We start from the raw sequence: 111,006 nt of genomic DNA on the forward strand, positions 1-111,006 counted from the left end.
CTTATTACCTTTCTAGAATCATCAAATATTTAAACTTAATGATAAAATATATCAACTGAGTATATCAATGTATCGGTAGATATTGTAAAAGAAACACAAGTTTGGAATAGGAAGACTTGAATCTCAATCCACTGTTGCCAGGTGTTGAGACTGACAACTTCCTGTTAGCTCTGCATCTGTAAAATAAGGTTGTAAGGATTAAAGATACTATGTCCTGAAGTGTTCTGTGACACGTGACACAAAAGCTATTTTCCCTCTCTTCCTCTAGCTTTCGGGGTATTTGGGGCTTCTACAAATGACTATTTTCATTTTACTTATCTGTTTCTCAAGCTCCACCTATCTGCCAGACACTGTCACATTCATTAAACTTCTGCCCTGAAAAGCAGCTATTATCCGAACAGAACCTGGAGCAAACCAAGGTTTTTGAACTATGAAATAATTTCCCAAATGTTGTAAGGCCAGGACACTTGGGTTGGTAGACCTGGTCAGGAACATGGAGGAACCCAAAACATTCTGAGCAAGGCTGCGTGCTACTCTACACTGTCACTCAGGAAACCACCACTAGAGCAAGCATTCAGCACTGATGTGGCACTGACAACGCTGCCTGGTGCTCCACCTCACAGGTGATGAATAGCAAAACTGGGATAAATACAGAAATGGAAATTCCCCAATTCCAAAAGAAATTACAGTCCGTGGACAAACTTCCACAGGTGAAGCAATTTGTGAAATCCACACTTTCTTCCTCCATTCTGGCCCAACACAAACTGTGACTCAACAAACAGGCAAGAGATCTGCAAAGCTGAGTAACTGCATCTCTCTTCTTAACTAGTCGGAATGAAGTCTGTAAACGTGGCCAAAGGCATGCAGGGTAGAGTGGGATAATACATGGCTTGGGCTTTTTAGTCCTGAGAGATGTCTGTGACTGCACTAGCTTCCTTCCTTCCCATCTACACAGAACAAATTCCGTTGTGCAGCTACTCCACTTCCATGGCTTAGAGGGTGAGGCGCTAGCTGGAGCGGATAACTCCCTAAACTATTGCTAGATACTCAGCACAAAAAAGATGAAAGATGACTTTCCTTTGAGTTTTCTCTTACTTCAAACAGCTGAGAGAATTAACAAAACATACACAGCCTAAACCAAGACTTGTAGGTCATTTTTGGTTTTGGTGCTGGGGATAGAACCCAGGGCCTCCTGCATGTCTAAGCATGTGCTCTACCACCCAACTATAGCCCTAGCTAAGGGTTATTTTTAAGTGTCCTTCAAAACATCCAAATATTCAGACACACTTTACCCCATTTTCTCCTCATTTTTATCAAAATGAAGGAATCTGCTCAAACCAAAATTCAGACAGCGGCAATTATTGATTACCTCGGTCAAGGGCAATCAATTCTGTTTGGACACAGAAGAATCCACTGTCCAGAGAGGCATCATATGATTATTGAAGAAATCCATGGAAAGCAACTCCAAGTTGACATGATTGTCCAGTATGGAGCAGCTGTCCCAAACCTGAAACTCATTAGTATGTTTTACAAGCTGAGCCAAGCCACCTCAAGGGCTGTCAACCTTGTCCTGAGGACTGATTAGATGAAGCTCAAATTGAAAATATTCATGTCCTGCAGCCTTTCCAGGAAATGTTCTCTGACCACTGAGCTAAACACAGAAGAATGTATAAATACGTGCACTCTGCCAACAGAGGAATTCCATTTTATTAGTTTTCTGTTTCTACCAAGTACATCTCTTTCAGTGTTGGGAATACAGTCTGGGTGTAAGTGGAGCTGGTTATTATGTTCCTTCAGCAGTCATAACACTGCCAAAGGTCTGGTCAATTTTTCCATTAAGGTGTATGTGGGTGCTGTCTTCTCCCAAATAAGACATGTTCATACTCTGGTCAAGTACTGCATAATTGTCTTTCAATGGTGGATGACAAGCCTGTACTGTGGTGTGTGATGACAACACCTCTGAGAGAATGCCTAATTACAGATGAAAAGCAGGCTGTTAATTAGCATTCAGTACAGAAGATTCATTTGGAAACTTCATTTTAAACATGGTTTCACACAGTGCACACAACTCCAAACTCAACTCAAACGGTGAGAGGTATTTCCTGGACCTATCAGGGGTGCCTATGTGATTTTCCCCTTCCCTATCAAAGAAAGGTCAAAGCATGAATAGCAAACAACACTATTATAAAGTTCGCTTTTAAAACGTTTTCAATGAAAAATATACAATCCTCAAAAAAAATTAAAAAGCACTCCTATAATCTAATTTTATACATGTCTCTTTTAAAAATATTTCTTTAAAAATCCTTTAAAAAATGGCTGAAGTTTTGGTAATCAGTTTCCTGTGAATTTTCACAAACATTGGTCTAGCACTTTTATACTTTTGACTATTTACTCTGTAAAGCAGTTTGAAGATATAAAACAAATTTTAAAAATCCTTAGATGATTTTATAAAGATTCTCTTAAGTATATACATAGATCTTACATAATGCAAGATCATTTTCTCAGTACTGAGAAAATCAGAAAAAGACAAGAAAATACAATGATGGTTAGAAAAGAGATAAAGAACACTTTAGTGAAATAAGTTATACCTCTATCAGGCTGATGATTAAATTATGTAATTTGAATTTGGTAAGTGCTCTACAATTATTATTTTTTTGGGGGGGGGTAGGGATCAAACCTAGGGCATCATGCATGCTAAGCATGTGCTCTACCACTGACCACTGAGCTATGCCCCCCAACCAATGCCCCATAATTCTTAATTGTTTTGGCCTTGATGCTTTGGAGAGAAAGATAAGCTTGTGATACTATGGCAAATATATTACCTCTCACAAAAGTATCAAAACCTTCTTGGTGAGATTTCCCATAAGTACACAGGAATACATCTCTAAAGAATGGGCTCTGATGACCTATTTGAGAGTATTACTAAAGCATGCTTATATCTCTCAGGCTGATCATGGTACCTTCACTTACAGATTTATTAAGTAGTCACCTGTGGAAGATGATTCATATAGAGTATTTTCCAAGATTAGACAATTCCTATAAAGTTCTACACCCCAGTCCCATTAAGGAAAAGCTACACAAACCTTCACCAAGTGCCCAGGAGTTGAATGTTTAATCATAATAATCATAATAAAAAAAAAGCCCACTAACCAAACCGAATGTTAACCTCCAAAAGAGGGAGTGTCTGATGAAAGGTGAAGGCAGGTGTAGGAAGGAAAACAATGGCAGCTCACAATTCAGGCTTCTCTTGCTTCAGGGGTCCATTTCCTCTAGTCTGTTTCTCTTGCACCAAGCCTTTTGGGGGCTATTTATTTCTCATAATCTCACCTCATCATGCTCACACTTTTTTTATTTCGCCACTTCCAAATTCTCTATTCACTCTTAAATGCATCTCTCTCCCTTTCCCCACTCTATCCTCAGGGATCCCAACTGATGCCCGCCATTCTCTACTCCTTCGGCTTTCTCCTGCAATCATTAACTTTCCTGAGTCGAGTCAGTGGGAGGTGCACAGGCTCAGTCACTTACAGCTATGGACCTCTGCAAGATACTCTCAGCCTCAGCTTTCTCATCTGTGAAATCATAATAAAATAGCATCCATCTCAGTGCTATTCTAAAGTTGAGGTAAAATAACACATGTGAGTTCTTAGAACTTACATATCCCTAGTGCATAGTATGTTCTCAGTACATGTTAGCTGTATTATTACTCAATGATCATAAACCATTAGCAAAGTCGTGAATTTGAACTGCTTTTATAGTGAAAGAAGAACTATTCCTTAGGTTAAGAATGGCACCCATGTGGGACATCACTGATATAAAATATATTTTGACCTTTTTTTTAATATACTAACACCTATTGTACAGCATGAAACTAATGTAAACTGATGTTAACATATTTTGAGGGTAAACAAACATTATATGCATCTCCTCCCTGTTATTACAACTACTGCTGTTTGCTAATTGGTTGCTAAGACACTGATCTGCTTTTGCCTTTTACATGCCACTATAATACACTGCACTACTGACATCCTTTTCATTTAAGCTTAGTGACTAATGTGGTATTTCTAAAATTATTTATCATTAAATTCTGCTCTTTGAAGGCTATATATATATTTCCATTGAATAGACTGTTTTCAACCTAATGTTTTTTTTTCATTAACTTCTGTACAGCCATTCAAAACATCTCTAGTTGTTTCTCTTGTTAATTACATGAAGAGCAGGGAGGGAGTATATAACTGAAAAAACCCTGGTTTTCTTCTGACATTTAAGATCTATGTTCAGAATGACTTTTCCATAAAAATTAGTTTACTTGTTTATTGAAAATAATCCAGGGCTGGGGTTGTGGCTCAGTGGTAGAGCACTAGCTTGGCACGTGCAAGGCCCTGGGTTCGATACTCAGCACCACATAAAAAAATAAATAAATAGCAGATTGAATAAATGTATTTAAAAAAGAAAGAAAATAATCCAGCTGCCTTTCTCATTCTTTTCATTTATAGTCATTAATGCTGATTATCTTTTCCTGTGAATAAGGGTTGGTGATCACCTTTCCCAGAATATTCAAGATTCAAAAAAAGTAATTTTTTGGCTAGTCTTTCTACACAGACTTCCCAGTCAAGCTTTATGAGACAATGGGATTTTCAATTTGAGGTTTTGCTGCATTATCACTATATTAAATTCCTAACAAAACCTCACAATTATACTGGCAGAACATATTCTTTATAAATACCCCAAGTTGCTTTTGTTCAAGATCACTATCTTCTCAACACATATCCTATTACTTAATCAGAGCGGGGCTTAGTGACTCTGGACCAATCAGTTTAAACTCCAGAAACCTCTCTCCCCTATAAACCTTGACAAAAATGGTACAAAAAAATAAGAGTTTGTTCCTAAAGAAAATAGTGAGGTTATAGTATTAGAATAGAATACAAATTGTTTTCCTAGACTGCAGATTTATCAGCAAATACTGGGCACAGAAAGTTTAATAACACTGGACTTATGTCCTAAGCACTTTAATATTTATATACTAGGTACAAAAATAATTTAGATCCTCGTGTCACATAAATAATAGGTATGATTAAGCATTGGAGTAAGTAATTACCTGACAATTGTGAGTGAGGCAGAGTTCAGTGTGCCAACTCAATGATTAGTAGGCTGTTAAATGACTGCTGTTTCTTTATTAGAAAGCTAGGCCTATTCAATTCAAATACATCAGAGCTTTGCTCTGGGACATCAATAGTCTTCTTACTGTTTTAGGAATTAGAATAAAGGCATTGACTGAGTAGGTCTCAAATGTTTTGAAATCCAGCACTAAAAGAACTTCTTAGTATTTAACCCACTGCTGCTGTGCCAGAATTGGTGGATTTGCTCCAAAACTAAGATCAGCAACTTATACTTATGTTTTGGGGCATATGCTCATTATTTCACTCTCTTCAAATAAAGCAAATAAACCATGCTTTAACTACTGAGAAGACTATTGAGAAGAAAACCAATAATTATAATTTCATAAAAATAAAGAAAATGCCACTGTGTGTTTGCAAAAACTATGCTAACAAACGCTCAAATCAGTAGCCCCCCAACAATATGAAGTCTTAATCTGAAGTTGGTGATGGGACTACAAGGAAAGTGACCTACCAAGTCTACCTTCATTGTTGTGGTGGTTACATGAAGCTACATGAGAGAACACCACATGGAACTGTGTTGTGGGTACACGTGTGCATGTTCGTAAAATTGGATAAGCTTGGCTTTGATACATAATTCTCTTTATGTTATCACTGGGTCAGCATGGGTGAAGAACTGGAACTAACCTGTGTACATTTTTTTTTCAAGATCCTATGAATCTATAATTACTTCAAAATAAAGTTAAAAAAAAAAAAACATGTTAAAATCAGAATCTTTGAGAAAGGTCTCCTGAAGGACTGTCCCTGAAAGGAAAGCAACAAATTTCCACATGATCATGGAATAGAATGATCTATTTTGTACACTTATGCCACAGATACTTAATTATCTTCTAAAGCATTGAAGCAGATTAAATTAACCTAATAAGATACATCCTAGCCACTTGATAACAATTTGAATTTTTGGGGGGTACTAGGGTTTGAACTCAAGGACACTCAACTACTGAGCCACATCCCTAGCCCCAGTATTTGTAAAAAATACGAATTTTTTATTTACAGACAGAGTCTCACTGAGTTGCTTAGCATGCCTCATTGTTGTTGAGGCTGGCTTTGAATTCACGATCCTCCTGCCACTGGTATTACATGCGTGTGCCACCTTGCGCAGCTAACAATTTGAATGGGGGCGGGATGGGATTTCTTCAGTTTTGACTGACTATACAGATAACTGGAACCAAGAGCAGAAATCTTCTTTCCTGAAAATCACAAAGGAGAAGCCATAGACATATTCCTGCTTGCCCTCTCTGCATTTCTCTTTACCCTCCTACAACTTTCCATAAATCAAACTTCTCCTTTAAACCTTCAAGTTTGACTCTGTACCACAACCCGTTTCCATTGTGAGGAATCTTCACAACTGCAGAAGCCCACACTGTGTTCAGGTCCAGGGGCACATATATGTTTTAGATTAGAAGGCATTTTTAAATCTTGGCTTTATCTGCTCAAAGTAAGACTAATTCTCCCTGTGCCTAAGCTGTTCCTTGGCTATGGAACACCTTTGGAAAGCATTAACTCTTTCAGGCTAGGTGGGTTTTATTTTTACATTTTAAACTGTTGGTTAGTAGTAATCTTCTAATAATGCCATCTTCATAACTGCAAAATTAACAGATTGAACTTATTTTCACTTGGAAAATAAATAAAATTTAAAACCACCTTTCCTCCACTAGTTCTAAACTTGGCTGCACCTTAGTACTACTGGTAGCCATTAAAGATCACCAATTCCCAAGCCTGATATGGTGCTGCACACCTTTAAGCATAATGACTTGCAAGCTGAGGCAGGAGGACAAAAGTTCCAGGCCAGCCTCAGCAACTTAAGTGAGATCCTGTCTCAAAGGGCTGGGGATGTGGCTCAGTGGTAGTGGGTTTAATCCCTAGTACTAAATAAACATCCCAACAACAACAACAACTACAGGAATTTTAAAATCTCCCCAGGAAAAACCACTACTTTAGAACACAACTCTTCACAGGGTACACTTATCCTATTTCATCGTTCTAAACACATACACTCTGAGAAAGGAGCAATTGTATGTTTGAGTGCTTAAGAAATCTCAGCAACCATTTCACTAGGAATAATGGATCCGTAAGTTAGAGCCCCAGTGGCCTTCTCTCCCATCCTAACAATGAATGTTGGAATAATGCTTTTCAGGTCTTGTGAACCTCTACCAACACTCAGATTCACATCTAGTGAAAGCAAAAGGGCTCATGTGAGAAACAAGAGAATCCTTAAAGCATGTTTTTAAATAAAAACTTGAATATCTAAGTAAATGAACTGGTTCCTAAGAAGAAAAATGGATGTTTCAGACTTCACTACTTTTTTTTTGGGGGGGGGGCAGGAGGTGGGGGTGGGGGCTGCTAGGGATCAAATGCAGGGTCTTGCACATGTAAAGCACATATCATCTACTGAGCTTACAGCCCCAACCTCAATGCTACTTTTCAAAAAAGGGAACAGAACCCAAAACATATATTTCAGGACAATACAAACTAATATTAAAGAAGAGGAGGAATATAAGAAAATATTTTCATAGTACTTGTGGTGCAAGTTCATAACTGCAAAGGGAACAGAGAATGATTTGGAGAAAAAGAACTGTATTTTATATACACGATTATGGGAGATTATCTTCTCAATTGACATTTTAGTTTCCCCACAATTCAAACAGTTTCTATTCCAAAAGTTTATTAGTTCTGAACTACAGACGCTACTCTGAACCCATTTTGTTTATCTGTATCAATTCTAAATCTATAGACTTGAGAAAAAAATTCAAAGGAGGGTAGGATATAAAACTGGAATTTAAAAACACCAGAATATTTTTGATACCTCAAACATTAAGTTAAAATTCTTTCTAAACACATGCATACACAAATAACTATTAGGAAAATCTGTTTCCCTATAGCTCAGTAATTAGATTGTTCTGTATTTTCCCTGGGACAACTAGATAATAAACCTATAATGGTATTTATAAGGGTGTTCAATACATTGTTAGGAAAATAAAAAACTCACTGAAGAGGAAAAAATATTATATACATCATGGAAAAACACAATTTTTACATATACATGTGAAATGAGCATGTATGCATCCAAGTCAGTGGGTCTGGCTGCAGAATATGTAAAGAGTATCACTCATGGGGCTGGGATGTGGCTCAGTGGTAGTGCGCTCGCCTGGCATGCGTGCGGCCTGGGTTCGATCCTCAGCATCACATACAAAGATGTTGTGTCAGCCAATAACTAAAAAATATTAAAAAAAAGAGTATCACTCATGTTAAAAAAAAACAAAAAACCTCACGAAGACTGTATTTTATAGATAATATATATGTATACAAACTCAGAAAAAGGATTGGAAAGCCACACTGCAAAATAGTAACAGTCATCACCTTTAAGATTTAAGGTATTTGAGCTTAAGGCAGCTAAGTGTTGTGTTTTGTCTGTAATGTTTTAACTTGTTTACAATGAATATGAATTCATTGTAAATGAATCTTAAAATAATAAATGCCCCAAACACACTTTAGGAAATGAAACATATCAAAAGTATACCCACCTTGACAATGAAAGGTGCCAACAAAGCAGCTTTAATGACATTCATCCTCTTTCCCCAGTGGAAACAGAAAGCAGTGGAGTTTAGAGCATGATATTCTGATCAAATTCACATCCAAAGCCACTCAGCTGCTCCACTTAACCAAAGGGCATTCTCTCTGTCTTCTTTCTCTGGCACAGGTTTGTGCCCACTATTTAACAGAGTACATACAAGGTACTTACCTGCATCTTCAGAAACAGAGGCACTGGAAGGATGTGTGTGTGTATGTGGGGGTGTGTGTTATTATTCATGCTCCCATGTGAAAGCAAAAAATTAACCCACTGTGAGTTCGGCATCAGTATTGTATATTGCCATCTGACTCAATGAAAACAGAACTGCTTTTCTATAATATCAATAAAAGGTGATAAGTCAAAATATTTATATAGATATTTTTCTGGTATAACTTGAAGTTTCCCTTCTTATAAATATCTTCATTACAATAACTATCTTTCAGAATTGTCATTATTCCTTAGGGTATACATTAGAAGCCCAAATTATGGCCAGTATGTAATATTTGGCCTCCAAATGTGATTTTTTTTTTTTTTTTTTTTTTTTACTGTTTTCTCCACGGTATTTTGAAAAGAGTATTTCACACAAAAAATCAGATTTCCAATTATCTCTATATGGTAGCCTTAGGTCTATATTTCTTCAAGTCAGTCACTGGCTGGAGAATTGTCCAATTAAGATGGGACAAGCATTTTGCAACAGCCAAGTCCCCATCCTATTGCCTCTCCAACAGAGGCTGAGAATCAGCTGCCATGTACCATTCTCCTCCTGCTGTTGTTATTCCTCAAGGTACAGCTAAGAAGAAATTAATATTTATATTTAAATCTCTACCTAAAGTGGTTAAAGTAAAGATAGTGTCATAAAGAAAACAGGCAGGGTGTTTTTCCATGAGAGAATATTCCTGCATATCTAATTTGCAAACAAAGTACGATTTTGTTGAAAGAATATAACATGACATCATGAAACCATTGGCCAATTCTTTCATTTACAGTTCCTTCCTATCCTTTGCAGACATTTGAATTTGCAATACTTGGTTTATATATAATACATAAGGATATGCCACCAGCTGGAAGATACAGAGGTAGTGAAAAGGCAAACACAAGATTTGGTTTTATAAATTACACATATATTGACCTACATGAATTAATGTTATATTTAAAACTGACTGGGTTATCAATTCTAATTATGCTTATTGAACACCAAATGAATATTGCATATCATGGTGTTACTAGTTTGGAAGAGAAGGAAACCATAGTTCTTACCTTCAACAAGTCTGCATTTAGGATTAGGAAAGAGTGGGATAGGTGCCTACGTTATTCTCAGAGGCAAATAAAGGAATATTGGACAAGTACAAGCAAAGTCATGTGAGAGGTGGAGGATCAGCAGCCAGGAGGAGGAGGCATGTGAATGGAGCCTTCACATAATTATATTTCTAAAGGATAAAATACAGGAAGCGCAAACACCCCAAACTATAGGGAACATTCAGGGGACAAAAGTCACACAGTGCCAGAAGTGTAGAGTACATGTAGTAAGAACAGAGAAAAGGAAGCTGGAGAAGAGTTTGGGATCAGGTTACTCAGAAACTTCAAACGCCAAGTTGATGAGTCTAACCTTAATAAGGGAACTACCAAACGAAGTAGGTAACATACTCATTACTGGAATCAAAGAAAATAAGCTATTACATTACATAAGGAATTACAGTATGAACATGACATATCATACTATTATATATAATTATAATGCAACAATAAAAGTAAATAAAATTTTAAAAAAAGAAATAAAAAACCCAATTATTTCTAGGAGCTGTCTTTGTGGCAATACACAAATGATTTTCCCTATTCTGTAGGGAAACTCCACTTTTTTTGTATAATTGAATTCAATATTCCTGTTAATTTTTAAGTTTCTGTGATTAAAAAGAAACACCAATCTAAGAAGTAACAAGTGTTCAGTGAGATCTTAGGTATACAGCTACCCCCAGGAAGATTGTTTCAAAGTAATCACATTGAATTCCTGATATATTTAGATTGGAATTACTTCCAGACCCACAAAGTTGAGTAAACACTTTTGCACACACACACAACATACACAATACCAAAAATTCACATCCTAGAATTTACAGATAACTCATAACAGAGTTATGGACCAGGAAACTCAACCTCTAGCCCTATTTTGCCATAGAATAACAAAATTTGGGCAAGTCTCTTCCCTTCTTTCAGTCTTAGAAACCGTATCTGTAAAAAGAGTGGATTTGTCCAGAATGAAATCTAAGGTCTCTCTAGTCTATTGTTTGAAGTATCAAGTGTTTCAAAGTGGCAACCCTCAAGTCAGATGCAGGGGGCAGGGCATGTGGGTTAAAGTGCTCACAACCCCATTTTCCCCAAACAAAAGTTCCTGGTGCCGAAATATTGGAAGTTCTCACACACAAAAATCCAGAATAGCAAAATCTTAAAAATCTGGCAAACTAAAACTTGCACCCCTACCTGACCACAATCTGATATGCCTTATGCCTTTAAGTAGACCTATCTTGCTCTACAATTTGCCAGTCTCCATCCTCTGCTTCACTCATTTGTTACCTGCTCAATGCATTTGTGATCCCTTGCCATATACACAGGAAACACACCTTTATTTATTGCTCTACTGATAAGCCATGCACTGAGCTAAGATGTTCTACAAGAAATAAACATTAGAGGTCACTCATTCTGTTTTATAGAATAGGATGTTACCCAAATAATTGCAAATAAAAGGGCAGCTGCTGTTTTTAAACATGTGTGATATGGGGATTGAACCTAAGACTTTGCACATTCTAAGCAAACAGTCCACTATTGAGTTACATCTCCAGCTTAAGTTCTTTAAATTTGTTATAATCCCGTCTTTGTGACAGTTCTGGTGACCACATAAAGAGAGCCAAATTATACTGCTGACTCCTGAGACCCCTTGAAGGCAGGAGAAGTGGTGCTAACTCCTTTTGAGAACCCTTATCTTTTTCAGAACCCTGAGGGTTCTAAGAAAACTGGGGGCGGGGGAGATTACACATCTAGTTAAAAAACAGGAACTCAAGTGTCAGAAATAATAGATCTGAGAGTGGGATAGAGATTATTTCAATTTCTCAAATATGGTTTAGATTTTTGATTACTGGTCTATAACCTATTGTCAAAAACAAGAGTATGAATATTTAGCAGAAAATTTAAGATTCTTAAGTGGAAGCTCTTGCCTACACTGCAAGCCACTAAATTCACAGGCTCCTATGAGATCAAAATGCAAACCACTCCTGGCACGGTAGAGGACTATCCATATTTGCAGCAGCTCAGCCCCAGGCATGAGGATGATCCTTGAATCCAGTCGAATGTGAAAGCAACGGAGAACTGGGATCAGGTTAGTCCGAGGTGCAGATGTAGAGAAATAATCCAGGTTTCAAGGACAGTGGCCTAAGGTCTTAACTCTCAGTCATGTGTGGATGAGGCAACCATCAGAGTCTCTGGCTGTTCTGCTCCTTTATGATATACTTGACTTTGCTTTGTCAGAATCCAACCATGCAGGATTTTCCTGAAAACAGAATCAGCCTTTGTCATTTTATTACTGTCATATACTCTTCATAGTAGTCTGTGGCTGTGCTGTGCTGGTTCTTGGAGCACTTGTCACTTTCTGAGGACATTTATATAAAGGATGCCATCAGTATTGTTCCTTCATTGCTAGAAATTAGACAGGTGTAGGAAGTGGTAGAGTGATTGAGTATATATGAAAAACACAATTTGCAACAGCAAAAGACAGTATGACATTAACAGAGACCTGGTCAATTAAATTCTGGTTAAATATAAAATGTTCTATAATCACAAAAGAGAAAGGGATGGAATGTCACTCAGTAATAAAAAGGAACAAACTATCGACCCACAAAACAACTTGAATGAATCTCCTAGAAATTATGCCCAGTGAAAAAATCTAAAACACCAATCCCCAAAAGGTGTACATTTCATGTGTTAAACATCCTTTAAAGGACAAAAATTATAGAAATGAAGAGATTAGTGGTTGCCAAGGAAAAGAGATGGATGGGAGGTTGGAGGACGGTGGGAGTAGTTACACAAATTTACACATGATAAAACTATCACATCCAGACCATAAGTTTCATAAGACCATGCCATGAAAAGAATATAGTTGAAACAATTTCTAAATAATTTCAGGAAGCCTCCTTATAATAAAAAGGTTACCTCTAGAAAACATAAAAGGGGAGAGAGGAAATACACACACACACACACACACACACACACACACACACACACACACATATATATATATATATATATATATATATATATATATAAATTTGAATGACCACTAAGACATACTATTAAAGGAAAACAAGGTAGTGAGTGTACAAAAACCAGGTAATAATACTAACACTAAGCTAATCCACAGAAATTTTCTCAAAGAACACAAAAGAAATATTTAGCACTTATCTCCTCTACAGATAGGGTAGTGGGTAGCTGAAGGCAGGAATGGGAAGGAATACTTAAATGTAGATACTCTTGAAATTTCTTAATTTATACCATATGAATATGTGAAAACCAAGACAAATCAATGCTTTGTTCATGGCTGTGGTCTGGCAGTTGCTTTCTGTTACTACTCACACCCTCTTGAGTATCTCATAAGTCTTTGCTCCCGAGCATCTCACAAGTCTTTGCTCCTGAGCTTCCTAAACCTCCATGCTGGTTCAGTGCCACTGGTTACCTGAAATTGCTTTTGAGTCATCACTCTGAACTATTTAATATGGCACAGCTTAGTCTATGGTAGCTGACTAAAAAGGGTGACAGAACTATCTTCAAGACAACTGTATTCTGAAAAGAGCATGTAAGAACACATCAAAAAGTAATAATATGCCACTGATTTTTGACCTTTTACTGTGTGTTTGGTACTGTGATAAGCACTAACATGTTATCATATTTAAGTCCTCAGCAACTCTTAGTAGGTGTGTCTTACCATTTTTATTTTATAGATGAAGAAACTGAAGCTCACAGATTAAAAAATTTGCTTAAAGTCACACAGGTTCTAAGAGAAGAACCTAGACTTGATCCAGGGTCTGCCAATACCAAAAATGGGGAATCATTCTTCTATTACTAAAACATTTCAGTTTTGAAAGCTCATAATTAAAGCTCTAAACTCTATCTGAAAAGCTGTGTTGTCTCTTTGTAGCCAAGAACTTGTTAAAGTCCTAGCACTTAAGCCAGCCTCTAGAAGCCTATTAACAAAACACATGTAACTTTCAGTTGGCAGGATAAAATAATACATAGGCCAAGGGACTTCCAAATTAAGTAAACTTAAGCTCAGGGGTTTCCAACTTTTAGTCAGACAATTCAAAATAAATCCAATTTAAGATTTTATTTTATTTTTTAGTACTGGGGATTGAACTTCATGGCATTCAACCACTGAGCCATATCCCCAGCCCTATTTTGTATTTTATTTACAGACAGGGTCTCACTGAGTTGCTTAGTGCCTCGCCATTGCTGAGGCTGGCTTTGCACTTGTGATCCCCCTGCTTCAGCCTCCTGAGCCACTGGGATTATAGGCACTCGACATGGAGCCCGGCAAGATTTTATTTTTGCTAATGAACTCTTTCTGGATTATTCATTGATATCTTAATCAAAAACGTCAGGAAAATGTAAATCAACAACAATCACGGGCTGGGGATGTGGGTCAAGTGGTAGCGCGCTTGCCTGGCATGCGTGCGGCCCGGGTTCGATCCTCAGCACCACATACAAATGAAGATGTTGTGTCCGCCGAAAACTAAAAAATAAATATTAAAATTCTCAAAAAACCCCGCCCCCCCCCAAAAAAAACCAATCAGGTGTCCAAAACCAGACTACCGTGTATTATTAATGGCTTCCAATTTTGGGGGGCGTGGGTGGGGTACTAGGGATTGAACTCAGGGGCACTTGACCACTGAGCCACATCCCCAGCCCTATTTTGTATTTTATTTAGAGACAGGGTCTCACTGAGTTGCTTAGAGCCTTGCTTTTGCTGAGGCTGGCTTTGAACTCCCAATCCTCCTGTCTCATCCTCCTTAGCCACTACACCCTGCCAATGGCTTCTGATTTTTGTTACTCGATCATTAAAATGTTTTAAATGTCAACATAATCCTAAATGATTCTCAAATAGAAAAATTTCTGCATCTCATCTACCAAGTTCCTTGTACAGGAAGTTATGAATAGAGTTAAATCAGAAATTTTACATTTAACTTAAAATATCTGAAACATCAGACTATTTTGAATTAAGACAAAAGATTGAAATAAAACTCTTATGATTAGGGGGCTGAGGGATATAGGTCAGTTGGTAGAGTGCCTGCCTCACATGCACAAGGCCCTTGGTTCAATCCAGCACCACAAAACAAACCAACAAAAACCTAATATGATCAAAATAAAAATTTTAAAACATACCAAACAGCTTTCTAAGATAAAAAATAGTAAGTAGATAAACTGAAAATATTTGTCTTATCAAGGCATTTTCTCCACATACCAATTTTTACAAAATACTCTTGAGCTTTCCATTCTATTCTGCTTCTGCTGATAATGTAAGTTTACAAATTTCTTAACTGTTCAGTATTAATCAATTGTATCTATTATTTTCTTTTTGGTTCCTAATCTTTTTTCATAAATTTCCTAGCATTGAGTTTATCTGTCATACCAATTTCCTAAAGCAGGTAATGCTGCATTAATGTTAATGTGTATCTTCTGGAAACAGAAAGAAGCCATGTCTGACTGTTGATTCTTCTCCTTCCCTCCGGGATAGGAGCACTGACACCAACCCAATTCACAGGTGACCTTCACTCCTTATTTCATTGGCATTCTGAATACTATAAAAAAATTAAGGACAACTGAAATAAAGCATCTGCTAGAAGAACACAGAGGCTTCCCATTTCTCCTGAATTAGAGAACACATTCTGGAAGTTTTATTTTTGATGAGGAGAGACACTGGGTACCTTTAGTAAGTCTTTGCACAAACAATAATTCTATGGCTATCTTGTACCTTCTCCCATCATAATAAAGGCCCTGAGAAAGACCAATATTTAGAAATGTATCACAGGCTAATAAGCAAATCAAAAAAGCTACTAAATACTACAAACACTGGAAGTTATTTAATGAAGCAAATTATACATTCAATATTGACCTGTTAATGAATTTAAAGTCTTGGCTTTAAACATTCAGAATTCCAGGGAAGATACAAGTACAGAAAGTTGTCAGGGTTTCCATTAAATCAGTCTTCAGTACTATAATATCAAGTTGGTGAACCCAAAGTGATATTATTGGGCTGCTAGTAAATACTTCTATTTACACGGTATTTGCTGTAGATCATAAAACAAAATGATTTTCATCTGTGGGCTGAAAGAGAACACTTCAAAATGCTGAAGTCTTAGGTGAACACATTTACAAACTGCTGAACTGGCTAACAAAGTGAAAATGGCATTTAAGGAAAAAGGCTTTTTTTCAAGCTAGAAGTTGTCTTTTTTTAAATTGTAAAACGAGAAAGGGAAGAGTCCTCTTTCTGTGTATAAAGAAGGATGGCATTTGGGTTTTAGCCTTTGTGTTCCTGGGCTCTACCTTGCATTACCACAGAGAGGAAATTCTGTGCAGAAGGCCATATGTTCCAAAAGTGAGCAATCTGGCAAGAACCTGAAAACCTGACAGGCTTCAAGGCTGCATGTCAGAGGGCCCTGCATCTGCATGTTCCTGCCCTGTGATTTTGATTCAAAAATCAACATTTCAAGTTCAAAGTAAGGCAGTAAGCTTGAGTTCTGTGGAGTACATCAGTTATGTTCACCAGGATTCAAATCTAGATCAGGGGAAAAAAAAATCAAAACATAATATAGCATTAAGAAAAAGGAAAGAAGAGTGGGAAGAATAGAGACCCCACCCCCTGAAAAAAAAACAAAAAACATTATGTTACAGAACAAATATGCTCCAGAGAACTGGATGAATATTTGAACTTGGTCTCTATCAGTCTTTAAGACACAAAGATAAAGAAACAAAATATGTATAAAACAACGATGAGTGTTCTGAACACCACTGAACCTTACGTTTTACAACATATGCTATAGAACCATTGAGCTACAATAATATTCAATGGGAAAGAGGCTTTGGGATGTTCAGCTTGCATGTAATTAGGTCACACCAATTTAAACATTCAGCTTAAATGTTTAAAAATTCAATACAAGAAAAATTAAGAAAACGAGAAAAGGGCCCATGCTGTGTAGCCCATGAATCTCATTGGCTTTATCGTGAAGTTTATTGTTTTTAATCCTAGTACAATCAGCTACCAGTTACATATAGTAAAAAACAAAAACAGCCACAAAGCAATGATGATAGAGATAGTCTGTGATATTGTACAGAGAAGGAAATATTCAGTCGGAATCCTCCAGTCCCCACCTGGCTTCAACAGTTAAGCTATCACTCCCACCCTCCCCAAAATAGTTTTGAAAATTTTTATTTCTTGCTTGGATACAGCAAGATTCTAATACCTCTTGGGGACACTGGAGAATTTTAAAAACTAAAGCAGTAGAAACAAAACAAAAATGGAAACGTGGAAGCAAGGTGACACACAAAGAAGATCCATGAGGCCTTGGCTTCAGATCACCTCAAAGCGAACCACCTGGAAAGAAAAGAAAAGATTGTTATGTCAGAAAAAAAAAAAAAAAAAAAAAAAAAAAGGCAGGTCTCATTATCATAACATGACTCCACTTTTTCTCCAATCCACAGAATCCAAGCTTCTCTCAAGTTCTATATTTTTATAAGCAAGCCAGGATTACAGAACATTGCTTTCTTTTCTAATATGTTATTGTAAATGTTAGCAAAAAACCAGTTCATACTTACTCTTTCAGAATTAGAAAATAGCATTTTTAGTAATGCATGTTGTCTTCTTTATCTTAAACCCTTTGAAGCAACCACATAGTAGGTTACTTATATGACTGGGTACTCTTACCTTAGGGGAATAATGATTCCATTCAAAAACTAAGTCTCATATATATTTGGTTCGATTGAGGGCTTTTTCAGCCAGGTGGCCACTTTCATCTGTAATCTTCTCCCAATCTGTCTGTCCGACCACAAAACCTATGGCCCTTTTCCTATCTGCATCCTTCTTTTCTTCCAGGTCTGCCCATCTCACCTAAAGAGAACATAGCATTAGGCTGGGCTACAGAGAAAAATATATGCAAAAGTCCCCCTCCCTCTTTGGGTAACTTCAGGGGCAGAATGACATGCATGAAACTCCAAGTTCAGAACATAGTAAAAATTAACCCAAGAGAACAGAAGAAAGCCCTGTATCTTACTTAAGTCACCAAGTCCTAACCACTGTAGCTCTTAAGCAGTTCAGCTCTTGGCTAAGTCCTGCCTTCTCTACCTCCTTTGTCACTCACAGGCCTGTCCTTTAAGCTCACAGGCCTGTCCCTGCCCCTTTCTTTTTTAACCCGAAGTACTAATCTTTGATTAGTCTTCCTGCCTCTACTCACCCCCTCCAATCCACTCTACCATAGAGATTTCCCCCAAATACACAGTTGTGACTCAGTTTCAAACTCTTCCCCTAAGAAAAGTAAGTAAGTCTTTAAGACAAAGTCCACGTACTCAGATCTCACTTGATCTGGCCCCCATCCATCCTGTGGCATCTCTGGCCAGTGATGGAGATAAACAATAGACTTATTTCTGATTCTCAGAGCATGTCAGCTCATTTCATGTTTAATTTTGCAAGTACCAGTCTTTCTAGTAAGGTCTTTCCCCAAACCTTGTTTACCTGGCATGAATGTAGTCGTCCTTCCATACTTTATCCCTTTTTTAAAAAAATATTTTTAGTTGTACATGAACATAATACCTTTAATTTTTTTATCTTTAGGTGGTGCTAAGGATCAAACCTTGTGCCTCACACATGCTAGGCAAGAGCTCTACCACTGAACTACACCCCCAACCCCAAATAATCATTTTTAATCACCACTTTTCTGAAGTTCCTTTAGGATTTCAACATGTCTACTTTTGAATTTCACGCTTCAGTGTAATTACCCAATTATAGATCTGTCTTCTCCATATAATTTATACACATTGAGTCGGAATCCCTCAGCCCCCACCTGGCTTAAACAGTTAAGCTATCACTCCCACCCTCCCCAAAATAGTTTAAAAAATTTTTATTTCTTGCTTGGATACAGCAAGATTCTAATACCTCTTGGGAACACTAAAAACTAAAGCAGTAGAAACAAAAATGGAAACGTGAAAGCAAGGTATATAAACTATAAACACTTTAACATCTTTTTTTTGTTGTTTGTTTTTTGAGATGGGCGTCTCATTACGTTGCCAATGCTGGTCTCAAGCTTGCGATTCTCCTGCCTCAGCCTCCCAAGTAGCTGTGTAGCATGTGCCACACAGCACTTGGCCTTGTAAACACCTTAATTCAAGGACTGAGTTTTATTTATCTCCACAGAATTAAAATTTCTTGAAATTTCATCTTAGAAAATAGAAAGCTAGTATTATTACCTTCATACATGACATAGAGACCCACTGACACAACTGGCAGGATTACAACTATAGATATATGATTCAGGGGTATTTCCTGTTGGTGGTACTCTGATTTTTTTTTAAAAAATGAACTCTTACAATATTATATTAATTTTTTAAAAAAATTTGTTTTAATCAGTTACATATGACAGTACAATGACCTTGACAAATCATACATTTGAATCAGATGGGATATAATTTCTCAGAGTATACAGGTTGCACAATCACATTGGTCATGCAGTCACATATATACACAGTAATAATAATGTCTTTTTCATTCTACTATCCTTCCTATCTCCCCAACCCCTCCCCTCCCATGACTTCAAATACTGAAAGGTAGACTATGACTCTGCTACTTGTAATGCACAGTACCAAAGACTGTATTTTAAATATGCTTGTGATTTATTTATTATCTGTGACAAAGAAAGGAAACGAGAGCATCAAAACCATGCTCTTAGCCAGCAAGGTGGTGCATGCCTGTAATCTCAGTGGCACAGGAGGCTGAAGGAGGAGGATCATGAGTTCAAAGCCAGCCTCAGTACTGGTGAGGTGCTAAGCAACTTGGTAAGACTCTGTCTCTAAATAAAATACAAAATAGGGCTGATCAGGATGTGGCCCAGTGGTCGAGTGCCCCTGAGTTTAATCCCTGGTACCCACCCCCCACAACAAAAAACGCTCCATACTCTTCATATTGGAATTAAACATGCATTATTGCTCTAAGGTATACTGGCCTTCCCTTTTCCCATCTGCAGGACTGGTTATGAAATGACCAGGCTTCTCCTAATGCAATCATGTGGTCAAAGGGATGTGTAGGAACTATAGTGGGGAAGGAAATAATAACACTTCTTTTTAAAAAAATAACTTTATTTTATTTATTTATTTATTTTTATGTGGTGCTGAGGATCGAACCCAGGGCCTTGCATGTGCAAGGCGAGTGCTCTACCACTGAGCCATAACCCCAGCCCTGGCACACCTTTTAAAGAGAAAGAGAGAGAATTTTTTAATATTTATTTTTTAGTTTTCGGCGGACACAACATCTTTCTTTGTATGTGGTGCTAAGGATCGAACCCGGGCCGCACGCATGCCAGGCGAGCGAGCTACCACTTGAGCCACATCCCCAGCCCAGGGGCCTTGTGCATGTGAGGCAAGCATTTAACCAACTAAGCTATATCCCCTGCCCCAATGCGGCTTTTTGTATACAAAGATCTCAGGGCATTCTACACATCAAAAAATAAATAAATAATTTAATTTTGGTTAGTTCATAGGCACTGTTAGTTCTACTTGGAATAAAGGATACACATTTTACTGAAAGATGACTTGTGGTGGGGAGCATAAAGGATGTATGGGCAGACTATGACTACTGAACAAGGAAAAGGTAACCAGCTCACAATAAATTTAAACTCATGTCTGGGGCACTGATCAACATATTCAGCACAGAGCTAAATATGTTGATCAATCTCAACCTGCTACTTTTAAAGTTGCACTTTAGATTCTAAGTGCTTAAAACCTTGATAAAATGGAAGAATATGGGATTAGAAGAAAAAGTATATTATTTTTCAAATAAGCACTATGATTATGCATGAATTACTAAGTTTTTTGTTTTGTTTTTTTGCAAGACAGAAACTTTTATTTCCAGGAATTGTGGATAAGTAACAAGTCAAATTTAAACATTCTATTTGAAAGATGGGCGGGTGGTGGGGAATTACTAAGATTTTTGAAACTGGAATTACAATATACTGGAAGGTGTTACATTTTTTTCACATCTCTAATACATACTGATGCTGTATTAAAATTACTAATTTACATGCTGGATTCTTCCATTGGAGGTCAGCTCCTTATAGGACTTATTCACACAGACAATCAATTTGTAAAATGAATGAAAGATCATCAAAACACTAACAACAACAGGAATGAAATAATGGCTTTCAGCCAGAATGGCTCCTTCTTTTCTTTTGAGATAGTGTCTTTACCTATTTCCCTAATAACCTCAAACTTGCGACCCTCCCATCTCAGTCTCCTGAGCTGCTGAGATTACAGGTGTGTACCACCATACCTGGCCAGAAATGGCTTCTTGAGTCAGTGTCCCTTCTAATTTTCCTAAAGGTACTTTTGAGGTTTATAGCCCAATATCTCTTTTTGCCACTTAACTGTAAGAAAAATGTGTTACAATATTAAAAAAACCTTGGCTAACACTCTAAGGTTTGATTATATATATATTTCATCTATTATTACTAAAAATATTTCTAATATATACAAATTTGTTAAACAAGGAAAATGTTCACCTTCCACAGTCATAAAATAAATACAAAATAGCGGGGCTGGGGCTGGGGCTCAGCGTAGCGCACTTGCCTGGCATGCGTGAGGCATTGGGTTCAATTCTCAGTACCATATATAAATAAATTAATTAAATTTAAAAAAATACAAAATAGAGTCCACATGAGCTGCCATTTTATATCCAACTAAACCTGAAACTTCTTAAAAACAAGTATACTTTAAAGCCTAGCCATTTAGGTAAAATTTCTAATATGATCAACTCTACAAAACCACCTTTTTGTTGTGGTAGAAGTTAATCCCAGGAATCCATATGGTATTTGTAAAAAGTTGAACTACTGAAACCAAGAGACCCAAGAAAGGAATGGAATAATGTATGCTACATTCTTGCTACTTATAAGATCTTCTTTCCTTGGGCCCTGATATTAATTTTGGTGAGTGGTTTGAGAGTTAAAAACTATTTAAAATCAAGATATGAGGCAGAGGAATGAGATTAAAGAGGAGCCATTTTAGAACTAGGCCATTTAGACATTTAGAACTACGATGTGCACTCCTCAGTTTTCTCTTGTCACCCAACTTGACAGTAAACTGCAAGGGATCATATACTTCTTATTGCACAGGTGACAGACGTCTAAGTAAAAATAAAAAAAAAAATGTCTCATTTCAGATTATATGTCACCAAAACTACACTGAATTATTATTCTCAAATCACTTCTGAAGAAGGTGTGCCACTTTTTTTTTTAACTTTTTTTAGTTGTAGATGGAAGAATATGGGATAGAAGAAAAAGTATATTATATTTCCTCACTATCTTCATCTTCATTTATTTATTTATTTATTATTTTTTTAATGTGATGCTGTGGATCCAACCCAGGGCCTCACACATATTAGCCAAGTGCACTACCACTGAGCTACAATCCCAGATCAGATGTGCCACTTTCTATTTCTTTCTTTTTTTTTTGGTACTGGGGGTTGAACTCAGGGGCACATGACCAATGAGCCACATCCCCAGCCCTATTTTGTATTTTATTTAGAGACAGGGTCTCACTGGGTTGCTTAATGCCTCACTTTTGCTGAGGCTGGCTGTGAACTTGCAATCCTCCCACCTCCTGAGCCGCTGAAATTACAGGCGTGCATCACTGCACCAGGCTTCTTCTTCTTTTTTAAATATATATATATTTTTTAGTTGTACAGGGACACACAATATCTTTGTTTATTAATTTATTTTTTATGTGGTGCTGAGGAACTACTGAACCAGTGCCTCACACATGCTAGGCAAGCACTTTGCCACTGAGCTACAGCCCCAGTCAGCCACTTTCTATTTCTATTGACCTCAACCTTAAAATTGGAGTAACAGGCATGATGCAAATAGTCCTTGGGAGAGGCTGGACACAAATGAAAAGCCATTATAAGGGTATCTCCTCCTTGTTCCTTCAAGCTACACAGACAAGAGTGGGCTTATGGGCTGTCTGCAATTTTGAAATAGTTTTGAAAGCTGGATTCTTTGAAATGGAACACACTTTCATGAAGATTTACTGGCATTTTTAGTCTCTTTAGAAAAAAATATTTTAGTATTCAACCATTGAGGAAATTCATGAAAAAATACAAAGAAATCATGTGTAAAAAGTATCATGTACAACCCCATTCTTAATAAGAAATGATATATTTTTCTCCCAGATATCAGATAGTCAAAAAGTTTGATTACAGCACTGTGGGTGTAAGTGTGGTAAAAGAGGATACTTAATTTACATGTGGATAAGAAATAGTTAGGCCTTTTTGGAAAAAAATCATATCTGTCAGAATGATAAATCTATTCTATGACTTTGCAGCTTTAGTGCTAAAAATTCATCCTAAGGAAATATTTGCAAAAAGATACCAAGGCTTATGCCCCACGATTTCTACTATAGTATCTGTATTAGCAATAAAATGGAAATAGCACAGACATCCATCAATAATGGACTGGTTAAATAACTACTTGTACAACCAAATAATGGCATATTGGGCAGCTTTTTAAAAAGAATGGTAGATCTGTATATACTTATATCAAGATATAAGAAAGTTGTTCATAACAGTGTATATATGATCTCTTTGCTTTGTTAGTTTGTTTTAAAAGATATACATATATATCACTTTAATTGAATCCAATATCTATGTGGTACACCCATCCCATGTCCTGGCTTCATATTTCTGTTCCCTTTCATAGTAAAACTTCCTCTTCATTTGCTGTTATATACTTCTTCTCCAGTATGCTCCAAATTGGCTGTTGCTGCTGCTTCTTTCTTTCATTTTTTTTTTTTTTTTTTTGTACAAGGGGACTGAACCCAGGGGCACTTAACCAATGAGCCAATCCTCAGTGACACTCTAATAAGATATAAAAAGAGCTAAGTTGCCGAGGCTGGCTTTGAACTCATGATCCGCCTGCCTCAGCCTCCTGAGCTGGCTCCAAACTGGCTTCTGTCTCTCATCTAAGAGAAGAACATACAGCAACCCTCATGTTGCCAAATCTAATGGCCATTTCTGTTCTCAATTTAATTGTTTTTTTCACTTTAGAACTGATTTTTTTTTCTTGAAACACTTCTATCCGAATTTCTAAATTTGGGGTCCAGCATTCCATTTTCTTTTCTATTTAAAATTTCTCCTTGGGCAAGATCATTCAGTTTCATGGTTTACCATTTTTCTCAAATTCATTATTTCAGTCTGGTCTCTCATGAATTTCACACTTGTAAATCTAATAGCCAATTTAATATTTTCACTTAGATGGATTTGTATCTCATCTAACCTAACCTAACCTAATCTTAGATGGGGTCCAATTATGCTATCCAGACTGGCTTGATATTCCTAGACTCAAGTGATCCTCCTGCCTCAGCCTTCTGAATAGCTGGGGCTACATTACAACCAGGTCTTTACTTAGATTTCTAACAAAACTTAAGCTTATGACTCCCTTAGAGTAAACAACATCACAAACATTGGATGTGCATTGCCAGAACCCTAAGGAAGTCACTCTTGATCTCATCTACCATTGGACCCTCCCCATAAAATCCATTAAGAAGTATTACAGATTCTCTTTAACACCCTACTCTGCACCCCATTCTTACCTTATGATAAAATAACATAATGGTTACTCCCAGCTCCTTTAAAATTGACAATATGCAAACCATGTAAGGTCCTGTTCTCCATTTTTTAAGTCACTTGCACATTTTGACCTAAAATTTGTAAGGACTCCCTTCTTTTTAGAATATGTAATGTCATACAGTATCAAAACTAAAATGCTCTAAAAAATGGCATTCATATAATTATCTCCTCGTATTTTTCTAAAATCTGATGCTTAAATGGGTCCTTTATTTGTTCTGAGTTATTAACAAAAGTCACTTACCCTCTTCTTCCCAGGCTCAGAAGCACGAGTTTCATAATCATCAGGGAGCTGAAGATAATCCTCCATTCTGCTGGCAATCGCCTCCCAGTCACGTTTCCTTTTAGTACCAGTCCTCAAGCCATCCAACTTGTCTGAGAGACAAACACAGAGCCGAAGCATTAAGGAAGAGTGTGAATTTGTACACAACACATATACAAGGGAAAAGAAGTCTGGAATACTTTCAAGGGGAATTATCCATATTTTTGAGTGGAGCATCACTTGCAGATCCAAACTATCTTCATGGCTGAGAAAAATGTCAAGTTCTGTGCAATTTCCACAGTCTATCTGATGTTTGTACTAGCTACTGTTACATTATGATGCTGGTTTAAGTAAAAAATAATGGGCAAAGCAAGAAAAAGCACTTGTCTTCTGCCTTCTCCTTGTTCTCCCATGCTCCCCAATTCAAAGTTTTGAATGAAAAGCTGAATTTTTCTAAGACAATTACTTCCATTCTTTTTTTTCTTCAACACATCATTAATACCATTCATTTCATCTACAATTGTGTGTAATATTGTATCATATAAAAAGTAAGCAGTACCAAGAACTTAGTGATATTTAAGAGGATTTAAGATGTACAGTTTCTTAGGATTTTGGCTGCTGTGAGAGAATTAATCATGAATTAATGTTTATAAATCAGATGACTATATGAGATTGCCACTTTCTCTGGATACATCATAAAATACTGTTGACCATTCTGATGCTAAAGTCTAGTCAGCCAAAGTGACCAGATCTAATACTTCTTTCTGAACCCTGATTCAGAGGGCCAGGCCTCCCAAGAGCTTACAACTACAATCAATTAAATGAATAAGAATTCCACAACCAGAAACTATGAGATAGATTAGATGTCTTAAAGAAGAACACGCAATGAAAATGTGTTGTGTCTTTTTTATTGGTTATTAATAATTGATCTTGAATACTACATATGGAATATCATGAGTTATATACATTTTTAGCTACAATAAAGTACTAAACTTTTGAATCATTTGAAGTTATATAAACATACTATTATTAAAGCAGACCAATAAAGGTAAGCCTAAAAGCTTCAGGAACACAATGACCATACTTCATAGAATTCCGTAACAGGTGCAGAGGGTATATAATAGAAATCTTTAAGGTACCAAGTTGGAGGGAACTTGATATGAAGTGCAATGGAAGCAGTTGCAAGGAGGAGGGTGAATTTATGCTTCAAATATATGAATTTCACACACAACAAACTGTACAATATTTAAAGGCCAGGAAGATTTTGCATAATTGGCAAACTTTTTAGTTTCAACCCTCCCAACCCACAAAAGCAATTATCACTGAAAAATCAGTAAGGCAAATTTATTACTTTACAAAACTCAAGAAAAGTTTATCATCTTGTTTTGGCAAAATTTTCACATGGGTGGGGTTCTGTAGAACCAGTTTTGTATTTCCTCTGCAGATCACATGCTATACCAAGTGGCTCTATCTACAGGCCATACTATACACAATCTTAAATAAGTGACTCCTTCCTGCACAGGGACATAGGATATGGTATTTGAAAATCAACAAGGTCCTATAAGCAATGACACCGGACTTAGTTCAACAGCATACAGTGTTACCAGAAGAGTAGGAAGCTCCCGCATACTTATTATTAATAAGTTAAATAAACCTTAATTGAGTTTGAAACTTAATACAATTAATTTTGACATTAACATACTTCAAAGGAAAAAAATTCACATTTCAATTCCAAGAATAGAGAATGGCCAGGTAGCAATGCAGAAGAGCAGTGAAAACTGCAAGAGATTTTCCTCATACACTGGATATATGACAGGAGTTACAGACCAGGTGTTCTAGTCAGAAGAGCAGGCATTTCTAGTCTGAGCACCCTTGTTTGAAATGTTTAATTTGAAATTTTATTGTGCAATCTGTTTAAAAGTTTCCTCGTTGGGACTAAAGAAAGGCTCATTCATACCTCTTCCACATGGCATACTGGAAACCCAAACACACAGATGGATGGCATAAGGTGAGGAAAGAGGAATCTGGGTTCTTAATTATAAAAGGAAGATTGGTGACCAATAAACTTACACTAATGATTTTGAGACATCTGAGATTCAAAAGATAAAAAAGTTTTAAGATGATGATGAATTTTAAATCCAACTTGGCAGGCCATAGAATTTTACCACATCTTTAAAACTGTAAATATTATTATACAGCACAACAGAAAAATTCTTTAGATACATCTAAGTATTTCCTAATGTAAATAATATTTCTGAAAATCTGTTCATGGTGAACATACAAGCGTTAAGTGCCTATACAAACAATAGTTACGTTCCAACTGTGAAGAGATGAGTCTGACTGATGTGCAGAAAGCCAATACACAACAACTTAAGTACAGAAAAATGACACAGAGAAGAGAAAGACAAAAGTACTTTAGATGGTGAAACCTAAGTTAGGATGAAAATGGTTTCAAATATTCTAGTTCTTACAGTTTGGGAAACGAAAATCACATTGCTGGAATTTAAGTAGCTTCAATTCTGGATCCCAGCATCTGATGTGGCATGTAATAATACCCACCTTGCTTTAGGATGCCTGTGTCCCAGCTGGGAAGTAATATTAGGTATAAAACTAAAGGCGGACTACAGGCAGCCTTCAACAGTTCCATGACACCCACACCAGATGTAGCTCAGGCCTGCTCTGAACTATTTCAAAATTAGGTTGCTTTCATTTTAATACTCAGACACAGGCTGAACTATATACTGGGCACAGATCAAGACTTTGCAATGAGACCTAACCAGATGCTTGAAAGATTTGAGGTCAGTATTTTCTTACTGGCAGACTAATTTGTGAATCAAATTCCTCAGTTCCAGATTCAGCTCTTCTTTTGGTTCAATGTGTGACACTGCTAAAGCTTAATGTTTCCACCAGCATAATCATGTTACCAAGAGTAATTTAAGAATGTTGATTGAGTACTCAGAAAAATCAATTGTACCTGTTATGATAAGGAAGACAACATAAATAAGCTAATTCTCAGATAAAGATACTCATGAGTTAAAGGAAAACCTTTAAACTGGCTCAAATGACTAATCTCAAAGGAATAAGTACTTTCAAGAAAACACATTGGATTTGCCTTCCTCCATGGATGGATCAGCTCTCAAGACAATACAGTGGTGCAAGATGCAAGTCCTTATACAAAGTATCATTGTCACTCCTATTATAAACAATCAAAAGCTGAACTGTAAACATTAGAATTTATTTTCTGGATTTATTATCAGACTTAACCCTACCAGAAATGGTTTATAAGAAATCCATTCCTGTAATTCATTGTCTAACACTGTTTTCAAAACCGAGTGTATCTGTGTAAGATATATTTTCTGAGGATTAAATGGTACACAAGCCAGAATTCTTCCCAGAAATTAATATCAATGTTAATGTCATATTTTCTTGAATAATTATCATAACTAAATTCCATCTTCTTTTCTCCTTAGAAACTAGAAAGAAAAGTAAAAAATGGACTGGTTTCAGTTTAAAAAAACACTATCCCAGATCACATATTACACAATGCCTCTGAGGAATATTTGCTTAGCTAAAATAGTTATCACTTTTATATTCACTTTATCTATTTTTATTTATAATCTTTCTTTGCCCCAGAAGATAACCACCATTTAGAGAACCATTAGAAAGAAATGGTCTTAGTGTCTTATAGATTATTTCCAAAGTACATAAGCCTCGAACTTCAACCTACTGTCAAAATAAGTAGAATAAGTAGAACCAAAGCGTCATTATATAAAAAATTAATGTGGTTATTATTCTCTACATATTTAATTGCATTTAAACATATATGTGCTTCAGGTCTAAGGAAGGAGACAGTTGGTGATTATTAAGATTTCCCACAGAGGAAAGAAAAGTAGAATGTCAGTGAAACATACATAGATTTCATTTAACATATGCTTTTTTTTTTTTTTTTTTTTAAAGTCTTTTGTTTGTCTTTAGTGCTGGGGATTGAACCTAGGGCCTCACACATGTTAGGCAAGCACTGAGCTACATCACCAGCTCTAAAAAATGTTTAGATTTTATTATAAAGAACCTATCCCAGCCAGGCACTGTAATGCTGGTGGCTCAGGAGGCTGAGGGCCTATGCAACTCAGTGAGACCTTGTCTTTAAATAAAATACAGAAAGGGCTGGTGATGTGACTTAGTGGTTGAGTGCCCCTGAATTCAATTCCTGGTACAAAAAAAAAAGAAAAGATAAAAAAAAAAAGAAAAAACCTATCCCAATAACAGTAATATTACTGTTTATGGAACTACTTTTTAAACACGGAGTCAATATCAAGAGTTAGCACCAGTAGCTGTGCAAAACAGAAGGCATAATTTTCACAACTATGTATTTTCTGTGGTGCCAGAAACACAATGTGTCCTAGGGAGTGAAGCAGCTAAATGACTATATTTGTTGTATGAAATAAAACTTAAGGAACTGTCTAAACGTCTTTATTTCATAAAGTTTTGAAGTCACAGTATGATACCAGGAAGAGAACAGCAGAGGCTAACAGTCATAATTCACACATCATTTAAGGCCTTTGTAGTTCCAAAAGTTTCCTAGCATGTTTTCTTAAAATTTTTCTGATACATCTCAATCGACATGTTAAACTGTTTTCTTTAAATGAAGTAATGAAAATTTTAAAATGCTTTACAGTATCACCACGAAATACTGGAGGAATCTGCTTGATTATGTGTTTTTGTTTGTTTGGCATGATGGAAAACCTCACATTAAGCAACTCTGAAGTCTGATTTAAATAATCATTTTAACTGGTTTACCTTGTAACCTGGTGCTAACGACAACTTGAAGGAAAATTTATATGGAATCTCATAAAGCAGGCTCTTCAAAAATCTGAATTAGATATTCACTTCCCTATATCCAGAACCCCTAATTCACTACAAGAAAAATATGTGCCTTTTAATTAATCTTTAGACTTTAATTATTATTATCCTTATCCAAAGTATTCATAAACAGGTTCAACTCTGGGCTGCAATTAAATATTCTTTAAAAGAAGAAACGTCACCAGCACCAATATTTCTGATCAATATAAAAAAATGAATGTTAAAAGTTATAGAATTATTAAATTCATCAAATATTTCACTGTACTCTAAAAACTTCAAATGGAATAGAGCAATTCTTTTAAATAATCTTTTTCCACTCTGTCACAAGATATAACTAGTTAAACCAAAAGCTAATGAAACAGACTGGAGGATGTGAGGCAGGCCAAAAATTGTGTTTTCACCTGAAGTTTTGGGAAATTTGTTCTTCTTATAGCAGAAAGCTCTATGACCATTACCATGAGGTATCACATATAAAAACAGGAAAAAGGAAATACCCACCTAGCTTTGCCTCAGAAGTGTCCATCTCCCATTTGCTTTTCGGAATGTAACCCTAAATCGTACACAGAGAGAAGCTCGAAGGGTTAGAAAGAGACACATACATGCAAAACACTTTTGAACTGGAAAAGCATTAAAACTGGGAATGGATTCAGTTTCCACTCACTAGTTGTAAATATATCCTTAGGGAAAACACAATCTCATTATCTTTGAAGAAACTAAAAGACCAAATTTGCCAAACTTCATGCATGGATTTCAGGGTAGTCATTTCAGTATAGTATTGTGAAGGCGCTTTGAGGCAGCTATGGTTCAGAGCTCATAATTGTAGTGTGAACAACAGCTGTATAGCAATTATGGTAAGAATGTACAGATAGCTACTATGCCAAAATTAATATCATTCTGTGTCTGATATTAATCACTAGCTAGGTGATTTTCTATCACAGCTGCTATTCTCAAGTGATTGTAGCAGGAGGTCCAAAATGTGTTCTTCAAGACAGTTACATGACAGTCCAGTGTTATTTTAAGTATTCGAAAGAAAGGAGGAGGGCTGGTATCACTGAACCCAACTACCCAATTATGAAGTTCAAACTCACTTTAAAATGACTCAATCCATGTACCAGTTAGATCTTACAAAGACTAATTTTATTGAATCAATTTCAGAGCATTTCTCTTTCATCAGTTGGAAATTAGATTATTAAATAATTAGATTATTAAATAAATTTCTTTTTAAATTTACTTTTCCCCATTATATGAAAAAACAAAAATCTCCACAACCAACTTACATCTTAGGTATCATGAGATAACTGAGTGGTTTATTTCAAACTCCCAAAACAGTTTCCAGTTTTCCAATGCATATAGTGAACTATGTATTTATTCACCTAGCAAGTACATGTGATTTATCATAATTGCCCTTTCCTTCACTTGGACTGTTTTCTATTAGACCCTAACACACAGAAATTTTAACATTAGGACCTAGAATACAGGACAAATTCATCAAAGGTGTCAGCAATTTTTTTTTTATGAATCATTATATCTCTCTACTGTTGAGAATATTCGAGTTCATAGAACAGACTGACACAGCTAAGTTGGAAGGTGTGTTGAAAATATGACAATAGGTTCTATGGAAGAGTTTACTTGAGCACCAGCATCATTATACCAGGGAACTTATGGGTTTTACACATTTCTAGTCAGAACTAATAGTTCAATTTCAGCTTACTAGGTATTTCAGGTTTTAAATTATATCATCTTTTCCAAATACATTACTAGAACAAACCACAAGAAAGCTATGCTGAAGCGTTGATGCTAAAAGTTAAGTACTGAAGAAGCCTGTACAAGTGATACATCAAAAATCACCTGAAATCCTTAAGCATCACTGGAATAATATAAACTCTGAATCATTCTACTAGGTATACTGAAGCACTAAAGAAGGCAAACTAGTACACCATTGATCTCCCAACAAGGATTTTCTTAACCAAGAAATGTTTTAATTTCATCCAGTGTATCAATCAGCACAGAGTGAAAAATGCAAAGTTTACTGAGAATTCTGTCAAAATAGTAGGAATGAAATAAGACTTGCTCTTAACCCTTTGGTTAATATTCTCCAAGAATCTTTTACTCTTGGGATAGAGTGCAACAGTAGAAGATCCTGGATTCTGGTCTTTGAATGGGTTAAGAGAAGTTTTAGAACATAAAGTAAACAAGGATATTAATTTCTGCCTGCTGGAACCATCCTGTTCTTTAAAACTCTACCATTCTCCCACTGCTTAAACTGTTAGGCCATTTGGAAATAAAAGATAGTCCAGCAAGGTAGAACTCTAAGGCTTCCTTGCCATGACTCTGATGTAAAAATAGAGTATTATAGTGTGTTTCACTTTAAAAAATAGTACATTCAATTAAAAGCTCCAAGTTTTGACCTACACCCAAGCAACTGAGATGTTATGAACCATATCCTAAATTGAAATCTCTATAAAGGTAGAGCTTCAGAAAGCTAATGATATTGCAGACTTCTCACATGGTCATTTTCTAGCAATATATATGCTGCAAGAAGCTAAAGAGGTCATTACCATAGTCTAGAACAGGGTGGACCTTTAAGTGAAATTTCCTGCCTACATTTTAGATTATGTATGTCAAAATACAACTTAGGAAAAATAGACTTTGTTTAAAAAAAAACATACTGAGACTCAAATGCCATTAACTTTAAAGCTTATTTTTTAATCCACATTTAAAATCTATGAATGTAGGTTGACACCATCTCTATATAAACACAGTTTCTATCAAGAGTCCTCTATATCACACATGGGTTTGATGGGACCACTCCTTGGAGAGTCTTTATACTCTGGGAATCCCCAGGAATGAGGGTTCTTGATTTATACATTTTCAGAGGAATATGAGAAGCAACTTTAGCAAAGGTGAAATATTAAATAAACCAAATAATAGTCTGGATTTAAAAAGCAACACTATTCCAAGGCATTGCTTATCTCTGTACCTCATTAGCAAATACTGAAAATTCAACATAACTCTATAGGTCGCATTTTCTTCAATAACAGGGTAAAGCAAACATCTCTACAGAGTTGTGATCAAAAACATTTACAGTACACAGGAACTTCAAACTCACAAATGTAAGTTTCTAATCAGCCTAAGCAAAATCCATTGGCTACACAATCAAAATTTTTCCCATCACTTAACAGGATAAAATGCAGAAGAACAAATCCAGTAGCCAGTGGCAACCCTCTGCCTCCTCATTCAATTAAGTTCTGACTTAGTTGACAGAAAAACTCGATTTTGAGATCTTGTAGCAAAGAAGAGACAATTTACGCATATGTTGGGTAGGCTGTTACCACATATCTGCTGGAATGTAAGAATGCCCTTTCAAATATAATTTTCTTAAAAAGTATATTCCCCTAAAACTATCCACAAATAGATGAATAAGTACAAAGGTAAGTTTCTTAGCACTCTGTTAAAGTTTTCTTTTAACACAGGGTTCTTTTGGTCTAGGGAAAAATAAAAAGTATCCAAAAATTTCCTTGAAGATGATTATGGAAACTTTTACCATTAAAAAGTGTATATCAACAGTAGTAATCTGACCACAGATCTGAATATAAAACCTCCTTAAGAAATCTAATAAAGAGACACTTTGTTCAAAGTGGTTGGTCTGTCTCCTACCAGTTCGCTTTCCTCTTCCTCTCCATCTTTTTTTTCTTCCTTTTGTTCTTCAATATTTGCATCAAAATCTTCCATTTCTACCTAGAGATGACAGTAATCATTAAACAGCAAACAAACAAAAAACATTTAGTTAACATTTAGAAAACCACTGAATTACTAAGATTAGGAATAAGGACTTTGCACAGTGTGCAAAGCACAAACTTACTATTAATTTTGAAACATAACTAATAAAGACAGAACAATATTCTGGCCTGGATATCCATTTTTATAATACCCTACGAGATTAAATATAATGTTTTATTCCACGTAGATGGTTACTTGTTTTAAATGTTTATGGATAACTGGGTTTCTTTTTACAACCTTTAACAAGTATTTTTTTCCAAATGAGGAAACTTATGTTTCAAATTTTGGAATATAAGAAAAAGTATAGTAAAAAGCGGGATGATAGTAACTTGGCCCAGAATGGTAGTTAATGCAAATAAGAGTACGTGGAGGGGCTGGGGATGTGGCTCAAGCGCACGCCTGGCATGTGTGCAGCCCGGGTTCGATCCTCAGCACCACATACAAAGATGTTGTGTCTGCTGAAAACTAAAAAATAAATATTAAAAATTTCATTCTCTCTCTCTGTCTCTCTCTCTCTCCCTCCACTCTCTCTTAAAAAAAGAAAAAAAGAGTACGTGGATTTGAGAAGCTATGTTACAAAGTAAAATTGACAAAACTTGTAACAGATTACAAGGTAAATAGATAAGGTCAAATGGTATAGGGGAGGGTAAAAATCAAAGATAACTTTCAGATTACTAGCTTTATCAATTAAGTGACTGTGACAGACATGGTGGCACAGGCCTGTGATCACATTGGCTCAGGAGGCTGAGGCAGGAGGATTCCAAGTTCAAAGCCAAACTCAACAACTTAGTGAGGCTCTAAACAACTTAGTGAGACCCTGTCTCAAAAAGTAAAACATAGGCTGGGGATGTGGTTCTCTGGTTAAGTGCCTCTGGTTAAATCCTAGGTACCTAAAAAATATCTGATTGGTGATTTTAATTGAAAAAACAAAATACTAAAAGAAGAACAGGTTTGGATGTGAGTTGGTTGAGTTTAAAGTGAAGATAATTTTTTTGACAGAGAATTTAGAAAATAATCATAGAAGAATTATAAAAATCACCTATAACCCCCCATTAAAAAATTAAGATTGTAACATAAGGTATAAAAATGGCAATCCAAACTACCATGATGGGCACAAGAGTAGCAATATATGGTGCCAGAAAGAGTCAGATCATTTATATAATGTGCAAAGTAAAAATCAAGCTAAGCAGAGAGTCTTAAAGTTGGGAAGCAGGAAAAGTCAATAAAAGACACCGAAAAGTGATGGCCAGAAAAGCAAAGCCAGAAGTGTGTAGACTCACAAAAGCCAAGAGAAAAACATGTTTTCAGGAAGGTAGGCAAAGTAAAGTAATAGAAGAGAGAATTGTCCACTACCATGGAAATCACTGGTGAGAGAGTCACTAGGTAATGAAAAGAGCAGAAGCCAGAGGAAATGGGCTGAGGAGTGGTATGACAGTTAAAAACACAACGACAACATTGAGTACAGATAACTCCCACTCACAGGAAGAGATCAAACAGAACAGAAGCACACAGCAATTAAAATGGAAAAATCTCTCCTTTCCATGATAAAGATTTTCTTCCACCAAATTAACTCATTCAGGCAAGAATTACTAATAAGTGAAAATATGTTCGAGAACAGGATATTCACAGTTCCAAAGAATTTCCCTTATACATTATTCTTACAAAAAGAGAAAGATACAAACACTTGACTGATATTACCTTAGTCAAGCAATGTCTAAATCACAACAAAGAGAGAAACTGACATTGTATGACTCCTAATGGGGAGCACTGAGGACACAACATCACTCATGTAGAATTCCTGCTAATGTTCAATGTCACGAGCCATCCATGGGCTGTGTGTGTGAGCTATGCGCATTTGAGCATATGAAGGGACTGCTGTGGTGTTGTGTGCTGATTGGGCTGTGCAAAGCCTTTCCTTTTGCTCTGCCTGTGATCCCACACAGCACCTGAGATGGGTGTGACCTGCCAAGATGTCAATCAATCTGCTGACCACAAGACATCACCAAGCAAGACTCCACCTTTCGAAACCCTATCCTGTGCCTTCTTTTGGTGGAATACTCTATCAAATGTCTTTTCCCAAAAAAATAGTGGGGTTCTGGGTATTCTCTCCCTTGCTCCTTCCAGTACTATCCAGCGTGGAGCTGACCCTTGAGATCACAGAGCAGTCCCACATTCGAAACTCATGTTCTTGTTTTGCATGGTTTCTTCGCCATTTTCTCAGTTTATTGCTACAGCTAGCTCCTTTGAACCCAGCTCATCTTGCCAGTCCAGCTAGCTGGCAACAGTTCAACCTAAATCTTAGCACACAGAAACAGGCCAACCCAAACTGAGGCTCCTTCTAAAAAACAACTGGCCTATGGTCTTCAAAAATTCTGTCTTTTTTGGGGCTGGGTCTAGGGCTCAGTGTTAAAGTGCTTGTCCAGCATTTGTGAGGCACTGGGCTCAATTCTCAGCACTGCACATAAATAAATGAATAAAATAAACCCGAGCAATAACTAAAAATACATATTAATTTTTTTTTTAAAAAGATGAATAGCCAAGTGGTCTAAATACAGCAGGTGTGTGATGTGCCTTTAAAAAAAAAAAAAATTCTGTCTTTATCATAACAGGCGGAGAATTACATGAAAGGATTAAATTCTGGAATTTAAAGAAATTGCTATAAAGCATGTATTAGGAACAGCTGATAAAATCTGCACAGAAACTATACATAATTCAAGAAATGTAATTCAGGAAACTTGTTAAATTTCCTGAACTTGATAATTGACTGGTTTTATAAGAGAATGTTCTTTTTTTTTCTTTTTTTTTAATTTTTATTGTTGGTTGTTCAAAAGAGAGAATGTTCTTGTTCTTAGGAGATGTCTACTATAGTATTTAAGTGTGACAAGCTGTGAGGTCTGCAACTTAATTCTCAAATGGTTCCACAAATAATAATGCCAACATTAATAACAATAATATTAAGCATATATCTATATAGAGAAAAAGGTGGCGAAATGTTAATAATTGGTATATGTCAATGAAAGATCTGGGGTACAGGTATTATACTATTCATGTAACTTTTCTATATGTTTTACATTTTTCAAAGTACAAAAGGTGGGAAAAAAAAGTTTTTGAGCAGTATTTAAGCTAAAGATACACACATACCTCTTCAATAGCAGCATCTTGCAGCAAAGAACGAATATCTAGACGCATCATGTGACGAGGTGCAGTTTCCCAGTGATCAGCCATCTATTAAGAAATTTAGGAGGTCAAGTAATTTCTAGAAACTACTCATATAAAGACTAAGTGAGTATCCAAGATAAAGTTAACTAGTACTGTGAGTGTAACAGTCCAGTTCTAGGAAGAGCCAAGCCACCCCTTTCATATATACACAGGAAAAGAAATGTTTATAAAACAGGTAGAAAAGATGTTCAAAAAGAAAACAGGATAGGGGTTAAGGTTGTGGTTCAGTGGTAGAGGGCTCACCTAGCATGCATGAGGTGCTGGGTTCGATTCTCAGCACCACATTAAAAAATAAAAATATTGGGGCTGGTGTTGTGGCTAAGCAGTAGAGTGCTTGTCTGGCGGGTGTGAGGCACTGGGTTCGATTCTCAGTACCACATATAAATTAACTAAATAAAGGTCATTGACAACAAAAAAAAAATATTTAAAAAAAGGAATTGTGTCCAACTACAACTAAAAAAAATATTTAAAAGGGTGGGGGGCCTGGGGTTGTGGCTCAGCGGTAGAGTGCTCGCCTAGACCGTGCAAGGCCTTGAGTTCGATCCTCAGCACCACATAAGTATAAATAAATAATATAAAGATATTATGTCCAACTATAACTAAAAAAGAAAACAGGATAAACAAGGACTTCCAGATAAGAGTGCTAATGTGGGAAAAATAAAGATTAGGGTACTCTACCACCCTGTTTCTGAAATCACCTTATTTATTTCTTTAAGCTTTCTTCCATGAATATTTCTCTTGCCACAGGTCTGGTTATCTGCACTCATTTCAGCCAAATATACCTAAGCAACAATAAATAATGATTAGGCAAAGAAATATAAAACTTACATGTAAATGAAGTGTTTTAAAGTTCTCTTAAGTCCATACCTCAAATCCCTTGGTTTTTGCTGCACTCCAAAACTGGTCAAAATGTCTAACTTTGTCATTGATAGCATCCAGAATGATAAAGGGGAAAAAGCCATCATCCAGAGTCTTTTTGAAGGTTTTGAACATGCTGGTACGGTAAGTCTCCTCCATTTCAGCTTCATATTCATATTCCATTACCTAAAATCCCCCCAAGAAGGTCTGAAGTTAGCACAAGCAAAGACTCATCCTAGATTTTTTTTACTGGTTAGCATTTAGATAGAGATGCTTTTGTACTTTCTTTCTTTCACACCTGAGTTCCAAAGTTTGAGAAGTTTTAGTCTTCAAAAAAGCACATATCTCTCTCCTCTTTAAATACTATTAATGAATTAAATTAAGAATGTAATCTAAAAGAATATATCACACCTTCTTTTTAACTTTCTTTCCAGAATCTGGATCTTTTTCTTCTTTTTCTACTTCGGTGATGAAGTAATCATCCAGGCTTAAAACTCTGGGTGCAGGCCCTCCAAACTCTACCTCCTTATCCTAAGAATCAAATAGTTAAGAAGGTTAAAAAAAAAAGAAAAGAAAATCTATGAACTCTATTAAAGAATGTTAATTCATTGAGAACACCAACATTTTTTTCTTATGGTTAAATAATATATAATTTTCTGATGGTTGCAAATCAAGCAGAGGCAAAAACACTTGTTTCAATAGATAAAAAAAAAAAAAATTTATATGGGACGACATGTACTATAGATCCACCAACACATTGCTCACTAACATAAACAACTGATTTTTTAACTATCCCATACTCACTCGAATAAGTTTTGCAACATGTGTCTTTCCACTGCCAGGCAATCCTCTCATTATAACAACAATCTGAAACACAATGGGAGAAAAATCACTCAGGAGATTTTTTTTTTGCAATGAGATCTTAGTTAACAACGACCTAAGATAAATGAATAATGTTAGAAATGAACAGTAGGAAAACTGGGCAAATTTATAAATAGGTAGAAATTAAATGACATATTCCCAAATAATCTGAGTCAAAGAAAAAATCAAAACAGAAGTCAAAAAAAGAGTCTGACATGAATGAAAATAAAAACAACATACCAAAGTTCAAGGGATAAAGCTAAAAAAGTGCTATAAGAGCCCATATTAAGAAAGAAGATGTACAATCAATAACCTAAATTTCTATCTTAAGAAACTGAAAAAAAGAAGAGCAAACTAAACCTAAAAAAACAGGAAGAAGGGGGCTGGGGTTGTGCCTCAGCGGCAGAGCGCTCACCTAGCACGTGCGAGGCCCTGGGTTCGATCCTCAGCACCACATCAAAATAAAATAAAGATGTTGTGTTCACCAAAAACTAAAAAATAAATATTAAAAAACTCTCTCTCTCTAAAAAAACGAACAAATAAATAAATAAATAAAATAAAGATGATATTGTGTCCAACTTAAAAAAATATTAAAAAAGAAAACAGAAGGCAACAATAAAGATTAGAGCAGAATGTAATAAAATAGAAAAAAAAAAAAAAAACTTGTATGGTTTAGAATGGTTTGAGTGTGTTCTTCAATGGTTCATATGCTGGAAGGTTGGTCCCCCACTCAGTTTGCAGTGCTGAGAGGGTAAAACCTTTAAAAGGGTATGGCTTAGGGGCTGGAGGTATATGTAACTCAGTGGTAGAGCGTTTGTCTAGCACATGTGAGGTACTAGGTTCAATCCTCAACACTGCACATGAATGAATAAATAAAATAGAAGTATTAAAAAAGAGATGGCTTAGTGGGAAGTAATTACATCACTAGGGATGTGTAATGTAGTTCTTGAGGGAACCTGGATCTTTCCCTCAAGAGTGGGTTATTGGGGCTGGGGTTGTAGCTCAGTGGTAGAGTTCTTGCCTTGAACACGTGAGGCCCTGGGTTCAATCCTCAGCACCACATAAAAATAAAGTTATTAAAAAAAAAAAAAAAAGAGCAGGTTATTACAAAAAGAGTGAGCCTAGGTTGCTGCATGGTTTAGTGGGAAAGGAGCTGAACCCAGTCACCTTTAAGAGGCCTTAGGAGTAGGGTTTTGATTTAGATTAGCGTGCCAAAATGTGGTTCAAGATTTTTCAGGACTCAGCATAATAGGTATGTGTTTGTTTATCTGCAGAATGGCCAACCCTAAGTTCACTAATGGAGGCAAGGAAAAAAGGGTTGCCCATTTTCCCTATCAGTAGAATTTGATGGAAAGAGGTGCATACCTGGAGTTAATTGTTGTTATATATCAAAGGGTTTGGAGAACATTGATTAAGAAAGTTTTTTCTTGAAAAAACTCAGTATGGTCATCTACTGCTGCTAGAAGGTTATGTGATATAGTATGTAGCATGCAGTGTGTTATATACTATATAATCAAATAAAATGGAAACCCAAGTAAAATGAAAAAAAAGAAAAGGAAAGGAAAGGAAAGAAAAAAAAAGAAAAAGAGTGAGCCTAGCCTCTGTGTCTCTCTGGCTTTTTGTAATGCCATGTCATCTCTCCTCTCTCATAATTTTCCGTGTGGCCAGAAAGTCTACTACAGCCAAGCAGATGCTGGCACCATGAATTATAAACTGAATAATATCTCTTTTCCTTACACAGTACCTAGTCTTGGGTATTTTGCTATAGGAACAGAAAACAAGACTATAACATCAAAAGCTGGTTCTGAAAAGATCAACAAAATTGATAAACTTTTACTGAGACTAAGAAAAAAAAGAGAAGACTCAAATTACTATAATCAGAAATGAAAGAGGGGACATTACTACCAACTTTACAGAAATAAAAAAAGATTATAAAGGAACACTATGAACAAAGGTATACCAACAAATGAGATAATTTAGATGAAATAGACAAATTTCTAGAAAGGCACAGACTACTAAAACTGACTCAAAAAGAAATAGCCCACCTGAACAGATTTATGACAAGTGAAGAGACTTGTAATTAAAACAACAACAAAAAAAACTACCCACAAAGAAACATCCAGACCCAGATGGCTTTATCACCGAATTCTACCAATTCTTCACAAATTCTTCCAGAAACAGAAAGAATAATCCTAAATTATTTTTGCCAGAATTACTCAGCTACTAAAACCAGACAAAGATATCATGCAAGAATTACAATATTTATTATGAATATGGGTGTAATAGTCCTCAACAATACTATCGAACTGAATCCTATAATATATGAAAAGAACTCTACACCTTTACCAAGTATTATTCATTTCAGGGATAAACATAAAAATCAAATAATGAAACGCATCATATCGATATATTTGGAATATTATATTTAGTGTATCATATCAATATACTAAATACCCAAAATCTCATCAGTTGGTACAACACTTGTTACACCCAAGGCCCGCAAAACCAAACACCAAAAATCACACTATCATCTTTATTTGTGTGTGTATGTGTGTGTGTGTGTGTGTGTGTGTGTGTGTGTTTTAGCTATCAATGCTTATCTATCAATCTATCTATCTATTCATGTTGCTGAGAATTGAACCCAGTGCTTCACATGCCAGGCACATGCAATACCGCTCGCTAAATCACAACCCAGCCCCACTAATCATCTTAATTGACATTTAAAAAGCATTCAATAGAACCTAGGAAACTTCCTTAACCTTAAACTTCCTTAACCTTCCTTAACATCCATGAAAAATCCACACATAACATCATACTTAATGATAAAATACTATGTATCCTAAGATCAAGAATAAGGATGTCCACTCTTGCCATGTGTATTCAACACTGAAATGGAAGTTTCAGCAAGGGTAATTAGCCCAGAAAGAGAAATAATAACATCCAGCTTAGAAAAGCAAAAATAAAGCTGTATTTCCAGATGACATGATCTTATATACAGGAAATCCTAAGAATTCACTAAAAACAGCAGAAACTGATAAGTGAGGTCAGTGATACTGCAGAATCCAAGATGAATACACACACACAAAAAATCAACTGTATTTCTATACACTTGTGATAAGTAACCCCAAAATGAAATTAAGCCAATTACATAAAAATAAACTTGAATGTAAATGGATTAAGCAATCTAATCAAAAGTCTGTACTCCCAGACTGTGCTGGGAGTATAGCTCAGTAGTAGAGAGCTTCCCTAACATGTTTGAAACCTTAGGTTTAATTATAGCACATAAGAAGGGAGGGGGGGAAACCACTAGAAAAAAGATTACATAAAAAAAAAAAAAAAAAAAAAAAAAAAAAAAAAACATGATTCAGCTTTATGTGTCCATAAGAGAGACAATTTATATTCAAAACCAAATAAATTAAAAGTAAAGGGATGGTAAAAGACAATAGTAGTACCACCTTACCCTCAGCAGTTTCATCTCTGAAACCAAAAATAGTACAAAACTCTACATATAAGCACTGCAATACTGTGACAGTCACTGTATTATAACTGAGACAGCTATTAAATGACCAAGAGGTGGGGAGCATATACAGCATGAATATGCCAGATAAAGGAATGATTCATTTCCTGGACAAGACAGTGCAGGATGGCACAAGATTTTGTCACGCTACTCAGAATAGCATGTAATTTTAAAATTATGAATTGTTCTGAGATTTTCTATTTAATATTTTGGGGCCACTGATGACCTCAGGTAACAAACTGTACAAAATGAAACCGCAGATAAGGGGAGGCTACTGTATCATGCAAACAGCAACAATAGAAAAGCTGTGCTTTACAATAATAGTTAAAAAAAAAAAAAAAAAGACTGTAAAACAATGACCTACTAATTCCCTACATATGGGATCAAAATATTTGATAAAATCTCTAATGTCAGTTTATTCAGATAGAATAATTATTCTGCAATAGAAGATAAATTTTAAAGAATGCATATATTTGGGGGGCTGGGATTATAGCTTAACAATAGAGTGCTCGCCTTTCACATACAAGGCCCTAGGTTTGATCCTCAGCACCACATATAAATAAATAAATAAATAAATGAAATAAGGTCATTGCATGCAGCTACAAAAAAATAATTTAAAAAAAAGAATGTGTATATTTGGAAGTCACTAGGAAATTAAGCCTAAGCAAAAATCAACTTTCCTAATTCTCCCTCTTTTTGTCCTATATACCATAAAATCAAAACTATTTTTACCTGTTTCAAAATGGTTGACTGAGCTTTCATGAATTTTAAAAAGTTTTCCACTATCTTTTTTTTGTCATGAAATTTAAGACTAACTAAGGGGTTCCATAGTATGTGTGTGAGTTTAAATGGTGATTTAGAGAGGGTAAGGTAGCTTGAATCTGATATTATTTCTATGTTGCAGAAAAGAAAGAAAATTCAGGTCTGGGGCTGTAGCTCAGTGGCAGAACACTTGCTGAGCATGTGTGAGGAACTGGGTTCGATCCTCAGCATCAAGTAAAAATAAACAAATAAAATAAAGGCATGCTGTCCATCTACAACTACAATTTTTTTTTTAATGGAAAAAGAAAAGAAAGAAAATTCTATTCAGGATATTAAAATGAATCTCTTATCATCTTCAGAATTACAAAAAACTAGTCAACTCCATGACTCACTCTTTCAGGTCTGCTCTCCCGGCCTGGTGGTTTCAAAATGTCATCCACATTCTTTGATTCAGGCTTCTTCTCAACCCGTGGAGCTGGAGGTGGCTGATGACTTAATGAAGGAGCTGGCAGGGTCATTCGCTCCTCTGGGTAAGTTCTTCGTTCTCCTAGAATTCCAGCAGTTGAATACAGTTATTATTTATATAGAAATTATTTTGAAAGTTAACCGTCTACCCACATCTTAATCATAATTTCCAAAAAGTCTTAATGATTTGAAGGCTTTTACTTTAATTAGAGGAGATTTAAAGTAATATAAGTCTACTGAAATCAAGAAAACAAAAAGATTTATATATATTTCAAGAAACAGTGTTCTACAAAATATTGAGTTCATCATTCTTTATATTAAATGTATGAAAAAGACAAACAGCAGGACACAGTAAAATAATAAATATTGTGCTGGACAATCCCAAGCATGACCAATAGTTCAGTAAATTCTGCTTTCCAATTTTAAGAACAAGAGCCATCAGCTTACAAATAAACAAATGTAAATAAGTTACACAGCAATGAAAAACTAAAAGCAACTTAAATGTCCAACAATAAAGGTCTTTCTTATATTTTGTCTAAACAATAGAATGTCACAGAGCCACTAACATGCTAAAAGTCTGGGTTCAATCACAGCATCACAAAACAAAACAAACAAAAAAACGCATTTATACTTTGATCCCAATTTCACTAATATGTGAATGAGAAGAAAAATATAAAAATTATAATATTTGTAGTATGATGGGTGATGGAATTACAAGTGACTTTGTTTCAATTTTCCAAAATTTCTTTAAATCAATTTACATCTTATTTAATTGAGTTTGCTATTTTTGATGATAATACTGCCATCTGAGAAATCTTCAAGTACATTTTACTCCAAAAGATTAAATCCTTAGCTGAAATGAAAAGCATCTCCCCTTTTGTCACATTCTCAATATCCTTATTATTAACAAGGCATCGCTCTACCTCCAAACATGGATGGGCCTTCATAGGCTGGTCGGTCAGACTTCCGATCATAGGATGGTCTATCAAATCCCCCTCTTCTGGATGAGGAGTGGTCTTTTTTGTCTCGATATGACTGAGTTCTAGAAGGCATAACAGGAAGTATTTTGGTAAATTAAAATTATTTAGAATCTCTGCTTTATAATGCAACATCATTATCAGCCCAATCCTCTACAGTTATTCCACACAGACAATATTATATGTTGACTTTACTTTTTCACTTAGATCTACCTTATATAAACAAACCTAAGAAGCTCATAAACTGAAAAAATAAAATTATATGCCTATAATTAATGATTGTACCTTTATTCAAAATACTATTTCCTTTCTTTTCTGCATTATCTCCATTTCCCATTTAATTATCTGGAATTCAAGCTAGCAAAACTCAAGAACCAGTGTTCCTAAAAACTGGCCCAGAATTCCTCTTTCTTCTCCAAATTATACACATACACACACAGAAGATTATGACATTTACTAAATTTCCTTAGGTACACTGACTTTTGCTGAACTTAAAAAAATAATAATTGACACACCAAGCAAAGAAATCTTTCATAGTATACCTATCATCTCGGGGTCGGCGCTCTCTGTCAAATCGATCACGGTCATAGTCAATAACACGATCCCGGTCTCTATCTCTATGTGTCTCCCGATCCCTTTTAAAATCTCGATGATCTGATATGACATTACTTTGACGATCAAAATAAGGCTCACGGTCTCTATCTCTATCATAGCGATCTCGCTGGCCTGTATGGTCTACAAAACACAACAGAAAATAAGAAATATATTCCTTTTTTCAGAAATAAAAGCAGAAAAGTATAAATCTAACTTTAGAATTAGCATAAATTTCTGTCCTAAATTCAACTTAATGAAACATTTAGTGGAGAGGGGGCAACAGAGTTGGAAGGATGGTGGAATGAGATGGACATCATTACCCTAGGTACATGTATAACTGCACATATGATGCGATGCTACATCATGTACAACTGGAGAAATGAAAAGTCGTGCTGCAATTGTGTACAATGAATCAAATGCATTCTGCTGTCATATATACCTAATTAGAATAAATAAATAATTTTTTAAAAAAGAAACATTTAACTATGTTAGAAACATTTAGCTATGCCCAGAAATCTTACTAAAAACAAAATTATATAATAATAAGGCCTTAAAATTAGATTTGAAAATACTGATCTCTCGGGGAATCCTACCTGTCTCAAAACTTGACCTTTCAGGTAGTGGATCTGGGCGTAAGGTTATTCTTTCTCCGTAGGGTATCTGTTCAACTTTATTAGTGGATATATCTGGTAAACAAAACCAGGGATAAAATGTTATAACAGTAAAACTGAGGAAAATCAATTTAAGGTCAACAATACCTGTAGAATCCCAGCTACAAGTTCACTACCATTACTCACCCCGGCCATGGCCATAGTCAACAGTCTGCTGCACTGGCGGTGGTTTGGACATTGGTGGCATACCCATAGGCATTGGGCCAGGAGGTGGAATGGTAGAGTGAACAGGTGGGGGTGGTAATACTGGAACAGGTGGAATCGTTGCAGTTTCTGACTTAAATTCTGAATTCAGTCCTTGTTCATCATTTGTATCCCAGAGCCCATAGAAAGAATCTTCATCCCAGCGTTCCTGTTCCACAGCTGAAGACTGTGGCTTTATCACTGGAGGAGGAGGAGGTGGTGGTGGAGGTGGAGGTGGAGGTGGTGGTATTGGCACAGGAGGCCTAGTCATAGGAACAGATGATCTTGCTGGTGGAGCAGAGGGTCTTACAATTGAACCTGGCGGTTTACCCATAGGAGGGGGTGGTCGATAGGACCCTGGAGGCTAGAGGACAGAGTAAATGTCTTAGTAGATGAGCACATCATCATGCTGCCACAGATCAATGTAAATTAAAGTCTGGTTCATGATCCAGATAAACTGGACTTATTCAAAACTTAGAACTTTGTTCTTTAGAGGATATCAGCAGAAAAATTAAAAGACAAGTCACAGATCAAAATATATGCAACTCTCAAATATAATAAAGGACTTGAATTCCAAATACACAAAGCTCTTATAACTTAGTAATAAGACATATAATAAAAAATTCATAAGGACAAAATGAATTCATAAGGACAAAACTGATGTTTCTCCAAGGAAGATATACTAATGGTTAATGACACATGAAAAATGCTCAACATCATTAGTCATTATTTCATACTCACTAGAATAGCTATAGTTATTAAAAAAGACAAAAATAAATGACAGTGAGAATGGAGAAAGAAGATACCCCTTAAATTGTTGGTGGGACTATAATGGTGCTACTACTTTGGAAAATGGTTTGCAAGTTCTCAAAAAGTTAAACATAAATTTATCATATTACTCAGAAATGCTATTTCTACATATCTATCCAAGAAAAATAAAAATATAACTCTACTCAAAGACATATACACAAATACTCAGCAACATTATACAACAGTCTAAATGGTCATCAATTAGTGAATGGATAAAAATGTGGAATATCCATAAAATGGACATTGTTCATCAACAAAAAAAAAATACTGATTCATACTGTGACATGGATAAATCTTGAATACAAACATAAATAAAAGAAGCTGACATAAAAGACCACATAGTATACGATCTATATCATTGATATTTCCCAGAAAAGAAAAAATTAGAGATGAAAGTGAACTAGTAAGGGCTGATGTTGTGGCTCAGCGGTAGAGCACTTGCCTGGGATGTGCAAGGTCTTGGGTTCGATCCTCAGCACTACATATAAATAAATAAAATAAAAGCATTGTGTCTAACTACAACTAAAAATTAAATATTTAGTGCTGGGGTTGTGGTTCAGTGGCAGAATGCTTGTCTAGCATGTGTAAGGCACTGGGTTGGATTCTTAACACCACATATAAATAAATGAATAAAATAAAGGTTCATCAACATCTAAAACAAAAATTTAAAAAAAAAAAAAGGAAAGTGAACTAGTAGTTGCCTAAGAGTGGGAGTGGGGGTGGTGGTGGTGATGGGGGGTGATGGGGGTGGTAGTAAAGAATAAATGGCATTAGTGTTATGCATCTGCCTTCAACATGAACTTACTGGAACATATGTGCAATGTTTCAAACAGGAAATAGATCTGAAACTCTAGTTTTCTCTAGGATTAAACAAGAAAGGGGTGGAGTCAATAGGAAAAGTATTTCCTCAGTTCCTATTTAGAGCAGTATGGCCTTTAGCTAGTATTTCTAGCTGAGAAACAGATATTATCAAAAGCATGCTGCTTTATTACAGGTAAAGGTACACTTAGTACTTATACAACAAGTACAAAAACCTGGGCCATTTCACAGTGTCATATGTGCTGCGATGATATAAGTGATAGACAAAAGTGGCATTTGGTAGTCACTGGAAATTCAAATGCAGCTTCCAAAGCAGATTAAACTGATTGCTGGTAGAAAATTTCAGAGAGAGGGACAAATGGTTCAAATATAAAGACAGTCTGAAATTACCCCAAATAATTAATATTTAACAACATAATATAAACTATGGAGGGGAAATATGATGGGTGACATAGCTTTGTGTTTTGAGTAGAAGATTACAAGTTTGAGAATAATTTTTTAAAAACTCATTTTTTTGTGAATGTTTATCCTGAGTGTTATAATTTAAATGAAAATTAATTTAAACATTGCTTCATGAAGAATAAATGGCATAGGGATCTTATTGGAGTGACAAAATGTTCTAAAAATGGATTATGGTGACAGTTGCTTGGTGAGTTTAGTTAAAATATCATTGAATTGTACATTTGAATGGGTGAATTAAAAGGTATGTAAATTATACTTCAACAAATTTGTTTTAAAAAAGGAAAAAAATTATCTTCAACACTACTGCCCCCCCCCCTTTTTTAATATAGTTTTAGTTGTAGATGGACACGATGCATATATTTATTTATTTTTAAGTTGTGGTTGGACACAATACCTTTATTTTATTTTTTTGTGGTGCTGAGGATCGAACCCAGTTTACTAGAGGTAAAGGTACATTTAGTACTTACACAACAGGTACAAAAACCTGGGCCATTTCATCACAATGTCATATATGCTGGGATGATATAAGTGACAGGCAAAAGTGGCATTTGGAAAATGGTTTGCAAGTGCCTCACATGTGCGAGGCAGGCGCTCTACCACTGAGCCACAACCCCAGCCCATTTGCCCCTTCTTAAAATGAACTACACTCTCTCTCTCTTCTCCTTACCCTACTTACTTTCAAATGTCCCAGGTCCACCTGAACATACTAAAATTCCATGGGAAGGCCCTGTCATTAGCTTAAAACAAAAACAATCAGAGCCTGGGAAGACAATGCACACAATTACCACTTGTCAATTAAAAATATAAATATATTAAAAATGAAAATTCTCCACGGGCAATTCTCATGTTTACCCCTTAACTAAGAACTTCAGCTATGAACCATCTTACCAAATTAGAGATCTACCTCCTCCAAAAAAAACAGTGAATTTCCAGTGAGAGAAACAAACTCTAGGAGACACCTTCCTTCTATTCCATTCAATTGTCTGGCTGACAACAGCAAGGCTACAGAACATGAGTTTCAGGAAACAAAAAGAATTCAGAAATCATATGGGACATTTAGTAATCTCTCCAAGGAGTGCCACAGTTGTGTGCCATGTTTACTTCTGTTTTCAAAAAGTCATTTCACCAAACGCCAAAAGAAATGCATATTAAGAAGAAGGCAGGGGGGCTGAGGATGTGGCTCAAGCAGTAGCCGCTCGCCTGGCACGCGTGAGGCCCGGGTTCGATCCTCAGCACCACATACAAACAAAGATGTTGTGCCCGCCGAAAACTAAAAAATAAATATTTTTTAAAAAAAAGGATAGAGGATAGGAAAGGCAGCAGAATACAACAGACACCAGAATGGCAATATGTAAATCAATGGTTGTGCAACTGATGTGATTCTGCAATCTGTATATGGGGTAAAAATGGGAGCGCATATCCCACTTGAATCAAAGTGTGAAATATGATATATCAAGAACTATGTAATGTTTTGAACAACCTACAATAAAAATTAATTAAAAAAAAAAAAAAAGGAGAAGGCAGCACCTCTTGGCAGACAGATCCTTTCTACTCATCACTGAAACCCAACTGTCAAATACATTTTATTTTAATCTTTGCAAGCCCAATTTGAACACTTCTTTCTCTCATTTATCTTAGTTCACTGTTTCTGGTTTGTTTGTTCTTTGCTCATAGCTATTTTAGACCTCAAAGGACCAATAAAATGTATCACTTACATATTTATTCATGAGTAGGCTGTGCTTGAAAACTAAACTTTTTGAATAAAAAACAAAATTCACATATATGTAAGGAACATTAACTGAAGGCCATTACAAGCTGGAGTTAAAGACAAATGGCTATTACCTAAGAAACTTTTTACTGGAATATGGCATTTTAAATTTTGTTATGAAAATGTATTTACTAATTCTACAAAAAATTCATATTAAAACATTGTATTAAACTATTAAATCTACCAAAAATATTAAATAGCAGAAGATTACAAGGCTACAAAAGCTATAGTATAGATGTTATAAAATTATTGAAGAGAGCTGTTTAGATATATTATAGGAATAATTTTTGAAATGTCCTATTGATTATTATTTTTGGTCACGTCAATATTTAATTTTAATCAATATGTATGAGACCATGTGTACTTGAATGCAACCAGAGCATAGCAGACAGGCATGGTTAAGAAACAAATTGATTTTGGGCAGGGAGATGACAATGTCTTTATTCTTTGACTGAAATATCCTATCTGACTTTAAGTATTTAAATTATTCTTAAGTTACCCAATATAGCAACTAGATACAAAGAAATTCATTTAAGTTGTATTAATGACAGCGGAAGATTAGGAAAAAAGGTCCAACATAGATGGAATAGTTCAGCAAGTTATTATGCTCCCAAAATAACACAGCATATAGCAATATGAAAAAATGTTTGATATGTTAAAAGAACAAAGCAGAAATGCAGATTTTTTTTAACCTAGAGCTTCTACCATTTGCCAAGACATGCAAAGATAAAAGATAACAGTTCTTGCTAGGCATGGTACCCCAAGTCTGTAATTCTGGCTACTGGGAAGGCTGAGGCAGGAGGATACCAAGTTTTTATTTTGTCTCAAAATAAAAAGAAAAGGGGACATAGCCCAGTGGTAGAGCACTTGCCTAGCATGCATGAGGCCCAGGGTTCAGTACCTCAGTTCTTATCCTGTGAGCTCAGTTTAGAAGGAAAGAGAAAAAAAACAGAAAATCAAAATATAATAATAGCCTGGCAGAGTGGCTAATGTTAGTAATCCCAACAACTTGGGTGCCTGACACAGGAAGACCACAAGTTCAAGGCCATCCTCCATAACTTAGTGAGATTCTTTCTCAAAATAAAGTAACGAAGGGCAGGGAATATATCTCAGTGGTAGAGCACTCCTGGGTTCAATCCCCAGTACAAAAAAAAAAAAACAAAAAAAAAAAAACTAAACAAAATGATAAAGGTTATGACAGAGACTAGTACAAGATGTTATAGGGATAGAGGATATGAGGGTAGTCACTTTATAAAAAGGGGAAGAAAAGACAGTATTATTGAATTCTGAAAGAAACAAGAATTAGCTACTTGGGAAAAAGGAAAGAAAAGATACTCTAGGCTTAGAGAACAACATGGACATGCAAAGACATGGAGAAGTACAAGAGTCTGGCACATTTACAAAATTAAGTAGCTCCAAGTGGAAGGAAACTGAAGCCTAAGTGGGTGGAGTAGCAAGCAATGGTCAGCAGAGGTCAGGCCAGCACAGGAAGAACATAAAAGGCCATGAGAAAGACTAGATTTTATCCCCAAAGCAAATATGAAGAGTTTTCAAGCCAGGGTACAACATACTGAGATTCATGTTTTAAAATGTCTATTCTGGCCAGAAGTCATATTAGTGCTGCTTGAAGTGGAGTGTAAGCATATTCCCAAACACAAGGGCATGAGAACTTTCTGGGGTGATGGGAATTTTTTTCTCTTTTGTATAAATCTATCAAAACTCAAACAATAGACTTAAAATGGGTATTTTGTACAAATTATAACTCAAAATTTGCTTTAAAAAATAATCACTCTTGATAGCACACTGGAGGATGAGATGGAGAGAGATGAATCAGAATGTTTCTGAAATATTCTTGGGAAGACAGATTAAGGCTAAAACTGAGGTTGTAGGGAAGTGGAAAATGGAATATTAGATCCATATGACTGGACATGGACAAGTAGGACAAAGCAAAGACATAAGGTTGACTTTCAGATTTATTTTCTTATGGTGCTGGGGATCAAACCCAGGGCTCTGTACATGCTAGGCAAGTGCTCTACCACTGAACTCTAACTGGTCCCCATATTTTGATTTAAGGTGACTAAAGATGGGAGAAGGAACATCTTAATGGGGAATGATCATGAGCTTCATTTTGAACATACTGAGTTTGACAGGAGACACATCCGCAGACAGAAACTGCAGGCACATGGACGCATACCAAAGTCAAGAAATATGAAATGGGAAGTCAACATCATGGGAGTCACAGATGCTTCAACAACTGTATATGAGCGTTATATGTTAGACCAGGATGGAAGAGAACACTTAGAAACAAAAAGCAAATTTGATAAAATGGTTCAAAGTAGATTTTTCTCCCTCATTATGTTGTTACAAAATTATCTGCATAACAACATTTTTAAAGTCAATCACTGGCTTAAAGAAAATAATAAAAACCAAAATTTCAAAATAAAACAAAGGCAGAACTTAATCACTTAACTCTTCATTATAAACCCCTTTTCTCTACTGCCTGAATGTACTAGGGTATGATGCTTGATCCCTTCTAATAGTTTAAAGGCAGAGGGAGCACCAAAAGGTTCACATGGACTATTTGAATAACAACAACAAAATTATTAGAAAGATTCTATAATTCTGTGAACATGAAGCCATGCAGTTTAGGTACATTTATTCTACTTATCAAAACCTGGGGAAAAGGAGCAGTTCTGCCAACTTTTGACCATACTATTAACAAAGCTTTTACTTTTCCCAAATTTGCAATTTTATAGCAGAAATTTATGCTTATTGTAATTTAAAAATCCACACAATGTAGAAACTATTTCACTTTCTGAGCACATATTTTCCCATACCGGATACATCCCAGGTCTTGATGTATTCTGCAATCTTGAGTCCTGGGGTGGTAGATGGTCAGCCAGCTGTGGCTCAGAACCAAAGTCTTTCATTTTTTGAAGCTGTTCTTTCTGTTCCCTATAAACAAATAAAATTGCCATTGTATATAAGGTCCATTGACACCATTCCTAAATGACTATGATTAATATTAAATTAAAGAGAGAGAGAGAAAAAAAAAACCTAAAAACTTTGTCCTATACACAGTAACCATACAGCACGCCGGGGATAATGTTCTCTTGCTTTACATAGCTAACTTATCAGTCATGTAAGACCTATAAATTATTAATAATTTACTCATCACATTTTTCTTTTATCCAAACACTCTCCTAGTATTTTTTTCAATACTCTAGAAAAATTTTGTGTATGGGTGTGTGTCAGGAATTGAACCCAGGGGTGCTTAACCACTGAGCCGTATCCCCAGCCCTTTTTTATTCTGACATAGGGTCTTGCTAAATTGCTTCGGGCCTCACTAAATTCCTGAGGCTGGCTTTGAACTTACAATCCTCCTGCCTCAGCCTCCTGAGTTGCTGGGATTATAGGCATGAGTCACCACACACCACACCCAGCTAGAAAGGTCATTTTTTAAAAAAAACTTGGCTTGTTTTTTTTTTTTTTTTCCTTTCTTCTGATATTAGGGATTGAACCCAGAGGCACTCTGCTACTAAGCTACATTCCTTTAGGGTCTCACTAAGTTGCCCAGGCTAACTTGGAACTTGCAATCCTCCTGACCCAGACTCAAGAATAGATGGAATTAAAGGTGTGCACCATCAACTCCAGCTTTGCATCAGTTTTTAAAATTTGAATTAGTTGCTGTTATTTACAAAGCAAATATTTCACAGTTAATTCAAATTTTAGAGAGATCTGGTAACAGCAGGCCTATATTTCCACACTGCAACAACTAGCTGAGTGTCTAGTTAGTGGCTGCTAATGTCAGATAAAGCAGCTCGCCATGATCCTTATGGCCCTCCACTTTCACTTAGCCCATTTTCACTCATTTGTCACCTGTCTGATTCTTCAGGGCATTATGGTTTATAATTCTTGCTGTAGATGGTGAGAACAACTGTCAGTCTACACCTTTAAAAACAACTCTTCATTGGGCCAGGCATGGTGGCGCATGCCTGTAATCACAGTGACTCTGGGGGCAGTAGCAGAAGGATCCAAAGTTTGAGGCCAGCCTGGGCAACCCAGCAAGATCCTGTTTCAAAAAAGGACTGGGGATATAGCTCAGTCATAAAAATGTCCCTGGGTTTTATCTCTAGTACTGGAGATTTAAAAAAAAAAAGAAAAAAGAAAAAAAGAAACAGAAAACAAAACCAAAAAAAAAAAAAAAAAAAAAAAAAACCCACTTCATATTCTTAAATATCAATTATGTAACCCTTCTTTAAACTTTGGTTAATTCCTTTTACTTTGCCTTATAATGCCCATTTTAAACATGAGTTACATCCACTATGACCTTTTCAGACCTTTTGCAATTTTCTGTTCTGTATAGTATTGTGATCCAAATGGAAACAAAGTACATAAGATTATTTTCTGCCTCATAGATATTTCTTATAATATTTGTTGATTTTACACAGACACAACATAACCTACTTGTATTCAACAATGACTACTTTTATCCAACACTCAATATATTTTGTTTAATTATATTTATATTGCCTACAGAGGTTTTTTTTTTTTGTTGTTAAGGATGGTGAAGAAGCAGCACTTCTTATCTAGCATTTTTATGCAAAGCAATAATGGATGAAAAAGAAATTTTAAAAAAGAGAGGAAAGAAACCCTGGCAGCTGAGCAACACTAATCAGTTTGGTGTGCTCCATAAACAACACAGATTTTAGAATCAGACAGTCTAAGTTCAAATTCTAAGTCTGCCACTTATAAGCCAAGGGAACTTAGTACCATTTGTGAAGTGAGGATGATAATACTTATCTTTGTAGGCCTTTGAGATATAAGGATATGAAATAAGAGAATTAAATTATCAGCATAGTACCCAATACAGAGTAGGTGTCAATTAAAGATGCCTATAATATAAAAATGAATAACTAAATGTTCTACAGTATGCTTTCACATCCTCATGAATAATCCAGGAAAAATAAGTCTTTGACACTTATCATCTATTGACCAGAGAAAACTGTTTTACTGCCTGACATAGCTGGTCTTTTATCCTCTTCTAGAGTATCTTGTCTTATCACACTTTTCTAGTCGTAAGGTTTCAGGTATAAATTCAATTGGCATAATCCACAAGTGTAGGCCAGAATAGAAAAATGAAAGAAACACAATACATTAGAATCCATCAAAAGCTAACCATTAATTTATTTTCTCAAAAAAAAAAGAGCTAAAAAAGCTTACAATCCATAACTGATTCCTAAATTCCTACCTCAGGATATAGATGGTTTAAGGATTAAATGAGTTATTGAACACAGAGACTTGGTACAGTTTCTAGAAACAAAGGTACACATGCAATAAAAATTAGCTTTGTTATTATTGCTACTATATGGGAAGTACTATGTAGATACCTATACACAGTTAATTATAAATCAAGAAATCCAAATTCTACTCTCAATCTCAAGAAGAAAATATCTATTTATATAGAAACAAGATCCTCAAGTAGAAATAATCTGCTTCCAGTTATAATGAAGACAAAACATCCCAAAAAGAAGGTATCAACAGTTAGACAAATTCAAAGACACCCCCAGGTAAACCACTCCTAGCTTCAACAAAGAAAAATACAGCACTCTCCAAAGTTATATCAAAGACTAGCAAATATGAAATCTATCAGATCTAATGAAAAAGAACAAACCACCTACTGAAAAAAGTGGAGGTTACATATGAGCTCCGTGAAAGTCAAAGCCCTAAAAAGTTGAAGTTTAACACTTGAAACATGCACAGATAAGGCATGCCAGCAACTCCAACTACAAAGGCCAAGAGTAACCATCAAGTTGCACTTCCCAGGGCATACATCTATAATTAACACAGTTCCTAAATAACCACAGTAACCTAAAACAGCAGTGGATGGCCAGAAAAACAAACTGAAAGTATGCTAAGTATGATAAGAAATTAAAGTAAAATGATTCCATTCAAATATATCACTTAAAAAGAGCAGTCTGAAAAATGATTTCAACTGAAAGAAATGATCTTAAGGAGTGAACTTACCGAAGCATTTTCAGTTCTTGTGCAGCTTTCAAAATGATTTCGTGCTGCCTCTGACTGAGAACCATTACCCCTCCAAGGCCTTGGTCAGAGTCTAAGTTTGCATCAGACCCCATCATTTCAGAGGAATGGTGTGAGGAGGGCATATGTTCGGCCATGGGGGAATGTCTATCCACATCAGATGGGTACCATCTGTCTGACAACCGTTCTCTTTCCCAGTCCATTCTGTCAGGAACATAATCTCGCTTTTCCCGCCATGTATCTCCTCTTTCTGGATATTCTCGAATCCTTAACTCACCCCTATCACGAAAATCTCGGTCATACCCATGTTCTCGATTTCTTTCTTCTCTCCATCTATCATCTCGATATCTATCCAAAGGTGGAAGAGGTGGGAGGGGTGGTAAAGGTGGAAGAGATGGAATATCCCGTTCACGAAACTGAGATTCTTGTTCCTCCAGTGGTCTCCCATAATCTCTGTCCCACTCATTATCCAAATTTCTATCGTATATATCCATGGGTCTTCCAATCCGATCCACATCCCTGTCCAAGTCCCTGTCCATTTCCCTACTGTAGTCCTCATCCATATCCTGATCTCTCTCCCAATCATCCCACCAAGGTCCTCGCCTATCTCCATCATGAGACCGAGATGGTGGTGCTGAGAACCTGTCCTCTCTACTGTATGAATCTAGTGTATCATCTTGATAGTCACGTTCACACTCTCTCCAGTATCTCTCTCTATCCCAGTCATCAAGTCTTTCTCGTTCCATTGGAGCATTTCTACCATCTAATGGGAACTCTTCATGCCCTCTTTCTTCTCCATGGTTCCATGGAGCCCTAGGAGGCTCATCTCGGTGATATGGATACATCTTCTCTCCACCATCTCCTGGGTCTGGTCTGAAAGGACCTCTGTCTCGACCAAAATCTGGTCTTCCCAGTCCTCTTTCCCGACTGCCAGGACCTCGAGGTGGTCCCCTTTCCCTGCTCCCAGCTCTTCGGGGTGGTACTCTCTCCCTACTCCCAGCCCTTCGAGGGGGTCCTCTCTCCTGACTGCCAGCCCTCCGGAGTGGGCCCCTTTCTCGGCTGCCAGCTCTACCCCTATCCTGGCTGCCTTGCAGACCACCTGGCATTTTCTCACGGCTGCTTCCTGGCCTTACCAACCCTCTGTCCCGGCTGCCTTCTCCTCTGCAAATCTTCTCTCGACTGTCTTCTCTTCTACCCATCATCTTATCACGAAAGTCTTCTTGCTTGACCAACCCTGGTCCTCGACTGATTGCCTGGCCACGACCTCTGTTTACTAGTCCTTTGTCCCGGGTGTCTTCCATTCTGCTTTGCCCAGGACCTCTGTAAGATGAGCTGCCTCCACGGTTGCCTTCTAATCTATTATCTCTGTTATCTGGCCGAGGAAGCCCTTTATCTTGGTTGTTTTCTGAATGGGGCAGACCAATACCCAAAGATTTAAAATCATTATCTGCAGTTAATGATGATGATGTTCCTACTGCTGCTCCTCCCTCCATGCCCCCTGCTTTTGAGGGAAAAGCAGATTGAGTAGGTACAGGTTTATTTGCAAGGGATACAGGCTGAGAAACAGCTTGGGCTTTGTCCATTTGAGTCTCCATACTTTGAGAATTCTGGTCCCAATTAGAAGGCTCTATTGCACCTTCCGAGACTTCACTTTTAGGAGGCTCTTGTTGAGAGTCGCTTAGATTCTCATTTGACTGAGCCGCCTTGGCATCCTTTACATCTGCAGCAATGGAAAATGCAGCTGATTGCATTTTAAAATTCTTCTGTTGGTTACTACTGGTGTCTGCTAATGGTTCTTTGTTTCCTGAAAGAGGTTCTGCTTGTGACTTAGGCTGCTGCTGATGTTGCTGTCCAAAAGTTGGTTTGGGGCCTTTCCACTGTGGTCCACTCTGTCGAGGACTTAGGGATGTATTGGGGGTAATATAAAATTGAGATGCTGGCCCCCGGGGAATCATTCCCCATTTGCTTTTAGTGCCCTCTGCTGGGTGACCTTCATATCTGGGTCTTGGCCCATCGGGGCGATTTCCTTCAAAACGAGGCCCTTTGGGTCTCGGTCCTTCACACCTTGACCCTAAATCCTCAAATCTTCGAGGACCATCAAATCTACAAGTAAAACAAAAGATATTACTCAAGACAGTAAAGCAGAAAAAAAAAAAAATTCTCCATGTAAGAATATTTAAGGCACTTCTGCCTTAGAATTTATTTATGACAATGACTCTCAGTCATCAAACAAATCCATGTCACCTATATCTTAGAACCAGTATGGTAGCAGTGTTCAGAAGGTCTTGAAAGGTTTTGGAATTCACATCAGCTTTATCTAATTCATCTCAGTATATCTCCTTCAGCAGGTCACTGATCTAATGAATCGCTAAAAAAGCAATTATAAATACTGTGCCCTGGGTAGATGGAATAGTTTACTAATTTTAAATGGAAAAAAATTAACAAGTTCTATATTAACTGAGAGAATTTTTTGAATTAAAGTATAACTACAAAACAAGTATGAGGGCTGGGGATGTAGCTCATTATTGGAGCAGTTGCCTAGCATGTGCAAGGCCCTGGGGCCTAGCATGTGCAAGGCCCTGGGTTCAATCCCCACTACAATTAAAAAAAAAAAAAAAAAAAGCACAACAACAAGAACAAAATTAAATATGAAACAAAACAAGAAACTAAAGGACAACTGGACTGGGGTTGTAGCTCAGTGGTTGAGCACTTGCCTCACATGCATGGGGCACTGGGTTTGATCCTCAGCACCATATAAAAAAATAAATAAAGATATTATGTCCATCTACAACTAAAAAAAAAAATTAAGGAACGACTTAAAAAAATTTAAGGAACTAAAGCACAATTATAAATATAGCTGGAGCTAACACTAACATCTTGATTAACAGACAAAGTCTTTTTAAAAACAGCAGCCATATATTAAGAGTATAATCTGACATTTTAAAAAGTCTGGGCAGAAGGCTGGGATTGAGGCTCAGTGGCAGAGCAATTTCCTTGCACATGTGGGGCACTGGGTTCAATCCTCAGCACCACATAAAAATAAACAAAATAAAGATATTTTATAAAAAGTCTGGGCAGAGATGTTTTTGCTAGGGACCTACTTACTCATTGAATAAATATTTATGAATAATTGTCATCTGTGTTCTCAAAGAATTTATGATCAGATGGAAAGGGAATTTTAGTGTAAATGAATGTCAAAAGGTATAATAACTAAAGTCCACCTGCATACAAAAAGGGCAACAGTGAAGAAAATGGTCAATTCTATCCAGGAGAGAAGAGTGTGTCCAATAAAAGATTTCTAAAATTGGAAATGCTTCAAATGAGTCTTGGAAGACAAACTCTCTGAGATCAGTCTGTGTTGGAGATGAGGGGAACAAGTTGACAACGGCATCTCAGGCTAAGGAAACAATATAAGGGAAGGCAGAGAAGCATATAGCAGTGTAGCGTGTTTGGAAGTGCAAATACATTAGCATAGCTGAAGCAAAAGGAGAGAAGAATAAAGAAAGCTGGGAAAGGGAGGAGTAGAAAGGTGGCATAGTATGAAATAAGGCAAAGAGGCAGGCAACTATCAGTCTCCAGAAGATGATTTGGAAGGCCTGTGTCACAAAGACTACATGTAATCCTCCAATACCCACTTCCTCTTTTTCTGTGGTAATAGAGCCCATTTTTAGCTGAACACAAAGGTCCACAGACTACAGACTCCTTTTCCCAACCTTTCTTGCAGCCAGAACTTGTAGTCCAGCTCTGGCCAAAGGGCAGAGAAAGAAAATGATTTATAAATCCTTCTAGGTTATCCCTATAAAGGGAAGGGCACATCCTCCTCTTCACCATTTCCTTTCTAATGCTGGCTCTGACATGGTAGTGAAGCATCCTGGAGCACTTAAACAAGAGCAACACCATAAGTGATGGAGTGAAGTAACAAATCAAAAAGAACCTCAGTTACTAAACCATCGTATAAATTCTGAGAGAAAATAACTTCTACCTTGTTAAACTTATCTATGGATCTCTGTTCTGACAGATGAATTAATTCGGCTGGTAAGGAGTTTGAAATTACTTTACAAGCATTAGAGCCACTTAAATATGATCTTACTTAAAAGACTGCTTTAGCAGAAAAAGAACAGGTGAAAGGAGGGAAAAAGTTTAAAGATATGTTCAACAATTTGGGCAAGAGAAGGTAATACCTATTCTAATAATAAAAGGATGAAGAGGAGGGGATAAAAGTGAGGTAAAAGAAGGTAAAACTGATAGGCTTTTGTAACGAGTGGGAATAAAATCATCATGGAAAAGGAAGCAGTTAGGATGATTCCAAGGTTTCTTAGATGACTAAAGAGAACTTGATGCCTTTCATGTCTTTAATGAGAACTAGGAAAGGTTTTTTATTTCGTTGTTCTGGGAAATTAATAAAGACCAAAAAATTCAGTTTCAACAATGAAACCGAAGACCAATCAATTCTGTTTCAGCAAAAGATTTAGTTCCTTGACTTTAGGTTTTACTGGCCTGAAGGTCTCAAGGGACAAATACTTCCACGAGGGAACATGACAATGTAAAGCTGAAATCACCACTTTACTTTGAAGTTCTATATCAACAGGTAAAGAAGGGGGTGAGGGTTGGGAATGACTGATCCTGACTTTTGAAGTCACACCAGGGTGGGAGGAGTATGTCTGAAATGCAAGAAATCCTGGAGGATACTTCTCAGTATTTCCATGTCCTGTAATTAAAGTCAATGGAAAAGTACCATAACCTAATCTAGACAGGACTGCTAATAGCCCAGGCCTTTCAACAGTAAAGGCAGGGCTGGGTTTTTTGTAGTTCAGTGGTATAGCACTTGCCTGGCATGTGTGAGGCACCGAGTTTGATCTTCAGCACCACATTATAAATAAATAAATGAATAAATAAAGATATTGTGTTCATCTTTTAAAAAGCAAAGGCAAAATCCAGGACCAGCTGAGGTACTTGCTAAGAGCAAAAGGAATAGGGAATGGGTGGCAGAAGAAGGTAGTAATAAATACCAGCTATAACTACAGGACCAGCTACAGAAATAAGTTACGGGTATCTTTTCCTTAATGTGACATAAATGTGTTTAAATATATGCATTGTGTTTGTCAAATATTTTTAGTTCATTAGTGTTTTTCTTTATCATCTGACATAAGATGTTAATAAACTTTATATCTCCATATTTAAGTTACAGAATATAAAAGAAAGAATGTGACTCATTCATAATAGTGAAAAACAACCCAATGACAAAAAAAGGGATCTTATGTCTTCTTCTGGAGAAACCACTGGAGCATTTTTGGTTATCAAGAAATAAAAGCTTCAAATCAGAAGCAAAAATCTCCCCATGGGCCACCAGAATCAGAAACACAAAAGAAAGGGAATTCTGGGAAATGAATTTCACTCTAGCCTAGGTGACACTTCAAAAACCATCAAAAAAAATTTATACATATATAAGCCCACAATAAAAAAAAAAAAAGATAAGTCTTGTTTTTAAATTCTGGAAGACAAAGAACAAAACTGGGTGGTAACTTATGGTGCAGAAAGAAGCTGCAATTAGAGTGCTGGTAGAGAAGGGGATAAAATCAGAATGGGCCTGGCTTGACCACAGAACCCCAAGGAGGGTCAAGATTCTCAGATACCAAGGATGCTGGAGAAAGACAGGAGTAAGCCTTGAGGCTGAAAATATGCAAATTAAAATCTATATTCAGAAACAACTAGCCTTTCCTAGCTTGAATGTCTCTAAATTCTATTAAGAGTCTCCTCTCATTAGTAGATAGTTCCTTGCCCTATCATCTAAATAAAGCAAAACCTGACAATTGACAAGCCCCTGAGACATCCCAGATCTCTCAGTTTCTCAGGTGTCTTCTATTCTTAAATACAACCAAGGATCACTACTTATGTGAAGCACATCTTCAAAATGAGAAGAAGAAACCAAAGAGACATTAAATAGGACATGGATCTGAAGAAATCACAGATTAATACAAAAAGCAGGAGAGAAAAAAAAGAAAACAAATCCACTCAAATCTGTATCCTTAGAGTCTTAAAGATTGTAAAAAAACAGAAAAATATTTTAAATTCTTAAAATAAAACAATGCAATAAAATGACAGGAAGTTAAAGTCCCTTAGAAAGCGTAACAAAAGACAAGAGACAAAAAAAAATCAACTCAACAGGTCCATAAGACTAATAACGAGGAGTTTCAGAAATGGAAATACAGAAAACAGAAGAAAAATTAATGAAGAAATAGCATAAGGAAATTTCCCAGAGTTAAGGGACTCTAGTCTCTAGAAAGGGCCAAGTACACTTGAGTACTCAATAGAATTAATAAAACTAAAAAACCACAGTGAAATTTCAGAATATCAGAGATTAAAAAAAAGTTCCTGGCAGTTGAGGGGGGAAGTCACAAAAAGAAAAAAGAAAAAAAAACAGAAAAAGAATCAACCACATAATAACTACTCTAGATAATAGAAGAAAATAAAACAATGATCTTAATGAAGCTCTGAGTTATATTCAACTACAAATTCTATCTCCACAATATTAGTCAAATATAACTAAGGCATACATAAATAGACAAATACAAGAATAAAGATACTTTCAGATATGTGAGGACTCAAAAAATTTACCTCCTGCCCACACTTCCTTAAGTAAGTTACTTAAATATGTACTCCAGGAAAAGGAGGCACTAAATTCTAACAGGAAGCCAAGAAATTCAATAATCAGTGAATTTGATCCAAGAGAATAGTCAAGGGAAATACAGTAACAGCCATATGCCAGATCTGCACAGCAAACCAACCAGCCAAGACAAAGGGATCATTAGGAAAAGAGATCATTCCATACAAATCCAAGGAAAAACCAAGCTGGTGCTTCTGGGAGTAGGGATGGAAGATTATTTTAAAGAAGAAAGGGAACTGGAAATTCTAAAAAAAAGTTATTACATCAAAGAAAATATAATCACAGTACATTACTTAGTGCTAAAATAAATAACATTCGCAAAGTAATGTAAAAATTATTGATTTGCCAAAAAAAAGTGCTATAAATATATTGGGCTGAAGAAATTGGAGTAAGAACTAAACCACATCTACCAGAACAGGAAGTAAATGCATAATATCTAAAATGTATAACTCAAGAAAGGAGCAGCATATTATTTAATGACAGAAAGATAATGAAAGAACAGCTTCAGAATTAAAACTGTTAAAGAATAGCTAAAGAACTTAAAAAGGGGTCTGGGAGTATAGGTTAGTGGTAGAGTGCTTGACTAGCATGTCTGAGGCCCTGGGTTTAATCTCCAACAAAAACAAAAACAAAACAAAATTAAAAGAGGATACCATTTGGGAAGACATCTAGGTGATGTGGGCAATAGATGGCCATTTTGCTGGATTTTCAAAAAATCATGTGTATATATGTATTTGATAAAATACAAAATACATTTCTTTAAAGGACACAGAGACAGGTTAGCCCTTATCAGGAGAAGTCCTGCCTCTTTTGAGAATATAAGAAAGAAGATAACAATTTAATGAGGCCCTGAGCAACTTAGCGAGACCGTCTCTTAAACACACACACACACACACACACACACACACACAAAGGAAGGAAGGGAGGGAGGGAGGGAGGGAGAAAAAAGAAAGAGAAGATGAGCACAATAAGTAAAAGTAAGGACAGGAAGGGAGAAATTTGGAGCCACCATCCTTGATTTCCTCTGTAAGGCAGGAAGCCAAATTAAAGATAGAAAGGGAAATAAAAAATGTTCCATAGATTACAACCATAAGACTGGGATCCTAATTGGAATAAGATACTCTATGTTTGTATGTCAAAATATACTCTACTGTCATATATTTTTAAAAAATGAAAATGCAAATGAAAAACAAAATATTTGCAGAGCCTGAGAAAGCAGCACGAGGGTAACTAGTCTATGCGAAGTTATGAAGACCTGATATAGCTAGCAAGGGCAAAGGAGAAAGGCACTGACCAGTGACTTGTCAAAGTCGCAATGCTAACAGTGGAGAACACATATTCACAGAGAGAAAAAAGTAGGCTGTTTTATGGTTTTTCATAGTTTGGTTCCTTTTCTTAAAGTTATATTTATTAATTCAAAGTACCCAGAAAAATTGTATCTTAGATCATTAAAATTGTGCAACATTTTTATTTATTTTTTTTTAACATCCATCTTTTAGTTGTAGTTGGACACAATATCTTTATTTTATTTATATGTGGTGCTGAGGATGGAACCCATGGCCTCGCACACGCTAGGTGAACGCTCTACCACAACCTGAGCCACAACCCCAGCCCCAACATTTTATTTCTATATAAAAATTTTATTAGGTTAATAAGACATAGACTACCTTTCATAATATGTAAGAGACAGTGAGAAACCTTATAAAAATATTACCTGATATTACAGATTCTGAATATGAACAACCTCCCTAAATTGTGAATTCCTTGAGAATTTTATCCATGGCTGACATTTTAGCAAAAGCAACATTTATTGAACACCTACTGTCAGGTACTGTGCTAGTACTAGAAATAGTCATACCTAACCTCAAGGATTTCACAGTTCACAGAAGAGTAAGTCAAATAAAACAATAATCAGAACAGAATTTAATATGGGACATGTATGTCTTGGTAACAAAAGTGTGTCCAATGTCTGATTTATTGAAGGGTCCCAATACACAATTCAGGAAGTTTTACTGTTGGGGGAGGAAAAATAGGGATAACAGAGCAAAAAATGACAGGAAGGGAATTCCAGACAAAGAGAAGAAAATGTGCAAAGAGGAGAGGAAAGGACAAAGGAAGAAGGCACTAAAGGTATGCAAATAAGAGAACATGGTGGAAGGGTTGATAAAGTGAAATACTTTGATCTTTGTCTTCAGATAAAATTGATGATATAATAGCCCAAGGTTGTCATATTATTTTCATTTTGGGGACAGGGAAAATGTACAATCCATTTGAAATATATTTTTAACACTACATATAAATGGCAAACATTTATCACTATTGCATTTTTGAATTTTCAAAGTTCAAAAATGTTATGAAATGACATTTATAAAATAATTTGTCTTTAGAACTTTGGAATAAATATATGAAGACAAGCTCATTAAAATTTTACATAAAAATAAGTCATCTTTACATCAGTGCATCGAAATACTTATCTTTCTTTTAATTTTTAAAATTTTTTTTAGTTGTCAATAGACCTTTATTTTATTTATTTATTTATATGCAGTGCTGAGAATTAGACCCAGTGCCTCACACATGATAGGCAAGTGCTCCACCACTGAGCTACAACCCCAGCCCCGAAATACTGATTCTAACATAAAAAACATGTATTTGAAAAAGTAAAAAGAGTAAATAAATTGCACATTGGTTAGAGTAAAACATTTGAAGTTTTAAATGTTTTGAAATTTTTGTTTATATAGTTGTTTCATAAACCCCTAAAAAATAAAAATCCTAGGGCTGACGATGCGACTCAGTGGTAGACCACTTGCCTAGAATGCACCAGGTCCTGGGTTAAATCCCCAGGGGGGAAAAAAATCAAAATAAAGAGATGGTTAAAAAACAGAAAACCTAAAACTAGGTGCACAGGCATAAAAATTTCAAAACTTGGTATAAAATCTCCAAATTGGGTATAAAAACTTAAGAAGTATAAACTAGTATAAACTAAAGAAGTATATAACAAAGTATTGTCTGTATCACACTATTTTCATAAACACTGAAATCAACAGACCATGGGAACTGTAAGATATCACTTTCTATAAATTTCTTCCCTACTGGTTTTCATGTAAAATTAATATCTGCTTTCTAATATGCATAACCAAGGTCCCAAAATAAAAATTTTCAAAGACGAGTAACTATTACAAACAGGAACAGTCATGACAAATGGAAACATGAAGAAAAACTATAGTGCTCACAGTACCTTATAAATTGTAATAAGAATCTATAGAAAGGGAAAGGTCCACAATTTTAATCCTGAAACCAATCAAAAGGTAGTTTCAACTGATCAGAACCCTTGATATAAAGATGTCAAATCTTCCTCAAATGGTCAACAGATTCTGTGCAGATTCTATGCAGTATCCATACAAAATTCCAACAGGTTGAAAACTGACAAGTTGATCCTAATGAGAATAATTAAGACCCTGGAGAACAAGATTTAGCAAACTACAGCCTATGAAGCAAGCAGTTAAGAGTAACTTTAAAACATATTTAAAGGGGCTGGAGTTGTGGCTCAGAGGTAGAACTCTCCCCTACCACGTGTGAGGCACTGGGTTCGATCCTCAGCACCACATTAAAAAAAATTAATAAATAAATAAAGATATTGTGTTCACCTATAACTAAAAAATAAATATTAAAAAAATTTTAAAACGTTCTTTGTGGTGTGTGTGTGTGTGTGTGAGAGAGAGAGAGAGAGAGAAAGAAAGAAAGAAAGAAAGAAAGATAGATATATGACAAAGACCAAATGTGGCCAAAAAGAGCATAAAAATATTTACCACCTGACTTTTTACAGAAAAAAAATTGCCAAACCATGATCTAAAAGCAAAGACTTGAAGGACTTAAACTAACAGATATCAACATTTATTATAAAGCTACAGTAATTTGCACAGTTTGAAACTGGTACAAGGACAAATAAACACATTTGGACACTTAGGATAGAGATGATGCAAAGAAGGAGGGAAGAGATGACAACTGATATTGGAGTTAAAAGCACTAACTATAATATAAAGGAAAATATTTATAAGTTTGATTATTATAGTCAAAAATTTCTATTAATCAAAAGACACCATTAACTTTTAGAATTCATCAGGGTTTACTGGATCCAATTATAGTTTTTACATTTTTTAACAGTTCTATTTGTAAAGACTGATATTTCATGACATTTCTTTCCCTAAAGGGCTACCCAAGAACAAAGAGAAAATATATATATTTTTAAACAGAACAAAACTTATACTGCTGTTACACATCAACTGCACTTAACCATGCTTTTAAAGAGTAAAATAAGATCAGGTGCAGTGGTGTACACCTGTAATTCCAGTGACTCAAGAGACTGAGACAGGATCACAAGTTGAAGGCCTCAACAATTTAGCAAGATCTTAGCTCAAATTAAAAAAAATAAATAAGGGGCTGGGGATGTGGCTCAAGCGGTAGCGCGCTTGCCCGGCATGCGTGTGGCCCAGGTTCGATCCTCAGCACCACATACAAACAAAAGATGTTGTGTCTGCTGAAAAACTAACTAAATAAATAAATATTTTAAAAAATTTCTCTCTCTCTCTCTGAAAAAAAAAATACGTAAAAGGACTTGTGAATGTAGCTCAGTGCCCATGGGTTCAATCCCCTTTACCAGTAAATAAATAAATAAATAAGGAGACAACAAAAATGAAAGACGGATCAATTAACAGGTTGAAACAAAAGTGAAATAAACTTGTCATCACCTTTGCACTGCTCCAAATATTATGCCCTACTTTTGGGCTTAACTGAGCACAATGAGAATTCTGGATTTTTCATTTCCTGGTTATAATAATAGAAGAAAACAGAGAGAAATTGCTTCAAAATTATTAGACTCAAAAGACAAATGAAAAAAAGACAGCAGTATTCTAGGTTCTAAAAATGATGTCAAATTTGTAAGTTAAATCTATAGATATGAGTTCTCAGATAACTATATTATAAATATTTTCAAACTTAAGGGCTGGGGTTGTAGCTCAGTGGTAGAGCACTTGCCTAGCATATGTGAGGCACTGGATTTGATCCTCAGCACCACATAAAAATAAATAAATAAATAAAGGTATTGTGTCCATCTACAACTAAAAAAAGTTTTAAAAAATATTTGCCAACTTGAAATGTTATGAGCAAACTATATATTTTTAAAGACAGCAGAGGTCTAAGGATGCAGCTCAGTTGTAGAACACTTGCCTAGCAAGCTAGATGCCCCTGGATTCAATCCCAATATCACAAGTGAAAAGAAAAAAAAAAAAAAGGCCGAGGGGGGCGGCCACGGGACCTAGTTACGTGGTAACAACTATTTCTCTGGTATAATTTGGGTTAAGAAAGTTAAAAAGTGCTGCAGAATGAAAAATGTGCAATACATATAATGAATAAAGAACTGATACCAAAACATATATAAAGAATTCCTACAAATCCATAAGAAATACAACAGATAACCCAATAGAACAATGAGGAAGAGACTTGAATCAGCATTTCATACACGGGAAATCCAACTGAATAATAACCAAATAGAAAGAAATAAAAATTCATTGGTCATCAAGGAAATATTAATTTAATTATCAAAAATATCACTAAACATATACCAAGACTGCTAAAATTTAAAGTTTAACAACAATAAGTGCTGACAAGAATGCAAAAAAGCTGGAACACTGAAACACTGCTAGAGTGTAAACTTGAACAACCACTTTGGGAAACTGTTGAAGAGCATCTAGCAATGTAAAACATGTATAGACCCTACAAACAATTCCAATCCTTTAAACAAATTGTGGTATAGTCACACTGTAGATTATATAGGAACGAGAATGAACAAAACACCGCAACACACAACATGAATGAATCTCATAGTAATACCATGTGAAGTGAGATGCCACATTCAAAAAATTAAGTATACACATTCACACACCTCAAGAAATAAATACGGCTCTAAATACACTTGGCAGCATTTTTTATAATAACCCAAAACATCAATGACCATCAATACTAAAATGGATAAACAAATTATGGAATATTCATTCATACAATGGAATATTGTACAATAACAAGACTGCCACATACAACATTGATGAATCTCATAATACAATGTCAAGTAAAAGGCACTACATTCAAAGGAATACAAATGGTATAACTCTATTAATAAGTTCAAAAATAGGTAATCTATGGTATAAAATGTCAGTGTAGTGATTTTCTTTAGGGTAGGGGAAAATGACAGAAAGGAGGATGAGAAGGAGGACTTCTTCTTTCTTTTACTGAGGGTTGAATCCAAGGGTGCTATACCACTGACTACATAAATTGCTGAGGCTGGCCTTAAACTTATGATTCTCCTGCCTCAGCCTCCCGAGCTGCTAGGATCACAAGCATGCGCCACTACCACACCTCACTGAGGAGAACTTCTTGAGCTCTAGTAATTTCTATTTCTTAATCTGAGTAGTGAAAACATGAATGTATCTACTTTGTGAAAATTCAATACATTACACACTGAAGACTGTGCACGCCAGTAAAAGTTTTATTATTGAAAAATAAAAAGGTTCTGAGAAACCAATGTCCACTGATATGATAGCTTATTGAGCAATAGTAGTTTTCTAAAAGACCCAGCAAATCCAATATCACACACATACGTACATACAGTATCAAAACTGTATTAAATATAAACAACACACTGCATTTTTGAGCATGTAGGAAGTTGTATACACACACATACCCATGCACATCTCAGGAAATATACAGAGCACCAAAAGACACATGGCAACATTTTTCATAATTACACACAAACACACACGTATATGAGTATATATTTTTTCGAATTACATGACAGAAAAAAGAACTATGCCTGGATAACAGTCACAAACTATACTATTTAAGGACTCTGGGCAAAAGGAGTGGAAGGGAAATGGAAATTGGAATGACAGCTAGATAGGGGAGAGGTTTTCAAAACAAAATAAATAACAAAGCAGCTAACATGAGCAGGACCAGATTCAAGAAAGAAAAAAGTTATCTTTATCAAAGTTGCAGCTGAAAAAGCTACACAGACCTACAATATAATCAACATTCATCAAGATTTCAGCTGACTAAAAATGATGGCCCAAACCTAATTAGATGAAATATGAAGATATATAAGCATTTTGTATATAACAAAGGACCATAGTTCTCTGTATCTGAGTAAGTGATCCTTCTGAAGAAGCTTAACAAAACAAAGGCCCCTTAAAAAATAGTGAGGCAGCTAGAATCAAAGATTACACAAAAAGAATTTGAGTTTATGCTGGTAGAGCATTGCAGGTAAAGCAGGAGGGTGAGACATAAGGGAAGTTTTTAAATACTATACTGACGTTCTACAGTAAAGGAATAGAATAATTCCTTCTGTGTTGCTCCAGAGAGGCAGATCCAGACCTAACAAGTAGAAGAAGTTACAGAAACATAATTAGGTTTTTATTTCTGTAAAAAAATAAACTTTCCAGACAACCACCAATGGTTGACATAACATTGTTCCTCACCACAGTGTAAATGTTCAAGCTGGGTCCATCAAGTGTTTGTCACAGGAAGCACAATGAACTAAAATGTGGATCAGAAGGCTATGAATTCGGTAAGTTCCACGGTAACTTATTTATAACTTCTCTAAGTCTCAGCTTTCCTTATCTATTTCTCATGAAACAACCAAGAGGAATAAATAAGGCAATGTAAGACCCAGCACGTCAAACTAAAATGCAACACAAATGCAAAGTTACTGAAGAGAGACAACTGCAATTAGGTAACTGCTAAAATCCTCTGGCACTGACATTATTATTAAGAAAATACTTAAAATAGGTCCTAAATCTACAAAACTAAGATTTAATAGCCAAAGAGAAACATCAACGACAGAAATTAAAGAAGCAAGAAATGTATGTTTCATGAGGTATTAAGAATGTACTTCTCTGAGTTCAAATGAGTCTCCAGGTCTAAAAGGCCATACTCAATCCAGAAGATACACACATTCAAATCAAGAAAATAAGACACATTAAATAAATCAAGACTACAAGGCTGGGGATATAGCTCTTTCCCAGCATGTACGAGGGCCTGGGTTCATTCTCCAGCACCACCACCAATAACAACAACACAAAAAAGACAACAAAATGTATCTGTAATCACTGACAGTGTGAATCTGAATCATGGCATTAAACACAATACTTAAGAGTGCTTGTGCTCCAGGGACCTTCCAGACTCAGCTCCACTTATATATGAAACTCAGTTCTACTCTCCCAGCTACATGTTCCTGATTGAGCAAGTTATTTATCCTCTCAGCTCCCATCTGTAAAGGGTAAATGTGGAATCACCTGCCTAGTTAAGGGGTTTTTGAGAAGATTCTCCTAAGATAATAAGTATGTAAAGTCTCTAACAAGGCTTCTTCGTACACAGAGGAATTCATGTTAATTAGGCCTAACTTTCTCTGAGCTTCAATTTTGGATGGAGTTTTCTACCACAATATTTTCAGAATGTTAAACTTGGGGAATAAACAAAAGATGTAATTTTGTTTTCAGATGTCACATAAGGTTTAAATTTAAAATGATACAGATCCATTGATACTGAGATGAAGTCAATCAATACACAAATAAGTGGAAAAAAATAAATCACAAGACAATACAATATACTCAGTATGATAGTCTGTTTTTGACATGAATTTTAAAAATTATTATCTCCCAATGGTAGAATTAGGCGGCTCACTTTTTCCCCACACTTTGTCTTAGTATCTGAATTTTGTACACAGATTATTTATTTCCAATGGTAAAGTTGAAAATACTTTTCTACAGGAATTTTCTTTAGGTAAACTTGGGAGGAAAAATATATTCCTACAAACCTGAAAAAGATGAATTTAACACTTTTTAACAGGTAAAAAAGAAAAAACTTAGAGATCACTATTTTTATTTTTTTTTCTAAATAAATATGTGGTTCAGACAAAAGAAAGACATCTCTCTCACTGAGGAAAATATGAAGAATAAAAGCTCCATGAGGCCTAGTTGAGGGGTTTTTGAGAAGAAGGGATTTTGTCAGTTCTGCTATTCACTGCTAAAAACACAGAGAAGGAATTTAATAAACATTTGCTAAATGAATTGTTTTTAAAAATATCCTATTTACCCTTACATTAAATGTCACTACCATTTTTCCAAAAGAACATTGGTTTATTTATCTTCAACTAAAATATTTAACAAATAATATTTGCCAATTCAACTTTTTGTCAAATAAATGAAAAATAAAAGATAAATTATATGTTCAATAAATATTATTTCTGAAGCTGAAAAGTCAATTAGAAGTGATAAGCATTATTCTGTAACACTACATTCATTATGGACTGTAATCCCCCACGTACAGGATAAAATCAGCCACATCAAAGAAATAGGGGCAAGTTACCTTTTCCAGATTACACTGTCATGTCTTACTGAACAATAGTAACATTATTCAGTGTAAACCAGGAATGGACATAAGAGCACAAAGAGAATTCAAAAATTGCATAATTAAGCTTTTAATTCCATCCAAACCAATGCAACATAAATTAACAAAATAGTTTAAAAAAAAAAAAAAAAAAGCAGACCTACCTTGGGCCTCTTGGACCTTCCAAGTAACTGCTTCTAGGAGGATCTGGAAGCAGTCCACCTGACCTCACTGGCATGTCCTTGGCTGCAGTATTTGCCTGAGATGAAATAGTTGAAGATTCCCCAAGTCCTTGTTCAGAGAATGAACTGTATGGCAGGGTAGACTTGCTCAGAGGAGGTTTAGAATTCACTTGTTCTGATTGCAATGGAGGGTGATAAGTTGAAGGTGGGGCTGCACCAAAAGACACAGGAGTGGGAAGCAGTGCTGGTCTAGGTTTCTCTGGAACTTGTGAGTTCTGAGAACCTGAGGCTGGTGGAACTGGGGCTGTTGTTAAAGGAGGAGGTATCCCTTGTGGAACTCCAGGGGGAGGTATTCCTGGAGGAGGTGTGGCTGAAGACAATGGCGGGATGGGCAGGATGGGTGGAGGTGCTGCTGAAGAGAGAGATGGTGGGGGAAGGACGGGTGGTGGCCCTGTAGAAGAGAGGGAAGGTGGAGGAAGAACTGGTGGTGGACCTGTTGAAGACAGAGATGGAGGCATTCCTGGTGGGGGTACAGAGGTTGGCAGAGCAGGTGGCATCACAGGCGGGGGCATACCAGGTGGTGGCACAGTAGCAGGTAGGGCAGGGGGCATCACTGGTGGTGGCAAAGATGGAGGCAATACTGGAGGGGGCATTGTTGGTAGAGGTGGAGGCATCTGAGAATACGGAACAAAAGGAGGTGGCATTGACATGTTCCCCATATACTGGTTTTTCATGTTCTGAAATGAATTGACTTTCTCCTGGAGATAGGTTTGAGTGGCTTTCATATGTCCCTGCCATGTTTTCCACTGCTTCTCATATTCTTGAAGCTGATCTTTATGAGGATAAGAATGAAGCTGTTCCTCCCACAGCTGAAACTCTCGCTCCCAATCTTGGTAGAGATGTTGAAACTGCTGCTGCTGCATCTCATAATGCCGCAGCTGTACATCTACAGACATGGTCTACAAATAAAGGAATAAAAATTATTTCAAGATATTCAGATAAGAAAATCAATCATGAGTTAAAATATTAGTGAATCACAAGCATAGGAAACCTCAAGAAATCACAACATTAGAGGCTTTGAGGGTCTAAGGATTTATAAACTTTGCCAAATCCTTTCAGTGATGATCAATCTTCTTTCTTCCTTTGGCTTATTTATATAACTTGTGTTTCTAACAGAGTTGGACAAACCAACCAAACACTCAAGCAAAAAAGCTATCTCAGAAATAAATATTTTTAAAGTTTCTAATTACTATAGATCATTTTAAGATTATAGGCACTGTGGCACACACCTATAATCCCAGCAACTTTGGTAGCTGAGGCCCTAAACAACTTAGTGAGACGTTGTCTCAAAATAAAAAATAAAAAGGGCTGGGAATGTGGTTCAGTGGTAAAGTACCCCTGGGTTCAATCCCTAGTACCAATCAATCAGTCAATCAATAGTGGAAAAATGATCTATTACTATACATTCATAAGCATAAGATTATACCTCTAAGATACAAGACAAATATCCAAGTTGCTTTACATATTTGTTTAGGGATTTTTGTGATGACTGCTTTTGGCCTTTCTGATGGATTATTTGCTTATCGGTTACTGCACCGGTTTGTAGGCAAAACACTTATTTACCTATGGTTTCATGTGGTAAAAATTTTAACACCTGGCCCAAACTGACATGATCAGGAGACTCCACTCTATCCACTCTTTCCCAAGAGACTCCTCTATATGCACCTTTCTCTGAGGTAATATGAAAGATACTACTTGGGCATCCCTTGAGAAATATCTGATCATCAACATTTGATATATTTTGTTCTTCAGGAGCAACTCTCTTTCAGAAATAATAAATCCTTTACACATTCTAGGGACAACTTCCTATTTACCAACTATGGAAACACTTGCCTGTATATGTGGTGGCTGCTGTATAAGTTGCTGGTACTGTTGAAGGATCTGTTGTAACTGAGTGTGCTTCTGCATTATTCCCTGATACTGGAAGCCAACTCGATGTTGCTGGTGCTGCTGCCAGTGTGCTGCTGCAGCCTGCAACTGTTTTAATCTGGCATCTTCTTCTGGGTCTTCAGACTAAAGGTAAAGAAGATATACTTTTATGTAAATCTTAAAACAGCAACCAAATTAATATTTTACAAATATAGTATTTTATAGAGTTCAGAATCCTTACAACTCAAGACTAATTGAAAAAAGCTATTCTATATTTAGATAAAACACCTAGTCCTATCTATGTTCTTATTATGGATACTGACACAAAGGAATTTATAAATTCTGTAGTCTTCACTAAAAAAATAATCTCCCTGTTTCCAAAGCGTTGTGCTTTTCACTCTAAGAAGTTAATATTTCTTCTTTTTTTTTTTTTTTTGCGGCGGGGGGGGGGTCACTTTTCACCAATGGACTGTGATAGTCATCATTGTTCAACAAAGCTGGACAAAGAATGACCTATGAATTAATGTAAAAGCTTCCCACATTCCAGTTACTATGCTACATCTGACAAAGACAATCACATTTAATGCCTTAACAGCCCTATAAAATAGTTATAATTTGAATATGCCTGTTTCGCAGATGAGGAAATTGAAGCACAGAATGCTTAACTAACTTGACCAGAGTCACCATAGCAAGTATCAAATCCCGGACTATGGCCTAGGCTGATAATCTGACTATGGCCTGAGCTGATGTTTTGTTTTGTTTTTTTTAAGGATGCATGTTCGGGCTGGGGATGTGGCTCAAGCGGTAGCGCGCTCGCCTGGCATGCGTGCGGCCCGGGTTCGATCCTCAGCACCACATACAAAGATGTTGTGTCCACCGATAACTGAAAAATAAATATTAAAATTCCTTCTCTCTCTCTCTCTCTCTCTCTCTCTCTTTAAAAAAAAAAAAGGATGCATGTTCAATACTTTTCATACATTTATTTTATTTTTTACATATTTATTTTTATGTGGTGCTGAGGATCAAACCCAGTGAGTGCCTCATATGTGCCAGGCAAGTGCACCACTGAGCCATCAACCCAGCCCCAAGAGATGAGGTTCTTAACTATTGCCCTCTACTATCATTATAAACATACCTGGACATCTCCCATTAGTGCTAATAATTCAAAAGAATATCTAATTTTTTTTAATATATATACATAAATATTTTTATTTGTTGATGGACCTTTATTTATTTATCTATATTCAGTACTGAGAATCAAACCCAGTGCTAGGCAAGATGCTCTACCTGAACCACAACTCTAGCCCAAGAGCATCTAATTCTTCTTTCTTGCACAAACCAGGAAAAAAAAAAAAAATCCTCCTCCTCCACTGCTTCTCCTTCTTTTAAAACCTATTGTTATCATCAGTTTATCCATACTCAGATAAACATATATACATGAGAATATATTATAATATATTCTATGTATTTTAAGAGTTTTAAGTTTAATCTTCCAAATTATGCTGTAATTTAATTTTCAGTCTGTTTTATGCTTCTATTTAAGAAAAATATATATCAGAAAAGAGTCAATCCTCATTACTCTAAACCTGATATGGCAAATACATGATTATTTCACAAGTAGAATTTTATAAATTCTTGAACACATGAAAAAATATATTAAGACACAAATGTACATAAGTGAATCATTAAAAAAAAGGCTAACCAACTCAATAAACAATTGATTACATTGTTACCTGGGGTTCCTCTGGTGGGAGAGGAGGTGGCACATCTTCATTCGGAGGTGGTAATGGGGGCTCCTCAGATGAAGGAGGTTCTGAAACTTGACTGGTGGCAGGTATTGTAACTTCTTCTTTTACTGGTTCTGGTGCATCCTTTGCTACAACAGGGCCTTTTTTATGTCCTGGCAAATGCACTTTTGTCCTTTGCTGCAAACTAAGCAGGTGCTGTCGATACCAATACTGCTGCTGTTCCTACAACAGAACCCATTTTTGAGAATTCAAATTGACAATCATGTATCTCTGCAACTTGGTGTTGACAGACAATTACAGTTGTAAATGTGTTCATGTGTTTATAGGTAAGAAAAGGCAAAGCCAGACAGAGAAAGGAAAATAATAAGCTAACATGACCTTAATAACAGACTAGAGAAAAATATCAGTTTCTCTCCCAAATTTACAATTTTAAATTCAACCACACAAAATAATTCAGTACATTTCCTCTCTTAAAACACATGGTTTTGGAGGTGAAAACAATCTTTTTGATAAATGATCACAGTTAATCCTTTTGATATGCACATCTACTTGCTTCTAACCTGACTTTAGTTTGTTCAGCTCAATCCACAGAGATCTTGCAATTAATAAATACAACCAAATAGACCTGTCTTTTCTATCTGCCTTCATTCTCCTGCAGTGCTTTTCCTTTTAAAACCTATTGTTACCATCAGTTTATCCATACTCAGATAAACATACATGAGAATATATTATGCTTATAATATATTCTATTTATTTTTAAGAGTTTATGTTTAATCTTCCAAATTATACAATAAATTAATTTGAGAAGTCTGTTTTGTGCTTTCATTAAAAAAAAAAAATCAAAAGAGTCAATCCTCATTACTCGTGGATTCTGTATTTGCAGATTTGCCCACCTGCTAAAATTTATGTCTAATTCCAGTATCAATACTCGCAGAACTATCCCAGTCTTTCATAAATAATTGGAGAGCAGAAACAAATCTGAGTGGCCTGACATGCATGTTCCCAGCTGAGGAAGAACATAGTGATGCTCTGCCTTCTGGTTCCAGCTCTCAAACACTGTCCTTTTCATGTCTAGTTTAGAGCCACATTTTTCATATTTCTGTGCTTGTTGTTCGCGATTTTATTGTTTATAATGGTCTCTAAACATAGTGCCAAAGTACTGTCTAGTATTCCTAAGAGCAGGACAGCTGATGTAACATCCAGAGAAAGCAAGTGTGTTAGATAAGCTTCGTTCAGGCAGGTATTACAGTGCTACTGCCTGTGAATTCAATGCTAATTAATCAATAATATATGTGAAATAAAGGGTCTTTAAATAGAAAACACATTTAAACAAGGCTATGTATTGATCAGATGATGAAAATGTGATCAGGTGCTCAGAAGAACCTAATCATGCATTACCTCTAGGAACAGTGGTTCTGTATTCACTAATTCAGCATTTGTGGCAACTTCTAATAAAGAAAATCAACTGTACAAATACATAGTAACTTATTAATTAAAAATCAATAAAGAGCAGGTGTAGTGGTGCACACCTGCAATCCCAGCTACTCAAGAGGCTGAGGCAGGAGAATGAGCAGTTCAAGGCCAGCCTGGGTAACTTAGTAAGACCCTAAGTTAAATTTTCAAAAACGGGCTGGGGATGTAGCTCATGGTAGAGTGCTTGCCTAGCATGTGTGAACCTGAGTTCAATCCCTGTATTGCAAAAAAAAAAAAAAAAAAAAAAAAAATCCCATCACTCAAACAACTAAAAGATCTTCATTATCATGGTGTTCATTATACAATTCCCCAGTTCAAGGCTGCACAAGTAAAAACAAAAGTTGTCATACTAAAACTCCACGGAAGAACTGCCCTAGATACTTCTCTGATCAACAACAGCATATCTGCACTACAATTTTAAGACTGTAGGATTTTATGAAAGTGATGTTGGAGAACTTCAGAACTCAAAACTGACAGTTGAGGATCCCACAGAAGTCCTATTCTGTAGAAGTTAACAATGAAACAACTTTACATAGGAACTATAAAAGGGAAGGACCTGAATACCTAAGGTTGAAAAACAGCCCCTGGGAAAATTGATAAATCCCTAAGATGTTTTCTCAACATATCAAAAAATGAAATAAAAGATAATGCTGCCATACAATTATGTCACAAAAGTCATAGCACAGAAACCCAACCTACACTTTATTATCTGTTCATTCTAAACATCAGCTGTAATTTCATTTATCAATTCCATTAAATATAAAATCTGCTCATTTTTATCATTCTGAGCTTTATTTTTCCAGATTGTATCACAATCAAGTATTTTACTTTTTATCTTAAGTTTTCAGTTGTGTTAAATGGGTTCATTTTCCTAGCTCATTTTCTATTTTTTATTTGTTCTAATTACTTATACATGACAATAGAATGCATTTTGATACATCATACATAAATGGAGTATAACTTCTAATTTGTCTGATTGTACATGACGTAGTCACACAGGTCATGTAATCGTATGCACACAGGGTAATAATGTCTGATTCATTCTACTATCATTCCTACCTCCTCGACCCTCCCCTCCCTTCACTCCCTGTCTATACCTCCACTCTCCCTACTCCAAATTGTGAAATAGCATCCACATTTTGAGAAAACATTCAGTCTAGCCCATTTTCTAATCCAGTTATCTCTATAGGAGAATTTCCTCTATTGTTACTATTTTATTGTATTACCTCCCCAATTTTCCATTTGCAAACAGATGCATAAAATGCACATTATATATAGCTGTTTTCCACAAAATATACTGGTTTGTTATCTCACAGACTGTAATTTTCTTGGGGGGAAGACATGTCTTCTGCTTATCTCCTATCTGGTACTAGTGTTGGAACACAGAGTACGAGGTCAATAAATGGTTATTGATCAAGTGAAGATTTCCCCTCTTGGCCATTCATTTGTATGACCTGAGATTTATTTCAATTTACTGGGAAGGACAAATTCCATTTAACTCCATTTTGAAATTTGGACTATGATTGGATTTTTGTTTTTAATTATCATAAGCATAATCATCAGCTCCCAGTATATAACTACTTCCACTATTCAACGTAAGAAACAAGAGTACACTAGCCAGGCATGGTGGCACACACCTGCAATCCCAGAGACTTGAATGGCTGAGGCAGGAGGATCACAAGTGAAAAGTGAGCCTCAGCAACTCAGTGAGACCCTGTCTCAAAAATAAAAAATACAAAGGATTAGGGATGTACTCAGTGGTAAAGCACTCCTGGGTTCAATCCCCAATACCAAAAATTAAAACAAGTACACCGGGCTGGGGATGTGGCTCAAGTGGTAGCACGCTCGCCTAGCGTGCGTGAGGCACTGGGTTCGATTCTCAGCACCACATAAACCTGAAATAAAGATACTGTGTCCCCCTAAAAACTAAAGAAATAAATATTTTAAAAAATAAAAATAAAAAATAAAACAAGTACACTGACCATGAGTAGACAAAGTAATATTAAAACATTTATAGCCAGACACGGTGGCACATGCCTATAATCCAAGAAACTCAGGAGGCTAAGGCATGAGGATCACAAGTTTGTGGCCTGCCTCAGCAACTTAGTGAGGCCCTAAGTAACTCTGCAAGACCTTGTCTCAAAATTAAAAAACAAAAAGGGGTGGGGGTATGATTAGCAGTAAAGCACCCCTGGGTTCCATCATCCCTTCCCCCAAATTATAACTTTCTTCCATCATTTTAAGTAAACATCAAAAATATCAACAGGCTGTCCTTATTTTGAAAAAATTAGGGGCTGGGATTGTGGCTCAGCAGTAGAGTGCTCGTCTAGCACGGGAGGGACCCGGGTTCGATTCTCAGCACCACATTAAAGAAAAAAAAAGGCACTGTATTGTGTCTAACTACCAAAAAAAAAAAGATTCTCTCTTTAAAAAAATTAATAAATTCAGTTTCTTTAAAATGTAAACATTTCATTTGTTTTAGCTGCTTTGCTTTGAAAGAATCACTAAAAGATACAAAGATGCAAAATATCTTTTACAAGCTAGAAGTCAACAGCTACAGATAGGAAGATGGTAGATGTCTCAATTCTTTTTTAATTTGCCACCTATTCTCTATCTGTTTTAGATCCAGTCCAGGATAAAAGCCTTGTTAAGGCTTTAAGTACTTATTGATGCACTGGTTGATGCACTGACGGAATGCCTTATAGGTTAGGTTCTACTTAATATGAACCAGAACCAGATCTCTAATTCAATCATAGGACTAAGTTTCAGCATTTTTTTTTTTTTTAATCTATAAGCACTTTCTCTTGTGTGTTCAAAACCACCCACATTTTATAATCAGGTTTGCTAGTGTGGCAGCCTGGAGGCCCATGTCCATGCCTGTGCCAGCACTCTCCTCTGGGACATGGTAACACTGTGCACAGCTACCATCTGAGTGGCTGGTGGCTCCGTGGGAGCTTGGCCTGCAGGTAGGCATCATGTAGCACCTTCAGGTGCAGCAGCAGCTGCCCCAGGTTCTCCCCAGTCATTGCTGACAAGAGGATGACCTGTCCCAGGTGTTCCTGGAGCTGGGGCAAACTGGCTCTGGCCTGGGGGAGGTCAATCTTGTTTGTAACAACCACATGGGGCCTCTCAGACAGGCCTTCTTCATACTTATCCAGTTTGTATTTTAAATCCTGAGTCCATGGCTCTGGTAGGGAAAGGTCCACAATGAACAACAGGAAGCAGCAGTGATCCATGTGCCTGAGGAAGCTGAGTCCAAGACCCCTGTCCTGGTGGGCACCTTGGATGATGCCCAGGATGTCTGCCACTACCTGTTGGTGACCTTTGTAGTGAACAATCCCCACATGGGGGTTTAAGGTGGTGAAGTGGTAGGAAGCCACTTCAGCTTTCACATTTGAAATGGACTGGAGGAGCGAGGGCTTCCCAGCACTGGAGTGGCCCACCGACTCGAGCTCCAGGTAAAGAATACATTCCTGACCCAGCTGTTCAGAGGTGCAAGTCACAGGGGCACAGTTGTCATTAACCAGGAAAAAGCGGTTGCCTTTCCCACCTCCCCGCCCAGTGCAGCAATGTACTCCCGGCCTGGCTGGGACAAGTAGGCTATGACCTCACTGCCCTCCTTCACCAAGGTGCCAACAGGCACCATTCTGGCCAAAGCAGTTCTTCCTGCCACCATCTTCTCCACTGAAACCCTGATACTGGGACAGAACCAACAACAGCAACTTGACTTGTTGGTCAGCTCTCAGGACGACATAGCCACCATTTGGGCCATCTCCACCATCGGGCCCCTGAACTCCTTGCAGGGCTCACTATGGAAGAGCTCAAGCCACAGCCTCCATTTCCTCATAAACAAGCATTCTCCAATGGTCCACAAAATACTTTTAAAGATTTTTCTTAGAGAGCAACTTCTTTCCTGGGGGCTCCTGATGCTTGGTGTGGTCCACACAGCCCACTGACAACATCCTGGGTGAAGCCTGCTATGGAAGGAGCCAGTGAGTCCATCATGCCAGGCCCTCCAACTGGGTCTGAGATCTTGCTAAGAAGAGCCTCACAGGTTTATGGCCCCTTGGCATGACCCAGAGAAGGTCATGCACCTGCTGCCTCAGTCTCCTCGCCTTTTGACACATTCTCCCAGCAGAAGCAGACCTGCCCAAGTATGCATGTGGCATGCTTCCCATGCCTGCCCACATGCTCCGGGAGGCCTCTGGGGCCTGCAGACCTGAGCACTGGTCCACAGAGCCTGGTCATGCTACTGCGGAGTGCGACCAATGGCAAAAGGCCGGCTCACCTCGGGCCACCACCTGCCCGCCTCCTCCTAGCTGTCACCACTACCTCAGCACATTTTTTAAAGCTCTACAAATGAATAATGAAGACATTGCAAACAAATGTTTTCAACAACCCCAAAACAGAGTGATTATTTCAGAAAGGAAAAGACATGTCTGAACTTGCTAATAACCAGAGTCTAGGAGCCACTTCTGAATTTCCCATCACATCTCAGATGGATATTGGTTCACAGATGAAGGAAAATCAGCATATGTCACATTTACAAAGAAGTAGAATAAAAGTATTTAAAGTTAGAAAGAACATAAAAACCATTTGCCACAATTCTTGTCACTAAAGAAGATGTTAATTTATCCAGGAAGCATTTACTGACCACTTGCTGTTAGCACAGTGATGAAATATGTACTAAGTGATTTTCCAGGAAGGGAACTGTAAAGGAGGAGATGTTTGTGTGTAATGTTGTCTCTTACACATGCCTGAATACTACATGTTCTATGTCTTATATCATAATGCAAGGGAAAAAAAATTGGGTGAAATAATGAGTCAGGTTTCTATTTTAGAAATTTATTTTAAATATGCTTAATTTTAATATTTTTGAGATTCACATTTTATTTTAGGACTAGGGTCACCAGATAAGCTTAGTCCCTTTTTGAAAAAAGAAGAAATATGCTCCCTTACTTCATCTTTTCCTCCAGCTCCTGCCCTTGTTCTTACTTCCCTTCAAACACGAACTTCTTGAAAGAGTTGTCTATACTCACCATCCCCATCCTCACCTTCCATCACTCCTCAAATCAATGCAATATGGCTTCAGTCACTATGAAACTGCTCCTGCCAAGGTCAACAATAATCTACATGTCAGTAAATGCAAAAGATAACTCAAAATCTTTATTTTGCTTGACCTCTCAGCAGTACTTGACATAGCTGACTACTCCCTTATATACAGAAAGAGTTTTCTCCTGCACACGCTGTGGTACTGCACTGTCGTGATTTTCTAGCTACCTAATTTGGCCTTTTCTCCCTTAGTTCCCTTAGAAGGTGCTACTGTGTAACTACCTCAATGTCCTTTAACCTCTGGTTCTTACTCTACACACATTCCTTAGACAACCTCATCTATTTCTCCGTCTTCAATCACCATTTTTATGCTACAACTCACCAGATCTTGCTTCTGAATTTCAGATCTATAACAAACTTCCAACCAGACATCTCCATTTGGAATCTATGTCTCAAAAACCTCAAACTCATTATGTCTAAAATTTAATAATTTTCTCATCTCTAGACCTGTTCTCCCTCTTCTCTAGCCTTTCTTATTTTAGTAAATGGGACCACCAATCATCCACCCACTAGCCCATCTCAGAAACCTAGGAATCACCCTTGATGCCTCCTTTTTCATGACTATTCAAGTAATTTCCAATTAGATTCTAGCAGCTAAATATTTCTCCAGTCTTTCTACTTCTCGCCATTTCTACTAACATCATCCAAGTCCAAACCACTTTTAACTCTTGCCTAGATTACTTCAACAATTATTCTAAATCACTCTTTCACATTTCAATTCCATTCTCCAGAAGGGCACAATAGTGCATAATTGTAATCCCTGCAACCTGAGACACTGAGGCCAGAGGATCCCAAGTTCAAGGCTGGCCCATGCAACTTAGAAAGACCTTGTCTCAAAATTTTCAGACAAAGAGCTGGAGTATGACTCAATAATAGAGCACCCCCTGGGTTCAATCCCCAGGAGACCCCACCCCCCAAAATCTATTCTCCACACTGCAAGCAGAGTGAGCATTCAAAAATGCCAACCTAGGTTTGGGGATGTAACTCAGTGGTAGAATGCTTGTCTAGCAAGCACAAAATCCTGGGTTTTATCCTCAGCACTACCAAACAAACAAACAAAAAACCTCACATTTTCCTATATAAAATCCTTCAATGGCTTCCTATTGTCCTTAGAATAAGTTCTTATAGGTCTACTATTCTCACCCTGAATTCTTTAAACTCTATCTGGTTTATTCCTGCATATTCATGTGTGTGTGACACACACACACACATACATATATATACATACACACACACACACACACACACACACACACACGTGTATATAGTTTTAGTTGTCCTTTATTTTATTTATTTATGTGGTGCTGAGGATCAACCCCAGTGCCCACACAGCTAGGCAAGTGCTCTACCCCTGAGCCCCAGCCCTCCTGTGTATTATTTTTTAATTTTTTTTATTTTTTAGTTGTAGTTGGACACAATACCTTTATTTCACTTATTTACTTTTAGTGGTGCTGAGGATCGAACCCAGGGTCTCGTGCATGTGATGCCAGTGCTCTACTGCTGAGCCACAACCCCAGCCCCCTCCAGCATATTCTTTAGATTTCAGTTAAATATCATTTTACAAAAGAAGGTTAAAGCCTCGAATTATAATCATTTAAAAATACATGTTCTCCACCTACTATGTGCTAACATCTATGCAAGGCACTGTGAATACAATGACAAGCTTAAAAAAAGGAGCTCATCTTTTCAGTTCTTTACAGAACAGTCTAGTAAATGTATTTTATAATCTCATAGCACCCTGTATTTCTCTTACTTATTCAATGCCATCCCCACTGGATAACAAGTTATTGACAGAAGGTATCATACCATATCTATCTTATTCACCATTTCCTCTCCAGTGCTGAGTTTAGCATTTAGAATAAGTTGCTAGTCAATAAATACTTGAACATTAAATAAATGACAGCTTTACCTAAATATGTTATTTTGAAACTAAAAGGACAAATAAAAATCACAATTCTTGAAAAAGATTATTATCTATTTTAACTAGTCAATCCTTTAAACAGAAAAAAGCTAACTATTTGAAAAGAATATCACATTAAATTATCAACACTTTATTCATAAAACTGGAAAATAGATGGGAGAAGATCAAGTATTTATCCTGTCTTTCTATCTAACTGCCTTTCTAATCAATCAGCCCTAGTTCATGAGTGAAAGTTTTTCTTTACAGAATTGAATATAGATGGGGCAGAAAAAAAAGTCATCATGTTGCAAACTCTAATGAAATAATTTATTCATGCAAAAGTCATCGATGGATAAACCACGAGATGAAAACATGATACCAGATGACAGGAAGCTTTATAGTGGCCAGGCATGGTGGCCATGCTTATAATTCCAGTGACTCAGGAGGCTAAGGCAGGAGGATTAAAAGTTAGAGGCCGGCCTGGGTAACTTAGCAAGACCCTGTCTCAAAATAAAAAATATAAAGGGCTGGGCATATAGCTCAGTGGTAAAGTGCCCCTGGGTTCAATCCCTAGTTCCCACACACACATAACAAAAAAAGGAAATTTTACAGTGGCAGGATCAGACCATCATCACATGAACTCAATTATTAATCTCAGCACCGGGAACAGGACAATCAAGCACTGTATTCCTTATGATGGGATGCAATAAAGTACACAGCACCACCTATGCACCACCTTTGCCAAAATAAAGCTGAATTTCAATGTAAGGTTTTTAAAGCTAGCTTCTAGAAAACTGGGATCTAGCTCAGTAGTACAACACTTACCTAGCATGTGCAAGGCCCTGGGTTCATTTAGACTTAACTTCTAATTTACAAAAAGCACAGGACAGAAGAACAAGTCAAATGACACCATGGGATAATAAAGTCAGAATGTGGGATGTTCTGCAAGACAACTGACACTGATTTTTTAATCAAGTTCAATGCAATGAGATAGAAAAAAGAGAACAGGAGAGACAAATTTTGATCAGCAGATCCTCAATTGAGGGTGATTTTGCCCATGGGTATATCTGGCAATGTCTGGAACTATTTTCAGTTGTCAAAATTGGGAGCCTGCTACTGGCATCTAGTGAGCAGTGAGTAGAGTAGGAATGCTGATACATCCTACAATGCACAGGACAAACCTCCCATAACAAAGAACTATCCTGTCCGAAATTCCTACAGTACTGAGGTTGAGAAACCCTCGTCTGCATTAAGAGTCTTCTGTGTATTCTGTTTTGGATCCTGATTTCAATAAACCAGCAAAACATTATTAGTTAATCTGGAGAATGATTTTTAATTCTGTCAGTATTATGAGACAATAGGGGAAATATGAATGGATTGGGTATCAGATAATACCAAAAAGCTGTTAACATTTTTAGTTGTTATAATAATAATGTTTACTTAAGAAGATTCTTTTTTTAAAAAAGTTTCTAATTAGGAATTTAGAGATGATGGGACTGGGGAATGCAGCTTGCCTATCATGTGTGAGGCCCTGGTTCGATCCTAACACTGGAAAAAAAAAAAAAGTAGGGATGAAATGACATAATATCTAAGATTTGCTTTAAACTATTTCAGCAGCAACAATAAAAATGGCTTGGGTGATGCAAACATGGTAAAGTCAGCTACAGAATCTCAATAATGGATATTGAAACCCTTTTTTCTATTTTCTATGTTTAAAATTTCTCACCCCGCCCCCCAAAAAAATTTAATTAAGTATTTCAAAAATAAAATATGATGGGGCTGGGGATGTGGCTCAAGCGGTAGCGCACTCGCCTGGCATGCGTGCGGCCCAGGTTCGATCCTCAGCACCACATACAAAGATGTAGTGTCCGCCAAAAATTAAAAAATAAATATTAAAAAATTCTCTCTATCTCTCTCTCTCTTTAAAAATAAAATAAAATAAAATATGAATGAAAAAACAATATGCAGAAGGATTTGGTTATCACAACACTAGCATGAAAAAATATTTATCATCTAATAAGCAAAAAGAATCCTAGATCTAGAGGATGACAATTCTTGATTCTTACTGAAAAGATCTTTGTGAAGAGCCTACAAGTTGCAAGGCACTGTCCTAGGTGCTGCAGAGGATTAGAAAGATAAGCACAACAGACCCTGTCTGCAAGAGACTTACAATTTGAAAAACAGAATTAAACCAAGTGGGGTTAAGAACAGGCATGGCTTCATGAAAACCCTAATATTCAAGATAAACACTAAAAGCAACATAACTCTAAGGGGAGAATGGGAGTTGAGGAATTTGGGATAAACTCCAAACAGAGGTAAGAGAGCGACAGGCCCACAAGGCCCTTCATGATCTGGTTCACTCCACAACCCTCAAACCTCATCTTCTATCACTGCTTTCTTTCTACTCTCATCAAAGAATTAAAGGCACTGAATATTCAAGACAATGAAAGAAGTTCATAACAGGCAAGGATATAAAGGCAAAAAAGCAAAAAGCCAAAAATACAAGTCATTTGTTTCTCTATAAGAAAAAGAAAAGTCTGATAGAGGTAAAGATAGAAAAGTCATGTTTTAACTTGAACTAACTCAGGGTTTGATGACAAAAATATTACAAATTTCAGAATGAGGTGAGAAAAAAGACAAAATTTCTAGTTCTAAAATAGAGCAATCTGGGGGAAAATAATCTGGTAAGATGGTAGAAATCTGGTGTAAGGCAACAGAATCACTTACTCTACTTTTTATCCCAAAATCTCAAGTGTTTTCTCCTGATGACATGCCAAGCATCATTTCCTAAAACAATCTGCTTCTTTTCTTAATTTTTAATGCCAAACCTTGTAAAATTAGAATATCCCTCTCTTTTGGAATAGGTAAATCTGAGTTTGTATATCACAAGAGTCTATTTTTTCCTTGATAAATTTAAGGAAGATTAGTAATTGCTAAAAGTGTCTATTTTTAAAAATCACAACAAACGATCTATTCTGTTTTAGTTCTACTTTCCTTCTCTTCTCAAAAAGGAATTCATTTATTCCAACTACCCTGTCAGTCTTTGTGGAAAGAAACACACCTTCCAAACAGAAGTTTTCAGTGGTAGCTTTCTCACAAAAAGATATCACAAAACTTTTTTTTTTCAGTTTTTACTATGGCCAAATTCAAAGACTATTATTTTTTTAGTGAATGGTAACAATGAAATGTAACAAACTTGATCATGTCTTAAACCTACCTTGAAGTAATGTCAGAAAGAATGCATCAGGTCCTAAAACGGACCAATAGATTACCAAAGGATCACATATCGAGAGACTCACCTATGTATCCCATATACACCTCTAAGCATATCTGGGGATCCTCTTAATAAGACAAGACTTCCATTCTTTATTTGCTAAGAACTCTTAATTCGGGAAGCTGACAGTTATCCCTCCTCTGTAAATTTTGTTCTTAAAGAAGTTAATTGGTCCCCATCGGGATGGCGCATGACTGTAATCCCAGTGGCTGGGGAGGCTGAGTAGTTCAAAACCAGCCTCAGCAAAAGTGAGGCACTAAGCAACTCAGACTCTGTCTCTAAATAAAATAGAAAGTAGGGCTGGTGATGTGGCTCAGTGGTTGAATGCCCCTGAGTTCAATCACTAGTATCCAAAAGAAACAAAAAAGATGTAGTTAACTGATCAAAAGGTTTATATGCATTTAAGCACCAATTCTTTGAGAAGCTCCTTTCTACGCTTCTTTTCTGATGAAAATCTTAGTTTAAAATACATTTTTAAAACAAGGTTCTATGCAACAAAACCTAGGAGACTGGTGAAAGGAAACTAAGGTATACAACCGAGTAGAGATTCTCGAGCCAACCCACTACCCTGTGGTGTCTAGACACATCTTCAAATGCTGTTCTTTTAGTAATCCACATTTAGCTAATTAAAAAGCTGGCTGTCAGACCTCTGATTTCTTATGGAATCCGCTGGAGTATAAATTAGCTAGTCATTGTGTTGGAATTAGGCTGGACATTCACTAGTTAAAGTCCCGAGGCCTGCTCACTTAGGGCCTTCTAGGTGAAAGAAACGGCTCCAGTAGATGCTTTCTTACCTGTGGAGTCATCGTAGAGGGATCTGGCTCAGGAGCAGCTTGCTGCTGTTCAGCACTCTTGTTCTTGGCCCCACTCTCCAAAGGCTCTTGCTGGACAGTTGTTTTATTCCCAGAAGGGACGGACGGTGGTGGTAGTAGCTGGGATTTAGAATGGCCCTGGGAGGGCCGGGAAGGAGATGCCTGAGAAGAGGGCAAGTAGGACTGGGAATGGCTCAAATAAGATTGTGAGGAGGAAGAATAAGGAGTGGATGCCAGGTAAGGTTGGGAAGGTGGGGACTGGGAAGGGGACGGCTGGGTAGGAGGTAGGTAGGGCTGAGAGGAAGATGGCGGGTAATACGAGGGTGGTGGTTGAGGAGGGGGCATGTACGATTGAGACGGAGGCATATAGGACCCGGGTGGGACAGGAGGAGATTCAGGCGGGGAATCCAGCTCCATTGGAACCAAACCAGGAGGCCCATCTCGTTGGTGGTGGAGCATCTGGTGTTTGTACTGCTGCTGCTTCTGATAGCTGAGGGCCGGCCCGGGTGGCGGAGGCATCGGTGGCGGCGGCGGCTGCCAGTCCCCGTAACCGCCCCCGGGCATCACCGGCGGGGGCGGCAGCGGGGGCGGAGGAAGGTGGTGGGGCTGGAGCACGCACTGCATTTGCTTCTGGTGCATCTGCTGCAGCTGCTGGAGCTGCGCCAGGTGCTGCTCGCGGAAGCTCATGAAGCCCGAAGAGGAGGGGGCCGCGGGAGTCGTCGAGCTCGCGTACCCGGGCCCCGGCGAGGCCTCAGGAAGCGCCACCGGCGGCGGCGGCGGGACCGGCGGCGGCGGATAGTGGCTGCTCCCGCCATACCGGCCCCAGTTCGGGTACATATCGGAAAAGAAGGCGCAGGGCTCGTCCTGGCGCCGTTACTCGTCGCAACCGACCTCCAGGAGCCGCGGCGGCGACGGCGACAGCCGGAACTCGAGGCGCCTATAGGCCCCGGAGCGTGTAAACGGAGCGCGCCAGTGCGCCGGCGCTACCGAACGGGGCCCGCGACCGGGAAGGCGGGGACGGCACTGAGGTGACTGCGCTTGCGCAGTAGCACCGAGAGGAGAACAAAGGCGAGATAGAGCGGCCCCTTGCTTGGCGACTCGCGGTTGCCATCTATCTTCAGGTATGGATAACTTAGGCGCCAGTGGAATGTTCTCATAGAACCAAGGAACCATAGAGTCTCACAGCTCAAAGGGGTGGTAGAGATCCTATCGCTCCACCGTTCATTTTTGAATGAGAAGGGGAAAAAAAATGTTCCATTCACAATAGCGACAATCGCAACAACAACCCCATAAAACAACAAGGTATAACTCTAATAAGAAATATTTAGAACTTATATGAAGAAAACTATAGAATAATACCTGAGGATAAAATTAAATCTGAAATAATGGGGAGGCTTACCATGGTTCTGAGTGAAAAGAGGAATTGTAAAGACATTAGTTCTTTCCAAATTAAAAGAATAGACTTAACTTATTTCTACCCAGCAGTACACTTGAGAACAAAGCTGTGAAGAATGGAAATATAGTACACTAATCCCTATAGGTAACATCTGCAGGTAGTGTAAAAGGGGAGAAATGGAATTCTTCGTCATATTTCAACACATAAAAATCCATGTTGGAAAATCTCTAAAGTAGACATGGAAAGAAATAAATATATAGATTGTCCAGACGACCTAGAAGATAATCATACAAAAATCTTTGAGCCTGATAATAAACAAGGACTCTTGGTTTGAGTGAATCATTGAATTCTAGAAAAGACAGTACCTAACTCTGAGAGTATTAAGTTGGCAGCATGTCAGTTTGGACCACTTAAAGATTTGACTTTTCTTCCATCTTAGCAACCCAGATCTTCACCTCTCTCAGGAAGTGAATGTGAGTGAAAAATTGGGTAGGCTGGTATCCTTCAGAAGGAAGAGCTTCTATTCTCTCCTAAGAATTTAGTTTTGTTTCTTTTAACTTTCTATTGAAGTATAATATATATACATAAAATTGCATGCCATAGGTATATAGCATAGGGAATTTTAACAAACCAATCACCAACCCAGACCAAGAAACAAAACATTACCTAACCCAGTAATCCCAGTTAGTTGTATTTTTAATATCTTTGATTGAACCGCCCCCACTCCTTTTTTTTTTTTTTTTTTTTTTTTTTTTTTAGTACTGGAGATTGAACCCAGCAGCATTTTGTCACTGACCTACATCCTTACCCCTTTTTATTTTTTTATTTTGAGATAGGGTCTCACTAAGTTGCTTAGGGTTTCACTAAATTTTTTAGGCTGGCCTAGAACTGCAATTCTGTCTCAGGTTGCTAGGATTACAGGCATGCACTACCATGCCTGGTGAAATTTTCCTTTTGAGATATACAAAAAAAAAAAAAAATGTAGGGCTGGGGTTGTAGTTCAGTGGTGGAGCGCTTACCTAGCATGTGTGAGGCACTGGATTCAATTCTCAGCACCAAATATGAATAAGTAAAAATAAAGTTCTATCAACAACTAAAAAAATGTAATTCACTTTAGTAATAGAACAAAGGAGAAAATAATAATGATCATCTTGTTAAATGCAGAAAAATAATTTGATAAATTTCATAATTAAAGTTCATGATTTTTAAAAAGCTTAGTGTTATAGTTTGGATCTTAAATGTCCCCCAAAGACCCATATGTTAAAGGCTTGGTTGCCAGCCTGTGGTGCTATTGGGAGGTGGTGGAACATTTAGAAAGTGGGTCTATTGGGAGGAAGATAGGTCATTGGAGGCATATACCTGCAGGGATATCGGGAGCTCTCTCTCTCTCTTTGCTTCCTGGCCACCATGAAATGAATAGGCCTGCTTTGCCACATACCACCCTCCCTCACCCTGACTTGACATACTGTGCCACCACAGGCCCAAAGCAATTGAGCTTAGTGACCATGACTGAAACCTCTGAAACCATGAGCCAAAATAAACTTCCTGCCCTTCAAATTGATTAATCTCATGAATTTGTCATAGCAAAGGAAAGCTGACTAACACACTTAGCAAACAAGAAATAAAGGTGTTGTGGTGCATGCCTATAATCCCAGCAGCTTTACAGGTTGAGGCAGGAGGATCCCAAGTTCAAAGCCAGCCTCAGCAACTTAGAAAGACCTTATCTCAAAATAAAAAAATAAAAAGGGTTGCGGGGCTGAGGTTGTGTGTGGCTCAGTGGTAGAGGGCTAGCTGAGCACATGTGAGGCACTGGGTTTGATACTCAGCACCACATAAAAATAAATAAACAAAATAAATATGTTGTGTCCATCTATAAGTTAAAAAAAAAAAAAGGGTTGGGGATGTGGCTCAGCAGTAAACACTCCTGGGTTGAATCCCTAGTACCAAAAACAAAACAAAAAAAAGGAACTTTTTTGATCTGAAAAAAAAAGAATCTAATTTTAAGAAACTACAGCAAAACCACGCTTATGGTGAAAAGTTTAAAGTTTTTACATCAAGACCAAAAACAGACATCAATGATCATTACATTTGTAATGAGTTGAATTTTGCCCCCACTAAAAGACATGTCAAAGCTCTCACCTCAGTAACTCAGAATGTAACCTTATTTGGAAATAGAATAGTTACAGATGAGATCTTCCTGGAGTAGCATAGGTCCCTAATTCAATATAATCTGCATTCTCATAATAAGGTGGCCATGTGAAGACAGAGAATGGCATTATGCTACCACAGGCCAATGTTTTCATTTGTACAAACATACACACACACACACACACACACACACACACACACACAATCTTCTATTGGTTCTGTCTCACTAGAGAACCCCTTCTAACATAGATAGTGACAAAGGTGGCTTCTAGTAATGTTTGTTTATTTATTTGAATGCCATTACATAGGCACATTCAGTTTTTTAAATAATCTGTCAAGTTGTACCACTTATAATTCATGCACTTTCTGTTTGTTATCATTTAATAACTGAACCTCCACAAAAATGTTGGACACTGGAAGTTCAAGTGAACATTTACTGTATGATCTACTTTATATATAGTTCAAAAATCAGCAAAATAAAATTGTGTTAGAAGTGAGGGTGGTAGGTAGTTGCCTTTGAGGAGAAGAAAAAGAGTAGAGACCAGTAAAGGCCCAATTGGATTTCTGAGGTGAGAACAATGTTCTGTTTCTTGAACCAGGTTGTAATTTCACAAATACTTCCTTTATTGAAACTTAAGTGGTACCAAAACAGGCGGTGGACCAATGGTACAGAATAGAGGACACAGAAACCAATCCACAAAATTACAACTATCTTATATTCGATAAAGGGACTAAAAGCATGCAATGGAGGAAGGATAGCATCTTCAACAAATGGTGCTGGGAAAACTGGAAATCCATATGCAACAAAATGAAACCGAATCCCTTTCTCTCACCATGCACAAAAGTTAACTCAAAATGGATCAAGGAGCTTGATATCAAATCAGAGACTCTGCGTCTGATAGAAGAAAAAGTTGGCTCCGATCTACATATTGTGGGGTCGGGCTCCAAATTCCTTAATAGGACACCCATAGCACAAGAGTTAAAAACAAGAATTAACAAATGGGACTTACTCAAACTAAAAAGTTTTTTCTCAGCAAGAGAAACAATAAGAGAGGTAAATAGGGAGCCTACACCCTGGGAACAAATCTTTACTCCTCACATTTCAGATAGAGCCCTAATATCCAGAGTATACAAAGAACTCAAAAAATTAAACAGTAAGAAAACAAATAACCCAATCAACAAATGGGCCAAGGATCTGAACAGACACTGAAAAACCAGCCTCTATCTCAGAGCAAAGCCTGTCCAAGGAAGGGACATGACCTTTGTCCTTGGAAAAACCCACAGAGCACTCCTAAGCACATTCCCACCCTGCTAAGTTGTTTATCTACAAATAACAGGAGAGATCTGCTATGCCAGTTGTCCCTGACTCAGTCAGGCTAGGTGGAGATCCATAGCAGCCCCCTAGCAGCCACCAATCAGCATGAGACAGGGAAATACCTGGGATGCCAGATAACCCTCCCAGTAGTTTATGGTGGTTGATAACATGTTGGGAAACCATGTAGTTCAGCACGTACACCCCTCATGTCTTAAACCAATCAGTTCAAATGAATACCCCTTTTGTACTGACCAATCACCCCTACCCAACTTGTTCCCGCCAGTGAATATGCTAATCATGTTTTAGAGTTGTTATTTGATTTTCCCGTGGTGTGTGATGATTTGCTAAGGGATGCTATGATGTTTGTGAAGTCCCTGCCCTCTCCAAAAAATGTTTAAAACTGCTGCAAACCCTGGGTTCGGGGCCTCTCAGCGTCACCAGTTGCTGTGTCTGTGTGCGGAAGATCGAGGTAGCTCACAATAAACACCTCTTTGCTGCTTACACCGATCTTGGGTCTCTGGTGGTCTTTGGGGGTCCCGAATTCGAGCATAACAACACTTCTCAGATGAGGACATACAATCAATCAACAAGTACATGAAAAAATGCTCACCATCTCTAGCAGTCAGAGAAATGCAAATCAAAACCACCCTAAGATACCATCTCACTCCAGTAAGATTGGCAGCCATTATGAAGTCATGCTGGCGAGGATGTGGGGAAAAGGGTACACTTGTACATTGCTGGTGGGACTGCAAATTGGTGCGGCCAATTTGGAAAGCAGTATGGAGATTCCTAGGAAAGCTGGGAATGGAACCACCATTTGACCCAGCTATTGCCCTTCTCGGTCTATTCCCTGAAGACCTTAAAAGAGCGTACTACAGGGATACTGCCACATTGATGTTCATAGCAGCACAATTCACAATAGCTAGACTGTGGAACCAACTTAGATGCCCTTCAATAGATGAATGGATTAAAAAATGTGGCATTTATACACAATGGAGTATTACTCAGCACTAAAAAAATGACAAAATCATGGAATTTGCAAGGAAATGGATGGCATTAGAGCAGATTATGCTAAGTGAAGCTAGCCAATCCCTAAAATACAAATGCCAAATGTCTTCTTTGATATAAGGAGAGCAACTAAAAACAGAGCAGGGAGGAAGAGCATGAGAAAAAGATTAACATTAAACAGGGTGGGAGGGAAAGGGAGAGAGAAGGGAAATTGCATGGAAATGGAAGGAGACCCTCGTTATTATACAAAATTACATATAAGAGGATGTGAGGGGAAAGGGAAAAAAAAACAAGGGAGAGAAATGAATTACAGTAGATGAGGTAGAGAGAGAAGATGGGAGGGGAGGGGAGGGGGGACAGTAGAGGATAGGAAAGATAGCAGAATACAACAGTCACTAGTACGGCAATACGTAAAAATGTGGATGTGTAACCGATGTGATTCTGCAATCTGTATACGGGGTAAAAATGGGAGTTCATAACCCACTTGAATCAAATGTATGAAATATGGTATGTCAAGAGCTTTGTAATGTTTTGAACAACCAATAAAAAAAAAAGAAAAAGAAACTTAAGGATGCTTTGTGATTTCCTGTTTGTGTGCTGTATTTCACAATTTTAAATAAATTCAAAAACAAAGGTGGAAATAAGAAAAGTGATGGTAGTGATGATAAAATAGAGAAAATAGGGAAAGATAAAATTAGGTGGAAGAAGATGGAAAGCTTTCTCCTTGCCTTTGCTTTTTCCACCTTTCCCAGTAGGTCTAGCTGTCTGGGCATTTATCCAGAACCCCTCCAACAAAAGGGGCCTTTCAGCACCTGCTTGGGATATAGCACCACTGTCTAAACAGGCCCTTTTACATTCCCTCATTGATTAAGACAAAGTAAAGGTATTGTACCTAAAGAAAATTTAGATGCTATGGGGATCCTATTTCCTTACTATGGAATCCCTTACACTATGGTCCCAGAGACTCAGGAGTCTGAGGCAGGAGGAATGCCTCAGCAGTCCTCTCAGGAAACTAACGTAGTCAGCCACTTAATGCTTCTAAACTGCACAATTTTCAAAAATAGCAACCATCTTCATTATACAGAACCTTAGTGCCAAAGAGATATTTTTTTAAAAATCTCATTGTGTGTATGATGCTCTCCGTGTGACATCTTAGGAACATCAACTTCACAGTATAAAAACCAATCCAGGCCGCAAATGGTGGTGCACTCCTGCTACTGAGGGAGGTTGAGATAGGAGCATTTCAAGTTCAAGGCTAGCCTAGGCAACTTAGCCTATTTCAAAATAAAAATTTTTTAAATGGCTGAGAATATAACTCAATGGTAGAGTGCTCTTGAGTTCAATCCCTAGAATCACACATAAAAACCAACATATACACATTTTAGAGAACAATTTTACTAATCTAGAATGCAAAAAGTAAAGAATAATAAATATCAAAATGAACTAAGATTAATTATAGCACAGATCATGAGAAAGTTGTATGTGTGGGACCCCAGAGGATCAGCTATCAACATCAACTACTATGAGTCTTTTCTGGATTAAGTTTACAACCCACGGGCATTTCTTTATTATTTTTCATTCTTGTTGTTGCTAGGGAGATTTGGGTGCAGGTTGAGAAGAAAAAACGGCATTTGGCATTTTGAGGCCTTTGTGTGTATGTGTGGTACTGAGGCTTTTGTGTGTATGTGTGGCACTTTACTAATGATCTACACCCCAACCCTTTTTATATTTAATTTTGAGACAGGGTCTCCTAATTGCTAAGGCTGGCCTCAAACTTGCAATCCTCGTGCCTCAGACTACTGAGTCTCTGGGATCATAGGTGTGTTCTACCACAGAGCTGAGGCCATATTTCTGATTGGCTGGTGGCTTGCATGCCTTTTCATGGAATAAATTCTTACTAGGGGTTTGGGGATTTAACTTCATGGTAGAGTACTCACCTATCATGTGCAAGGCCTTGGGTTTAAACCCTGGCACTGGAAACAAACAAATGAAAACCTTACTAGCTAATTCTTGCAGTTTACACTATTCTAAACAACACAATCTAGGTGCAGATTAGCTGCAATGGAGTCTGTGCTTAGGTAAGCATTTCTTCAGGATTCTAGTTGGACACTGTGTAGACACAGTGTGATCTGGTCATACAGAGTCTTGGAAATGTGTTTCTTTCCCTTCTTATCACCATGGAGTCCTGAGCCCATTTTATTCTAAATAAATCCATAGATGTTCATAAGTAATCTTAATTGCTATGGGGTCAATCCTTCCAGCCATTTCTCATGGATCTGTGAGGGTTTTGGAAAGCCCAAAATTGAGGGTGTACACACATTATAGTTATTTGGATGTTAGCTATAGCAACAGCTGAATCTTAAAAAGAAATGTATTGGAAAGATAATGTAGAATCACAAAATATGTAAGAAAATCACATGTTCCTTAGTCCAGGAGCAGGGAAAAAGCCAGGGTAGGAGCTATTCCACCATTAAGCTCTGGATGCTGGAAGAAACAAGGTTCACTTTTCCTTTTCTCTTGAAGCCTCTAAATACCTATAAGATTATCAGAGGAAGGCTCTGGAAGGAGCTGCCATGTTCCTTTCCGCTTCTATAGTGTAAGAACTGGGCACTCTGATCTAACTTCTAATATACACAATTGGGGAAAATGTAACTCCAAGGAGAAAAGGGGTAATTAGGTGGGAGGAGGGGATTTGTTGTTGTTGTTGTTTTGGTACTGGGGATTGAACTCAGGGGCACCCAACCACTGAGCCACCTCCCCAGCCCATTTTTGTATTTTATTTAGAGACAGGGTCTCATTGAGTAGCTAAGTGCCTCGCCATTGCTGAGGCTGGCTTTGAACTCAAATCCTCCTGTCTCAGCCTCCAGAGCTGATGGGATTACAGGATTTGGCCACTGTGCCTGGTTTGGGAGGGGATATTGACAAATAAAACCAACAAATATCTACCTCCTGGGGAGTGGGCCTCGACTGTCAGCCAAATGTGCTCAGAGACAGGACAATAAAAGGAACTTAGAAGAACACAGATCAAATGCAAAAAGAACCTTATCAAAAAGATTATGGGGAAGAATGAACACTGGTTTTCTGAGCAAGGGTAAATTGGAAATGGCCTTAAAATTGAAGAGCTGATATGTTTATTAGAATGCAGTCTAAACTGTTTTTGAAACAATGAGAAACTAAAGGACAATGGCTTAAGCAAAATGAAAGTTTATTTCTTACTCAAAGAGCAGTTCAGAAGCAAGCCATCAGAAGCTGTTTTCTTCGACATAAAGCTTTCATCTCTGGTGGCTACTCTGGCTTGTCAAATTTGCATCTAGCCAGTGGGTTAGGGGAGCATACCTTTTTACTTTTTTTTTGGAGGCAGGGTACCAGGAATTGAACTCAGGGGCCCTGGATCACTGAGCCACATCCCCAGCCCTATTTTGTATTTTATTTAGAGACAGGGTCTCACTGAGTTGCTTGTCACTCACTTTTGCTGAGGCTAGCTTTGAACATGCACTCCTGCTGTCTCAGCCTCCCAAACCACTGGGATCACAGGCATGCACCACTGTGCTAGTTTTACCTTTTTTTTTTTTTTTTAACGTGATGCTGAGGGTTTTTTTTTTTCCACTTACAGTTGTTTTATTTTTTTTAATTGGTTGTTCAAAACATTACAAAGCTCATGACATATCATCTTTCATACATTTGACTCAATTGGGTTATGAACTCCCATTTTTACCCCAAATACAAATTGCAGAATCACATCGGTTACACACTCACATTTTTACATAATGGCATATTAGTGACTGTTGTATTCTGCTACCTTTCCTATCCCCTACTATCCCCCCTCCCCTGCCCTCCCATCTTCTCTCTCTACCTCATCTGCTGTTGTTCAATTCTCTCCCTTGTTTCCCCCCCTTTCCCCTCACAACCTCTTATATGTAATTTTGTGTAACATTGAGGGTCTCCTATCATTTCCATATGCTTTCCCTTCTCTCTCCCTTTCTCTCCCCCAACTCATCTTTGTTTAATGTTAATCTTTTCCTCATGCTCTTCCTCCCTGTTCTGTTCTTAGTTGCTCTCTTTATATCAAAGAAGACATTTGGCATTTGTTTTTTAAGGATTGGCTAGCTTCGCTTAGCATAATCTGCTTTAATACCATCCATTTCCCTGCAAATTCTATGATTTTGTCATTTTTTAGTGCTGTGTAATACTCCGTTGTGTATAGATGCTACATTTTTTTTTTATCCATTCATCTATTGAAGGGCATCTAGGTTGGTTCCACAGTCTAGCTATTGTGAATTGTGCCGCTATGATCATTGATGTGGCAGTATCCCTATAGTACGCGTGATGCTGAGGTTTTAACCCAGGGCATCATGCATGCCTGGCAAGCACCTGTATCACTGAGCCAGCCCAGGAGCATGCCTTGTCACGAGCATGCCTCTTTAAGGTCATGACCAGAAGAGAAGCACATTATTTTCAGTCACACTCTGTTGGCTACAACTCAGGGAGTTGGTTGTGGCTCTCTGCAAAGAAGATTGGGAAATAAAGTCTCTACATGAGCAATCCAAGTAAAACTCATGAATCTATTATTAAAGGAAGAAGAGGAGAATAGATACTGGGGACAACTGGCAGTTTATACCACATTGACAATATCAAGTTCTAATGAGGATGTGGAACAACAGAAATTCCATTTAAGCAACAGAAACTCCAGGATGGGAGTTCAAATATGTACACAAAGAGTAATCTGACAATATCTGGCATAACTGAAGATGCATAATGTTTTATGATCCAATTCACTAGTAGGCATATACTTTGGACTAGAGTGTCTGCACACACACGTGTATGTGTATAGTGTAGTATATACACATATGCACAGGAGGGTTGTAAAAAAATGTGGTCTGTTTGTAATAGCAAAAATAAGAAACAACATAAATGATTGTTTATTGGAGAAGGAATTAATTATTTTATATTTATTTGATGATATATTGTGCATCAATGAAGGTGAGTGAATTATAGATGTTAATGTGGATGAATCTCACAAACTCAGCAAAAGAGAAAGTTGCAAAAGACTAAATACACTGGATATGTACTCCAAAAAATTTAGAGTAAACTCAAACAGGAATTTGAACACCCATGTTCACAGTAGCATTTTTCACAATAGCCAAAAGGAAGAAGCAACTCAAGTGTCCATTGATGGATGATTAGATTAAAAATGTGAGATAAGCATAATGGAATATTATTCATCCTGAAAAGGAAGGAAATTCTGACACATGCTACATGGATGAATCTTGAAGACATTATTCTAAGTAAAAAATAATAATTTATCACAAAATGACAAATTCTATATGATTTCACTTACATGACATGTTTAGAGTAGACAGAAAGAATTGTATGTGAATATACTTACAGTGAATAAAACATACAGTTAAAGTGTAGCAAGTGAGGAGGCTGATGCAGGAGGATTGCAAGCTTGAGGATAACTTGGGCAACTTAGCTAGAGCCTGTATCAAAATTTAAAAAAAAAATAAAAAAGGACTGGGGATGTAGCTCAGTGGTACAGCATCCCTAGGTTAAATCCTTAGTACTTAAAAAAAAGATTAAAGTCATAAATTTTATGTTATGTACATTCAACCACAATTTAAAAGACTATATACAGAATAATATCATTTACAGGTGATGCCAAAACCATGCATGCTATGTACATATTGCCAAGATACACAGCGCTGGGATGCAGCTTGGTGGTAGAGTGTTTAGCTAACATGTCCAAGGCCCTAGGTTCAATCCCTAGCACCAGAGAGAGAGAGAGAGAGAGAGAGAGAAAGATAATAGAATTAAAATAAAGAGGATAAACAGAAAAACTAGGACAGAGGTTACCTCAGCTGTGGGGTAGAATTGAGGGAAGGGAAATGTAATAGGAGAGGATTACATAAAAAGCTTCAAAGTTAAGGGGAATATTCTTTTTCTTAAATCAGGGAATGGGTACAAGGATGTTCATTTTAGTAATAATCTTTATACCTTAAATATACTCTGTATGTGTTATATATTATTTTATCTACCTTGATTATACAATGTTTCATACATTCAAAAGTAATGTATGTCTTTGAATATATGAAGCATTGCATGCTTTTACATGGAAAAATTAAAATTGAGAGAGAATGGGAAAATATTAAAATTGAAAAAAAAATTTGAAAAACAGCTAGTAAGACATTTTCCTTATATTCTTAGACATGGCTACAGTTTCTGTAATGGATAATGATGATTGTCTAAAGAGCATTGTTTCCTTCCTCCATCCTTAATGAAATCCCAGTTTTGCTCACGACTCCACATCTTCCTCACCTACCATGTTACTCAGAAAAATCCAACCATCTCTGGCTCTAGAAGTATGTTCCAATTAGTCATTCATGGTGATATCATCCCTCTTGCAATATATTGATTAGAGATTCTGGATTAACCTAATCAGCATATGAAATTTCTTTGGCCATCTAAAGATCTGCATCTACCCAAAGTTGGCACAATTGTACTGAAGGAAAGGGGCCTTATTCCATAATATAATTCGTGATCCTCCTGTCTCAGTCTCCCAAATTGCTGGGATTACACGTAGGCACCTCCATTCCCAGCTTGAGGATTCATTTTCTTAGCATAGAATTTTCTTTTTTTAATATTTACTTTTTAGTTTTTTAGGTGGACACAATATCTTTATTTCATTTTTATGTGGTGCTGAGAATTGAACCCAGGGCCTCTTGCATGCTAGGCGAGTACACTACCACTTGAGCAACATCCCCAACCCCACAGAATTTTCTTAATAGTCCACTTAAGTTACCAATTTGGTAATTTATCTGGAAGGAAACTCTTAGAATCTGCCTAAGGTTGTACTATGCATGCTAGCCTTGGAGGTCCAATAAACACACAAATGACTCTCTGAGCAAGCTAGGCTCAAAGTTCTTTCATCACATCAACCTCAAAATCTTTATCCATAAGGGTACTCAATGAAACAATGGCTCTTATCTTTGTTGGAATTATTCTATCTCTCATATCATATTCTAATTACCTATTTTAAAAAAATATTTATTTTTTGGTAGTAGTTGGACACACTACCTTTTTTAAATTTTATTTATTTTTACATGGTACTGAGGATTGAACCCAGGGCCTCCCACATGCTAGGTAAGCACTCTACTTCTGAGCCACAACCCCAGCTCCTAATTACCTATTTCTTAATCTTTTTAAAAAAATATTTATTTTTTAGTTTTAGGTGGATGTAAAATAAATATCTTTATTTTACATTTATGTGGTGCTGAGGATCGAACCCAGTGCCTCATGCATGGTAGGCAAGCACTGTACCACTGAGCCACAATCCCAGCCCCTTAATCTTTTATTTCTATAAATCTCTTAAATATTCCTTTCTAATATATCTGTTAGTTATCTTTCTGGATTCTCCAGTACCTTGATTGATCCCTTTTTGCCCAGTTTACTGCTCCTCTCTTGACTATACTTCTTTTCCTACCAATCTTCAACCTATGTCAACTCAACCTCTTTTGCAAGCATCTTCAGTTTCTTATTCTACTGTTGTAATTGCCCCATCAATTTTCAACTACAGCTCATTCCATCCATTGACCTCCTTTTGCTGAATGGCCCTGGAGGAACCACACAGCACACAGTTGGTGACACTACCAACTCAGGTGCCTCAATGTTGTCTGGATTCTCATTACTTTGCCATTATTTTATGTCATTGACATCTTTCACTCAAAACAAGAGCTATTTCAGTTCTTCACCACTACCCCAAAACCCATCCCTCAATAAATGGCCTTGCTTTACCTTCAGAGAGAGAACTGACATACCCACGCTCTAATCTTTATTAGCAACCAGCCTTACGTCCTGTCCTCCAGTTTCAAAATGGCTCTGCTCCTATCCCAGGTTAATCCTGGCCCTTGTGTGTTACAGCCCATCTCTTCACATTACTAGATTAGTTATCTCTTCTCCCTACTGTATTTTTCACTTTTGTTTCATCAAATATTTTGAAAAATCATAATGTGCAGAAAAGTTGTAAAAATAGTGAAGAAACACTCCTATATTCTTTACCCAGGGGCATCACTCTTAACTATTTGTGTGTATCTACAACCTATTCTTCCCCAAATTATTCAAGAGTTACTTGAAGACATTACTTTTCTTCACACCTAAACATTCAGCAGAGTTGTCCTAAGAATATTTACTATAATATTTACCCGAAGAAAATTTAACATAAATACAATTCTATTACCTAACAATCCCTTCACACTTAAGTTTCTGCAATTGTCCTGGTAGTATCCATTACAACTTTTTATTTTTCTGGATTCAGAGTCCACTCAAGAATTACAGCTTGTTGGGTACAAGTGGCACATTCCAGTGACTCGGGAGACTGAGGCAAGAGGATTGCAAGTTCAAGGCCAGCCTCAACAACTTAGTGAAAGCTAAGCAATTTAGTAAGACCATGTCTCAAAATAAAAAATAAAAAGGGATAGGGATGTGGCTCAGTGGATGAGCACCTCTGGATTCAATCACCAGTACCAAAAAAAAAATTACAATTTGCATTAGTTTTCAAACCTTGTTAGTTTTCTCTAAAACCAGCCTTTCCTCCCTCTCCATATTCATGTCCTTGGTGAGTTTCTGTTGTTGTTATTGTTGTTTGTTTTGCGGTACTGGGGATTTGAACTCAGGGGTACTCTACTGATGAGCTATATCCCCAGCCCTTTATTTTATTTATCTATCTATCTATCTATTTATTTATTTATTGGTATCAGGGAATGAACTCAGTGGCACTCAGCCACTGAGCCACATCCCCAGCCCTTTTTTATATTTTATTTAGAGTCAGGGTCTTGCTGAGTTGCTTAGCACCTCACTTTTTTTTAAAAAAAAAATTTTTAGTTATACTAAGACACAATATGCTTATTTTGTCTATTTATTTATTTTATGTAGTGCTGAGGATCGAACCCAGAGTCTCAGACATACGAGGCGAGCACTCTACTGCTGAGCCGCAACCCCAGCCCCTTAGCACCTCAATTTTGTTGAGGCTGGTTTTGAACTCACGATCCTCTTGTCTCAGCCTCCCAAGCTGCTGGGATTACAGGTGCGTGCCAATTCGCCCAGCCCTTTATTTAATTTAATTTAGATTATTGATAGACCATTATTTTATTTATTTATATGTGGTGCTGAGAATCCAACCCAGTGCCTCACACATACCAGGTAAGTGCTACCGCTCAGCCCCAGCCCCAAGCCCTTTATTTTATTTTTTGAGATGGAGTCTCACTAAGTTGCTGGCGCTGACTTCCTGCCTCAGCCTTCCAAGTCATGCACTATCACACCTGGCTTTATTGATATGTTTGAAGAATTTATGTCCACTGATTTGCATTTGCAAAATGGGCCTTGATTTGGGATTTGACAATTTGTTTCCTCATTATTAGGTAAATTTTTTAAATGGGGGACAAAAATATGACATAATTAATGTACTCTCATATGCATCACATCATGATGTACTTTATCATAGTTTGTCCTATAAGAAATGATACTGAGTTTGATCATTTGGTTAAGATGGTGTCTGCCAGATTTCTCTGTTTTAAAGATTTGTACTATGGAGTGATATTTGAGGCCTTCCAAATATCTTTTTCCATAGTTTTCACCATTAGATCTAGCATCCACTTATGATTCTCTCCTGAATCAGTTATTACAGTGGTAATTGTAAAACAATGTTTTTATTTATTTATATGTTTGTTTGTTTTTGAGATGGGGTCTTTGCTGTGTTGTCCAGGCTGGCTTCAAACTTGAGATCCTCCTACCTCAGCCTCCTAACTACCAGTGTACATCACCACACTTGGCTTAAAACAATGATTTTATATTAGTTTTATTCCATCTACATTTATTAGTTGTCATTTTTCCATGTAAGGGAAGCTCTTCCATCTCCCCTACTTTGCTCGTTATTTTTAGTGGGCTCATAGATTCTTTATGAAAAATCAATGTGTTAAAATCCATTGACGTCATTATTAATTTTGATATTTAAATTATGTCAAATTTGGTCAGCATGAGCCTTTTCATGCTGGTTTCTGTTTATTTTGATATGGTCCATCAGTTTTGAGGACATCCTTGCATTTTTTATGTAATATTAAGATTTCCTTATTATGTATGAATGGATATGTGTAAAATATGAAAATAGTGTAAAAATATATAAAGAAAAAATGAAAGTCCCAGGATCCACACTTAATTTTCTATAGGAAAAAAATACAGCTTAAGATACTTTTGCAAAATACTTCAGGAATGTATTCATAAGCTGGAAAGAAAGTATGAAACTCTCAAGTGAACTGTAAAAAGCTAGAGACTCAGCATTTGCCTTTAAGATTTTTGCCTAACTTTTGAAAATGGTCATCATGTTTCTCAGCAAGGGACTGCAAATAGGATAGCTCATGGTTATGAATTCTCAAGGGATAGGATGCAGAACTTAGGTCTCGTTGAAAAGAGACCATGAATAAAGCTTGGATTACAAAGAATTATACCCATCATATTAGAGAGAATTAAAAACCACTCTTCCTCCAGGGCTGTGAAGAAAACACCTGTTTTGACCTTTAACATCAAGTAAAGGGCAGAATCTTCTGTGAGAATTTATAACAAACTAGGCCTGATGTTGTTTTTAACCCAAGTTCTAGATTGATTGAAGACCCTGAAGCCCAGAATTTAATTTATAGTTATTGCTGCTAGTAACTCAAGAACTGACAAAGGCAAACTCAATAACTTTGGGAAGAACTTCATCCCAGGTCTCAAAATATTTCACTTAAAAACAATTCTAAGGAAAACAACTCACTACATACACAAGAAAATAGGGAAATATAAGTGAGTACCAATAAATAAATAAATAAATAAATAAAGAGAAGAATAAGTCTCTCAAAAATCTATAGATACTGGAATTATTACATACCAGATATAAAATATTTTATTTCAACAATTAAGAGATTTGAAAATATGAGTAAAGAACAAGGATATCTGAAAAAGAACAGAACTAGAATAAAATCTTAATTGAAATTAAAATGAAATGTGTAAATTTAGTAGTTTAGCAGCATGTTAGACAAAGCTGAAGAGAGAATCAGTAAAACTGATAGGGCTGGAGAAAGATCCAGAATTCAGGCCAAAGAAAGAAATGAAAATATTTAAGAGAGGTCAAATTACTTGGAAGATTGAGTGATAAGATTTCTTTTTTTTTTTTGAGAATTTTAATATTTATTTTTTAGTTATTGGCAGACACAAGATCTTTGTTTGTATGTGGTGCTGAGGATGGAACCCTGGCCTCACGCATGCCAGGCAAGCGCGCTTGAGCCACATCCCCCGCCCGAGTGATAAGATTTAATGTGGGAGTTCCAGAATGATAAGAGACGAACAATTATGTAATATTTGAAGAGACAGTGGTTGAGAACTTTTCAGGACAGCAAAATCCAGGGATTCAAGAAGTCCAATGATCTTCCCAAACAGGATGTGAGAAGAAATCCCCAGCTAAAATTTCTTCAGAGTGAAATTTTAAAACTCTAAATAGAGAAAATCTTAAAAAAATACTTGGTTAGGGGTCTTGGGTTGTGGTTCAGTGGTGGAATGCTTGCCTAGTGCGTGTGAGGTACTGGGTTCAGTCCTCAGCACCATCTAAAAACAAATAAATAAAATAAAGAATGTTTGAAGCATGATAGTCTCTTTTTAAAAAAATTGCTGGATAGGCCAAGCACAGTGGCACACACCTGTAATTCCGGTGACTTGCGTAGCTAAGGCAGGAGGATCGCAAATTCAAAGCCAGCTCAGCAATTTAGTGAGGCCCTCAGAAACTTAGCAAGATCCTGTCCCAAAATAAAATAAAATAAAATAAAATAAGCTGTGGATGTGGTTCAGTGGTTAAGCATCCCTAGGTTCAATCTCTGGTACAAAGGAGCCCTCATGGCCTAATAACTCTTAAAGTTTCCACCTCTTAAGCTATTTGGTGGCATCTGAATTTTGGGGAAGAAACATTCAAACTATAGTAGATGATATGTTTAATGCTATGAGTTTTAAAATAAATACATAAATATATGCAGTAAGAATGTTCTCATAGCAACTTGATCTTGGAGTTCTCAGATTCTGAACTGTTAAGAAAATAAATTTCTGTTCTTCATAAATTTCTCAGTCTCAGGTATTCTGTTATAGTAGCACAAACTAAGATAACATCTTAACCAGCAAAGATTTAAATCTTTACATTGTTGTGCAACAGATACATGTAACTTTTTCATACACTGAAACTGTATATCCACTAAACACTAATTCTCAACCCTCCCCCGACTACTGGCAAATATTTCTTCAAGATCCTGCCTCAAAAAAAAAAAAAAAAAAAAAAAGATCCTGCTTCAAATTCTTTTGGAAATATACTCAGAAGTGGGATTGACAGATTGTATAGTAATTCTACTTTTAGTTTTTTGAGGAGCCTTCATAATATTTTCTATATTGGTTGTACTATTTTACATTCCTACCAAGAATGTATAAGGGTTCTAATTTCTCTACATCCTCATCACACACTTGCTATTTCCTGTTTTTTTTTTTTTTTTTTTTTTTTTTTTTTTTTTTTAATAATGGCCATCCTAATGAGTGTGAGGTTGTATCTCATTAAGATTTTGATTGGCATTTCTCCCTATGAGGAGTTGCTGAGCATATTTTCATATGCTTGCTGGCCATTTCTAAATTTCCAGAGGATTTCTATCCAGGTCTTGACCATTTTAAAAACTAGGGTCATTTTTTTTAGTTGAAGTTTCTTATAAATTCTGGAAATTAACCCTCAAGTATTTATAATTCATAAATATTTTTTTCCAATTCCATAGGTTGCCATTCCTTCCAGGCTCATTGTTTCCTTTGATGGCAGAAGTTTTTAAACCTAATGGAGATTCATTTGCTTGTTTTTGCTTTGCTTTTGATATCATATCCAATAAATCTAATGTCCCAAAGTTTCCCATGTTTTTTTTCCCCTAGTTTTATGCTTTTAGGTCTTACATTTAGCTCTTTAATCCATTATTAGTTCACTTTTGCATATGGTAAAAGGTAAAAATCAAATTCACTCTTTTACATGTGGATATCCAATTTTCTCAACACCATTTGTTGAAAAGACTGTCCTTTACGTTTTGTGTTGACTTGTCACCCTCATCAAAAATTATTTGGCCAGCCAGGCATGTTGGCACAAGCCTGTAATCCAAGCAATTTGGGAGCTGAATAGGAGGATCAGGAGTTCAAAGCCAGCCTCAACAATTTAGTGAGGCCCTAAGCAACAAGTTTCAGCAAGATCCCACCTCAAAATGAAAATAAAAAAGGTTGGGGATGTAGCTTAGTGGTAAAGCAACCCTGGGTTAGATCCCTGGTAACACTCCCCTCCACCCCCAAATCATTTGGCCATATATACAAGAGTTTATTTCTGGACTCTCTATTCTTCTTCTTCTTCTCCTTCTCCTTCTCCTTCTCCTTCTCCTTCTTCTCCTTCTCTTCTTCTTCCTCTTCCTCTTCCTCTTCCTCCTCTTCTTCCTCCCCTTCTTCCTCCCGTTCTTCCTCCCCTTCTTCCTCTTCTTCTTCTTCCTCTTCTTCTTCCTCCTCTTCTTCCTCCTCCTCCTCCTCCTCCTCCTCTTCTTCTTCTTCTACTTCCTCTTCTTCTTCTTTTAATAATGGGAATTGAATCCAGGGGCACTTAACTGCTTAGCCAGCCCTTTTTAATATTTTATTTAGAAATAGGGTCTCACTAAGTTGCTTAGGTCCTCGCTAAATTGCTGAGGCTGGCTTTTCACTTGAGATTCTCCTGCCTGAGCTCTTGAGCCACTGGGATTACAGGCATGCACCACTGTGCCCAGCCTGTCTTACTTTTACTATGTATTTGTCTTTATGCTATTTACCACAGTCTTGATCACTGTGCCCTTGTGTTATGTTTTGCAATCAGGAATTGTGTGTGTGTGTTCAAGTGACCCTTACAGAGTAGCCCAATGTTCTTAGGTAAGCCTAAGAGCATTAGTTTATATAATTAGGTCTTGGCATTCACCTCACTTCATCTCAGCATGCAGGCATGGTATCATCCCATATTATCACAAGAAGGAAGGTAAGTACATTACAAAATATTTTGAGGGAGAAAGAGCAAGCATCAACACATTTTAAAAAAAATATTTATTTTTTAGTTGTAGTTGGACATACTACCTTATTTTATTTATTTATGTATTTATTTATACGTGGTGCTCAGGATTGAATCCAGGGCCTCACATGGGCCAGGGAGTGCTCTACTGCTGAGCCACAATCCAAGCCCAAGCATCAACACATTTATATACTTTTTGTTACAATATATTGTTATATGTATCATTGTTAACCTCTTACTGTGCCTAATTTATAAAACTTTATACTAGGAAAATCGGATTAGGAAAAAACAGTATAAACAATATAAAATTTGGTACTATTGGGGTTTCAAGCATCCACTGGTGGTCTTAGAATACATCTTCATGGATAAGGAGGAACTGTTATACAAATCTTTCACCTCCTTGGTCAGATTTATTCCTGAGTGTTTTATCCTTCTTGATGCTGTAGGACATGGGATTGTTTTTTACTTTTTTTTCCAGATTGGTCATTGTTATTGAATGGAAATGCAACTGATTATGGAATGCTGATTTTATATCCTGGAACTTTGCTGAAAATGTTTATTTGTTGTCTTAATCTGTTTTCTGTTGCTATAATTGAATATCATATACCAGATAACTTATAGAGAAATTTATTTTTTATTGTTCTGGAGCCTGAGAAGTTCAATGTTGAAGGATCACATCTGGTGATGGCTTTCTTGCTGTTGGGGGCTCTGCAGAGCCCTCGGGTGGCACTGGGTATCTTAAGGAGAGATAAGCCCAAACTTTAATAGACTCACTCTTAAAATAACCCATTAACCCATCAATTCATGAATAGGTTAACCAATTCACGAGGGTGGAGCCTTCATCAGCTAATCATCTCTTAAAGGTCTCACTTCTTAATACCTGACAATGGAGATCAAATTTCTTTTTTTTAAAACATTTATTTTTAGTTGTAGATGGACATAGTATATTTATTTATTTATTTTTATGTGGTGCTGAGGATCAAACCCAGTGCCTCAACAATGTGAGGCAAGCGCTCTACCCCTAAGCCACATCCCAAACCCTGGAGATCAAATTTCAACATGAGTTTTGGTAAGGACATTCAAATAATAACAAGGTAACTGTTGTTTTGTTTTGTGTGGATTCTTTACACATAAAATCACATCACTTGTGAATAGAGATAATTTTAACTTTCTTCATTTGGATACCTTTGCTTAATTGCTTTTGGACTTTTAACACATGCTTATCAGTTGGTGTAGGCTAAATTATGCTACAGTAATAAAAACAAACAGCTGAGGATACTGGTGCATGCCTGTAATCTCAGTAGCTTGAGAGCCTGAGACAAGAGGATCTCAAGTTCAAAGCCAGCCTCAGCAATTTAGTGAGACCCTTAGCAACTTAGGGAGACCCTGTTTCTAAATAAAATATAAAAAAGGGCTGGGGTTGTGGCTCAGTGGTAGAGTGCTCACGTAGCATGCACTAGGCACTGGGTTTGATCCTCAGCACCACATGAATGTAAAATAAAGATGTTGTGTCCACCTAAAACTAAAAAATAAATATTAAAAGAAAAAAGGGCTGGGGATGTGGCTCAGTGGTTAGGTGCCCCTGGGTTCAATTCCTGTTTTTTTTTTTTTTTTTAAACAAACTTGTATTTATTATTCATCCTGATATTCCAATCCTGGGCCAGCTGGGATGTTCTGTAGGCCCCAAGCCAAGCAAGGTTCCATTTCCATGCTTTCATGATTGCCAACACAGGGCAAAGGGAGCACAATAATCACACACTGACTTTAAAGCTTCTGCCTAGAAATGACATATCATCTTAATCAAGGCAAGTCACATTGCCACACCTAGCTTCAAAGATGGTGAAGAAGAGCATTTCCAACCTGGGTCCACAAAAAAGCCCGAAATAATTGGTGGGCAGCACAATTGAATGCCACACTCTCTTCTAGATACCAAATGTTAAACTCACTCTCCCGTCCACAGGTAAAGTATATGCAACCTCTTCTGCTACAGAGACAATCTCAAAGTCCTGTCCAGTCAAGGCAATACTCAAAGGTTATATACAGCAGTCCCTACAACAAGGGGTATATATAGCAGTGTCTGTATCAGGAGGTGTGGCCTTTCTTGATCTAGAGACCTCTGCACCAAAAGAACAATGATCAGCCTTCACATGCCAAATATACAATAATTGGATAGAAACAAGACAAGCACACTCCCAGAATTGATATCATTCAGGAGGCGCTTAGCCACTGAGCCCCATCCTTAGCCCTTTGTTTTGAGTTGCTTAGGGCCTCACTATGTTTCTGCGGCGGGCTTTGAATTAACCATCTTCCTAAGCCACTGGGATTACAAGCATACACTACCACTCCTGGCTCACAGTAGCAACTTATGAAATAGAAATTCTAAGAAAGTGCAAAGAGAAATAGATAAAATACACTAATATTAGGAAATCCTCATGTATTTTTCTCAGTTTGAGACAGATCAAAGTGTCAAAAATGAAAAGGATAGAGAAGGCCTAAGCAATTGGGTAGATTTTATGGATATTAAAACATTTATCTTGATAAGACTTTTTCAAGTGTATGTGGAACTTCCACAAAATTGCCCACAAGCAAAACCCCAGTATTGCTCATATTGCATATTCAAACAGCATATTTAAAAATTTTTTTTTGCATGTCTTTTTCTTCCTTTTCTTCCTGAGGCAAATATTCCATACAACATGATACCCATTCTATATATACTTCAATGTGTTTTGACAAATCAATATATTCAAGTAACCATCATAACAAACATCATTTCCAGGACTCCCCAAAATTCCCTTGTGCCTATACCTGGCCATCCTCATCTTGACCTTAATATATCTTGACCTAGGTAATCAATAATTTACTTTCTATAGTTTTAGATTTATTTTTTTCCCTAGAATTTAAACAGAACCATACAGTGTATATTCTTTTATACCTG

General features: G+C 36.9%; 1 protein-coding gene and 1 pseudogene across 5 annotated transcripts; both read right to left on the reverse strand.

The window, feature by feature from the left end:
• Positions 1-15,911: 15,911 nt before the first annotated feature.
• Positions 15,912-89,082, reverse strand: Ylpm1 (YLP motif containing 1). Of its 5 annotated transcripts, XM_076849853.2 has the most exons (21): positions 88,080-89,082; positions 75,512-75,748; positions 73,743-73,922; positions 71,832-72,808; positions 55,554-57,674; positions 52,364-52,481; positions 45,611-46,031; positions 45,407-45,499; positions 44,762-44,954; positions 44,166-44,284; positions 43,170-43,324; positions 38,442-38,504; positions 38,049-38,168; positions 37,647-37,823; positions 37,478-37,561; positions 36,702-36,785; positions 33,438-33,518; positions 30,279-30,330; positions 24,903-25,033; positions 17,705-17,887; positions 15,912-17,374 (listed from the first exon to the last, which is right to left on the reverse strand). In XM_076849853.2, exons 1-20 carry the CDS (start codon positions 88,932-88,934, stop codon positions 17,741-17,743), a joined length of 6,408 nt encoding a protein of 2,135 aa, XP_076705968.1. In that variant the 5' UTR covers positions 88,935-89,082; the 3' UTR covers positions 15,912-17,374; positions 17,705-17,740. The 5 variants fall into 5 exon arrangements, with proteins under 5 accessions (XP_076705968.1, XP_076705972.1, XP_076705970.1 ...); XM_076849857.2 differs by lacking the exon at positions 55,554-57,674; XM_076849854.2 differs by lacking the exons at positions 15,912-17,374; positions 17,705-17,887 and having other exon boundaries at positions 24,954-25,033; positions 33,438-33,514.
• Positions 79,921-80,991, reverse strand: LOC143393677 (mitochondrial ribosome-associated GTPase 2 pseudogene; annotated as a pseudogene).
• Positions 89,083-111,006: the final 21,924 nt, after the last annotated feature.

This window comes from Callospermophilus lateralis, chromosome 3 (assembly GCF_048772815.1).
Source record: "Callospermophilus lateralis isolate mCalLat2 chromosome 3, mCalLat2.hap1, whole genome shotgun sequence".
Lineage (NCBI taxonomy): Eukaryota > Metazoa > Chordata > Mammalia > Rodentia > Sciuridae > Callospermophilus > Callospermophilus lateralis.

Bases quoted from the DNA above. Each gene is read 5' to 3' on its own strand.
- Ylpm1 (XM_076849853.2), bottom strand. From the start codon at position 88,934: ATGTACCCGAACTGGGGCCGGTATGGCGGGAGCAGCCACTATCCGCCG. The intron at 57,675-71,831 runs GTAGGTCTGCTT...TTTTACTTGTAG, and splicing joins GAAGGTCCAAGAGGCCCAAG to ATTTGATGGTCCTCGAAGAT. The intron at 45,500-45,610 runs GTGAGTAATGGT...TTTGTTTACCAG, and splicing joins TGACTATGGCCATGGCCGGG to ATATATCCACTAATAAAGTT.